At 54.6% G+C, this 138,289-nt stretch overlaps 11 protein-coding genes and 1 pseudogene across 14 annotated transcripts; 4 read left to right on the top strand and 8 right to left on the bottom strand.

Moving 5' to 3' along the window:
- Window positions 1–1,645: 1,645 nt before the first annotated feature.
- Window positions 1,646–15,712, bottom strand: ZDHHC1 (zDHHC palmitoyltransferase 1; the record flags this gene model as incomplete). Its single annotated transcript, XM_079541520.1, has 10 exons — window positions 1,646–2,160; window positions 2,784–2,892; window positions 3,578–3,671; window positions 4,933–5,021; window positions 8,545–8,657; window positions 11,415–11,573; window positions 11,879–12,003; window positions 12,751–12,852; window positions 13,463–13,638; window positions 15,500–15,712. The coding sequence occupies 10 exons, from the start codon at window positions 15,710–15,712 to the stop codon at window positions 1,646–1,648; spliced, it is 1,695 nt and encodes a 564-aa protein (XP_079397646.1).
- Window positions 15,713–18,546: 2,834 nt separating this feature from the next.
- Window positions 18,547–21,793, bottom strand: LOC306950859 (fibulin-7-like; the record flags this gene model as incomplete). The annotated part of the gene is made up of 8 exons (XM_079541245.1): window positions 18,547–18,907; window positions 20,036–20,174; window positions 20,252–20,389; window positions 20,461–20,583; window positions 20,740–20,865; window positions 21,017–21,187; window positions 21,277–21,433; window positions 21,728–21,793. The coding sequence occupies 8 exons, from the start codon at window positions 21,791–21,793 to the stop codon at window positions 18,547–18,549; spliced, it is 1,281 nt and encodes a 426-aa protein (XP_079397371.1).
- A 1,487-nt stretch (window positions 21,794–23,280) lies between these two features.
- On the top strand, window positions 23,281–28,543 carry LOC306950943 (C-type lectin domain family 18 member A-like; the record flags this gene model as incomplete). Its single annotated transcript, XM_079541337.1, has 12 exons — window positions 23,281–23,389; window positions 23,847–23,938; window positions 25,882–26,106; window positions 26,178–26,275; window positions 26,591–26,712; window positions 26,794–26,901; window positions 27,419–27,511; window positions 27,583–27,689; window positions 27,802–27,931; window positions 28,168–28,264; window positions 28,338–28,429; window positions 28,506–28,543. 12 exons carry the CDS (start codon window positions 23,281–23,283, stop codon window positions 28,541–28,543), a joined length of 1,311 nt encoding a protein of 436 aa, XP_079397463.1.
- A 593-nt stretch (window positions 28,544–29,136) lies between these two features.
- LOC306951127 (RNA-binding Raly-like protein) lies at window positions 29,137–32,156 on the top strand (the record flags this gene model as incomplete). Its single annotated transcript, XM_079541556.1, has 7 exons — window positions 29,137–29,170; window positions 30,252–30,330; window positions 31,281–31,331; window positions 31,438–31,586; window positions 31,670–31,783; window positions 31,896–32,041; window positions 32,118–32,156. 7 exons carry the CDS (start codon window positions 29,137–29,139, stop codon window positions 32,154–32,156), a joined length of 612 nt encoding a protein of 203 aa, XP_079397682.1.
- A 1,576-nt stretch (window positions 32,157–33,732) lies between these two features.
- On the bottom strand, window positions 33,733–34,575 carry EXOSC6 (exosome component 6; the record flags this gene model as incomplete). The annotated part of the gene is made up of 1 exon (XM_079541471.1): window positions 33,733–34,575. One exon carries the CDS (start codon window positions 34,573–34,575, stop codon window positions 33,733–33,735), a length of 843 nt encoding a protein of 280 aa, XP_079397597.1.
- A 282-nt stretch (window positions 34,576–34,857) lies between these two features.
- AARS1 (alanyl-tRNA synthetase 1) lies at window positions 34,858–47,219 on the bottom strand (the record flags this gene model as incomplete). Its single annotated transcript, XM_079541657.1, has 20 exons — window positions 34,858–35,043; window positions 35,273–35,386; window positions 36,177–36,263; window positions 36,672–36,791; window positions 37,140–37,253; window positions 37,481–37,589; window positions 37,927–38,111; window positions 38,890–39,096; window positions 39,757–39,870; window positions 40,315–40,493; window positions 40,835–40,979; window positions 41,200–41,324; window positions 41,961–42,111; window positions 42,199–42,307; window positions 42,921–43,066; window positions 43,752–43,896; window positions 44,110–44,301; window positions 45,089–45,234; window positions 45,911–46,099; window positions 47,076–47,219. The coding sequence occupies 20 exons, from the start codon at window positions 47,217–47,219 to the stop codon at window positions 34,858–34,860; spliced, it is 2,907 nt and encodes a 968-aa protein (XP_079397783.1).
- Window positions 47,220–49,226: 2,007 nt separating this feature from the next.
- LOC306951132 lies at window positions 49,227–53,155 on the top strand (annotated as a pseudogene). Its single transcript has 6 exons — window positions 49,227–49,663; window positions 50,003–50,054; window positions 51,992–52,179; window positions 52,298–52,456; window positions 52,587–52,697; window positions 53,042–53,155. The product of its transcript is annotated as an uncharacterized misc_RNA (transcript).
- Window positions 53,156–53,689: 534 nt separating this feature from the next.
- Window positions 53,690–55,638, bottom strand: LOC306951136 (C-signal-like; the record flags this gene model as incomplete). Its single annotated transcript, XM_079541566.1, has 6 exons — window positions 53,690–53,803; window positions 54,124–54,243; window positions 54,377–54,535; window positions 54,828–55,015; window positions 55,176–55,227; window positions 55,492–55,638. 6 exons carry the CDS (start codon window positions 55,636–55,638, stop codon window positions 53,690–53,692), a joined length of 780 nt encoding a protein of 259 aa, XP_079397692.1.
- A 1,195-nt stretch (window positions 55,639–56,833) lies between these two features.
- On the top strand, window positions 56,834–64,354 carry ACD (ACD shelterin complex subunit and telomerase recruitment factor; the record flags this gene model as incomplete). The annotated part of the gene is made up of 13 exons (XM_079541336.1): window positions 56,834–56,892; window positions 56,985–57,111; window positions 58,566–58,690; window positions 59,177–59,267; window positions 59,856–59,935; window positions 60,518–60,552; window positions 60,726–60,889; window positions 61,128–61,215; window positions 61,558–61,638; window positions 62,295–62,393; window positions 62,673–62,875; window positions 63,975–64,051; window positions 64,291–64,354. The coding sequence occupies 13 exons, from the start codon at window positions 56,834–56,836 to the stop codon at window positions 64,352–64,354; spliced, it is 1,293 nt and encodes a 430-aa protein (XP_079397462.1).
- Window positions 64,355–65,444: 1,090 nt separating this feature from the next.
- On the bottom strand, window positions 65,445–82,168 carry CARMIL2 (capping protein regulator and myosin 1 linker 2; the record flags this gene model as incomplete). The annotated part of the gene is made up of 40 exons (XM_079541558.1): window positions 65,445–65,620; window positions 65,699–65,791; window positions 65,871–65,972; window positions 66,049–66,294; window positions 66,413–66,481; window positions 66,597–66,633; window positions 66,859–66,978; window positions 67,231–67,627; window positions 68,014–68,117; window positions 69,402–69,607; window positions 70,396–70,462; window positions 71,426–71,545; window positions 71,905–71,992; window positions 72,201–72,376; window positions 72,543–72,656; window positions 73,165–73,293; window positions 73,410–73,505; window positions 73,574–73,667; window positions 73,928–73,996; window positions 74,451–74,623; window positions 75,135–75,192; window positions 75,454–75,550; window positions 75,753–75,834; window positions 75,963–76,032; window positions 76,199–76,303; window positions 76,379–76,455; window positions 76,595–76,672; window positions 76,788–76,897; window positions 77,008–77,094; window positions 77,415–77,509; window positions 77,799–77,887; window positions 77,956–78,031; window positions 78,428–78,501; window positions 78,954–79,024; window positions 79,259–79,356; window positions 79,624–79,745; window positions 80,708–80,767; window positions 80,903–80,953; window positions 81,081–81,172; window positions 82,129–82,168. The coding sequence occupies 40 exons, from the start codon at window positions 82,166–82,168 to the stop codon at window positions 65,445–65,447; spliced, it is 4,308 nt and encodes a 1,435-aa protein (XP_079397684.1).
- A 3,199-nt stretch (window positions 82,169–85,367) lies between these two features.
- On the bottom strand, window positions 85,368–97,630 carry CTCF (CCCTC-binding factor; the record flags this gene model as incomplete). Of its 3 annotated transcripts, none has more annotated exons than XM_079541562.1 (10): window positions 85,368–85,549; window positions 86,716–86,883; window positions 89,362–89,497; window positions 89,962–90,144; window positions 91,099–91,259; window positions 92,832–92,981; window positions 93,788–93,908; window positions 95,043–95,176; window positions 96,023–96,193; window positions 96,841–97,630. In XM_079541562.1, 10 exons carry the CDS (start codon window positions 97,619–97,621, stop codon window positions 85,368–85,370), a joined length of 2,187 nt encoding a protein of 728 aa, XP_079397688.1. The 3 variants fall into 3 exon arrangements, with proteins under 3 accessions (XP_079397688.1, XP_079397686.1, XP_079397687.1); XM_079541560.1 differs by having other exon boundaries at window positions 89,365–89,497; window positions 96,841–97,621; XM_079541561.1 differs by having other exon boundaries at window positions 85,368–85,543; window positions 89,365–89,497; window positions 96,841–97,621.
- Window positions 97,631–120,432: 22,802 nt separating this feature from the next.
- RIPOR1 (RHO family interacting cell polarization regulator 1) lies at window positions 120,433–131,816 on the bottom strand (the record flags this gene model as incomplete). The annotated part of the gene is given in 25 exon segments (XM_079541559.1): window positions 120,433–120,530; window positions 121,558–121,648; window positions 122,036–122,119; window positions 122,201–122,397; window positions 122,658–122,816; window positions 122,896–123,057; window positions 123,132–123,267; window positions 123,415–123,589; window positions 123,720–123,859; window positions 124,682–125,494; window positions 126,126–126,266; window positions 126,433–126,562; window positions 126,782–126,851; window positions 126,854–126,929; window positions 127,182–127,307; window positions 127,626–127,669; window positions 127,744–127,807; window positions 127,890–128,042; window positions 128,253–128,306; window positions 128,550–128,573; window positions 128,800–128,878; window positions 128,992–129,144; window positions 131,047–131,173; window positions 131,289–131,390; window positions 131,393–131,816. Coding segments are annotated over 25 exon segments (3,822 nt in total).
- Between the last annotated feature and the right edge of the window lie 6,473 nt (window positions 131,817–138,289).

The raw sequence follows: 138,289 nt of genomic DNA, 5'->3' as shown, positions 1-138,289 counted from the left end.
CCATCCAAGCACACAGGACATTTCCCAGGGGTCATTCTCCATCCCACGGAGATGTTTAGCAGCACAGCTCAGCTCTCTGTCCCTTTAGTACAATAAACTCCTGGTCAGAGAGCCCAGAGACAGCCCTGGAACAGGACGTGCTCTATAGAAAGCAGCTGGATGCTCAGACATCGCCTGCACTTTCCCTTCCTGGAGGGAACTGGGCCAGCTGCTGGCGCTCAGGGCACGCAGCCCTCCTCGTCATAGCCAGGCAGGGGCTGTTAGACATGGTGCAAGCAGCCAAGGTGGCAACCACAGCTCTGGGTGGTGGCCACAGAGGCCGTGCAGCTGTCAGGTGAGGAACGACGCCAGGCACACAGCGCTGCTGGCGAGGTGCAGCAGACTGCTCCGCTGCTATCCTGGGCTCTGAGGGAGCTGGCTGCTAGGCAGATCTGGCCTTCCTGGCAGCCCGGCCCCCAGTGCTCAGTCAGGAATGCAAAGCAAGGCATGCTGCCCACGGAGCAGCACAGGCTTTGCAGCCCACATCGCCCTCTGCTCTCACCACCACCACGGAGTGGCTCCAGGCACTGGATCCTGGTGTCAGGTGTGGGATTATTTGCAATACAGAACATCCACGCTTGGGCTGTGGGTTAATACTGACTTGGCAAGCCCAGGAAATGAAAAGCTTTTGGGACCTGCTGCATCCTCAGAAGTTTCTGATGAGAAAGCTGCACTGCGGGGCACTCCAGGCTGCTGGAAAGATACAGCTGAGCAGGTCAGACCACACTGCTTTAGAGTACATGCTGGTGAACTTGGCTTGAAGGTGCACAGAGGAAAGTGGTGCAGGGACAGAACAATCCTCAGGTCACTCCCTGACTACCAGCTGAGGCGCCCTGCCATGATCCAAAGCCTGGGTTGGGGAAGATGGAAAATTGAGTTTTTGGGGTATCGACAGAGAGTGGAGATGCAGCCTTGTTTTACCCTACAGCATTAAACTTACTGCAGTGTTGGTCTGCAGAGCGTCAGGAGCACACAGCCCTTTCCTATGGAGAATGCTCTACTTTAGTTCCCTCTGGCAACACGTCAAAGCGCCCACCTCACACAGCCCTGGGCACTTCTCTAGCTGCAAAACCTGTTCCCCTTGACAAGGAGAGTGGAACCAGGCTTGGGGCAGTCCTAGCTCCGAAGGCAGCAGCCATAATCATAGAATTGCTCAGGTTGGAAAGATCTTAAAAGATCATGGAGTCCAACCACAACCAAACTGCCCTAACGACCCTCTGCTAAACCACGTCCCTGAGCACCACATCCAAACAGTTTTTAAACACACCCAGGGATGGTGACTCAACCACCTCCCTGGGCAGCCCATCGCAGTGCTTAACAACCCTTTCTGTAAAGAAGTTTTTCCTGATATCCAATCTAAACTTACCCTTGTGCAACTTAAGGCCATTTTCCCTCACCCTGAGAGACGATGGCAATGCAGAATATGATGCAGCAGGGCTTTTGCTGCCTCTCAGCTAAGCGTGCTGGAAGTTGGACAGCATCACACCCAGGGACGCTGCTGTCACCAGAGAATGAATTGCTGGAGCAAAAACCTTTGAACAGTAGCACACAGATAGAAAAAGAACATCTTGCTTCACCCCCAAAGGCTGCGGCTTCGGAAGGACGGTCACTCGGGCACTGCGGTGTTTGTCCTTACGTCCTTCAGGCAGGGATCATGCCTGCCCCGATGCTGTTTGCTGGTGCATTTTCTGTGCTGTGGCTCAGATGTGCTCCCACCAGCTCGGGGCTGAGAGACACGAGGTTCTCCACTGCTCTTACTTACAAACACAGCAGGAGTCTTAGAAAAAAGTTCCAGATCTCGTTCCACGCCTCTGTCTCGCTGGCAGCTTTTCCTTTTCACCTTGTGCCCAGAATAAAGACTCTTCCCTTTGCAGTGTTTGGGATCAGGTGTGGACAGGGGGCAGCGCCGAGCGCTGCTTGAGCTGCTCTGACAAGGGCCGTGAAGGGCTGTGCTGCCCAGGTGAGTCTGAGCCACAGGGATCTCGTCCATGGACTCAGCAGACTCGGAGTGATAGTCAGCTGGGGGTGCTGCTGCCTGCACTGCAGCAGGCAGGGGGATGGTGGGCACCAGGAGGAGAGGGCTGGGGGAGGAGGGGGTGGCAGCAGCTGTGGCTGGAAGCTCTGCAGATGGAATGAAAGACACAAGGAAGGTCAAGGAGGGAAAGGTCCGACAGCCCTACAGATGTCAGCTCTGACACGGCCGATCCAGCAGCTGGGAACCACTCAGCACGGCCCCCTCAGTGCTGCTGACACAGCTGCTTAAGCAGCCTAGCACTGTTTATGAAGATGCACATTTCCCTCTTGCTCATCTGACCAATTTCTCCTTTAAAAACGAAAGCAGTCCATGGTACAGCTGCCACCACAGTTTTTTTTTGCTGTGCCTTCCTCCTCAGGAGAACAAAACTAAAATGAGCACTACTTCTGTTTAACTGTGCTGCTGCAGTAACACCTTGAGTACAATGACTGGGAGCTTCTCAGCTACCTCAGAACTAACAGTTCCAAGAAACAGCATGTTTAAAGCTGATACAGAGCAAGGAAAAGCTGGCATCACAACCCCATTAACTCTGCACAACACAGATGCTTCCAAATAAAGTTTATATCTGCTCTTCTCCAGGGAGTTTCCGTTCTTTGCTTTTTTTTTTTTCCTTGTCTCTACTTTCTAAAAGCAAGTTTGTATTAATTCCTTCACATTTCAGTGAACTGGAAGAGTTACAGAGCAAAGCAGCTGGGTGCTGCACACTCACCTGACAGGGGACCTGGAAAAGAAGCCCAAGTTCCAGCGTGTGGTTTAGATCTGCTCTCCATCACTGAGGAAGAAGTCCTTAATATCTTCTTCCTCCTTTTTTTCTGTCTCTGTGAAAGCAAGAAGGCAGAAAGTCACACAGCACGTGACATACCAAGAGAAAGATACCAAGATGGCCCTTGTCCAAGATACAAGTCTAGCAGAGAAGGATTTTTTTCTTATCATCTGGATGACAAAATTGATTAATGAGCTTAGAGGAAAAGAGAGCACCACTATCAACCACTGGAGGAAGTGGGGAGAGCATCTGGACGCAGGTAAATGAATTTTAGAAAGCAGAAAACATCCCTTTGGGCAGCTATTTCATGCACTAAAGCCTCACACCCACGCCTTATTCCCCTGGGCAAATGCTTTAACCTCCATATTTGAAGGCATAAGCTGTTGGATTTTGCTGTACAGAAGCACACACAGGTGTGTGCAGTCACTGAACAGCACTGGAACGGAGAGATATTGTGCAAGGCTCCACGTGTTACAGCTCAGCTGCAAGTCTGAGAAGCAAGAATGCATCTGCTCACGTGTGGGAGCTGAGGCAGGAGAGCACTGTGTGGGTGCAGCGACCACGGGGCACAGTCAGGCCTGCACACACACTGAGCCCTGCACACACACTGAGCCCTGCACACACACTGAGCCCTGCACACACACTGAGCCCTGCACAGCTTGCATCAGGGCAAGTTTGTCCTCATGCAGCCTGATGGATCACCATCAGAGAGCAGAGCACACGGAAGGACTCCTGCTTACCTGCACGGGGGCCGCAAAGTGAAGAGATGGGAGGTCAGGAGAGGAGCTGCATTCAGGATCAGCTTCGTTGGTGTGGACGTAGAGCTTTGAAAAGCTAAATACAGGCACATCAGATGCTTCCCTCAGACACTGCTCAACTGTGATGCCCACCTTTCTTGCACAGAGCCAGCTTCAATCAGGCTAAGGCAGCCCTTGCTTTGCACTGCACGCCCTGCACGACTGCAGGGTCGCTGCTCTTGCAGCTGTGCACAGAACACCAAGAGTTTTCTCTCCCTTCCCCAACAACATGAGTTAATAGGCAAGGCTTAATTAAGAGACAAGGATGCTGTTTTCCAGTGACTGCTCACCTCATGTCATAAACTGCACTGATTCATATTGTCATTCACACCTCCTGACAGCCTGAAATCTTACAATGATACTGAGCTCAATACAGGAACTGTGGGACAAAACCTGAAGTTTAAGCTGGCAACAGAAGAAATCCTTTTTTGTGATACAGTGGCTCTTAGCAGTGGATATTATCAGTGCTCTGCACCATCACCTGGCTTCCACACAGCCGAAACTCGATTTTGAGAGAAAAACCTTATGGCCTGAGAAGAGAGATTCAAATGTGGGGGCAGTAAATGGGCACAGACACAACCTGAAATGTTTTTTCAGCCTGATTCCTTTTAATTTACTTGAGAAAAAAAAACTCCAGGGAGTCTGGAAATGGGCCAAGGCTGGATTTTCTGACACAAAGCAGGCTAGGGCATAATGCTGAGCAGGTCACTCGACCAGCTGATAAACTGAGACATGGCAGCAAAAATGCACAGAGTCAGAGCACACTGCAGTGGAATCCCTTTCTACCTTGTACACCTCATCCTTCAGTTAGCCCTCTTGCTAAGAGCCTCAGCCTTGTTAAGGATGTGAGCACACACAAGGTACAGTGAGCTACTATGTACAATCACCTCTCAAAGCCCAACAGCAGAGCATTCAGTTTAATTCCAAGACAACTCAGATACTCACTCAGAATGAGTGAGAGCTCACTCCAGAGCTCTCTAAGCCTAAATCACAAAGTGAGCAGGCTTTCTCATTTCAGATGCTCACAAAGCAGACCACCTCCTTCAGTCACACTGTAGCAAGCTGAAGTGGAGCTCCCAGATCTATTTCAGGCAGCTTTAAAGTAATTTTATTGTAAAACTCTAGTTCCAGGAAAGTTATTGTCTCAGAGGAAGGGAGGTAAGTACTCCTGTATGTATCTGCCCTGCTGAAACTCAATGAATTCAGCATGTCTTGGTTGAAACACTGGTGCTCCTTCTGCTCTTTAGACTGTAGGGATGATTTCCCATTCAGCACACACACGTCTCTGGGAGACTCACCATTTTTCTGAATTGGCTGCTGAGAAGTCCTCTACCTGAACACCAGGGTTTGTATGGCCAGGGTTAGTAGTTGAAAGTAAATCTGCTTCCTGAAACGACCAGACAGAGAGAATTCACATTTTCAGAACAAGAAGGACACACAGGGGAGAAGGATTTTCACTACAGGGATGTTTTCTGCCTCCCATACGCCAAGCATTTTGTCATTGCAGCTCCCACAGCTGAAACTCAGCAAAGGATGTGGCACTGCTATTTTCAATTTGCACACTCTTATAAGCATAAAAGAAGGCTTGACAAAGAAGCCCCCTAAATTCAAGTATCCAAATTACAGAAAAGGGCTCCTGGTTCTCCCCCAAAAGCACTCAGTTGGGGTGGCTGGAAGACCAAATGATGGATCTGTGATGATGCTGCCTCATGTAAGGCAGTAAATACGAAAGCCAACTGTAAAGAGCTGCAGAAGACTCCTGTAGTCTTGAGTTATGGGCTCATAAAACAGCATGTGAAACCCCTCAATGCTACACGGAGAAAAGAAGAAATTACAAGATACAAAGGGAGTACAAAGCCTCTGACACACATTGCCAGTGCTGCCAGAGGGCACTGGGGACAACATCCCCAGCAACACAGCCAGCTCATCTTTGGTCACTCTTCTTCCTGTGCCAGCAGAGAGACTTCCCAAATTACTAGTTGCTCTCAAAAACCTTGGCATGGAGATCTGGAGTCTGTGTACTCATGTAATTGTAGATAAGAGAGCTGCCGAGCTGGAAAGAGTTCAGGCTTGTTGCATTTTGTAAAGTGCTCTTACTTTAATTGGTTTTGTAAATGTAGAAAGAAAATTGCAATTGTTTTATAGGTGCTGGCATCAAATGGAAGGAAATTGGTTCAGCAACCTTAAACGTTAGAATTTTGGAGCCTGAGAATTGTACTGCTGGGGGCCCACTAAGAAAAGCAGAGCTCATCCCAGTGCAGGATTAATGGTCTGCAGATATTTCACAACGAATTTGTAACTCAGATCATCAGTTGTCATTGCCTGAGCACCAGGTGTACATGAGTTGTTCCTCAGAGCTCCTTGGAGACCAAATTCCTAACGCTGACACACCAACCTCATGCACCTGAGTCACAAATGAAGGAGATCAGCCACAGCCTCGTGTCACTGTAAGCAGGGGGAGATGCAGGCATTCCTTGTACAGCGTGCTGAAATTGCTGCAGCAGGAGATATTCTTGTGAGACTGTGCACAGCAAGGGGAAATCATCAGGATTTGATATCCACAGCAAGCAAGCAGGACCGCAGGCTTGGTATTTCAAAGAAGGTTAACAAGATGCATCTTGAGGATACCACAAGCAATGCTTTCCCAGAATGCAAGAGAAGAGCCTTTTGAAAGTCCATTTTGTGCATTTTGGCCTTTTAAATTATGCATAACCAAAGCAGCTGCACAGAGAACACAACCCATCCGAGCTGACAAGCAGGAACAAATGGAAGAAGACTCGATGAGTAGAAAATGCAGCATTCTCTCTGCATGATGAAAGCACAGCACAGAGCCCCAGCATCCCTCAGCTCCCACACAGCTGGGCAGCTGCCAGCCTGATGGAGCTGCCCCTCCCCATCAGCTCACTCGGGTTCAGCTCTTAGCCCTGCTGCAAACAGACTGCTAGCCCCACTGAAACCCCAGCTCCCAAAGCTCACTGCCACCTCACGACCGCTGGCCATGCTCAGGTCTCCTGTAATCCTTCAGCCTGAACATAGCCAAAGGCTGAACCAGCACACAGGCTTAAAGGCTTCAGCAAAGTGGGAAATGCATCTCCTCTTACTCTCTGTAGTTAATGAACAGTTAAGACAAAGGTGGGAAGAACACAACTTCTATTTGATGCTTGCAAGATCTTGGATCAGTTACAAAGGGCCTCTGTGTTCAAGCTGAAGGCAGCAGTCAATGCAGCTTACACAAGGCGAGTCACTTGGTGTACTCCTACCCCGTGTATTTGTTTGTGTTTATCTCTGGTTGCTACGCGAGGAACAAGGAAAGTCTGGGGGTTAACAGTGCTCTCAACAATGTTACTGGGCATCTTCCAGTCCCCACTGCTCCCCAAGGTACTGACTGCAGCAGGGAAACAGAGCTCCTTTTCACCCTGCTGCTGCAAGCCTCAGATGAACCGTACTCACAGCTTCTGGACAAGCAGCCGTGCAGACAGGAGAACACAGCTGAACAGCCTCATCCCAAACGGAGGCACACACAGCTCACCTTTCTCAGGTGTATTTTCAGCAGAGATTAAAATCTGGTAACCAGGAAGTCGTTAGTGCTGTTGTTTCGTTATTGCTTTAATGGTCACGGTAGGCAAAGCTGCGTGAGACAAAGCGCCAAACATCCTCGCTGTTATGGAAACCTTCCTTCAAACTGAAAGTTCAGATTTCCCAGAGGGAACAAAATATGTATATGAGAAGCTGAGGTCTCCACATTGCACAGAAAGGGAATTAGCTCACTTTCCCTCTTCCTTTGATAGGGAAAAGCCATTAATGAGTGCAGAGAGACCCCAGGATCAATTCACAGAAGATGTGGACTAAGCTTGGAGTTAATTAGTTTCTTATGAAATATAAAACTGGTTACATAGAAGGCAACTCACTCAACTCATAAAGCTAGATAGAGTTACAAGGGTTTGCAGAATCCCAGAATAATTTAGACTAGGAGGAACTGGAAGTTTCTAGTCAGCTCCCCCATCCAAACCAATACAAATGTTCAGTCAAATTTTGAGCCCCCAGGGACAAAGCTGTCCTGCAGCAAAATAAATTACACCCAACCTTTCGGTGAGACTATCAGCCTTATGTATTGCACTGCACAGTGCAGCAGGACTGAGGAGTCCTTTGCAGCAATACAGATCAGCATGGTGGTAATCACAAGGACCTCAGCGCTGCGTAGACTCATCTCAAAGGAAAACAAAGCTTCAAAGGGTCGTTTCTGAACAGGATTGATGCTCTTTTCTTTTTCCAGATAGTCAGACTAGCCCATACGAGCTGCCTGACGATTAACTTCAGTTTCTCCTGCTTTGGAATCGGTCTCATTTTCAGTCCTGTCCTACAACACCATGCACACAGACCACCAAAATGCACACTGCCACCAAAACAGATGGTCCTGTCCTTTCCAGAGACGGGACCTTCCCACTCTTCAGTCATCCTCTTTCATGCTGACACAGGCAGTTATGTGACTGCTTGGTGAACCAGATGGGAGGGAGCTGGCCCAGCTAAACACTACCTCAACTATCTTTTTTCATAAAGTTTCTTCTTACCCAGATGAGTTCCCCCACCCTGTTCACTGCATGACTGTAACAAACAGCTGCGTTGGCAAAGGAGAACAGATAGCCCAGGGCCCAGAACAAATGGTGGAAGAAGAGAGTGGGTGGGATTGATTTGTTTGAAAGCAGTACTTGCTAATGCCTGAAGTGCTCATCAAGTTACAGACCGTAGGCTCTCTCACATCCTACTCACATCTCTGCTCCTCAGAGGTGCCTCCAAAGTCCTATCTGGAGCAGCTGCCTCTACAATTTGAAGCATACAAAACTGAAGCAAGCTCTACGCAGCCGACGAGTGAGGTTGTTTCATGGGAAATGGATTGCAAGTGCAGCAAGTACCTGAGTGGGCATCACCTGGGAGGGACAAGGATCCGGCTGCTTGTCTGCTTCTTTGGCCTCTTGCTGGGCACGCTGCTGCAGGATGTACTCGTATGTAGTCAGTTTGTTCCACACTGGGAGGAAAGAAAGAGAACAGCTGTCAGTGTGTGAAAGGCCACTTCTGACTGCACTGACAGCTCACAAACAGCCCTGAAAAACTCCTCGTTTCAATGGCAACTATAAACACGAGAAAACTGACACTCCAAGCCAAAAGCACCTTTGCACTGCTTGTCTTACTGTATCCTTTACTGTTGTCGTCACAGTGCTCAGTTAAATGTCTCACACACACGTGGTGCTGCCTTTTGTGTGGCAGAGATTCATTCATTTCAGAGCAAATCCACTATTCGTATGTGATACTTGAAAGATCTGCGTTGCGTGATGAGCAGTCCTACCAAACGTAGAAAAGAAAGCCAGCAGGTTGGTGCAGCCCAGAAGGAAGACTGAGATAATTAACGTCCAAAACAGCGAGCACGAGATGCCCATTCATCTTGTGCCAAACGGACTCAAAGTTTATATGTGCCTGAGTTTATGAGCTCTTAACGTCCTGCAGACACAAACATCTGCTTCCATGAATGAGCAAAAGCATCTGACATTTCTGAGCAGCTTGCTTTCCTCAAGAGACTCCAAACATTACAGGGATTCAAAACCAAGGCGTTTGTTCCCTCATGATGTCGTAGTATTTTTAGAACACAGAAGCCAGAAATGGATGCTGCAGCTTCTGGCTGCAGTCTGGAAGCATTATTCCTGTTTACAGTAGCATGTAGTTAAATCAGACGCTCACGATGTGGGACATCTAGACTAAAATCTCTGCTGTGCCTGAATTCATTTGTTCCACTAGTGCCTTATCCCTCAGAACCACACTCCAGACACACAGCTACACTGCAGAGAAGTGGGGGAGAGCAGAGGCAAGCAATGGCCTTAGGAAGAAAAAAGAATCCAAGATGCATTTGGCCAGGAAGTCAGACCATAAAAACAAATGCAAGCCTGCAGCCAAGTGATCGGAGAATGTATTTAATGAGGAATGTGCAGAGTGCTGGCAAATGCTAGAAGAATTGCATCTGTATGCATTATTTCAGAAACAGAACATGGGTACAAACCATTCTTGGGTTAGAATTCATTGGTTTCTGCATACTTAGCAGAGCAACTTCTGCAATATTGTTAAATGGCTATTTAGTCAAAAGCACTGCATTTGGCAGACAGCACTGCAGCACGTCATTAAAAAGAAAACTAAACACCTCTCTGCAAACTTCCCATGTGCCATGCTTCACCGAGTGCCTCTGCAACTGCATCTCAGTCAAGATGTAATTGTGATCACACGGATCAACTGCCTTGAGAACAACCTACTGTGACAGCAGCGAGTAATTAAAGCCAGGACAGTCATTCTGAAAAGATCACATTAAATTGGGTCACAAATAAAAGTTAATTTGCCTTCAAATTGGTCCTGAAGGAGGACAAATAATTCACATCTAGACAACAATAAAAAACATCAGAGCAGAACTGGGTTCTACACACAGAACTGGGTTTTGGTCACACAGAACATTTCTGCTTGATGAGAGGAAGAGCATCGTTATCCCAAGGAAGGAGCACCCTCTGGTGGAAGCTGTACGGGTAGACAAGGTAATGTGCTGCAAGGTCAGTGCTGCACAGAATAACGCTGTCTTTTTCAGCCAAAGGAAACGTTCCTGGAGTTGCCCCAGCACTGCAATGCTTTTCAGTCTTTAGTCTGTAGTGGTAGATCAACCTTGAAAATCTCCAGGCATCACCATTAACCAGATAAAAGTCAACTTGTAATTACAAGAAAGCAAAATCAAGGACTGTGACCCACCTGGAACTGCACTGGTTTGTGCTGACCTTGTTTGTGTTGGCTTCTGTCTCGCTGTTACAGACAGCCTAATAATCCACCTCTCTTCCAGCACATCCCTCCTTCCCTAGTTTTGACCCCACTGACTTCTGCAAGTGCAGGATCTTCTCTCATCATGACTTACAGAATGCAAACAGCACAGGCTCCACTCCAGACAACAACTGGAAAAAAAGCTATTTGATGACCATTTGCACTTCCAGACCAAAACTGTCCCTCCTGATACAGCACCAAGCAGGAGCCCTAATGAGGAGCCTTTCTGAAAGCTTCTCCCTCTGAGTCCCACAAGTCATTCTGTGTCAACACAGCACAACTTCCATAATGGGATCTGATCTGGGAGTTGGGCTTCTCACCAGAAAATGAGACCGGAGAAACAGGATCTCTTGTATCACAGAAGCACTGGCTCTAGAGAATGGCACTGCACATGCGAGTGCACCTTGCTCACATCGTGCTGTGTCTCAGCTGGTAAGCCCTGCAGCACCAAATGGCATTACACAGAACCAGCTGGGATGTTCTACCACCCTATAACCACAGAAAATGTGACCCAGATAAGCTTCTTATGGACTACATAAAATGATATGCATTTTTAGATATAGTCTCTCACTATTATATTAGCCAAGAACAGTTTAGTTATAATTCTTTTATTTCTTCCATTTAAGATGCCATCATGCTTTCTAAGATTCAGCTCTGAATGAAGGAAATTGTATTGATGGAATTTCTTACTAGACATTTCCAAGATAATGATTTAAAAATGCTTCTGAGGAATCTGACTCAGGCTGGAAAAGGCTTTTCACTGGCTCCAATCCACCTTTTGTAAAGACACAAAATGTATAAGGTTAAACCCCCTACTTTGTACCTCTTGAGTGATAATCTTGCAGGTTTGTAACATGGATGAACACACAAGGAATGCAGAACAAGCAGTAGCTGAAGAAAAACGAAATGGAGATGCGGATGAGAGGAACAGAATACTTACTAAGATAAATGTGAAAGGTCAAGAGGTGGCCTAGCAGGCTCACAGTCACCAGGCTCAAAAGAATGAAAGTCCCAGCTGAGAACAAAATGGCAGGTGCCCGAGTCTCAACAGGAACAGCAGGCAGAAACACATACCAAACATCCGTGTGGTTCTTCAGACCTGTAAAACAAAAGCAGCAGGAGGTCTGCAGGCTGTCCATGCAGTGTCTCTAACTCAGCTTTACAGCTGGAAACATTTGTAACTCAAAATGGGTTGCAGGCCCATTATGCATGTGAGGCTTAAGAAAATCTGTGCTGCAAGGCTTTTAGGAAGAGCAGTTTAATGGGTGCAAGAAAGAAACATTCCATCAGCTGAGCAGACACTTGTACAACTGAAGGAATAGGAGAAGAGTGTGGAAGAATCCAATCTCACACACTGGCCCCCCAGAGGGGACCATCATGATTCCCAGGATGCACTGCTCTTACCTTCATAGTGATGGTCAGAACGAAGCATCGTGGGGTTAAGGAAGAACTCAACAAAGATGTAGAAAGCAATGAGCAGCAGAAGCCCAAGGCCCAGGATGGCAGACACCACGCTGTTCAAAAAGAACCTGCCAAAGAAGTGGGAACTCTGAGTGGCTCCAGTAACATCACAGACACAATTCAAGAGATAGATATACACAGCCATCCCTTATTACTGTGGCACTTTCATAGATGCCTTGTTTCATGCCCTAACATAACTGAGAGCCTTGAAACAATTGTAGTTAGAAAGCAGTCAAGTATATGTGTGATAGAAAAAGAGCTCCCTGCACAAAATCTCAAGGCAGCACATCGTGGCACTGAGCAGTAACAACTCTTTGCTCCACATGTGGCTCTAGTGCAGCAGAGTGAGCAGAGAAGCAATAATCAGCGTGAGCCTCCTTATTGCTTACCTTAAACCTGGCACAGATTAGATTTGCATGTGTGCTGCTGCCAACTGGCAAATCTTGGAGGGAAAGCAGACAGTTTGGATTCAGAGATGGGAACAACAGCACAATCATGGACCTATTCCCACTCCAGTTATCACAAGCACTACGGACACCCACTTAACATCCCATCATGTTTTCCTAATACCATGTAAGACAACCAAGTTTTCTGTTTTCATCTGTAGACATTTGATTATTAAGCATTGGGATTTTATCCCTGGTTATGTGGATGTCACAGCAGTGCTTGCATTTTACACCTCGTTTTTTCATGACTGATTTTATTCAGCTGAGATCTAAAAGAAAAGTGGTTCTGTGTGGCTGAGAGCAGATCAGACTTCTCTGGGGATATTATTTAGGCAGCAATGTGTTCCTGCCACACTGCCAAGCCCTTACCAGTAATTCCTCTCTCCCACACAGTTGTTGAGCCATTTGCAGTGGTGATCAAAGCCACGCACACACTTGTTGCAAGATCCACAGTGCTTCGATTTGGCACTCCTGCCAAAGAAAAGGTGGTGTTAGAGAGGCATGCCTTTACCAGGGACACAAGTACAGGGGAGCAGAGCAAGCAGAGAGCTTGGGAACCAACCATATCTACAAGAAGAATAAGTAAATTCCCCAACATACTGGCTGTATTCACTACTGCTGGACCACGATCCCAAACACTGCAAAGTTTGCTTTTTTTAATGCACTGTGTGATTTCTAGTTCGGAGGTCACTGCTTTCTTGTTTTCAAACCTAAAGCAATTCTGCAGACCCTCACCTTACAACCTGCCCTCCAGGCATTTCTCCTACCACATTAGGACCTAGGCAAACACAAGCACACACGTCCAAGCTACACGCTGTTCTCAGATGCAACGCCAACATCCAGGTAACAAAGAGCAGCAGAGTCCTCTCCACACGACATGAGAGCAATAAAGTCACACACAGGACCACGCTCACATTTGACAGTGGACGCCTACCCAGGGAATGAGGATTCACTGGCACTGCAGAGCTAAGAGCTTCAGGAACTCGACTTCAATCTTACAGCCTAACAGTAAAAAGCGTCCAATGGCAAAGTGCAATGGTGAAGAAGAAAGATTAGTAGGAAGAGAAGAGAAGATACTTACACATTTACATCACAGACATGGCAATGATGGTTTTCAATGACATGTGCATGCTGATTACGATTGAAGGTGGCCAGAGGCCCTAGATAGTTTTTTTCTCGCACTTTTGCATCCGCAGGATCAATGGAGACTGCAGTAAGATGAACAACTAAATGGTAGATAAAACACACTCCTGGACACTGAAGCACACAGTTAAGGATTGTAGGAGTGATTTATATTTGGGTATAAGTATTATTCTTAATACACACAGCCCACGGAGACAAGGAATATACAGATTATAAATTACCATAAAACTGATTACATTAGTCTGAGCTTTATTAACAGAGAAGTTCACCTGTCTCACTGTAACTAACAACCTCTGCTCAATGATAGTTAAATCTACAGGAAAAACTCCTCACGAAGTACTGTTCTGCCTCACAGGGATGTCCTCCCTCGCACAGGAGTTTTTAAAGTTTACCTTTACTTACCAGAATCTGACCCTATGTGCAGCCTGACGGCGTAGGTTCACGCTTCTCAGTCCATACAGAATCTTTGGAAAGCAACAGGCAGTTAAGGCCGTGCACATGCCCCTTCAATAGACCAAACTTTCAAAAAAGAGAGAAAAAAAGTCACATCAAGGAACTGGCACTGAACACCTTGCTTTCTTCTTCCTTCAGAATCCCAAGGAAGAGGGTCACCCCTATCAACTACAGTTCTATAGGATTCACTGACAGGACGTGTCACTTATATCTCAAAACATCACCTGTTTGAATTCTTCTTTACAAAACCCCAGTCACGAGGCAGAGCAAATAAGCTTTAGAAGTACTTTTGATCAAACCTCAAGTGACTGCCAATATTTGCAAAGAAAGCAGCAATGTTATGGGGATGCCCCATCCGTGCAGGCAGTCAAGGCCAGGCTGGATGTGGCTCTGGGCAGCCTGGGCTGCTGGTTGGTGACCTGCACACAGCAGGGGGTTGGAACTGGATCAGCACTGTGCTCCTTTGCAGCCCAGGCCATTCTATGATTCTATTTCTGGTAAACCAATGCACACCAGAGCTTGCTTCTCCATACACTGAAATACATAGGCATGCATACAACAATTAATCTTCCTGCTTATTTGCTACGCAACCAGATATGCACATCATTGATCCTATTAAAGTCTATGGAAAACACAGTAGCGTGGTAAGGAAAAAAAAAAGAGGCATTAGTAGTAACAGTACTAGCAGTAAAGCTGTGAGTTATGTTGCTTTGATCAGTAAGAATGACTTCAGATTGAGTTATGATGATATGAGGCAGACAAATTTGCAAAGCTTGAGGCACGATGATACCAAGGATTTCAGGAAGACAGGTAGATGAAAAATAACTGCGAGCTGATAATGTTATTGATGACTGAATCATGCAGGTTTAATTAAAACTATTAGCAAAAGCATCAGAATCCCAATAATATCAAAGGCCCCATGGGCATACAAATTCCAGATGTACAAATGATAAGTGCATTCCTCAGGAAGATCTTTTCAGAACTCTGCCCAACATTCTGTCTATAACATTTCTTGATTACCTGGTTCTGCTAAGGAAGCTTTAAATATGAATGGTAAAGCAGGCTTCTGCTGAAGGATTTTCTTCTTTCCAGTTACAGAACAATGTTAAATTTTCTCCTTGGTTTGTACTACAGTAAGACTGACAGCAATCCTGGAGACACACAACCCCACACTCTGCAAACAGCAGTTCCCTAGTTTTCCTATGCCCTCTCTGAAAGCCTGCAGCACACTTGTAGAACAACATAAAGACACAGAAGCAGATGTAGATAGAAGAGCTTGGGGGGCAAAGCCTTAAAAGGGAGTAATGACAGAGACAGGTAGAATGTTAATGATCTTCCTTGGTGGAGGAACAGAGATGGTTCCAAAATAAGTGTTTCTTAGAGACAGGAGAAAATCAACATTATGGCTACAGCTCAGAAAAAGATTCTGGCTAAGCTGTTTTCTCCTATGCTCACCACTTGTTTTAAAATGTCCCACTGGTAATTCATTACAGCTCCTGTTCTGCTCTTGACCAAAGGATACGATATAGCCAGCGGGCAGCCAGTGGAGGGGCAGAAGAGGAACCAGAATTCCAAAGCCAACCAGTGCAAAGAAGAGGTACAGCAGCCAGGTAATGATCTGGAAAGGGTGCAGGGGCCAGCTCCAGCCATTTCTTCGAGCACGTTGGACCTTAGGACCAGCTTCACCCAAGTTCTCTGGAGCTGTCTTATTAGGAGGTTTGTCGCAGATGTTCATCTGTAGAAATAAAAAGAAAAAAGAAAATATTGATATAAAAGAATTCTGACTGAGTCCTGATCCTAGATCCAACAACTCCATCTCCAACAAAGTTGGAGACCAGGACAAGCATTTGAGGGAAGACTTCTCTCTGCAAAGAGGATCTATAGGAACAAAAGGGGAAAAATAATTACACATTCTAAAAGCAAGTGTTGATATCTGCATGAAACAACAACAAGCCAAACTTTCAGCTAAGGGAGACTTGGGAAGGTTTTGACAGTGTTTGAATGGATCTAGGCCAAAAGCAAGTAAAAAGAGCATAGGTGGGCAGCCCAGAGACAGAGCACGATATGCTCTTTTTTGGGAACATCTTCATTTCAGACAGCTGTTCCAGTCGATGGCAGAACAAATCATAGACTCACAGAATGGCCTGGGTTGCAAAGGAGCACAGTGCTGATCCAGTTCCAACCCCCTGCTGTGGTGCAGGTCACCAACCAGCAGCCCAGGCTGCCCAGAGCCACATCCAGCCTGGCCCTGAATACCTGCAGGGATGGGGCATCCACAGCCTCCTTGGGCAACCTGTGCCAGTGCCTCACCACCCTCTGGGGGAAAAACTTCCTCCTAATATCCAACCTAAACCTCCCCTGTCTCAGTTTAAAACCATTCCCCCTTGTCCTATCACTATCCACCCTCACAAACAGCCGTTCCCCCCCCCTTCCTAAATGCTGCCACCTGACTCAGATATGACATGCTTTCCTTCCAGCTGGTGAGGAGAATTGAAGTGAAAGCAGGTGGCCCTCCTGGAGCACATGAGATGGAATCACAGCTTCAGCACTACACAGAAACAGAGGCACCTTTGTCAGCAACAAAGTGGAAAGACTAGAAACTGAACAAAAAGTGAGCAAAAAGAGGAAAAAGGAATTGCACACACCACCACTGTAAGGCCAACTGTTGCTAGAAGAACAAAACAGTTACATATGCAGGGCACCCACACAGCAAGCTGCCAGATTACTGAGCTGTCCTACAACACCAGGGCTGCCAACATGAGAAAGCAAGATTTAATTGCAAAGACAAGTTATGAACCATAACCTGGGAAGTTCTTGATGTCTGAGTGTTTGCACAACAGCTATGACAAACAGATGCTATTTCAGTTTGCGTTGAACTGTTAGTTGCAGCTCTCTGCTTGCCACTGAGCCGGGCCGTGCTTTGAACAGAACCTGCCTTGCTAAAGAAATGCATCCATTATGCATTCCGTGGGACTGCAGGGCTGGGCTTCTCCGGGTCCCTGGGCACAGGAGCATGCTGAGAGGCAAGGAGCAGAGGTCTCTGGCTCGTTATTGTCTCATTTTGACGTTGTCGCGTGTCATTGCTGTCATTTTGATAACGGTTCCAGTACCAGAAAATCCCAAAAGGCACTGACCGCAACCATCAGAGCAAACAGGGTGGCTCAGATACAAGATCTGCTTGCATCAGTGCAAGCAAAGGGCTGGAAATTACTGCTACAGAACCAGAGAACATCCCGAATGGAAAGGACCCCGGTGGCCACGAAGCCCATCTCCTGCCCACACAGCAGCCAGGCGCTGCCCCACGGCCTCAGCTCTGCAGTGCACAGCCATTAACCCTTCGTTAACCTTCGGCACCGCTCCCGTTAAACCCTCTGATCTGCTCGCGTCTCTCCGCAGGGCCTCTCAGCGCTCTGCTCCCAGCTGAGTCCCGTCAGCAAACCCGGCACGTTTCTCGCTCACGAAAGCACGGCGCGCACCGCGCTGCCGAACGGCTCCGGGCTTACTCAGTCAGCGCTGCTCGGAGGCCGCAGGTCTCCCCGTGCAGTCCGCACGCAGCGAGGCCCGAGGCCGGGGCAGGCGGCGTGATGGAGCCGGGCGCCCCGCGTGCCCCGTGCGGCTGGGACGGGGACGGGCCCGGCCCCGCAGCTTCTCGCCTAGAGAAGCGAGAGCGGCGGGTCAGGCCGCTGGGCCCGTCGCCATGGCAACGGGCGGGCTACGGCGCGCCGCGAGGTCAAAAAGCGTCGGGCGCGTTTCGCCGCAGTGTTTCGTTTCCCGCCTTTCTCCACCGGTTCGCTTCCCGCCTTCGTCCGCCAGTTCGCTTCCCGCCTCAGCGCGGCTCGCCGCTCCCGTGCGCCATGGGAGGTTGCTGGGCGGCCATCCGTGTGAGGCGATTTCCTCCCACTGCTGGGCCCTCAGGTGCTGGCGAGCGGTGCCCGCGGCACAAGGAGGGCTTTATGGGCTGTGCACAGCGGCAGCTTTGTGCAGGGGTGGCCTCAGGAGCCTGTCCACAGCGGCTCTCCTCGCTCCTTGCCCTGTGTGGGGCTCAGGACCTTTCCCTTCCCCGTGGCCTGCCCTGTGTTGGTGGGTTGAGGAGACAGAAAGCCGCTGACACTGGCCCAGCTGTGAGCCCCTCTGCTCTCTCCATGCTTCTGGTGTTCCTGCAGCCTGCCCATGGGGCTGAGTGTTGGCCAGGCCCTGCAAAAGATGTTTGTCACAGAGCAAAGACACCCTCCTTACAGGCAGTTTTCTTTTATTGGATGAGTATGAGGCATGAGGAGGCACAGCAGGCTGGCACAGACAGGTCCCCTCCTGCTGTAACCCTCAGCACGGCTTCTTGATTCCTCCAGGCAGCATCAGCAATGAGCAGGGGTTCTTCTGCTATGCTCTAAAAGCCAAGAGCAAGCAGGAGGAATCCTAGGATATCATAGCACCTCCCGAGTTGGAAGGACCCACTGAGGCCAATTCCAAGAACGGGAGTCCTCTAATGGTATGAGGGCTGAGATCACCACGCTGATCCCACTCCACCGCTCCCCAGGACAGAGCCACATCTGCCTCCAGCAGAGCCGCATCTCAGAACTCATACTGGGACACAAAGGCCGTGACCTTGAAGATGTGCTTGCCCAGCAGCACCTTGCGGGAGAACTCACTCATCTCCAGCTCCACCTCCAGTGTGGCTGGCCCCACCACTGGGCTGCTGAGCACCAGCTCTCCTGTCTGCCTGTCGGAGCGCCGCACGGCAAAGACGCCCTGGCCCCGGCCACCTATGATGGTGAAGCGCAGGCTGTCACCCACAAAGCGGGTGGTGGACATCTTGAAGAGGACGCGGGGCACGGTGCGGTTGGCCTGGAGTGGCAGGTAGTGGAAGGAGATGGAGGTGGCGGCGAGGCGGCAGGCTCGGCTGTCTGTGGGGCAGGGGTTCCTCTCACACTGGCTGCCAGGAGACAAGGGAAACCAGCACTCATAGAATCATAGAATTGTTTGAGTTGGAAAGGACCTTAAAGGCCATCTGGTCCCACTCCTTGCAATGAGCAGGGACACCCACAGCTCCATCAGTGCTCAGAGCCCCATGCAGCCTAACCTTGGCAGTCTGCAGAGATGGGACACCACCGCCTCTCTGGGCAGCCTAGCACAGAGCAGAGGGGCAGATCCCCTCCCTGCCCTGCTGTCTGTGCTGCTTTGGATGCAGTTCAGGGCTGTAAGGGTTGTACATTGCTGCCTCATGTACAACTGCCACCCACCAGTACCCCTATGCTCTGTCCTCTTGACCTCTGGCTTGTACCGATAGCAAAGGTTGCCACAACCCAGGTACAAGACCTTGCACATAGCTTTGTTGAACCTCATGAGGTTCTCCTGGACCCACTGTGTTACTTGGCTCTTGGGGAACAGACTGCCTGCTTGCAAACAAGCTTATGGAGACCACCAACCACGCTCTGCATCTCCAGCCTCATGTTCTGTGATGGAGCAGCCCAAGAAGGCTACATCCAAGCATGCCCAGGCTTGGAGAGGTGTCCCTGGGCTGGGTGCGGGATCTGGATGCAGGTCTGCAGCTCAGAGCTGGGATGCTGCTCTGCTTGGGTTGCTGCAAGAGCTGTGCCAGGACAGGAGGAACGAGCCAGCGGTGCACAAAGCAGTTCAGTCTCACAAGCAGCACTGGGGAGGGGAGTTGCATGTTGAATTGTAGCCAAAGGCACCACATAAATGTACAGAGGAGGGGAAATGGCGTCGTTCCCCCCCAGGTCCTGGGCACCAGTACTGTTGACATTTGATTAAAGCTCTAGCAAAGCCGGCCTGGAGCATGGCTCCCGGATAGAGGTGCTTTGCTCTGGCTGCAGCCCTGAGCACTACGCAGCGCCTGCATAAAGCTCCCTTGTATTTGGGTGCTTCCGCCCGCTCCCGCAGCCACCAGCGTCCCAAACCCTTTGGCAAGGGGCATCCTGCAGCACGCCAAGCACGCTACGTGTGACAATTTGCTGCCAGCACTCTCCTTGCTGCCCTCGGATGCTGTGATATAGCACAGGTAGGGCCCGTCCCCTCCCTGAGATGATGGCACGATACTCACAAGCTGGAGGTCTTGACATAGCTGGTGTTGTGGCGTGGTGGGGGGCACTTGGGGCGCACGCAGCGGTGGCCCCCGAAGGTGTTGATGCAGAGCTCACTGTGGGTGCAGTTGTGCCGGCTGCCAGTGCACTCATCCACATCTGCCGTGGCAAAAAGGGGGTGAAAAGGGGGTGTCCATCCTCTCGGCCATGTAGGTGCTCGGCATCCCTCCTCTTACCCTCACAGGTGTTGCGGTCGGCATGGAGCACGTACCCCGGTGGGCAGAGGCAGCGGTAGGAGCCGGGGAGGTTGAGGCAGTCATGGAGGCAGATCCGGGTCTGGGGGTTAGGCTGGAAAAGCTGGCACTCGTCCACATCTGTTGGTGGGGATGGATGGAGGCTGAGGCGCCCCATCCTATCACGCCTCATCCCTCCTCACACTTTGTACCTTGGCAAACACCTCCTGCCCGCATCTGGAAGCCGGCATCACAGCTGCAGTGCCGCGAGCCCGGGCGGCCCTCAGCACAGCGGGGCTGACGGCTGAAGGACGAGTTGCTCAGCGTCACCCAGTCTGCAGGAAGGATGTGGTGTCACCAGTGGGGAAGGATGAGATGGTCGCAGCGTGGCCCTGCAAGCATTCCATCCTCCTCTGTTCCAGGGATGCATAAGGCACCCCAGCTCAAATCTGAGCCTCTGCTGAGCTGGGGATGGCTTTGAGGGCACCTACAGGCATAGACAGGGCTCTGGCAACCGGTTCCTGACCAGCCCCGTGGGCACAGGCACGTGTAGCTCTGGTTGCCATCCACGCAGATTCCACCGTTGGCACACGGGTTGCTGGAACACTCATCAATACCTGCGGAGAAAGAGCTCATAAATACCATGAGACCAGGGGCAGGGAAAGCCAATTCCTGCCTCTCCCAGCCCTGCTGGGATGCAGTCCTGCTGCAGGGGATGCAAGATCACTCCCTGTGCAATCCCACGACCCCAAGCCCACGGCACTTCACTTCTGCAGAAGGGCTGGGTGCCGCTCCAGGTGCGGTCCCTCCGGCAGGTGCGCGACTCTGAGCCCACCAGCTGAAATCCAGCATTGCAGATGAAGTGAACGTCGTGGCCCACCCGTGCGCTGCGGCCCAGCTTCCGCCCGTTCAAGGGCACCGCCAGCTGCGGACAGGTGTCTGCGGATGGACAGATGGACACGGCTGAGGACGGGAGCCCAGCCCTATCCCTGGGTCGGAGCTGGTGTGATGGGGATGCCGAGCGTTACCGTTACGTTTGCCAGCGAGCCTCTGGATGCGGCTGTGCAGCACTGAGAGCTGCTTCTTGAGGCTGTGCATGCCCTGGAGGTGGGCAGCCTCCTGTGCCGACAGCAGCTTCTGCATCTGCCGCAAGGTGCTGAGCACCTGCTGGTGGCTCAGGCACTCCTGGGGGAACACAGGGCCCTCCCCATCACCCGCTGGGCTGGGCTGTGTCCCCTTCCATGCCAACTGGGGACAGCTAGGCTGCTCTGGGCTCATCCTCTGTATCCCACTGCAGGGTCTGCCTTTGCTTCTGCATCTGTGCCAACTTCAGCCCCTCTGCCTGCTCCTATATCAGCACCTGTGGTGCCTGAAGCCCTCCAGGTGGCTCCAGCACCCTCCCTGATACGGAAAAGCCCCCAGACCACCTTTTGTCCATGGGTAGCCCTACCATGCCCACCTCGGGAGCAGGGTCCTTACCTGGGTTCTGCCAAGGGCTAGCTGCAGGATGCACAGGGCCACCCAGCCTGGCAGCGGGATGAGCATCGCGGCACGGCCGGCTGCAAGGACGAGACAGCAATATTCCATCCTGCCCCACACCACAGCCCCATCAGAGCAGAATCAAGGTGGTGCTCCCTTCCTCACCCCGAGCTCTTGCAGCCACATCACCCAGAGACCCCCACCATTGTCCCACAGCCCTCCATGCAGTGACATGGCACTGTGACCACCGTGTGGCATCACCCCACAGCCACCCTTACCCACAGACCTGCTGGATTTCGGGGGCTCCGGGATGTTCCCCAAACTCCCAGCCCTGCTCAACCTCCTTCAGTCACTCGCTCGCAGCCTGCTCCTCCGCTCACCGGATTTATTCTCTGTGTGTGCCTGCATGCCTGAGTGTTTGTTGTTTTTTCCCCTGCCCAAGCCATAGGAAAGTTTCCCCTTGGCACCAGCACCGGCCTCTCCCTTCCCTCTCCACAGATCAGAAGGTTTGGGGCCTTTTCTGTCACACGGGCAGCAGATGCTGGCTTTCCCTGCGGCTGCGGCGTGCCGCTGCTCACATGGGATGGCCGGGACCAGGCGGTGGCTGTCACCGTGCTCACAGCCTCACCGGTGCTCAGTGCACGTGGCACACTGGGTGTGTGTATGGGGCTGATCCAGAACATCTTCCAAGCATGGGGAGGGCTCCCGGGACCAGAGCTGGCTTTGGGGTCTGCACTGGATGGGGGGTAGCTGGGCTGCATTGCAGCCTGGGGTCAGGTTAGACTCAGGATCAGCATCAGTGTTAGGGTGAGGGATAACATTAGGGTCAGGGATAGTGTTAAGGTTAGGGTTAGGGTGAGGGAGGATCCCGGACTGCCTCGCATGGGAGGCTCCAGCGTTGCCCCTCATTGCAGGAAGGCATACAGAAGGGACGTGGGCTGGGCTGCAGGGGGGGGCTCAGATCCCTCCCCATCCCAAAGGGCACAGCTGGTGGGGATGCCGGAGGCTCTGCAGGAAACCTATGGGCTACACTAACCTTTAGTTTTGGGACTCACACATTGCCCTGTGCCAAGGGACCCCCGAGCTGGGACAGAGCACTCAAACAGGGGGTTCTGGGCCCCCTGCCCAACCCCGAGCATCCCTCCCACCGTCGCCCACCCCATATCCGCGTTGCCCAGCTCACTGGAGCGGGAATTTGGCCTTGTGCCCACAGCTCCCTCCCCAGCAGTGTGCATTACCTCCCCAGCATGTTTAATTCATGGAGCAGGAGGAAAACAGGCGGTGAGGCTGGGGGGCGATGCCCAGTGCCTGCGATCCTGACCCCATTGCGGTAGCGGGGCTGGGACCGAGGGGCCCCCCGAGCTGTCTCCAGCGCCTGGGACTGTTTTGACAGAGCTATTACTCACCCGTCAACCTTTTGTTCAAGCTGACCAGCAGCGCCTGTCTGAAGTCCTGAATAGGATCAAATCTTGGAAGCAGACACGCAGGCACGCAGGACTGGCTCGTCCCTCCCCAAATCCTCCCTTCCCTCTCCAGTCCTCCCGTTGGTGAGCATGGAGGACAGCAGGGGTCTGGCTGGCCTGCTGCTGGTGCTGCTGGCCTGCCTGGCCTGGAGGGTGGGTGAGTCGGAGAAGCTGTCCCCACTGGCTCCAGGACCCCGAGGTAATGGAAAGAGGGGGTGGGGGGGGCTTTCTGCTCACATCAGGGCAAAAAGCAGCTTGGGAGCCCTGAGCGTCATTCCCAAAGGAATGGGGTGGATGTTCCCCTGCCCCGTACCTAAACAGGCAAGGGGCTGGGGTGGTGATGAGGTTGTGGGGCTGGAGATAGGGATGTGGGGCTGGGGATGGGGATGTGGGGCTGGGGATGGGCTCTGGGCTGGTGACAAGTGCAGCACGATGAAGGCAGTGCTGTGCCGAACCCCCCCCCCCCCCACCCGAGGATCGGGTGCATTCCTGGCAGTCTCTGCTACCCCCCAGCCCCTGTCCCCTTTGTGCTCCTGTGCTTCCTTCACTCCCCTCTGGTCTCCATGGAGACCCGGGTGCCTTCCCATAACCCAGGCTGCCGCATGGGACCGGCAACCCGTCCGGCCCCATCCCCAGCTGCCCCTTGCCCTCTGCAGCTCTCAGCGAGAAGGAGACATTCCTGGTACTCTCTCTGCACAACAAGCTGAGGAGCAAAGTGCATCCGCCTGCGGCCAACATGCAGAAGTTGGTGAGTGCCCCAGCCCTGCCTCTGCCAGATCCAGCATGCACCAAGGACTGATTCTCTGAGGTCCCAATGCTTACCCTATATCTGTTGATGGTCACCAGTCATCTCCTGGTTGTCCTCAATCATCTTTCGGTTGCCCGACATTCCCTGGTGGTCCACAGTCATCTCCTGATGGTTACCCAGCATTCCCCAACCATCTCCTCGTGGTCCCCAACCATTTGCTGTTGGTCCCCAGGCACATCCCAGCTGTTTCCAGTCATCTCCTGATGGTTTCCCAACATCCTCCCTGGTGGTCCTCAGCCACCTCTTGGTGCTTCCCCTTAATTCTCTGGTGGCCAATCATAGAACCATAGAACCATAGAACCACAGAACCATAGAACCATAGCACCACAGAACCACAGAACCATAGAACCATAGAACCATAGAACCATAGCACCATAGCACCATAGCACCATAGAACCATAGCACCATAGAACCATAGCACCATAGAACCATAGCACCATAGAACCATAGCACCACAGAATCATAGAACCATAGCACCATAGCACCATAGAACCACAGAACCATAGAACCATAGCACCATAGAACCACAGAACCACAGAACCATAGAACCATAGAACCATAGAACCATAGAAACATAGAACCATAGAACCACAGAACCATAGCACCATAGAACCACAGAACCATAGAACCATAGCACCATAGAACCATAGAACCATAGAACCATAGCACCATAGAACCACAGAACCATAGAACCATAGCACCACAGAACCATAGAACCATAGAACCATAGAACCACAGAACCACAGAACCATAGAACCATAGCACCATAGCACCATAGAACCACAGAACCATAGAACCATAGCACCATAGAACCATAGAACCATAGAACCATAGCACCATAGAACCATAGAACCATAGAACCATAGCACCATAGCACCATAGAAACATAGAACCGTAGAACCATAGAACCATAGCACCATAGAACCACAGAACCATAGAACCACAGAACCATAGAACCATAGCACCATATACCATAGAACCATAGCACCACAGAACCATAGAAACATAGAACCATAGAACCACAGAACCATAGAACCACAGAACCATAGAACCACAGAACCATAGAACCATAGCACCATATACCATAGAACCATAGCACCATAGAACCACAGAACCATACACCATAGAACCATAGCACCATAGAACCATAGAACCATAGCACCATAGAACCATAGAACCATAGCACCATAGAACCATAGAATGGCCTGGGTTGAAAAGGACCTCAAAGATCACCTAGTTTCAACCCCCTTCCACGGGCAGGGTCACCAACCACTAGACCATGATGACCACTAGTCCTGTCCTTGTGGTCCCCAGTCAACTTTCAATTGTCCCCAGTCATCTTTTTGTGGTCCCCATTTGTCCCCCTGATGGTCAGACGTCCTAGTGGTCCACAGTTATCTCCTGATGATTGCCCAATGTCCTTCCTGGTGGTCCCCAATCATCTCCTTGTGGTCCCCAGTCATTCCCTGGTAGTCCCCACTCATCCTCTAGTGCTCAGTCATGTCCTAGCGGTCCTCAGTCAACTCTCAGTTGTCCCAAATCATCTTCTTGTGGTCTCCTGGTGGTCAACCGTGTCCTGACGGTCCCCAAACATCTCTTGATGGTTCTCAATCATCTCCTTGTGATCCCCAGTCATCCCCTGGTCTCCAGGTACATCCGAGTGGTTCCCAGTCATCTGCCAGTGACTCTGGTGGTCACCCAACATTCCCTGCTCATCTATTATAGTAGTCCCTGGTGGAGGGCTACAGATGTTCCCAAACATCTCCTGGTCACCCAACATCCCCTGGTGGCCCCCACTCAATTCCTGGAGTCCTCAGGCATCCCCTGGGTGCCTCCACGATCTGCCGTTGCCCACCAGTGCCCCCAGCCCGGTGTCCCAGCAGGAGTGGAGCGAGGAGCTGGCACAGCTGGCGGTAGCACGGGTGGCAGGCTGCCTGGAGAGCCCCGCTCCTCCTCCAGCCCCACAGCTTGGCTGGAGCGAGGCCTTGATGCCGGTGGGTGCCGGGGGCTTCGTCGAGCTGCTGGAGCGCTGGTTCGCCGAGGGCCGACGCTACGACCATGGAGCGGCACGCTGTGCTGGTAATGCCACCTGCCGCCATTACACCCAGGTGGGATGGGAACCGGGGGGGCGCAGGTGGGGGGCAGAGGTGGCGGAGGGTGATGGTGCGCTGTCCCGTAGCTGGTGTGGGCCACTGCACGGCGGCTGGGCTGCGGCAGGCAGCTGTGTGCCGGGAGCCGGGGCCACAACCAGGCCTTTGCCTGCGCCTACTCACCTGGGTAAGGGGGCGTGGCCGACTGGAGGGGGCGTGGCTTTGTGCTACGAGTGGGCGGGGGCTCAGCCGATGGACGTGGCTTTGTGCCGAGTGGGCGGGGGGTTGCGATGAGTGGGCGTGGCTTTGTGCTATGAGCGCGTGGGTTCGGCCAATGGGCGTGGGTTCGTGTCACGAGTGGGCGGGGCTCCACCGTGTGGGTGGAGCTCAGCAGAAAGGGCGGGGTCTATTCCCCAGAAGGGGCGGGGCTTATGCTGAGTAGGCGTGCCCACCCCACTGCGGCACTGAGCTGGGGGTGCCTCCCATCTCCCTCCCTGGGCAGGGGGAACTGGGAACTGGCCGGAGCCCCCATCGCCCCCTACCAGCATGGGCCCTGGTGCTCGCTGTGCACCGCCAGCCTCTCAGGCTGCTTCAAGTCCTGGGACCACGGCGGTGGACTCTGCGGTAAGTCCCTGCAACCCTCAACTCCTCGGCCCAGCCCTACAGCTCCCTGATGGCCGTGTGCCCCCCCATGTGTTTGCCCAGAGGTCCCCAGGAACCCGTGTCGCATGAGCTGCAGGAACGGTGCACGCCTCAACGTCAGCAGCTGCCAGTGTGCCTGTGCCCCCGGCTACACTGGGCGCTTCTGCCAAGGTGAGCGGTGCCCACGGTGCCCACGGAGGACAAAGAACAAGCTGGATGCAGGCAGCGCAGGGCCTGAGTGGCCATGCAAGCCAGATCACTGTGTGTGTGGGGTGAGTGCAGTGCATAGGAGTGAGTGATGCACGTCTGTGCATGATCAATGCTGTCCATCCATGCACGGTGTGGAGCATCCATGTGCAAGCTCAATGCAGTGCACGCATGCTTGGTGCAGCCCATGCATGTGCAAAGTCAGTGCAGTGCATGCCCACGAGTGGTTGCCGCTGTGCATGCACGAGCAGAGTTGGTGCTGCGTGAGATTGGTCACTGCAGTGCACGCATGTGCGTGGCTGGTGCTGTGCATTTGCGAGCAATATTGGTCAGTGTGTGCATGGTCAGTGCAGCGCGTGCATTTGCCTGCTTTGTGCATGGTGCATGTGCACGGCTGGGCTGCTCAGTGTGGTGCTGTGGAAAGGGGCACGGCTTCAGGGCTGGCTGCCCTGCACAGCCTAATTCCCTGCTTCTTTGGCAGTGCGGTGCAGCGTGCGGTGCATCCACGGGAAGTTCCGGCAGGAGGAATGCTCCTGCCTCTGTGATGCTGGCTATGGCGGTGCTGAGTGCGGCAGTGAGTGGGGGCTGTGCCCGCCGGGGGGTCCCTTTGCCCCAGCACCCACCTGTGCCCCCCTGTGCCCGCAGCCAGGGTCCCATTCCCTTTCCATGCCTGCGATGTGAGGATCGACGGTGACTGCTTCACCATTTCCCCCGAGGCTGACACGTACTATGGGGCCAAAGCCAAGTGTCAGGTGAACTGGGCCCTCCCAGAACACCTGAAACCCCATAGCTGAGTCCAGGGGTTTCAGCTGGAGAGCAGAGGACAGATTTGAGCTGCTTGCTGACTCCTTGGCTTCCCTCTAGGAGAAAGGGGCTATGCTGGCTCAGATCAGGAACCAGAAGGTGCAGGATATCCTGGCCTTCTACCTCAGCCGCCTGGAGAGCAGCAACAGGGTGATGGACAACGACTTTGATACCTGTAACTTCTGGATTGGTGAGTCCTGTGTGCTGCTGAGGGGTGGTGTGGTGTCAGGGTGCTGGTGGACATCCCACACCTTGAATGGAAATTGCACTGCCCTAGAGGACATCCCATCTCTCTAACGAACATCCCACTCTTCTCTTGGTCATCTCAACCTCCCGGTGGACATCCCACCCCCCATGATGAATATCCAACCCTTCTGATGCACATCCCACCCCACTAATGGACACCTCACCCCTCTGGCTCTCCAGGTCTCACCTACAAGACATCCAAGGCTTCGTTCCGCTGGGACACGGGAGATCCTTCTGCCTTCACCAGCTTTGCTTTTGGGCAGCCAGACAACCAGGGGTAGGTGCCCAGCTCCCACGGGAGACGTGATGACCTCTGTGGCACCACCCTGTCCCCCTCCTTTCCCGCACAGATTTGGGAACTGCGTGGAGATGCAGGCAGCAGCTGCTTTCAACTGGAACGACCAACGCTGCAAGACCCGAAACCGCTACATCTGCCAGTTCGGTGAGCGCGTGGCCACAGCCCTCGGGTCCCCCATGTGCACAGCATGCAGGAGTACCCTGACATGCTTCCCATGCAGCCCAGGAGCACATCTCCCGATGGCAGTGGGCCCCCTGAGCAGGTATCTCCAGGCTGTGGGACAGATGTGGCACTGGGACCGGCAGAGAAGGGCGTGCGCTGTGTGTCAGCATCCCAAAGCTGCTCCTTGCCTTCCTCTGTCACCACCTGTGACAGCTGTTGGGGCGGGGAGATGCCCAGCCTGCGGGCGTCCAGGTGAGCTGCCAAGGGGACTTCTGGGTGACACAGACCTCGGCACGGCTCGGGGTGAGGGCTGGGCACTGCAGCTTCCTCGTGGCCGGGATAATAAAGCCCTCTCTCCGTTTGGAAGAGCCACTCGTCCTCTTTTCTTTTCTCCCACCTGGGTCCTTCACCACCCGGATCTCGAGACCTCCAGCTCCAATAGATGAATTCAGGAGGAATTTTTCCTCCCCCAGATCCGGACACTCTGAGCTTTCCCTGCTTGGGAAACCGAGGCACGGGGCTGTCCCTGCGCATCCCGAACGCACGCATCGCTGGGGCCGCTCGCTCCCCCCGGCGGCGCGGTGGTTCGGGCCGTTCCCCCTGTCGGATCGGCGGCCGCGTGGTACGGCCCGGGGAGGTGCGCTCGGGTCGGGGCCGCTCGGGCCGGGACCGGGGCTGAGGACGGAGCCATGAGCGCTCTGAGCGGTCGGGACGGGTGGAGGTGTGAGTACGGGGATGGGAGCGCGGGCACCGGGATGGGGATGTGGGAAATGGGCATCCGCAGCTGGGCTGTCCTCCGGTACCGGGATGCTCCCGTGTTGTCCTCCGCAGGGCAGGGTACCGGGATGTCCCCACCAACCCCCAAACCACAGATGTCCTCCCCTACGAAGGTACTTCCCTGCTATCTGTTCCTCCCCAGCAGACAGATTTCCTCCAGGTTCGGGATGTCCATTCGTCCCAGCGCTCAGATGCTTTCTGTGTCCTGCTCCCCACCTCCCATCCCTCTGCTGGATGGGGATGCTCTCCAGCACTGGGATGTCCCCACACCATCAACCCCAGGACAGGGATGTCCTCCAGCTCTGGGATGCTCCCCTGTGCCCATTGCTCCCCAAAACAGGGATATCCTCTGCTACTGGGACATCACCGTTATCACCCGGTACAGGGACATCCTCCCAGTACCAGGATGCTCCCAGGACATGGATGTCCCCTCCAGTACTGAGATACCTGGTTCAGGGCAGGAGCCCCAGCACGGGGCTGGTGTCCTAGGGGTGGTGGAGCCCAGCTGACCCTGGTCTTCTGCCCCCGAGGATGGTCCCACTGCTGTGTCACATGAGAGCAAGTGTCTACAAGCTCCCTTTGCGATGCCCTCATGTGGCTCCATGACAGGCATTGAGCTGCTGGGGGATGCTGGGGACGTGGGGGCACACTTGAAAGCAAGCAGTGCAGCAAGCCCTATGGGAGCCATCTGCAAGCAGAAGGAATCATCTGTGGGACATCCAGGCATGGTGGTGATGGTTGGGACACCTGTGGAAAACTGGGCAGGGCGATGATAGAGTTGGGACACCCACGGGACAGGCAGGATGGTAAGGTTGGTTGGGACAAGCCACCATGGGCACGGTGATGATGATGGGAAGAGAACAGTGGGCAATTTGCAGAAAGACACCCATTTCTGGGAGCAGCGAAGCACATCTGGAGCACCTCTGGGCTGGAGCTCCTTCAGCAAGGACAGGAGCCGTCTGCTGGGGTTCCTGGTGGTGAGTTTGGGTTTTTCCATCACTCACGGCCCTGCTCTTTCTCCCTGCAGATCTGGACATGGCCAGGGAGGCAAAGCCGAGCCGGGTCAGGTTGGGCCAAAAGAGGCCATACAGCAGCAGCCTGTACCCGTGAGTGCCAGTGCATGGGCAACTTGTGCATCTGTGGGTCCCCGTGAGCAGCTCCTGGGGGGTCCCGTCTGAGCCCCAAACCCACCTCACTGAAGGGTTTGGAGGCTTCTTCTATGATTCCATGATTCTTCTACCCGTAAGAAGAGCTCCATGGTTTTTACAATGAGGTACCTTAGCTGACAGCCTGAGGGCACGGCACCCCTGCAGCACCGCATAGGGATGGAGCCACCAGCAGCAGCAGGACGGGTCCCCATCCCTGGAGCAGGTCCCACCCCTGGGGCAGCTCCCCATCCCTGGCTCTTGGGGGGTCCCCTGTTCGTGCTGGGTACTGCACGTATGGCACGTGGCCAAGAGGTGATGGCTCCAATTGTGCCGGGGGGGAGGTTCAGGTTGGGCATTGGGAACAATTCCTTCTTGGAATGAACGCTGGCAAAGCTGCCCAGGGAGGTGGGGGAGCCCCCGTCCCTGGGGGTGTCCCAGAGCTGAGGGGATGTGGCACTGAGGGACGTGGGCAGTGAGCACGGTGAGGGCGGGCTGGGGTCGACCCTGGGGATTTTAGTGATCTTCTCCAACCTTCACGATTGTGTGATTCTGTGACCCAGAGTCAGCGCCGGGCTCCGTCTCGTTAGAGAGCTTCTGGATGGAATTAATTGCTCTGCCCGTTGCTATGGCACTGGGGCCGTGCAGGGATGCGGTGCTGGCAGGGCAGGGACCGTGGCCCCAGTGGCCACCAGAATGCAGCAGCCATTGCCCATCCCATGGGATGCTCTGTGGAGCAGCTCTGGGTCGCGCTGCCAAGCAGCAGCAGCACATGGCGAGGCGGTGACTGTGCTCCAAACACAAACCCTCATCTCAGAGCCTTCTGCAGGGATGGGGATGTGTGGCAGGAAGGTGTCCCTGCCCCGCAGTGCTGCACGTGCTGACTTGTTGTCCTCCATCCCCTCCTGCAGCAGCACCTGCGACCTGGACTACAACCTCTACAGGGATGACTTCCCATACCGGTGAGTGCGGGGCGGTGACACGAGGGTCCTGGTATCCCTGTCCCCCACTTCCGCCCCTGAGAAGCCCCCTTAGAGCAAGTTGTTGTGCCGTTTTGTGCCCCTGCAGGGTGTATGAGTACCAGAAGATCCCACCCCTCATTAACCGCATCCCCGTCAAGGCCAGGAGAACGCACGCAAGAGCAGGAGGCACAAGCAGCCCCAGCCCCCAGCACGGGGCGCGGAGCAGCGCCAGCTCCACGGGGACACGGACGAAACGTGAGTGGGACGTGGTGGCCCCAGGTACCCTGCAGGGTGCTGGGTGCTGATCCCATGGGATGCTGAGGGCTCCGCTCCCACAGTGAGAGCCGAGGAGCTGCATTCCATCAAGGGGGAGCTGAGCCAGATCAAGGAGCGGGTGGACAGCCTGCTGGAGAGCCTGGAGCGCATGGACCAGCGCAGGGAGCGGCTCTCGGGTGAGGGATGCTGCCATGCACGGCACGTCCAGACCCCACGGAGACATTCCCCATTCCCTCATCCGCTCTGGGTGTTCCGCATGGGCACCCTGAGCCCCTACTGTCCCTGCAGGGTGCAAGGAGAGTGAGAAGAAGAAGGCAGAGGTGGGCTCGGCATCACCCCCGCTGGGTGCGAGCTCACGGGGCAAGGAGGGCAGCGGAGGGGATGGGCGCAACACGGACAGCACTGAGGAGAGCACAGACACGGAGGAGATGATGGTAAGGCGATGGCCGACTGCTGCCAGGGCTTTGCAGGGATCAGGCTCTGGATGCAGCCCAGGATTTCCCTTTGCAGATGAAGGCCCACACCTCGGACCACGAGGGGAGCCAGTAGTGGGGATGCCGGAGCCCCGCAGCTCCTGCCCCATCTCTGCATCCCTTTGGAGGCTCCCGGCAGGTGCCAGGCTGGTGCCCAGTTCTTCCTGCACTCATATTCCCACCACCAGTGCCAGCAGCCCCGTGCCCTGCGTTGGCCAGCCGTGGTGAGAGAAGTCTTTGTGTTTGAGTGCCCGTTGTTTTTTTTTTTATCCCTCTTGTTTTGCTATGTAAAGAGAGAGAGTGGAGAGTGGGAGGGCAGAAGCTCCACACCCTGAAGGATCGTTAGCCCGGAGCTGAGATCTGTGGTGTCCCCGATCCTCCCCAGTGCGTAAAGCATCCCACTGACCCAGGGTTCACACCCAAGCCCTCCATCCCCTGAGCACAACACAGGCCAGATGAGCTCCCCACGCACAACAGAGCCTCCTGGGCAGTGGTGAGGACACAGATGGCCACACTGATACCAGCAGCACAGGGCACCCGGTGGTGTGGCATGGAGCCCAGCCCACCCTCACCAGTGGGTTTCTCTTAACGGTGTCCCTAAGGACTCCCATTCTTTGCCACCATAGCGGGAATCCCCCCCGGCCACCTCTGCCTGGGGAATTTGTGCCTCCATCCCTCTCCCTACATGTCTGTGCCTCCCGTTTTGAGGTCGTCCTCCTCTTACTGGTAGGAAGTTGTTCTGTATTTCTCATTTGCTCCGGCGAAAGAGTGTATTGTGCTGGAAAGGAAAAAAAACAACCATTTGTATTTCTTTCCTCTGGTTATTCGGCTTCAGGTGTACCCCCAGTGCTGATGTTTGAATGGGGGCACAGCAGGGTCAGCCCCCAGCTCCACCCCGGAGCTTTGTGGGGATGTCAGCAGGCAGAACTCACCAGGAAAAAAACAAAACAGAACAATTTTATTGTACAAACCCAAAACAACACAACACAACCTGTCCTCCCGCCCTGGAGTGCCGTAGGCAGCAGTCAATGAGGCATGAGGTGCCGGGATGTGGTGGGGGGGGATGTCTTGGTGTCTCTGGCAGCACCAGGTTGGGTCTGGGGTCTCTGCTGGTACTGAGGGTGGTTTGAGGAGGCCCCAAGGGTCTCTGCTGGCAGCAGGGGCAGCTCTGAGGGTCTGTGGTGGCATTGAAAGCAGTCCAGGGGGTCTCTGTCGGTCTCAGGTAAGCCTCTCAGATGGCACCGGGGGCAGCTTGGTGGGTCTCGATGGCAGTCCTGGGGGGCTCCAATGGCGTGAGGGGTGGCTCAGGTAAGGCCTTGGGGGTCTCTGGCAACACCAAGAGCAGCTCCAGAGGTCACCGATGGCACCGAGGGTGGCTCCAGAGGGTCGGCGATGGCACCAGCAGCGGCTCTGGTTGCATCAGGGGTGGCTCGAGATCATCGACGACATCAAGAGCAGCTCCGGGGGTCCCTGCTGGCACTCCTGGGGCGTCTTTGGCAGCGCGAGGAGCGGCTCAGACAAACCCACCGGGCTCAGCGTCACCGTGCGCTGTTCATGGGGTCTCCGGTGGCACCAAGGGCGGCTCCCGGGGGACTCGGGCACCACCACGTCCGCCCCCGGCCGCGTTCCGGAGCTCCCCGAGGCCCCGCACCTCACGCCCCGTCCCGGCGCCGCGCGGCGCGCAGCAGGCAGTGCCGCAGCACGGGGTAAAGGCGCTGGCAGCCCTCCACGCCCAGCCGCAGCGCCGCCGCCCAGCCCTCGGGCTCCCCCCCGCGGCCGCCGCCCAGCACCGCCGACACCTGGTTGAGGGCGGGCAACAGCGCCACCGTCAGGCGGGCGGCGGAACCGCGCTCCTCGGCCTCCCCGGGCTGCAGCAGCCACGGCCCCGCCGCGGAGCCGTCGCGGTCGCCGGGCGGCGGGCGGCACAGCGCGCAGCCCACGGCCAAATCGTACATCTCCACCCCCGCGTCGGCCAACGCGAGGGACGCGGCGCTGACGGCGGCGGCCAGGGCCGAGCCGCCGTCCTGCAGCAGCAACGCGCTGACGACCAGCCTCGCCCGCGGGTACCGGGACAGCCGCACCGCCGGCTCCAACGCCTCCCGCAGCGCCGCCGCCGCTTCCCGCTCCGCCTCCCGCTCCGCCGCCCCCCCGGGTCTGGGCCGGGCCCCGCGGGCGCAGAAAGGAGCCCGCCGGAAATCGCACAGCAGCCGCCCCGCTCCCACCGCCCCCCCCGGCTCGGCCGCCTCCCGCGGTCCCCAGGCGGCGCACAGCACCTTCGTGCCGCCGCTCAGCTCCACGTACGCGGAGCCTTCCGCCTGGCTCAGCAGCCCCGCGCGGGCGAACAGCGGCCGAAGCGCGCAGGGATCCCGCGGCGCCGCTCCGCTCTCCTCGTCCTCCTCTCCTCCTCCTCCTCCTCCGTCGCGGGGCTGCGCCGCCCAAAGCTCCGGCGGCCGCGAGTCCTCCGGGCCGTGCAGGCGGCGGTGATCCAGCGGCATGGCGGGGGAAGCGGGCGCGGAGGGAGGAGGAGCCCCGGCCGCTCCGCTCCGCCCTCGGTCGGCCCCCCCCGGGCAGCTCCGCAGCGCCTGCGTTCGTTGAGCGGCCGAGGGGGGAAGGAAGAGCGGCCGGGGGTGGCACAGCCGCCCAGGGAGGGACAGCGCAGCGCCGATGGCCAGGCTGGATGAGCTTAGCGCCCCTTCGGCCCTGATTGATTCTATGATTTATTGGAGGCGGGGCTCATACAGCAAAGCAGGGGGAAGGAGAGGGGACGTGGGGTTCCGTCAGTTTTTCAGCTCCCCCAGGTGCAGCCTGGCAAAGTCCGTGGCCAGGCGGAGAGCCTCCTGCAGGCAGCCCACGTTTTTTCCTGTGGCTTGTGCTGAGATGTCCTTCCCTCCACCTTTGCCATCCATCAGAGCAGAGACCTCCTGCACCCACTGGTTGGCCTTCAGGCCCTTCTGCGCTGTCTCCTGGAGAGGAAAAGGGAAAAAAGGAGCTCGACCTCCTCGGTGGCAGCGAGGGATGCTCTTTCATACACATCTCCTGAGCCCCAGCTCTCCCCTCTCCCCTCCTGCTCCATCCCCCGGCGGCACCACGGTACCACAAAGCTGTGGCTCTCATCCACCACGGCGACGTGGTCGCATTGTATGAGACTCATCTTTCTGCCACTGAGAAAGGCACAGCAGCACCCACACTGACCTGGGGCACCTGGCACAGGCAGGTGATCCTGCCTGCTTCGTTATCCACAGCAAAGAGCATGGTGGCAGTCTGGGGGGAGTGAGTCTTGAAGAGCTTCAGCGATTCGTTCAGGGCCTGCAGGAGGAATGAGGCACAGTGGTTCACCTTCCACCACTCCAGCCCAGCTGAGAGCATCACAGAGATGGGGACAGCCATGGAGGAGTATGAAACAGCACCAGATCAAGCTCCCAAAGTGGAAGTTTAAATAGGGCATTACAGCGTGGCTGTTCCAACATTTAAGCCCTGCACTTTGTTGTCATGACTCCTTTGGGACGAGTCTCACCTGGAATCCAATGCCATTTCCACAGAGGAAATCCTCACCACACAGAATCACAGAATGGCCAGGGTTAGAAGGGACCTCAAGGATCACGAAGCTCCAACCCCCTGCCACACGCAGGGCCACCAACCTCCACATTTCACAGCAGCCCAGGCTGCCCAGGGCCCCATCCAACCTGGCCTTGAACACCTCCAGGGATGGACGGGGCATCACAGCCTCTCTGGGCAGCTGTTCCAGCCCCTCACCACTCTCATAGCACAGAACTTCCCCCTGACATCCAACCTCAATCTTCCCTCCCTCAACTTCAAACCATTTCCTCTTGTCCTGCTGTTTCTGCCCTTTCAAAGAGTTGACCAGGTTTGGAAGCTCAGGGAATGGTTCAGACCCACCCACCCATGCAAACCCATTTGTTAGTCCAGGAGCTGGGACACATGGCACACTACAGACGTTTTCTCTCTCTTCCTCATGTCCTCCTCAGAGCTGGCAGCTGGCCTAATGCCTCTGTAACACAGCACTGTCTCCAAGAGCAAATAGAGCCCCCCCAGTTGCTCTTCAGGCACAAAGAGGAGCAATCAGACCTTCCCATACCTTTGCTGAGGCCCCATTTTCCATTTCCATGATGACTAGTGGCTGGTTAGGGTGACTCTCAATGACTTGCTTTGTCTTTTCCAGTACCTGAGGACAAACAGTGCACATGGATACAAGAACCACCCAGACCAGAGTTCCCTGCAGGCAGAGGCCCCTCAAGTGTCCCAGCACACCCACAGCTCAGCCTCAGGCAGTCCCACACTGCAGTGCTAGGAAAAAAAAGCCAAACACACACTCAGAGGAGGGTATGCATTCTGCAAGGCAGCAACAGTGATGTGCGTGGTTCCTCTTCCAGAAAAATCCAATGGGATCCAAAGGAAGACCCAGGCACCAGCCTTACCCTGCACCCAGCTTCAGAAGCATCCCATCTTGCAAGGAACAAAGCATAGAAGGAGCCACAGCTCAGCTCCCTTCTGCAAGTGTGCAAAACTGGAGCTCCCAGGACGGCCCCCACCAGCCCTCCCATGCTGTCTTTTACCCCCAGCCAGAGCTCACTCGTTTCTGGATGTCAGCTTTGCTTGCACGGTCCAGGTCATCCATAACCTTCTTCAGTGCTTTAACAGCTTCTCTCAGCTCATCTTTCTGCCACTGTGGGATAACAGCAGTGGCCAGCATCTGCAAAACGGGACAAGGGAGGGTTAAAGGTGTGGGTGCCCATGGCAGAAGGCAGGGCATGGTGCACTGCATTCATGAACCTCAAAGTGATTGAGCTCCCCTGTCCCACTATCCAGCAAGCTCAGGTGTGAGCTGCAAACCCAAAGAACACAGGGCTGAGACCTCTGTTGAGCTTGTGTCCTACAATAGTGTTGGCACAAGACTTAAATTCACCAGCAATTAACCCCACGAGAGTAACCAAGACAAAGAGGACCCAGAGGAGGAGACAGAGAAGCAGGAAACAGCCTGGGCTTCATTAATAACTCCCAGTGCCAGCAAGTAAGGACCCAGCGCTGCTGCCACCCTCACCTCACTGAGGTCTGTGATCTCCTTCTGCACATCCTTGTTGGGAGCTGTCTGGACCTTCACCTTGGCATCCAGGGCTGACAGCAATTTCTTGAGGCTCTCTACCTTCCTGAGGGCCTGGCAGAACACAGTTTGAGTCACGTCACGTGGGGGGAGCTACCAGGCCACCCCCAAAAGAAGCGTCAGGAAGGCAGCAGCACCAGGCACAGAGCTCAGTAACCCCAGGAAAGCAGCAGAGCCAATGCAGGCAGTGCTTGCCCAGAGCCACGTTCTGGCTGCACCCTCCCTTGCCAGAAGGACTGCCAAGATCCTCCCAGAAGAGAACAACTCCTGCCTGCCCTTACCTTCCGAGCTTCAGCCCCAGTGACTGCCACTATCCTCCGGATGCCTTTAGCAATGGCTTCTTCTGAAACAATCACAAAGGGCCCAGCATGGCCAGAGTTCTGCAGGTGCCTTAAGAAAGAACCCAGAAAGAGACCCACAACAAGAGAGAGTTAGCAGACCAGTCCGCTTCTCATCTCAGCAGGATTCAGCATGGAAACCAGGAAACCACCCTGCCAGGGAGAAGTAGCAAGGGACAGACAGAAAACCCAACCTTGCCACTCAAAGCTTAAGAGTGAGGGAAGGGTGGCAAGCACCAGTGCTGTCAGACACTGCGTGGGGGCAGGGACAGCACGCAGGCAGTTCCCTTGCCCAGCACACAACCACATTACAGCCCTCAGAAGCTCAGGCTTCACAGGGACTGCTTCCCCCCCCCCTGCCACCTTCCCTGGTCCCTCCAGATACTCACGTCCCTCCGCAGAACTCGATGGAAGTGATGGAGCCTGCAGGGCCGGAGGGGTCGGCCAGCAGCTCCTCCACAGGGATGCCAATAGAGACCACACGGACAGGATCGGGGTAGGTCTCATCAAAAACTGCCCGCAGCCCTTGGATCGCTTTGGCTGCTGCGAGAGGGCAGTCCTTGGCATACACAGTCTGCAGAGCAAAGGAAAAGCATGCAGGTGAGAGCTGGTCCCGTTAGATGCGACCGAGGGCCTGTGCTTCCATCCTGACTTCCTCTGAAAGATCCTAAATGGGATCTAAAAGCTCCACCTGACCTGGGGTTGGTTGAGCTGCAGGGATCCCGGTGTAACTGACAGATCTTCTAAACTGCTCTGCTAAGCTTCTTGGCAGCTGCAGACAGTGTGACACTAGCACAGGCAAGGAACCATTCCAAGCTGGACAGGGCTTGGAAGGAAGGAACAGATGAACGTACATGGAATTTTCCCCACTCAAAACCCCCTGAAGCAATGCAAATCTGCACAGTGCAGCACCAGCAGCTCAGAAGCACCGAGCCACACTTCCAGCATCCCAGGCCATCCGAAAACTTCACTTACACTATCTTTTTCACAAGCATACATATACCAGCCAAACCCAAGGATTAAAGAGACAGGGAGACGGTCCCTCCACAAAAGGTTGGTGGGAAGAGGTGATGACCAAGGAATGAGTTTTCCTCTCTGTCCTCACACAATGGGGAAATGGCAACATAAGCAGCTCTTATCCACGTTACACCTCACACACAGCTCAGCTCCAAGGAGGGGTGTGCAGATTAAGAATGGGATTCAAGCCAGACTCCTACTGAAAGCTGGTGCCTCAGCTGTCCACCAAGCCCAGTTCAGACACTGCAGTGCACAGATCCACCAGGAAAAGGGCAGGATTCTTCCTGCAGGATGGGGCCAGCAAACTAGCTGACCCCTCCAGCTGACCAACCCACCTTTGCCTCCTCGATCATCTGGTTGGCGATGCCTTCAACTTTCTTGATCTCCTGTGTGGACAAGGCTCCCTTGGCTGTGAAGTCAAACCTCAGCCTGTCTGGTGCCACCAGTGACCCTCTCTGGTCTGCTTCTCCCAGCACTGAGCGCAGGGCGAAGTTGAGGATGTGGGTGGCTGTGTGGTTGCTCATGACCGGTCTCCGCCTGGTCTGATGGAGAAAGGCCTTGTTAGATGGGGTCCCACACTGCACAGCCAGGATCACCTCCAGCTGTGGAGGTACAGGCTGATGTGCTGCTTCACCAGAAACAACTTGCTGCCTTGGAGCCTCAGCTATAGGAGCAGGATATTCCCCTCTATGTTTATACACAGCTTTTCCCTGCCTGTTCCCCTGCCTGGGCTTTTCTGGAGAGAGGCCAGGGATAAAGCAGTATGCCTGTCCCTGCAACACGCCTTCTCTCTTGCTCCAGAGGTGCCTCTAAAGAGAAGGGAAACACATTTTGCAGACTGGGCTCCATTCATCAGGCTCAGCCTGCTGGAGCAATGCCTGGAGAAAGGCAGACAGCCCAGGCTCTCCACTGTCATCAGCAACACAGTGGTGCTGCACACGCATTCCATCCCCCTGCTCAGGGCCAAAGGTGTGGTCCTGCTCAGGTCAGCAAAGCCCGGAGCGTGGCTGAGCCAGCAGTGTTATCTGCCTCATGGAAGGGGAAGCCAGATCCCAGAAGGAGAGGCCCTGACTCAGCTTACCTGAACCATGCAGGGAGAGCAGGACCCGACCTCCAGGCCTCCAAAGCAGCAGCCACGCTGCTCCACAGGAAGGAGAAAAGGGCCAAGAGACAAAGCCACGTTACGCCATGCCTTAACTCACCTCATCGATTGACAGGTGGACCTGGTCTCCCACTTTCAAGCTTCCATACAGAGTCCCTATGTGAAGCACATAACCTCCTCGGACCTGCACATTCTTCACAGTGAATTCAGTTTTCTGTACAAAGAGGGAAACAAACCCAGTAAAGGGAGTGACAGGTTAAGGGAGATGCACTGCCCTGCCCAAAGCCCCGAGCTGCAGCTGGAAAGGTGTAAGTGAGAGCTGGAGTGGTGTGTGGCATATGGGAAAGCAAGATGCCCCATGCAGAGCTGAAAGAGGTCCCCACCTCAGCTTAAAAGCACAGCCACCCCAGCACCATCACCGCAGGCACCATGGCACAGCAACAGCCTGATGCTGCAGCAGAGTTCAGCGCAACCTCCCAAGCAAGGAGAACCAACTCCAGCACATCTGTGCCATCCTGCACCCCAAAAAGGAAACCTGTGCAGGTCCTGACCCAAGACAGGAGATCGCTGGAGCTTACTTGGCCCCTTCTCCTCTGCACCCAGCTGCCTAGGCTGCAGGTGAGGCTGAGACTAGTGAAAGGCTCTCAGGCAGACTCACATCCTCCCTGCTGTCGTCGTCCTTGACCATGTAGCCCTGGTCATAGATCTGCCCACCCTGCTCAGCATAGAAGCAGGTCCGGTCAAGCACTATCCCACATTCCTGGCCAGTGGACACCTCCTCCACAAACTTCTTCTCCCTGCGGATGGCTTTCACTGTGGCCACAAGGCTCCCAAAATCTGTCACCGAAGACAATAGGCAATGTCAATGAAACAAGACACTGTTTAGGAGCAGAACTTCATTCACAGCAACACCTCTCAGCCAATGCAGGAGCTACAGTTGCAAGGGGTATGGAGGAAGAACTACAGCAGTACTGGATAAGATGATTTTCTTCAGTGTTCTGTCCCTTCCTTGCACAACTATTCCCCAGCACACATTTCCAGTCCCACCCAGGAAAGATGAACCCAGAGGGGACCTCGTTAAGTCAGACGCCCCAGGAAGGCAAAGCAGCTCCTCCCAGGGAGATGTGGGAGGAAAGGATTGGGCAGCAGAGGGCGGTTCTGAGAGGGCTTTTTCATACCGTAGGTACCGCTGGGATCTGAGGTATAACCATATTTTGGCGAGTCATCTGTCACCTCCAGCCCTCGGGCCCTGAGCTCTTCGATGGCATAGATGTCCAGCATGAGGAGGTCCTCCCCTCCGGCACCCTTGCCCTGGGACTTGAGCTGCCAATGACAAGAACCAAAGCTTAAGAAAACCCAACCGTGGCACTGCTGGATGACAGCTCTGGTCTTGTGCCCTGATCTTTCCCAAAGCTCTTAGGAAAGCTTCCCAAAGTGCTCCAGGCCCCTGGAGAAAGGAGCATGAACTCACAGCTGCAGATTAAAACAAAGGGAGCCCTCCCTGCCCGCTCTCAGACCAGCCACCCCTGGTGCTGTTGTCTACCTGCGCGTTCTTCCGCTCCTCCTCAAAGCCCTCCATGTCCACAACAAGGCCTTTCTCCTCTGCTATCAGCCCAGTGAGATCCACAGGGAAACCGTAAGTGTCATACAGCAGCCAGGCAGTATCACCTGCATGGAAAAAGCAGACAGTTCAGCACTCCTGCTCCACAGACACCGCTCCTCAACGAGCTTTGCATTACAGCAGGACAATGAACAGGTCTGGCTGACACAAGCACAAAAGAGTCTCCTCACTAACAGTCTCCTGGGCACAGAGATCACACTGCCATGTCGTGTCTGTGCAGCTCAGAGACCTGAGCAAGGGAACGCAGGACAGAGAAGACAGCAGTGATCTGTTGACTCTTCTCTCGTGTCATCAGTGATAGGTGCAGAGGGAATGGTTTCAAGCTACGGCAGGGGAGATTCAGGCTGGACTTTAGGAAGTATTACTTTTCAGAAAGGGCGGTCAGGCACTGCAATGGATGCCCAGGGAGGTGGTGGAGTCACCGAGCCTGGGGGTGTTCAAGGAAAGGCTGGATGTTGTGTTGAGGGACATGGTTTAGTGGGAGCTATTGGGAATAGGCGAACGGTTGGACTGGATGAGCTTTGAGGTCGTTTCCAACCTTGGTGATTCTATGATTCTATGACTCCAGCTCTGCCCTCTACACTTTCCACCAACACCCAATTCCCAGCCCAGCTCGGCCCTCAGGCCCATTTATTCCACGATAAATGACTTTTGGTGCCTCCAATCTGAAGCCACGGCCTCACCAGGAATGGTTTTACTGTCGCCCATGCTCTGGATCTTCCTGTCCAGGATGCGACGTCCTCTGCTGAGCGTTTTCAGGAACTGATCCTCTTCTTCATTGATAATGTCCTTCACCATATCCGGGTCCTTTTTCAGCTCAGGAAAGGCATCTCCCTGCACACCCAAGAGGATTCAGCACGGAGATCTGCACACCTCAGCAGACGACGCCATCAGACGCAGCAGAGCAGGGCAAGAACTTACCAGGGACTGCACCACGACGTCCACCAGCGTGGCAAAGAAGCCCTTGGGGGCACTGAGCTTCTCGTGGGAGTAACGCACGGCTCGGCGCAGGATCCGCCTCAGCACATAGCTAGGAAATACCATCACAGAATGGTTTGGGTTGGAACGGACCTTAAAGATCATCTACTTTCAACCCCTCTGCCGTAAGCAGGGTTGCCAACCACTGTATCAGGCTGCCCCGGGGCCCCACATAACCTGGCCTTGATGTTAGGGATGGGGCATCCACACCGCCTGTGGGCAGCCAGCGTCAGGGTCTTGCTGCCCTCTCAGTGATAAAACAGCAGAGCCCCTCAATGCAAGTGTCACACCTCTGATTTGTTCTCAGAGGATGCACCAGGGATCCTGCCCAGTCCTCAGCCCCACGGCTCAGATTTGCTGTGTGCTCGAGTCAGTCCCGAGTCCAGCAGTACCCACAGCACATCCCCTCGGCCCAATTGCTTTTCTGACAGCAGTACTGCACTCAGCAAGCTTTCATGCCTACCAGTCCACAGCAGTCCTCTCTGTAGGAGTCATGAGAATGCTCAGACCTCTACGGCCTGGCTTTTCAGGTGGACCTTGCCCCAAGGACTCCAATACACTGAACTAATGCTTTGCTACCCACTGAATTCAGACCTCCCAGAGACACACCAGATCCTGCACTGAACAGAACGGACACAGCAGCCCTGCAGCAGCTCCCTCCTTACCCTCTGCCAGTGTTGTCAGGTCTGCCACCATCAGAGAGGGCCAGTGTGATGGTCCGTGCGTGGTCTGCCAGCACACGGTATGCCATGTCTATGCCATCAGCATCCTCAGCACCAACCTGCCCCATGTATGGCCTGGCACCCGTGCCCTGCGTGGGGAGCAGAACGCAGGGATCAGCAGCAGGGCAGAACAACAGGGAAGCACCTCAGAAAGCCAAACTCATCCCACAGGGATGGCACACTCCTCTGGGAAGGAGGGAGTGGGGGAAGACAGAGAGCTCTGCACAGTGCCTGCGTTCTCAGGGCTGAAGGACATCAAGGAGCAGAGGGAGGTAAAGGCAGCTTAATCCACCACTGAGACCAGGACAAAAGAGGGAGGGAGAGACACATCGTAATGGGAATCAAGAGGGAAAACATCTGTTTTGCACACCGGCTGATAGACTCTGGTCTGACATACATTGCCCAGCCAAGAAACCTTTCAAATTCTACCAGGAGGGAGACGGTCCCAGCTTCCCTGTTTCAGGGTGTTTCTAGCTGTACCCCAGAGAACACTGCTGTAACAAAGCAATGCCTGCATGCGGTTTGCTAGAAACACCTGGGAAAGCTGCACTACTCCTGCCCCTTGTTCTCCTTGGGAAATATCCCCCAAGGCAGTAACTACTGGGCCAGCCAGAGCTCCTACCCTCAGCAAAATACAAACCCACAGGGCTGGCAGTAACTGGGAAAACAGAGACCTGCAGATACAACCATTCCAACCTGACCTGCCCCACACATCTCCCCAGGGATCCAGGCAATGGATGCAGTGAGATCAGGCTCAGATTCCCCAGTTTGTACCTTCTGGATGGCTTCAAAGTAAGGAAGGAAAAGGTCGGTGTCATAGTTGGACATCTTGTTCTGCAGCACGGAAACCAGTCGTTCCAAACCCATCCCAGTGTCAATACTTTTCTTGGGAAGAGGTTTCAGGCTCCCATCGGCTTCCCTGCCCAGACACAGAAAGAAAGACAAGCTGTCATAGATGGAGGCAGTGGAGCAAGACCAGAATTCAGCTTGCTACAGCGTCCAAATTGCTGAAGATCTTTGCAGGTATAGGAAGAAGGCCCCAGCAAACAGCAAAGCAGTACAGAAACACCTGGGTTAGAGCACTGGGAACGCAGCCAAGCAGCTGCTGCATTGGGGAGCAGCTCTCACTCACCTGTTGAACTGTATGAACACCAAATTCCAGATCTCCAGGACGTTGGGGTCATCCTGGTTGACCAGGTGTGAAGCATCTCTGTCCCCAATCCGGTCATAGTGGATCTCGCTGCAAGGGCCACAGGGGCCTGTGTCACCCATCTCCCAGAAGTTATCCTTCATATTGCCAGGCAGAATCCTGCTCTCAGCCAGCCTGTAACAAGAGGCTCCTACTGAACAAGAGACTTACAGCAAGGCAGGAGGTCGCCCAACTGTGAGGGAGTCTCAACAGAGAGCTCTCAGCCCACTCCTTCTTTGGATCAGCCTGCCTCTGACAATTCAAGAATCTAACTTTTAAGGTTTAACCTCCCCTCTGAGGAGTACTGGCTGGAAGGCAGACATGGACACAACACCCCACCAAAGCTGCCACTGAGAACACGGGTGCATCTTTGACATCAACACAAGCAAGAGTAGGACTGGAGAGGACAAGACTGAGTGGGAAACCGAGGGTTAGAGAGGGCTCGAAACAGAACCAGACTGAGGCTGAAGCAGCACATCCCCAAGCAGAGACCAAGGGGAAGGGATGAATGACCTGCTAACATACTTGATCCACTGACTGCGAGTGCTGGGAGGAGAAGAAAAGTGAACAGATCACAACCAGGTTTGCCTGCTTTCCCTGAACAGCATCTTAACTGCTGTCACACAGACAGATCATCGATCTGACACAGCAGGGCACTTCTTATGTTCTTAAGCTTATAAAGGAGATTTTGCAAAGAAAACTCCAGGGCTTGACCTGAGTCTCAGCCTCTTCCATCTAATATCAGCCACTTCCTCGTGGCTTTGCAGCTCTACTACCTTGCAAACATTATTGGGGATGCTTCTGTTTTTCAAAACCTCCTTCTGTAATCGCTCTGCCTCAGCACACGGCGTCTTTCTCTGATGAAAGGCAGATGGCAGCTGTTCATCAAAACGCAAAGCTTTCTCAGTTAAAGGCCCCTCACCCCAAATCCAGCCAGATCTGCTTGCACTCCAGGTCTGGCTGCAGTCCTGCAGCCTCATTTCCACCAAAGTAAGTGACGTAGAGTCTCTCTGCAGGGATGCCAAACTCCTTGGTGAGGAGGTCCAGTGCCAGTTTACATGCAAGTTCCTGCAGAAGGAAAGAGGAGCTGAGTACGTGAGTGCAAACAGGCCTTCTCTTCAGCATGCAGTACCTGCTCAGCTGGAGTACTGGCTGACTAGGATCTACCCAGAGTATCATTCAAACATGCAGAAACCTTCCACACACAGTCTCTTCTGGGGTCCTCCTGTACTACCAGCCCTAACTGGACCAGGACAGCTATCTAAGAAACAATCCAGAGCTTTCAGACCTTTGGCATAAGAAATAAGAAAACCAGTACATGTAGCAAACAAGTCACACAACACACCTTACATAGCTTTGTAGGTGAAATCAAGTTAAAGCCTATAATCCTCAGCAAAAAACCATAAAAAAGCCTTTGAAATCTGCTGATAATGCTGCATTCTTCATAATCCCTTCATAATATGAATCTCACTCAAGCAAGAAGCTTTTGAATATTGCTATTTTATGACCACAGCTCCAGGACAGCCACTAAAACTTCTACCTGACGACTTCAAACTGCCATCATTAATACAATATAATCAGTTTTGTAAATCTTCAGTAATTTATCACAAAATGCTCTGCAGAGCTGGGGGAGCCAAGTGTACCTTAGGAGCCCCTCTGTGCCAGAACAGCCTCCTCCCCCTTGGCAAACACTCCGCTGAGCTCACAGAGATGTGACTTTGTGTTTCAGCTCAGCCTGTTTTACCTTGAAATAATCCCCAAAGGACCAGGAGCCCAACATCTCGAAGAAAGTGTGGTGGTAGACATCCTTCCCCACATCGTCCAGGTCGTTGTGCTTGCCCCCAGCTCGGATGCACTTCTGAGTGTTGGTGGCTCTGCTCAGCTTAGCGAGCGGGTGCGAGGGGTCGATGGTGTTGAGGAAGATGGGTTTGAACTGAGGGCAAAGAAAAAAGAGGAATTGAGGAAAGCACTCAGGGCCTGGTTTTAGATGTTAAAAACAACGGCAAAGGCGTTGAGTATCTTCTGCATCATGGCACTGCTGGCCTGGATGTCTCAGAGACAGCCTTCAGTCTGCTGCATGCGAGGAGGATGCAGCACCCAGCACACGTGGCTGGAGCACAGCAAGCCCCAGAACTTCCAAAGGGACTGAAAACAGCCAGATTCCCAGTTGCCAAAAAGACGAGGAAAACTCCAGAAAAACCACTCCAGCAGCCTAGCTCCAACTGCTCCCTAGAGATGCTGGTGGTCATTTGTGCCAGCATTCTCTCTGCAACTATTTGCAGTGCTAGCTGTGCTCCAAAGGGTCAAGGAGGGCAGACTGGCAGCGCTCCCATCTCTGCACTGTCAGCCCTGGAGGCACAGAAACCTCCCCTGCCAACTCTGCAATAGCACTCCTGCAGATGCAACAGTCACCTCTTTGTGACCAGAGATGGAGAACACAATGCTAATTTCCCACACAAGCAGCAGAAGGCTCTGCTAGTTACTTGGTGTTTGAGAACACTTCAGGCTGCAAGCAGCCAAATACAAACCTCATTTCAGTGAAACCAGAGCAATGGGAAACCAGCTCTGCTCGGGGAGCAGGCACTGATGGGTGAAGGGAGAACTGAACCTCCTGCAAGGTGAACTCAAGCACAGCTGGAAAGAAGTCAGCTAAGAAAAGATGGGTAAACGCACTGAGGTTTTAAACTCTGCTTCACAGCACCACAGTTTGAGTTGGAAGAGGCCATTAAAGGCCATCCAGTCCAACCCCACTGCAATGAATGGGGACACCTGCAGCTCACCACGTTGCTCATTTGTCGTTTTACAAACAATCGATGAGCTCTGTTGTTTATTAGGAAGGAACCGGCAACTCCAAAGGCTCTGCAAACAGCTCCCTGGTGCAGCTGCAAGGAGCAGAGCTGGGATCCTACCTGGTTCATGCCGGCATTAGCGAACAGCAGCGTGGGGTCATCCAGAGGGATGGTGGAAGAGGAGTGCACGTAGGTGTGCCGGTTCTCCTTGAAGAAGTCAATGAATCGCTGCCGGATCTGGCTCGCTGTCAGCGCGGACTCCATCCCGAGGCTGCGGGTCCGAAGCAGGCAGGACGGAACGGGGCAGGGCTGGTGCAGAGCGAGGGGACGAGCGCAGGCTCTCAGACGCCACCGCCTTCATCACCCCCCACGATACCGGCCCAACCCCAGCATCCTCGAACCGCCTTCAGGCAGCTTTTCCCCTGGCTCAGCCCCGGCAGGCCGCCAGAGCCAGGCTCCGGGCTCCGGTGTTACCCTCGACCCCCGCGGCGCTGCCCGGCCCCGTGCCCGCGTCCCCCGCCCGACCCCGGCCTACCTCGCCGGGCACCGCCGCCCCTCGCTCCGCACACCCGGCCCGGCCGCCGCAGCACCCGCAAAGCAGGGCGCCGGCCGCCGATTGGCTGCGTGAGCCGTCGCTCAGCGGAAGCCCCGCCCACCAGATGTCTCCCGGCCGAGGGGAAGGACGCGCGCTGGCTGATGCAATGGTGGGACGCGACGGTCACGTGACGCAGGCTGGGCGAAGCCGGGCTGGGAGCCGCCATTTTAAGGGTGCCGCGCTGGGCCGAATGGAGCGGTCGGGGTTTGGCAGCGCTTGGCCGCCCAGGTTCAGCCAGGCGGGGCGCTCAAACTGATGAGCTTTCATTAAGCAGCACAGCAGTGACCCGACCTGAAGCCACCTTGGCACCCAGTAACTCCACACCACACAGCGCGTTTCCCATCCTGAGTCATCGTCATAAAATGAACCCAAGTGACTGATCAGATGAACTCAGTGCGCGTGTCATGGACGTTCAGTGGATGTTTCACGTGGGTGGCCATAGTCTGCCAGTGAACCAGGATCTGGGAGGGAGCAGGCGACCCGAGCTGAGCAGAGGGCTGTTCTATACCGTATGGCATCACGGTCAGCAATAAAATACAGGGGAAAGAAGGGGCGATGCGGACAACATTCAGATTTTTTGGACTTATCCAGATTAGTTTCATCTCTTCCCCTCAGCGTCTCCTCTGGGCACATTAGAGATCCTCCGGCCCCAGGCTTTGTATTCCGAGCCATCAGCATGCCTGCACTGCCATCAGCCACTTCCAAAGCTCGCTCGCTGCTTGCCTTCCCCAGCTCTGCTGGCCTGCAGCCATTCCTGGTCCTTCAGCCTTTTGCTGGTGTCAGCTGTCCTCAAGGAACCTGGAAAGAAAAGAGGAAACTCCAGTCTTGTTGGTTCGTGACAGCTCTACTCCAGCTGCTGCTTTGCAGGACAGCAGCAGGAGCAGACAAGTCTGTGCAGTGCAATTGCTTGCATGGGTGATGACACCCTCCATAACGCCTTTTATGGCTGCTCTGAGTCTAATGCCAACCAAACCCACACCCAGAATGTTTATTCCTCTCTTAGTGGCCACAGACTTCCCACCAAAAGAAGGAGCCATCACTGCTTATCCCTCTCTGCGCTCTCTGTCACCTGAAAGCAAACCTTCCAAACTTACAGCGACTCCACCATCTCCCAGCTGCTGGCCCAAGTATTTCTTTAATAAGTGCCAGACTTACAGCTGTCCAGATATGGATAAAATAGCCAGTTCTGTCCCCTCTGGTTGAGCACCGTGTACAATTTGGCCACATCCAGATGCAACAGACTCACCCCAGAGTACATCCCTGTCCAAAATTTCCTCTCCCACTTCAATGCACTTTGTCCCTGTTCTTCAGCTCATCACTTTTTACATGGCAGTTCTTTGTTTTTTTTAGCACGTTACTCATTTCTGCCTCCTAAAAATCCGTGTCCCCAGGCTGACTTGGGCTGCAGGAGCTTTTGCTTTGTTGCACCTACTAAACATCCAGCACTGTCCTTCCCTGGATGATGGGTGGTAGAGTGAGGATGGGGAGAAGGGTGAGGGCTGTGGGCTGGGTGCCCAGTGGATGAGGCTGTGGGCAGCTGGGGGTCTTCTCTGCTGACTCCTGGGGGAAAGCAGGCATAAAGAATGAGCTTGCTGCAACCCCACTGCTACAAGGAGGACCTGCTTGTGTCCCTTCCATTTCTTGGTTGCATTTCCAAGCACGCTTCCAAGCTCTGAATGGATGCGATCCTTCTCCTGGGGTTGCATGGACTTGGGATCTGGGGCTCTGGAGAAGAAATCAAGTCTTGGAGAGCGGGCAATGCAAGGAGAACCATCACCCCACGACACGTGCCCACCCTGGTCCCAGGGCATCCAAGGCACCAGGGCTGCTGCTGGCACCATCTCTGTCCCCATGAGCACCCAAAGCCACTCCCTGGGCTGTGCCTTTTCTCCCGTTCACGCCAAGCAGGCTGCAGTTCCACTGGGAGCAGCCTGTTTGTCACCACTGTGACTGTCTCACCCCCTTGGAGATGGCCACGCTGGCTCGGAGCGTTCTGGTGACGGGGTCCAACCGGGGCATTGGGCTGGAGCTGGTGAGGCAGCTCGCCGCCAGCCCCCAACCCCCACAGCACATCTTTGCCACCTGCCGTGATGTCTCTGGTCCGAGAGGGAAGGTCAGTGCATGGGGATGTCTGCCAGCCAGGGCAGTGAGGGGCATCACGGCCCCTCCTGGGTGTCTGCTGGGAGCAAGCTTGGTTGGGTGCTGTGAGGGCGAGGGGAAGGTGGGCTGTGCCCATGTGGTGCCCATGACCTGGGTGCTCACACCGAGCCAATCATCCCCTTCTCCCTGCTGGGGACAGCACTGAGCCCAGCAGCCCCCCTTCACCTGACAGCTTCCCCAGCAAGAGCAAAGCCACCGCAGTCTGCTCCTCGGGGACGAGGATGGGATGGGTGGGAAGACCAGCAGTGCTGCTGGTGGCTTCTAACCCCCTGCTCCATGCCCTTGTCTCCAGGCCCTGCAAGAATTAGCGGCCCGGCACCCCAACATCAAGCTGATCCATCTAGGTATGGTGCAACCCCCCTCCTTCATAAGGCTCTGCTGCTCCTGGCCCTCCTCCCTCCTGTGCCCTCCACTCGTCTGGGGGCGCAACTATGGATGTCTTTGCTAGACCTTGGTGGTGGCAGCCATGTGGCTTCAGCCTGGTGAGCTGGGATGTCTGCCAGGTGGAGTGACAAGCAGGAGAGGAGAAGACAAGGGCATGGGATAAAAGGGAGAGCTGCAGAGAATGGCACTTTGCATTGGCAAAGTTGGGGTGTTCATCTATAGGGAGTTCTGCTCCAGGCTGCCTTCCTCCACGTAAGGGAATGGTTTACTTCAAACCAATGATAGGAACACGTGTTTCAGAAATGAAAGAAATTAACTCTGAAATGCCCACTGTATCCTTTCGTTCTGCATTTCTTTCTTTCCCTTTCTAACCCCGTTTTCTTCCATCTGAAAGCTGAGGATCTGGGCGTGCATTTTGCTTTGTAGGCACCATTTCAGCCATTGTGGAGAGGAGAGGAGAAGTTGCCTTCAGCTAATTAGGCTGGTGTAGCAATAGGGATGTGCTTGTCACGCATGCCTGGCCCCATTCTCCCTTGGAGCAATGACTCAGCCAGTCCAAACACAGATATTAATCATTCACCCAAGCCAGTGAATGACACCTGGAGTAATGGAGCTTGGAGCTCTGCTTGTACATCATCCAAAAAGAAGTCATCATAAAGCTTGTTGAGAAATATCCTTCATGAGACCAAAGAATCATGAAATCACTTGAGTTGGAAGAGACCCTAAAAGGTCATCTAGCCCAACTCCCCTGCAATGCAAGCAATGTGATGTCCCAAATGTCCTCTTGAATCCCACCGCTGCATCCCCATCAGCTCCCCAATGCAGTGGCGAAGGCTTTCAGTACCACCAGCAACAGCCTCAAGCTGAGCAGCATCTGAACAAGCTCAGGCTCTTGCTCCAAGGGGTCCACATGCCTCAGCACAGAGGTCAAAACCCCAAATCACAAATAACTCCAAATTCAAGCTGGGCGTCAGAAAAAAAAATGCTGCTTCCATAAGGTAACACTCATCTTCCAAAAATCTATGCTGCCCCATGGATACTTGACTCCCAGATCACTCAAATGCTTTATAAGATGACTTAAGGCTTGCTTGCCACCACCACAAACCTACCAGACTACTTCAAAATGCCCCAGAAAAGGGTCATTCTGGTGCTCAAGGGAAGAACAAGTCGTCTTTAGCTCTTCCCATCTTTGCTAATTCAGTCTTGTGCGAGCTTGAGAACACAAGTCAAGTGGGGGCAGAATGTTGCAAGTGGGGGCCTGGCTCCCAGATTCTCCCTGCAGCAGGCTCTGCAGAGCATGTGTGCACTGGGACTCATCCTCAGCAGCACCCACAAATGTGAATATTCATAGACCTTAAGGGCTTGTGTAGTTGTGACATAAAAATGTATTGCCAATGTGAACGGTTGGTCTAACCAGGCTCGTTTCAGATCTGCCAGGTGTTCAGATGTCTCCTCTTAAAGCAATGAGGGACATTTCAGTGGGGCAAGCATCCATCATGCGATACAGATCTTGACAAGCAAACCTTAAGAAAACACAGACTTAAAACATACCCCTCCTATGTAGTGTAGGGGAGCTGGAGCATCTGTAGGTAAGAGAAGGATGGGAATCGCAGTCTGCAAGGAAAAGTTTCATGTTGTATCCTGGAAAGATGAATTTTAGCATGTTGGAAAATGAAAAGGTCACTCTCAATGACCCATCAGACTGGGTATCAACCAGGAAAGATCAGAATGTAAGTCAATAAGATAATGAATATTTCCCCAATACACCAGCAAGCCCTATAGCTCTTGGAGGAAGTCTCCACGAATGTAGCTACAGCATTCCTCCAGGCAGCACTTACAAAATAACCCCTCAAATCCATAAAGTGAATGCAGTCACATTCTTCTTTTTGCCCTGCAGACACGGTGGACTTGCCCAGCATCCGTGGAGCCGTGCAGGCTGTGGAGACTCATCTGCAGGGCCAGGGCTTGAACCTGCTCATCAACAACGCTGGCGTCGGCTCGCAGGCCACGCTGCAGTCTGTGGATGCACAGGAGATGCTCGCCGCGTTTGCAGTCAACGTGGTGGGGCCCCTGCAGGTTGCCAAGGTGTGTGTGGGCTAGGGCTGCTCCTCTGTGGCCTGTAATCATGGTGTGAGGACTTCCAGGGCAAGGCTGAAAACCAGGGTCTGTATTAACAGAGCTCTAACGCGTATCTTCCTGCCAGGAATTCCTACCGCTCTTGGAGAAGGCGGCGAAGGATGCGGGGACGGAGGGGCTGAGCTGCAGCAGGGCTGCCATCATCAATGTGTCTTCCAAAGTGGGCTCCATCGGGCTGTGTCTTGGGGTGCTGGAGGCCCCCATGTACCCATACCGTGCCAGCAAGGTGAGGGGGCAGGGGGGGATTTGGGGATAGTCCTCCATGGACCTGCTCCAGGCATCCCTTGCCTGGTCCTACAAGCATGAGCACTCAGAGCACCAGCCTGAGCCGTGCCCATGCTATCTGACTCTTCCAGGCTGCCCAGAACATGGTGACCAGGTGCCTGGCTGCAGAGCTCAGGGACAAGGGGATCTTGTGTGCAGCGATCCATCCTGGCTGGGTGAAGACCGACATGGGGACGGAGCAGGTATGCTGCTGTGCAGGAAACACAAGGAACGGGTGCTGTGTCCCTGCTGCTTGGTGAAGCTGGAGCCAAGGGAATGCTCTGAGGTCTGCAGCTGTGTGTGTGGAGGTAGAGGCTCTGCAGCTGCTTGGGGCTGGCAGGGGACACTGGCTGCCAGCCCTGTCCCTTACACGGAGAGCAGAGGACTGGCAAGAAGGAAGAATATCTCTATGGGCAGCCAGCCCCATTCAAGTTGGGACAAAAGGGCGCAGCAGCTTCCATGCACCCTCTAGCCTGGTCAGACCCTGCAGCTCTTCCTGCCCATCACAGGCTGTGGCAGTGATCCTGTTCCTTGTCCTCTTCCACAGGCACCCATGACAGTGGAGCGCAGCATGCAGGGCATTCTGGAGGTGCTGAGCATCCTTTCACAGGAGACCTGTGGGGCCTTCCTTGACTGGGAAGGGAACCGCCTGCCCTGGTGATGCCAGCTCAGCACAACCATGTCACTCTTCCCCACTCACGGACATGGGCAGAAGCTTCTCCCCATTCCCCACCTCACGTGCAGCCACTCGGTGCCCTGCATCCCAACTTTGCATCACCCTATGCCCCCTCCTCCCCCCACCTCAGCCCTCATAAGGAACCCTTGCTGGACAGATCCTATACCCCCACCTTGCCTGTGCTGCTCCCATCCCCAGGCAGCTCATCTCCTCAAAGACAGGTATTGGCCTAATCCTGGCCTTTCTGGAGGGAATGTTTCCAGCAGTGACATCTGTCAATTGAGGGGACACCTGGCAGTGGCTGTGGTTGGGAACAGTGGGTTCTGATGCACACAGATGAGGGGTGGGACCCCCTGGGAAGGGGCCTTCCTCCATGGGGTTCCACAGAGCCTGTTGTGCTCACAGATAGAGCCAAGAGCATTGCTGTTGTCAGATATGGGTTTATTGAAGACTTAGCAGAGGTCGGGCAGCAGCAGAGGGGCCACTGCCAGGATCCAGGCACGAGGCCGGGCCAGCACCTCACCAGGCCACAACGTTCCCTTCCCAGTCCAGGAAGGACCCGCTGTCCTTCTCGGAGAGCTTGGAGAGCACCTTCAGCATCCCTCCTACGCTCGCGTCCACCGTCACGGGGGGCTGCAGGGCAGAGGGAGAAACGCAGGCGTGTGTGCCCGAGGGCTGCCCAGGCTGTGCCCTGGAGCCCGGCTGCGGGAAGGCAGCGGCCGGGCTGAGGGGGAAGCAGAGCCCTGGGAGGAGGGTGAGAGCTGGGAAGGCGGGCGGCGGGGCTGCCAGGAGCCGGGGCTGGCGCTGCGCAGGGGTCCCAGGGCAGGGAGAGCTGCCATGGCGCTGACGGAGCAGCCCCCTGAGGGGGTCTTGGTGCAGGGCTCCGGGAGACAGCAGCCTCCGTGGGAGACCAGCACAGGCTGTGGATGGACCCAACGTGGGGAAGCTCCTACCGTGTGTCCAGCTGAGCTCCCCATGTCTGTCTGCACCCAGCCAGGATGGAAAGCGACGCAGAGGATGCCATGTTCGCGGTATCCCATGGACTGGCACCTGGTGAGCATGTTGAGAGCAGCCTGTGGGAGACAGCACAGGGATCAGGTGGGGATGAGAAGGTGCAGCATGGGGACACTTGCAGATCCCATGGCTGGGCAGGGGAGAGGAAGGATATTTTCCCTCCACAGTGTGTGGATGTGGTATGTGCCATACCTTGCTGCAGCGGTATGAGGCAACTTCCATTATATCCCAACCACTGAAAGAAGAAATGGATCCCCCAGTGCTGGACATGTTGACAATGGCTGCCTTGCTACAGCTCATCCCCGAGCCTGTGCTGCCCTGGGCTGCCTTCTTCAGCAGGGGCAGGAACGCCTGTGGGGAGGAGAGATTCAGGGTTCCACACACAGGGGACAGGACCAACTCCTTCCACAGCAGCAGTGCTGGCACCAGCACCATTGGCAGCCATCTTCCTCTTTTCTCATCCCCCCCCCCCAGGTTCCAGCTCCTTAGCACCAACCCCTGTCCCACAGCTCCTCAGAGCAGCTCAGGAGCATCAGTAAAAGAGCAGAGCAGGGCTCTGTTCCACCAGCCCCTTCCTTCTGCCACAGAGGATCTCAGGGCCTCAGAACAGGGACGTTCCTGGCGCTGTGGGTGAGCACATTACCTGGCTGATCAGCAGAGGTGCAATGGTGTTAGTGGTGTACACCTCAGCCATGTCCTTCAGTGTTTCATTGTCAAGCTTGTTTGCCCTTACGATCCCAGCGTTGTTGATGAGGAGGTTCAGCCCCGAGCCCTTGAGGCGCTCCCCGACGCTGGCTGCGGCCGCCTTGATGCTGGCGGGATCGGTGACTTCTGCAGAGGCGAGGTGGGGAGGTGAGCGCCCGCTGCCCTCGGTGTCTGCCAGCAGGCACAGTGCTGGGACAGAGCCCTGCACCAGGGATGGGGGAGGACGCCGTGCTGGCAGAGCAGGGAGCCCAGGGAGGCAGCCTTGTGCTCCAGCTGTGTCACCTACCGAGCGGGACAGTGACCAGGTTGGGGTGCTTGGAGGCCAACTTCTGCAGCTCCTGTAGAAGACAGCTGATGTGAGCCTTGTGTCGCACTCTGAGCTGCTCAGCCAACGCAGCCCTTTGCCTCCAGCCCTGGGGCACACAGTGCCAGGCAGTGGCAGCAGCTCCCTTCTTGAGCTCTGGGCACGCTGTTGCTTGCATCCCACCCCAGTTCTCCTGTGCCTGAGGTCCAGGGCTGCAGCTCCCTGGTGGAGACCCTCCCACATCCGCCCTCCTGCAGCAGCCCTGCTGTCCCCCTCCTCAGCTCCAGCCCAGCCTCACCTGCGCTCGCTGTCCCTTGGGGTCGCGACAAGTTGCAAAGACCCACTCAGGTGGGTTTGGCAATGCCAGCAGGTGCCGGACAAGCCCGAGGCCGATTCCCCGGTTGGCCCCAGTCACCAGAGCGGAGTGGAAGCGAACTCCAGCCATACTGCTCCGTCTGCCTCTGTGCTGACACTGCAGTGCCTCCAGGTGCCTTTTACAACTCAGTTATCTCACATTTTCCCGTGAGGGCTTGCATCTGCTCTTTGCTCCACAAAACTCTCTGCAACATGCCAGCCTCTTGGCTTTACTCCACACCCTCGATCCAGCTTTCCTGGTGGCTGTGTGACAGAAGGGGATCCCAGCGTCCTGCCCGGGCAGGGAATGCCCTGGCTGGGAGGTCTGACAGCCGATGCTCACCTGGTGGTGATACACACTGTCCTGAGCCCCGTGAAAAGCCACCTCTGCTCCCAAAGCTGACGCAGTACAAGCAGCAGCTTGCCCGTGCAGGCCTTGGCTGCAGTTTGGTTGCCGCTCTTCATACCTCCCTCTTCTCTCATCTCATCTACCAAAACGTGAGCCTCGTGGTTTTGGCACCAGAACCACCTCTGTTCCTGCACGGAGGTGCCTCCTCCCACCTTCCCTCTTGTCCTTTGTCCCTCGGGGCTGGATCGGCAAAGCCAGACTGTGTGCAGCACCATTTTTGTGCGCAACAGTCAGGAGAGGAGAGGTCAGGAGAGCCCTTCTGCCACCGTAACAGGCTGGAAAACCTGGGGACCCTCCGGAACTTCTTGGAAACCCACCAGAGGGGCCGTCTTCCCAAAGCTCAGCCCTCATAGCAGCCGCAGCTGGAAGCGCAATGGAAGGCCAGCATTCCCACCCAACACACCGCAGCCGCCCCAGCTCAGGGTGATCCCAGCGATCCTCGCTTCGTTTCTGTGCTGGGGCGGCCACGAGCCCGACTGGGATGGACCCAAATCGCAGCCGTGCTCCAGAAAAAACAGCGTGACAGCATGGCGGCGGGCGCGATGCTCCTCCCGATGCTCCCCGTGTGAGCGCGTCCCCCAGCAGCCGGCAGGGAGCAACGTGAGTGAACGCAGCACGGAGCGACCCGAGCACGGGCACGAAGGAACGGTTCAGTTCAGCGGTGCGAGCCGTAGGAGCTCCGGGGATCTGCTTCGAACGGGGACTCGGAGAGCGCCGAGCGCGCTGCTCCCAATAAACTCGGCTGCGTTCCAACACCGCCGTCCTCTCCCCATCTCCAGCCCCGCAAACCACGAGGTAACTCCGGCCCCACGGAACGCCGCCCCGCCCCGGATGCTGCCGCCCGGCTGCGCTTCCCCTTCCCGGGCCGCGGGCGGCCATGGCTGCGGTGTGCAGTGCTGGAGGGGCGGGAGCGGCGGAGCGGGCGGCCGAGGGCGGGTGAGGCGGCGGCGGCGGCGGCGGCGGGGGGAGCCGGGCTGCCCTGCCGGGCTTCGGCTGTCAAAACGGGGCCCTTCCTCTCGCCCCGCCAGGTTGCTGTACGGCAATAGGAATCTCTCCGCTCCCGGTCTCTACGTCCTGCAGCCGTGGATCGTCGGCTTGCTGCTGAACCACGAGCAGCCCGACGGGAAGAAGTGGCTGACGGGGCAGGTGCTGCGGGTGGGTATCCGTGCGGGGGGGGCGGCCTGCCGCGAGGCACGGGGTTCTGGTGGCCGGCGGCGTGCCTTCACAGCGCCGGGAGCCTGCTGTGCCATGGGCTGCGTCCAGAAGCGGCCTTCGGTTCCCAAAGGGGCCGGAAGAAGGAAGGGGACAGGTTTTGTAGTAGGGGCTGCTGTGGTAGGACGAGGAGAAATGGGTTCGAGCTGAAGGAGGGGAGGTTTAGCGCGGGTGTAAGGAGGTGTGGGCTGCCCAGAGGGGTGGGGGATGCCCATTGCCTGCAGGCACCCAAAGTCAGGCTGCGTGGGGCACTGGGCTCGTGATCCAGTGTCTGTCTGTTCATAGAATCACAGAACGGCCCAGGTTGGAAGGGACCTCAAGGATCACGAAGCTCCAACCCCCTGCCACACGCAGGGCCACCAACCTCCACATTTCACAGCAGCCCAGGCTGCCCAGGGCCCCATCCAACCTGGCCTTGAACACCTCCAGGGATGGACGGGGCATCACAGCCTCTCTGGGCAGCTGTTCCAGCCCCTCACCACTCTCATAGTACACAACTTCCCCCTGACATCCAACCTCAATCTTCCCTCCCTCAACTTCAAACCATTTCCCCTTGTCCTGCTGTTATCTGCCCTTTCAAAGAGTTGTTCATTGCCGTGGAGCCAGAAGGGATCTTTAAATCATCCAGTCATCCAGCTCAAACGATTCTATGATGGGCAGCCTGAAGGGAGAAAGAGGAAATCAGCTGGGCCGAGTCCATACTCCTGGCTCCTTTCATGCTCTCTGCTAGCTCTGCAGCTACCCAGCAGCAGCTCGGTTTGGCTGGGGAGGAAGGGTGAGAGCTGGCTGTGAGTGCTGCTTATGGATGGTTGCTCCTCTCTGCTTCAGAGCCAGCATTGTGGAGAACTGTGGGCTAAACTGTCGTTAGCTGTGCACTGAGGGCTCAGATCATCACATAACTACGAGTTATACAAGTGAATAATTCAGTTATGTTAAAACATAGCTGGGTTTCTACGTGGAGCTCTCTCATGCATCACAGACCCTCATGTGGTGTGGCCAGTGTGATTTGGAGACAGAGGATGAAGAAGCTGTGAGATGCTCACTGAGTGTGAGATCTGCAGGCAGGGCACTGGGTTGTGATTGTCACAGAATGGCCTGGATTGAAAAAGGACCACAATGATCATTTCGTTTCGACCCCCTTGTTGTGCGCAGGGTCGCCGACCATCAGACCAGGCTGCCCAGAGCTGCATTGTGCACATTATGTTGGAGGGATGCCTCCTTACAGGAGCAGGCTGCCAAATGTTGGCTGCTGGGCCGCTTTGTGGCCCTACTCCCTGCTGGGAGATCCCTTCAGGCTGTGATGGTGACTGAGCTCCCCAGGTGCGCTCTGCTGCCTTTGATCACTGTCTGTTCTCTGGGTGATGTTCATTCTGCTTTTTTCATTCCCCGCTCTGTAGGTTTTGAGTGGCTCAAGTGCTCCTGGCCAAGGTGAAGTGCAGCAGGATGCTGTCTTGCAAGTCTCAGACGGCTCCCACTACATCCGAGTGGTCATTACAGCAGAAGCTCTGCAGGCAGAAGAAAAGTGGGTTCCATCGTGGCTCGGCTGTGGCTGGGACTGCAGCTCTGCAAAGCTGCTAGTGGGGCTCCCGCCTGGCCTTGTTTCAGGTTGTGTTAAGCTAAATCAATAACAGGGTGGGAAGTTGGTGTGAAGGAGGTGATGCTGCTAGGCTGGAACACGGGCATTGGTGCTGCAGATGTGGCTAGCTGGGATGTGCAGGGGTTGATGGAAACACCTTAACTGTGGTTCCTTGGGCTCTGTCAGTGCTAGCAGCCTGTCTTGGTTTCCCCATTTGGATGCGAGCCCTCTGTTTTCCAGCTGGAGCAATTGCTGGTATCAGAGGGAGGATATAAAGCAGCTCTCAGCAGCTCAGTCCCTGATGCTCATGCTGAGAAGTGTTCCGTTGTGCCCCTGTGTCGTGTAGCTGTAAGGGGAGCCCCATGGTTGGTGTGGGCGGTCTGACTTCATTCTTCGTCTCTCCCAGATGGTCCTGCTCTGTTCTTTTTCTAGTGCCCACATGCAGTTCATGCTTTCCAGCCTTATCTGTAGACTGATCACCTTGCAGAAGTACACATTGTGTTTTCGGGAGGAGGCCAAGCTGGTAAGTTACTTTGATGCATGGAAGTAATTTGTTCCCTAACCTTGCCTTGCTCCCTGCGTGCTTTGAGCTGCTCCCAGAGCTGCGTGATGGAGCTGGGGGTGGGTGGAGGCCGGCCTTTCTTCTCCATGGCCCTTCAGTGCTCAGGTCCTGGCAAGCTGTGTGGTGACAGTGAAGAAGACTTGATGGCCTGAGCCCTCCCTGGGGACGTGGTGCATCTCCCCTAGGGTCTGCAGCGGCCTCAGCCACCCGACTGCTTCCTCTTGCTGTTCTGGAGCTGCCAGCTCTGTGCCTGCAGGAGGCCTGCGTGGACCTCAGTCCGTGGCAGAGAGCTCCCTGCCCTCCCCTTGCTCAGATTCAGGCACTTCCCCATGGCCTCAGGCTGGCTCAGCCTTGCTTATAGCCCATGAAGAGGCTGCTGCAAAAGCTAACAGGTGATGCAGAAGGTGCAAAACCCGCTGCAGGGGAGTTCAGGCTGCTCCTTGTTGAGGTTGTTAGCTGGGCTGGGGAGGTGCTCACCAGTCCTTAAGTGGGAGGGAGCAGAGCTGTGACTGCTTGCCCATCCCACATGGACTCCGTTTGCCCCAACAGGAAGACTGCGAGTTTTATCTCACCGCCCAGCGCTTCGTTGTGCTGCCCATGGAGAGGCAGAGGATGGATTCATCAAATGTGTATGTGCCAGGCTGCAGGCTGGGGGTGCTGGTCTGTGGGGCTTGAGCATTGCCCTGGAGCTGAGAAGACAGTGTTTGCCACGTAGCACTGAAGCCAGGAGCCCTTGGCTCAGCAGCATGCACTGCCAGTAATGAGCTAAGAGACGTGCTGCTGTGACCTGGTTGTGTTAGAGATCATTGTACTCACTGCATGAGAGAGATTTGTGTCACAGACTCTGAAGGAATGTGTGCATGGGAGGGAACGCCCCATCAGTAACTGACTTCTCTGTTGTTCTAGGAACCAGGAGCCCTCTGTGCTACAGAAGATAAAGGAGCTCTGGATGTAAGTATGGGGCTGGTGATTGCCAGGGAATACGTGCAGACACCACGGTGCCAGAGTGCAGGCACTGAATGTTTTTCACGTGAGCTGGCAGGGGCTGGTACATGTTTGAAGGTAGATCCTTGTGAATCTGTGGGACTCTGTGCCCTGGGATGTGACAGAGCTGAGCAGAGAGTGCAAAGCAGGTCACTTCCATGGGTGTGATCCCGCTGACACAGGAGCCCACCCAGCTCTCACACTGGCTTTCTCCTTGATCGTTGCAGGAGGAATCTCTCTATGGGAACCACTCCTAGCTCAGGTAAGGGTCATGAAGACCTGTGTGGCTGGGGAAAGAAAGGAAAAAGAGTTTCTGGTTGCAGAGGAAATGCAGTTTTGCATCTTTCCACAAGTTTCTGTCACGCATCAAAAAGTAAAAGCATTTGCCTGAGCTGAGGCATCTTCTCCACTAACATAGATGTGTTCTTCCTCCAGAGCCGTCCCTCTCTCAGCTGTTAGAAGTGATAGCACAGGACCAGCTTGAGGTCTTGAAGGAAAACGCTGAGGAGTGCTTGGATTTGCAGGTGCCCAAAGAGACACCCTCAGCAGAGGCAGACAAGCTCCCTGTGACCCGATGGGAGGCAGAGCTCCAGAAGGAGGTCAGTCCAAGTGTTGAGCAGTGCCTGGTGCAGAGCCAGCCCTGTGTGACCATGTGGGGCAGGGCTGCGACAGCTCGTGGCGGGGGCCCTGCTTGAGGGCTTGGAGGAGGAAAGGGAAGAGCAGGGGGCAGAAGCAGAGGTTTGTTGGGAATTAAAGCTATGCTCACCTGTGAGCGAGCTCCTGCAGCTTGAGAGGGACCACCCAGCAAAAAAAAATAAGTAATGTTTCTCATTTCAGCCACATGAAGACGTCTTCATAGTCCCAGCCAACATCCTGGTGATCCCTGCTGAGGAAACAGTGGTTGACCGCGCTGCTTCCCAGGCAGGTCAGTGCTGTGGCATCGTTTGGTGGCTATGCAGGTCAGCAGTTCAGCGCCCAAGCATGTTGAAATGAGAGACTTTTTCCTGGTTATGGTCTGAGCACAACCCACAAACACCTAGAAAGTGGAATTTTGAAAGCTGTGGCCCCTAGACTACAGAGCACCCTAAGAGCTTTGTAGGTCACAGGCCTGGTTGGCACATTCCTTCTCTTGATGTCTCACTCCCCACACTGCTGAGATACCAGAAGTCCTGTCAGCTGCCTGGGATCTCTAGAAAGTGGAGAAGGCTTCCTTTGAAGGCTGAGCAGTGTGCTGGGGGTGTGACCAGCAGTGCCCCTTTTGTTTCAGCTACGTGTGGAGCATCTCCTGAGAAGAGTGGCTACGAAATGACAGTGCCAGGCGATCAGAGCATCATAGCCCAGGCCAGGTGTAAGTAGTGGGACATGCACATCCCATGCGACCTCTTAGTATTTTCATCTGACGTCTGCTCAACCTCTTTGCATTAAGAAGGACATAGCAGCACAGCCAGGTCTCTAGGAGTGAGTACTTCTGGCATTGAGTGAGCAGGGGGCAATTTCACACCTTCATCTTGTCCTGGGCAGTGCAGGCTGTGCTCCAGCCACCAGGAGACATCACACACCTGCGAGTCCCTCATTGGGACCACATTATCAGATCACAGTCTGTGAAGAGCTTCTGTGTGGTTTCTCACCTCTCAGCACGTAGGGTGCAGGAGGTGGCAGCTGCTGTTTACGTGCCCCAGTTGTCTGACTGTGTCTGCTTCAGCAGCAAGAGGCCAGGCCCTCTGCTAGCCCTGCACGAGAAAGGAAAAGGGTGCAGAGGAAGGCCTTCCTCCTGCCTGCTCTCTGGGTGCTCAGTATATCTCCACTGCCCGAATGAGGTCTTAGAAGGAATCTGGCTGAGCCATCACTCCAGATTTTTCTCCTAGAAGGGTTTCAGAGCTCCCCCCTGAGTGCTGCCTGTGCAGTTCACCACTCTTAGCTGTTGCAGGGCTGGGAATAGACAGCGGCGTTCTTGGTCCAGTTCAGCAGTTCAATCCAATCACATCCTGGTCGTGGTTGTTGCAGCTGCAGAGTCAACAGTACTGTCAGAGGACTCAGAGGCATCGCTGGACAACCCTTGGAACAGGCTGCCCCCTGTGTCCTTGACCCTGTCCTCTTCAGAAGGTGAGTCTCCATGCTGTGTGGAGCACACATGTTTTGCTCGGAGCAGACAGCCCCACTTCTCTCTGCGTGGACATGCAGCTCCTCCTTGATGCTGACTTTCTTGCCCTGGTCAAAAAGTAGTGCTGTGCTAATCTGATGTCCCCAGGGTGCCATTTTCCCGTGCCTGCTGTGATGCTCACCTGCCCTGTCTGACATACCAGCACAGCTCCTGCTCCCACGTGTTACCACTGCAGAGTCCCCTTGCTCAATGCGACTCTGCTTTTTTTCCTCTTTTACCAGAGAAGTCCCATCTGTGTAGCTCTCCACGTGCTCAAGAGGCCCAGCAGGAGGTGGCTGCCGACAGCAACACCCCTGACTTGTTGGAACCTTGTAGCCACGATTCTCCCCAGGCCTTGCTGCAGGATGACTCAGTGCAGACTTCATCTCCCTCGCTGCTCACCTCATATTGCAATATCAGCCCTGTGAAGGCTGACATGACCCGGGCAACGTCAACTGCAGAGGCAGCCTGCTCTGCCCCTTGTGCTGCTCGAGTCCCCCTGCGGCCAGAGGATTCTCAGGCCAACGTGTCATCAGTCTCTCCAGTTTTACCTGTCCTGCCCAGCAGTCACTTGGCATCCCGTGCTGAAAGGGCACCTCACCAGGAGCAGGCAGACTCCAGTGGCACGGCTTTCCCTCTGTATACGCAGAAGCATCACCTGGGTGATGCCAGAGCCAAGGGAGGAGAATCCCCAAGGAAGACCAGAAGGGCTGCGGGTGCCAAGAGGAAGCTGTTGGTGGGAGATGGTCAGGCTCTGCCTCACCCGTGTCGGTCCCTCGGTGGACTGCCACGCAGAAAGCCTCCCCAGCACCGCTCTAAGGGCACGGGGAGAGAAGTGGGCAGGAAGCTGGAGTTCACGAGCCCACAGAGAGCAAAGAAGAGCAGAAGGGAGATAGGGCCACAGTGTGAAGAAGAATCCCTTGAGGAAGAGCTGGACGAGGAGGAGGAATTGGAACTGGATGAAGAGGAGCTGGAGCTAGATGAGGAGGAGGAGCTGGATGAAGAAGAGGAGGACGAGGAGGAGCAGGCATCCTCAGTGAAAAGTCCCAACTACCACCTGGAGCAGCACAGAGATCTGCAGCCGGTAAGGATGAAGCAGCTGGTGGGATCCTGTGGGACTCATGTGGCACCCATTGAGGGTTTCTGTGTCCCCACACCCCTTTGTGTGCCTCCTGCAGGCCTTTCTGCATGTCTGTAAGGTTGTGCTGGGGATGGGCAATGGAAAGCAGGCGTGCTGAGCCAGGCCTTCCTGGCTGCTAGGAAGGCAGAACAGAGCTGCTGTATGCAGGGTACAGGGAGGACTTGTGACTTTGGGTGAAAGTGCAGCTGTGCTCAGCAGGGAGCTGTGTGGGAAGCAGCCCTTGCTGAAGGCTTTTCCAGGTCTCCAAGAGAAATGAAATGGGGAGGGCAGGAAATGAGGGGGGGAGGTAAGAGCTGCTGCAGATGTATCGAGGTCTCGGGATATGTCATGGGATTGTGGTCTTGTTTTGTGGCTGGCCAGCTATGCTCCAGCACCAGGCTCACTGTCTCCTTCATTTCCACAGTATGTGAATGAGAATCCACCCCGCTACAAATACGAGCCCCCCGGCCCAGAGCTCTGCAAGCAGATACAATCCATCAGGTCAGTGCAGCGATGGACTCGATGTGCCCTGCCTTCTCCCAGCCCTCGGTTCTCTGGGCACAGCCATCTGCTCTGGCACCCTTTGCAGCCCAGCTGCAGTGGGTCCCTCTGTCCCTGCCAGGTCCTGAGCTCTGCTTTGTCCCTCTTGGAGCAGCAGTCCCACCGTGGGCCTACCTGGGCACTTTTGTGTCCTCCCATTGGGTCCATGTCTCATTGCAGCTCGCATTTTGGTTTTGCAGGCTCTCCAAGGCGATGATGATGTGGGCGAGCTGGATTGTCACGGAAAGGGATGTGGACTTTTGAGATGAGACCATGCGGAGCTTGAGCGTGCTCATCTCCTTTCTTCAGCCTGTTCAGCAACCTTCCTTTAAAGCTGCATGTCCCTCAGGGGCCGCTGGGTGGTGGCTGGCCAGGCATCGGGGACCCTGGCAGCGACAGATCCTCAGTTTTGAGAGAGAGAACGCCGCCTGTTTGGGGGATGCTGCAGTGCGTGAGCCAGGCTCGTTCTCACCTCAGTGCTATGCTGCACCTGTGGTGTTTCCATTGCAGCCTAGAGCAAACAGCCTGCAAGGAGAGGGGACCTGTTCCCACTGTAGCATGGGCAGCAGCAATGGCAGATGCAGGCACCAGGCCCTGGAACCTGATCCCCTTCCTGAAGCCAGCGCAGCATTTGGACATTTATTGACTCGGTTTCGTTGAGTTCCACGCTCTTTCTTAACAAAATATCCAGCAAGGTTTGTGTTGTTAAAATTAAAAGTCATATATTTTTTAAATACACAGCTCTTGTATTAAAAAAAAAAAAAAAAAAAAAAGGCAGGGGGGGAAGGGGGAGGGGGAACAAACCAAAAAAAAAAAAACAAACCAACCAAGCATCTTGCTTCTGTGTCGTAAACATCGGTGCAGGGAATGCATTTGGTCCAGAGGTGGAGGGGAGATGATCTGCTCGCGGTTGCCACGGGAGAAAGCCAAAGTGGGGTTTGGGGTGATGCTGGTGGCGGCTGGGAGCGGCAGGGCAGTGGTTGGAAAGGTGATGGTTGGAGGTCATGCTGCGAGATCCGTGGGCTTCGGGGTGCTGGAGGGGCAGCTGTCCTAACCGTGCCACCACCTGCAGCACAGCGGCCTGTGCCCATGGGCCGGAGATGGGCATGGTGCTCTGTGCTCCTCCGCCCTTCGTGGGGGCTTTGGGGCTGCAGCTCTGTGCCCTGCCGGAGTCCAGCCCGACAGCCCCAGTCCTTCTGTGCCGATGCCCTTGGGCTGCTTCCTTCACGAGGAGACGGTGAGGCTGCCCGGACACAGGGCGCCGAGCGGCCCTACATCCCCATTGCTCATCACCCCATCACCGTGCGCTCGCTTGCAGGGTTTTATTGGGAACAGTGCGGCGGCATGCAGGGGCTCACTGTCCCAGGGCCGGCTCCGCGAGGCCCTGCACAGGGCTTCTTTGGTCTACGGCTGAGTCTTGTGCACACACAACAGTCTGTGCTGCGGCTGGCGGCCGCTCCCCGTGCGACGCGCTGCTTGCTGTCCGTGTCTCATCCGGCGCAGCCCACAGCCGCTCCTGCGCTGCGGTGCCTGCAAAACCACAAAGGCCGGGCTGAGCGCAGCCTTGGCTCAGCACAGGGAGCTCTGGCTGCCCGCCCCGTTCCTCACCTCCTGCCTCCGCCGCCGGCCTCCGCTCACCGCTCGCCTCCGGTCTCCGTTTCAGCACAGGCGACCGCCGCAGACGGAGGGGGATCGTGGCAGCTGGGGGGAACACAAGCGGGCGGTTAAAGCATGGGGACGACGGGAGGTGCGAGGCACGAAGGCCATGTTTCTCACTCACTTCCCAGCTCTGCCAGGCACTCTGGCTCCCTGAGCTGCTCCTCGTGGACCGAGACAGCCCGGCGGGCGCCCAGCACGGCCAGCCGCGGCGTCAGGCGGTTGTCTGCAATGAGAGACGGCGTCAGAGGGCAAAGCGGGGGCCGACGGTGGCCACCGAGGCTCGGTGGTGCTTTGGGTACCTTCAGCAGCGGAGCAGGGCGATGCGGGCGGCGCGGTGCCGGCGGTTGGCTCCCCAGCGGGGCTCCTGCCTGGCCGTGGCAGGCTGCTGCTCCAGGCCTCGCGGCACGCCGGCTGCCCGCTCTGCTCGGGGTTGGCTGAACAACGCCGGAGCTGCTCGCGGCCCAGACCTGTCAGCTCGGCGTTCAGCTGCCGCCCCAACGCCTTCCAGGCCGGGCTGGGCTCCGATGGACCCCGCAGGGATGCATCTGTGGGGCAGAGCGTGGGTGCGCAGCCCTGTGACCCCGATGGATGGATCCACGGCGGGGTGACGGCTCTTGGGTTGGGCATTCCCACCTTGCCCTTTCCCGCTGCTGCCCCACGTACCTGTGGACACGGAGTGCGTGCGAGCCTTCAGGGACGGTGGGGAGTCCGCAGAGCTGTCCACGATGTCCCCTGCAAATGCAGGCCAGTGGCTTCAGGGTGTGGAGCTCATCACCCCGTAGCCAACCCAGGGCACGCGTGTGAGGATTCTCAGGGTGGCCCCCAGGGATGGAAGAAGGCCCCTCACCGTCTGAACCGGCCTTCTTGATCTCGCTGTCTTTGCTCTGCAATGAAAAAGAGAAATGGTGACAGCTAGAGGGTATGGCAGGGATGCACAGACCGACACAGTGCGCAGGAGCCCAAGAGGTGGTCCCCGCTGTAGGGGTCAAGTGACGGGACAAGTGGCTGCGAGCAGTGACAGCACTGCTCTGTGTCATCTGCCCCATGGGACCACCACCTCCACCACCCATGTGGGTGCAGGCTCTGCCCACAAGAAGCTCCAGCCTCACCTGCTGCTTCTTGCTCTCGGTGACCAGGCCCTTGGTGACACCCATGCGGTGCAGCATGATGTGGACGCGCTGCTCGAAGGAGTTGGGCAGCTCTCCATCGCTCTTCTCCAGGTGTCTCTTCTGTAGGGCAGAAGGATGTTGGCAGGACAAGGGGTGCACAGGTCTATTGGGGGTGCCAGGGGCACCAGGTACTGCTCAAGGGTCCTCAAGCCCCCACCCTATCCCACCACCACCACTCTTGGTGGGAACAGCACCAAGAGCAATGAAAGGGTCATCCAATGTCCTTCCACCACCACTCATGATAGAAACAGCACCTGGCCCAGTGACAGTCATCCAAGAGGACATTTTGGGACCGGCTGGAGCGATGCTTACCTTGTCCTGCCTGACTCCCAGTGCCTCCTCATCCTCCCCAGGCAGTAGGATGAGGGACTGGGATTTGCCCTCCCTTGAGTACTTGGGCCTGATCCTGCGGGCAGCCTCAGGGGTCTGGCTGTGCTCAGGCTCGGTGCTGAGTGCCCCCTCCTCAGATTTGCTCAGAGCCTTGCCCGGCTCGCCCGCCTTGCTGGGAGCCCGTAAAATGTCACTGAGCATTGACCGCCTGCTCCTGGGGGCCGCCGCACCGCCCTCGGGCTCCTTCTCACACCGTGAGCTCCGGCTGGATTTGGGCTTCTTGAAAGCAAAAAAATTCCCAATTTTCTTCTTGAGGGTGCGAGAGCTGGAGGACGCCAGAGGGGCTGAGCCTGGGCCGCTCTCCAGCACTGTGGGGCTGCTGGAAGAAGCATAGGGAAGGTCAGCACAGGGCTGTGTTTTCCCTAATACCCCCCAAATCATGGATCCTTGCTCTGGCCATTCTCGCCAGGTGCCACCACCACCACCAGGAGCCACGGCTGCCAAGAGCCACCACCATCACCACCTCCAGATGCCACCACCGCAGCCTTTCCCAACCCCTGTGCCCATGCAAACACCCCCATGGGGACACCAGCTCTGCCCCACTGGGTGCCTGGAGCACGATGTGCCATTTCCCCAGCACCTCTTCAGCACTCAGCCAGCACAGCAGGTGAAGACAGCCCAGAGCATGGCCTGCAGGGGCACCATGCACAGGGATGGATGCGTGCTGGGACCCAGCTGAGGGCTGCAGCCACCCCCACGGCTTACGGCAGCTCCTCGGTGATGAGCCTCTTGGTGAAGAAGTCCTCCAGGCCCTCATCCACACGGGTGATGCTCCTGTCCTCACTGTTCTCATGGGCCACAGGCTGTACCTGCAGGCAGGCACTGCCTTCAGCCACAGGTGGGGTCTTTGAGCTCTGACATCAGCCAAAAAAACCCCAGTGCACCAAGATCATAGAATCATTAAGGCTAAGGCTATTAAGTCCAACCTCAACCCATCCCTCTACGTCCCTCAGTGCCACAGCTACCGCCTGAAGAGCCACCAGCTCCCAAGGAGATTCACTGGGTGCTGGTGCAGGATAGGTGCTGGAACCCACTATCAGAAAGCCCCGTCATGTTGAGACCAGGCTGCATGCCAGTTCCAAGCTCTCCCAAAGCCTTGCCAGGTCTATGACCCCAGACCCACAGAAAGGAAGCCTTTGGCAGGGGTGTATGCCCCAAGGAAGGGACATCCCTGTCCCCAGCAGGCAATGGAGCTGGTGCCAGGGGAGACCCTGGAGATGAGGTCACCATCTCCGTGCCAGGGCAAGGAATTTGTCCGTGGAGGAAGGTCTGCCCCCAGCATGTGGCACAGCATCGGTGGCATTTCTTGATCAGAAGAAGGCACTTCTCCATCAGTGGCCTCAATCCCCAACGCCTTCTCTTTGTGGCTAGATTTGTGCCTCCCCTTCCTCCTCTGACACCAGTGGCTCTGGCCAGGCTGTTTCTGGTGGGTGGCCAGATACTGCCGCATCTCAGTGCTGAGGGCACAAGCTGGTGCCATTGGGATCCAATCCTGCTTCCACCGACTGCCTCGTGGGCTTTGGGTGCCCCAAAAATCCCTTCCCTGTTCCTCTTGCGTGACGAAACACCCACCAGAGGGTGGCAGAGCTGCTGGGGCAGCACCCGGCTGGCTGACAGCCTCCCCCCCAGAGCACCCAAAAGTTGCATTTTGCTTCAAGCCCAGCTGGAGGAGAAGGGGACTGCTGCAGGCAGCATCTGCCCAGCACATCCCAGCCTTTTGGGGTTGGCAGAGCCGAGCCCCAGCCCCAGCCCGGCGTAGGGCTGCATTTTGCTGCTCATTCCCGAGACACAAGAGCACGTTCAGAGGAGAAGGATGGAGGGAGACGCAGCCCCTGGCTTTTTCCCTGCCTCTGCCCCACCTCCTGCAGTTCTGCATCGCTGATTCATAAACAAGGGGCGAGCACCCGAGCCCCCGACCTGTCCTCTGAGCTCTGGCACACAACGCACAGAATAATAAAGCAGATGCATCCCACCTCCCTCCATCAGCAAGCCGAGAGAAAATAATAATCACAATAAAACAACCCGGCACCCATCCACCTTCCCCCTCCCCCCCCCCCCAGCGCTCAGGAATAAGACCCGGCGGCGATGCTTACGGTGGGCTTGCTGGGCGGCTGCTTGTGCCGGCGGTTGGGCCTGGGCCTGGCTTTGGTGCAGTGCTCCAGCCTCTCCCCGGCGGTCGGCAGGTCCATGAGGGCTTGGGCGGGCGGCGTGCCGGGATGCGCACCGGCGGAGGGCTCGGCATCCTTTGTGGGAGCGGGACGAGCCTTCCCGGCTGCCGGCAGCTCCAGCTCCGAGAGACCTGGCGAAGGGCGAGAAGCCCACCGGTGGGGAGGGGGGAACGCGCGGCCGCGGCGCTGCTGACGGCGGGGAGAGATTGCGCGTCAGCTGTGCAGCGCAGCCGGGATGGATCCTGCTGCCACGCCGACGGCGCTGCGCGGTCCCCCAGGGATGCAGGGGGAGGGAGGGAGGGATGCTCGGGGACCCTTGCAGCGATGCCCACAGAGCAGGCGGCGGCGGCTGCCAGATCCTGATGTTTTCCTCTGATGCCTGGTTAGGGTTTGGGGGAGAGGGCTGGGTCGCGGCCAGTAGGCTTGCTTTGGGTCTGCCTCCCTTCCATGTGCTGTCCCAGCGCTCTCTGGTTACACTCAATATGGGTTATTCGGGATGTTGGGGGTCCATGTGCATGCAAGGCTTTAGGGAACTCCAGCAGGCACCACAGCACCCAATGTCACCCAAAGGCCGTGTGCCTTCTCCAGCACCCCCCATCCAAGGTCCTGCCATGCTCCAGCTGACCCCAGCCAGCCCACATGTGGCAGCCAGTTGTACCCCACAAAATATGCCAGCACAGCTCATCGCCCTGCAGCACCCACCCATTGGCGACCCCCCCTTCCATGCAAAGCCCCCTGGATGCAATCCCTGTGACCCAAATGGAGACACGGACGCCTCCCGAGACGTCCTCAAACCTCCCACCCTTGCCAGCATCCCTGGAAGGGAGCTCAGGGCATCCTCCCACACCGAGTCAGCCCGGCATTGCAGCACCGTGGCACCCCAAATTAATGGTGTGAGCCCCCTGCGCTGCGCCCTTACTTCTCACAGTCAGCGTGGGCCGAATGCTCCTGAAGTGTTTGTTTTTCCTCCGCATGGCCATCTTGTACTGCAAGGAGACAAGGGAGGAGGGAGCCTGTAGTGGTTTGCAGTCACCAGTGGTGTGGGGACAGCCAAGGAGGCCATGGGGGACGTGTGGTTTGGGGAGATGGCTGTGTTCCATCGCCATGATGTTCATCATAGAATCAGTCGTCAAACGTCTGAGGTTGGAAGGAACCTTTAAAGCCCATTATGCTCCAACTCCCTGCTGGGGAGGGCTGGCTGCCCCCTGCCCCCAGCTCAGGCTGCCCAGAGCCCATCCATGTCCTGGGGCACCTCCAGGCATGGGCACGCACAGCTCTGGGCAGCAGTGCCAGTGCCTCACTGCCCTCTGAATGAAGGATTTCCTCCTGACATCTAACCTGCTTCTCCCCTCTGTTAGTTTAAAGCCATCTTCTCTTGTTCTATCACTATCAGGCCCTGTAGAAGATTGGATCCCTTCCTGCTTGTAGGCTTCCCTCAAGTACAGGAAGGCTGCTGTGAGGTCTCCCCAGTGCCTTCTCTACTCCAAGCTAAACAGCCCAACCCCTCATCCTTTCTTCATAGGAGAGGTGCTCCAGCCCTCTGAGCATCACCACAGATCATCCATCGTTCATGGATCACCCGTCACCACCATGGGTCATCCATCATCACGGATCATCCAGCACCCTGCTGGGATGATGGGACTCGGCCACCTCTGCCCCATAATCACCCCTCCACCCCCAAGGCTGCACCCTTTGCACTGGCCCAGCTCATCCCTGGAACCCAAATAACCCACCCACATGGCCAAGGTGCCAGACCCCACGTCACCTACACGCTATGGGTGCCAGGAGGGATGGGAGCAGCACGGGACGTGGCAGGGATGTGCCCCAGGTGCCACAGGCTGCCTGAGCCTGCAGAGGCAGCGACTGTAAGCCTAGCATCATCCCCTAAGGCGGATGAAAGCCCGTGGGCACTGTCATGCAGCAGCGGGGTCACTGGGACGGAGCCCTACCTCCTCTGTTGTGAAGCCTCTCTCGGTGAGCTCCGAGGGGTTCCTGCCCCTTGCCGGCACAGCAGCATCGTCCTCAGCAGGCTCCAGGAGGTCCGGCCCATGCGTGGGGAGGCTCTCTGCCTAAAACCATTAGGAAGCGCTTAAATTATCCCTCTGGCTGCAGTGCTGCTCTGCTCCCTGCCCGCGGCTGGGATTTGCGGGGGATTTAGGGCTGATTAGCTGGCTGCAGAGCTCGGGTGCTCCTGGCCCAGGTGCCGGGTCCATCCTACACCCAGCACGCTTCTCCATGGGGTGTGGAGGAGCCATGAAACCTTAACTCTGCTGCAGCCACGCTGGGAGAAGATGACCCTGGAGGATCCACAGCCTGGTGGGGATCATTTCGCTTTGTGGATAGCAAATCAATGCTCATCGTGCTCGGGCAGTGCCTGCTCAGAGCTCCCCGTGTCACATCTTCCCCGTGGGGACACATGGACGCTCACCAGCTTGCACTGGGCAGCCATCAGATCTCCCAGGACAGCATCCACGATGCAGTCGGCCACGGCAGCGGTGACGGACAGCTTGATCTCACTGGGAGCAGGGAGAGATGTGTCAGGGATGCCATAGGACCCCATGCAGCAAGGTGAGATGGAGCCCACAGCCCTCCTGCCACGACGCTCCAGCAGGAACATCACCCCGTGGCCAAACCCCAAACCGGATCCAAGGATGGAGCATCACGTTGTTGGAGTTTCTCCAGTCCCCATCCCCAGTGTGCCAACCAAAGGCACAACACCCATACTTCAGCTTGCTGAAGACGTCGGTGACCATCTGCTCCAGGATGGCGCTGAGGTTGAGGTGCTCCTGGAGGTGGATGCGCTCCGACATGGCGTTGACCAGCTGGTCCCTCGCCCCGCTCTTCTGCACTATGGGGGGGCACAGGTTGTGCGCCGCATCCAGCACCGCCTGCATGATGGCCTGGGGAGGAAAGGGGCGTTTGGGGCAGCTCAACAGGAGCTGTGTTCTCCTGCTTATTCCAGGAGACGCCGTGGATGTGGTGGAGGTGGTAAAAAGGGACGTGTCCTTGGATCTTTGTACTGGGTGGATGAGCATCCCAGCCCAGCAGCTCCCCATGTGTTCCCACCTGGATTTCCCGGCCGCAGGTCTGCGATGCTTCCTCCACCAGGCACTCCAGCTTGTGCTGCAGCTTGCCGCTCTGGTGTGGGGCATTCCCTGCTTCGTACAACATGGGCAAGATCTGTGGTGAGGAGAGAGAACCCATGAGTCATCCATCCCATGGCACCCTGGCTCTGCTTGGCCTTGGGAAGCGTACACCCATGGAAAAGCGTTGGCAGGTGATCTGTTGGGGTTTCCATTGGTGCTGTCCTGCTTTATCTCCCTACAGCCCCAGAAGCAAGGACAGGAGATGCGTTGGATGGAACTCTTGGCAGCTCAATCTAGTGGCCGGCAACTCTGCCTAAGGCAGCAGGTTGGAACTGGATGATCTTCAAGGTCCCTTCCAGCCTAAACCATCTTACCATCCTATGCAGGTGAGGGTTTGAGGACTTGTTACAGAGGGAAGTTCCAAATTCTGTAGCTCTTCCGAACATTTTGCAAGTACTCGCTCTCACACAGCTGTCGTGCTGACGATAGCAATAGGCACTGGCTGCCAGTTAATTATGCCATCAATGAATCAATAAACCACTTTGATATGAACGTAAATCCCACAGGCCAAGCATTTTCTCGTTGTCCTCATGCAGACTCACACTGACGGCCAGGTTAGCATTCCTGATGGCTTCCTCAGCACGGAGGATGTCTGCCTCCATCTCCCTGCCTGGGCAGGAGCTCAGGATGTCGACGTGTTTCTGCACACTCGAGCAGATCTCATTCACCATCTGCAGTGCAGAGGAGCCGTATCACCAGCCAGTCCCCATTGCCTCCCAGAGGAGCGTGTGGTGGAGACGAGGGAACGTTGAGGGTGATGGAGGATGACGGATGGGGCAACGCTCACCTGTTCAGAGGAGGAGGTCAGGATGCCCTGCTGCAGCCGGAAGGTCTGCGTGGGCAGGGCGCGCCGTGTCTGGTTCCTCGCCAAGCAGGACTGGAGCTGGTGGTGCAGGTGGTCGTGAGCAGCCAAACCCAAGCCCCGGTCCCCACCCCAACCCTCTGTCCCACCTTGTGCACCGCCTCCTCTGTCCTCTCGGGGTTGCTCCGGTACGCCTGTGCCACGTCGCTCATTGGCAAGGGCATGGATTTGAGGGTGTAGTTCCTGCCAGACACAGGTGGGGTGAGCGGAGGGCGCTGCCCCAAGGGCACAGACCCCAGCAGGGCAGCCCGCTGGGACACAATCCCCTGCGGGTCCTAGGAAAGCTGCATCCCAACCAGCCCCAGAGCTCTGGATGCCACCATCACTGCACACAACCCGCTGGTACTTCGTGTGATGCTTTTGGAGACAAGAGCCCCTGGGGACAGTGACATCCTGGTGCATGGTGGCAGCTGGCTGGGAGAACCACGCTGCTCCATCCTTACCTCTCCAAAGCCTGAGCCACCTCCAGCAGTCCAAGGGCAGTGGTGTTGTTCCTGTCCCACACCACGGTCCTGAGAAGAGGACAGGAATGAGCCTGGCAAGCAGGACATCAGCCTTGCACGTGACCTCTCACTTGCAGCTGCTGTCTCTCTGCATGCAGGATTTAGTCCAAAAGTGACATTTTAGGAACTGAATGACAGAGCAGAGTGGGACAGTAACCGCATGAGTCTAGCTGTAGCCTGCTGGGCTGTGCAGAAGCAAAAAGCTGGCACAGGATGGTGCAGGGCCACTGTGTAGGGATGCTATTCAGCTGCTCTTCTGCCCTTTGTGTGTCACCATATTTGTCACCAGCACCACCAGCTGGCTGGTACAAAACAAAGATCTGGCCACAGCTCCTGCCCAGGAACTGTGCAGGGCCAGGTCTGTGGTCACAAGGAGCATCCTCTAGTGGCTTTGGCATCTCAACCACAGCCACCACCGTGTAAAGCAGACCAAAGGAGGAGGTATGCATAGCCCTGCTGCTACCTGAGCTTCGTATTGATCTGCAGAGCCTTGGCCAACATCTTGGCACCGGTGTCCCCCATGGCGTTGCCACTGATGTCCAGTGTGGTCAGGCTGGTGTTGCTGCCCAGGGCGCTCAGCAGGACGTTGGTGCCCAGCTTGAGGCGTGACTCGGCCACAGACAGGGACTGGAGGGGCTGAGTGGGGGAACAGGAAGGGAAACGTGGCTGTCACAGTCACAGCGCACCTGGGTGATCATCCCTGCCCCGTGCAGGCTGCTGGCTGCCATAGCAGCCCACGTTACGCCAGCATCCAAAAAGCACACGCCAACACCCAAGGGCAATGAGTGCTCAGGATGCGCTGAGGATTGAGCCCAAGTGTCTGGCAGGGAGGAGGAAAGAGGCGGTTGTGGGAAGCTGGATGACAGCCAGGTCACAACATGCGTTTCCTCTGCGCCTTCAGACAGGCACGGGCTCTCCTGCTTCCCTCTCCCACCTTCCAAACAGAAGCTTTCGCTTCTCCATCTGAGCATCTGCTTTGGATGGAGGAAGAGAAAAGCAAAGCTCAGACGGTGGTGGAGGAGAGGGATCAACGCTCCCACCCCATGCTCGATGGAGCCCGGCCGGCATGCTGGGTGCACCTGGGATGGATGTTGCTTGGAAACTGAGGACAGGAACACGGGGGGTGGTTGGGACACGCTGTACTCACACAGTCATCCTCCTGGGTCAGCTGGACGATGCGGTGCAGGACATCCAGCAGCCCATCCCTGTGGGGGAGGCAGGAGGTAATGCATGCACCCACGGGTGCTGGGTCAGTCAGCAGAGCCAGCCCTTCTCCTCCTGCCCACGCTGGGTGAAGATGTGGTCCTACAGGGATTGGGCTTCCCGTTGTGTTTCCAAGGGATGGGTAGGGGATGACTGACATTCCCCACCAACCCAGGGCCCGGATGGGGATGGAGACCTGAGATGGACGCATGGTGACAGAGGAGATCTCAGCCCGGGGACAAAGCACTGCAGGTGGCACTCACTTGGATTTGATGTTGAAGTTTTTTCCCAAAGAGACGTGCCGGATGGACTTGCTTCTGCCAATGGACAGCACCAGTGTCACCATATCAGAGTCAAAGCCTGTGGGCACAGACAGCCAGAGGGATACATGGCTTCACAGAGCCTGTAAATACATCTTGGCTGGAGAGTTTGTGAGGGCAGCAAGCCTTTGAAATAGGCGTGCAGCTCTGGGGGTGAGGTGCCTGCTGGGACCCTGCTCATCTTCTACAAGCTGAGGAGCAGCCCAAGGCAGGACAACTTGGGTGAGGAAAGGGCAACCCACCGTTGTCAGACAGATCCAGGTCGCTGATGGCAGTGGCATCGGGAATGAGGTCCTGGATGACCTGAGCTCCTGCCGACCTCAGCTTGGAACAAACAGCAAGACGTCAGTACAAGGGGAGCCCTGCGAATGAGAGGCTGCCGTCGGGACGGTCACTTGGCCCCACGGTGTGCAGGGCATGGATCTATGGCACCCATGGGTGCTTGCCCTCACCTCGCAGCTGCTAAGATCCAGGTGCAGGTCGCTGATGTGGCTGTTGTATGCCAGTCCTTGCAGCATAGCCCTGAAAAGTCACCAAAGCCACCCTCAATATGAGCAACACGGGCTCTGCCCCTCATGGCCCCACCCAGCATCCCTGAAAAATTCCAAGAGTGACCACCAGGACCAACGTCCACCCCAAATCCGTCCACCCCCCACCAGCAGATCCCAATTCCAATCCCACCCCATACCTGACAGCATCTGGAGGCAGCTTGGTCCCCGCCATGGAGATGTGCCTGAGTGCACAGGCCTGACTGAAGAACTGCTTGACACTGGGAGAGATGGTTTTCACCCTTCTGGAAAGGAAGGACACAGAATGGCATTATCTGCCATCACTGGCTCCCCACTCCACCTCATGGCCCAGGGCTCACCGGTGTGAGTACACGTTTTTGGAGAGATCCAGATGGACCAGGCTGGCACAGCATCCGTGGACCAGTGCCCCAAAGAGCTGCAGAATGGCATCAAGGAGAAGTCAGACAGAGTACAATCCCAAAATGGACCAGAAAGGGAAGAGTGGCGATGAACCCCCATGGAGAAAATCAGCTCCAAGCTTCTCCATGAGGCCACAGCACGGGATTTGGACTCACAGTGTCCAGAGAGCAGTCAGTGGCAGCCAGGCTGAGGTGTGTGAGCGAGCTGCACCGGCCCAGGAGGCTCTGCAAGCTCTGGAAGAGAGAGGGTCAGCATCACCCAGGACCACGCTTTCCACCCCAACAATCCCAGCACTGATGGTCCCAGGTGCTTCCTTGCTCCTGGTGGCATCTCCCACCCCGTGCTCACACTGGTGTCCTCCATGGCCAGGCTGCCAGGGTTCCCTGAGAGGTCCATGTGCCGGAGAGAGGAGCTGATGGCTTCGTTGGCTGCGAGTGCCTGGCACAGCGCGCTCATCCCTGCTTGGGTGGAGGGAGAGATGGGTTCGGGCAGTAGGACATGGCATCCCACATCATCACATCCTCACAAGGCTCCTCAGAGCCTCTCCAGGAGTTCTGCTTGGCTGTACCTTTAGCAGTAAGCATTGTCCTGGCCAAGTTGAGGCTCTGCAGGCCCCTGGGTCTCTCCTCAAAGAGCCGGCTGAAAGCAATTATCCCTGGGGAGAACAGAACAAGCCCTCAATGCCTGCCAGCACAAGCAAGCACCCACATCATGTGGAAGTTGGGCATTGTGGGTACCACCATGGGCAAAGGGTTGCCCAGAGAGCTGGGGCTTCCCCATCCCTGCAGACAGCCAAGGTCAGGCTGTACAGCTCTGAGCACTGATGGAGCTGTGGGTGACCCCCCTCAGTGCAGGGAGTGGGACCAGCTGGCCTTTAAGGTCCCTTCCAACTCAAACCACTCCATGACAGGTGAAGGGCTGGGATGTAGGATCAAACCACAGCTTGTGTGGGCTTGGATTCACCCCATGGAGTACCTCTGTCTTCCAGCTGGTTGCCAGCGAGGTTGATGGTGTGCAGGACAGACTCGGGATGTCTGCTGAGGGCCTGAGCCATCCTTTGAGCAAAGTCACTGTAGAGAAGAGGACACCCACCCCATAGAATTACCAATCAATAACGGAACCTTCTGAGGGCAGGGGATGGGGCATCCAATCCCTGTGCAGGGCTGTAGGTCACCAAGAGACCTCCCCTCATCTTCCTCTGCTCTAAGCCAAACAGACCCAGAGCCCTCAGCTCTCCTCACACACAGTGCCCTCAGACCCCTCCCCATCTCACAGCCCTCCTTTGGAGGCTCTCTAACAACTGTATGTCTTTGTATCGAGGTGCCCAGGCTGCACTGCGGAGGTGAGGACTCCCCTTACCCCCTCAGCCCACTGTTCTCCAGCACCAGCTCCTCCAGCATCACCGACTTGCTCAGCATGTAGAGCAGCTGCTCGGCGATCTCCTGGTTCTGCAAGGGCACAGAGCTGCTCAGTTCCCAGCCCTGAGGGCAGACCGGCTCCCCGTGCGGACACTCACCAGCCTGAAGTCCTTGCAGGAGAGCTTTGTGAACCACAGGTTGAAGGACAAGGCGGCCACGCTGAGTGCCACGTCCCTGTGGGGTGACAGAGTGCTGCAGCCCCCCACGTCCATCCCCAAGCACGTGGCTCCGACCCACGTGAGAGCAGAGACGGGGGCAGGTGGCAGGGCTCACGCAGAGCTTCACATCTGTGAGCAGAGCCGGCTGCTTTGCATAGGGAAACGCCTGAGTGGTGCGAGCCTTCAGCTCACACCTCAGCACAGGGCTGCCAGGCTCACGTAAGGGCTCAAAGCGAAGGCTGCCCGGCCTCCTGCCCCATGGGACGGGGCTGCCGGCTGCGTGGGCTCAGAGGAAGCAAGCAGAGGTTGCAGATGCGTTCTCCTTGAAGCACGAAGCTTTGAGGCGTGACACCAGCAAGCCCTGCCGTGGGTGCTGAGGATGGGGACGAGGCGGTGCTGCAGAGGGACTCACCTGCTCTCCAGGTGGCTGAAGTCCAGCAGGTTGAACTCCCGGCAGTCTTGGCCGTGGTAGATGTTGTCCACGTCCTGCTCAAGGGACAGACGTACAGAAGGGGCTCAGTGCCACTCCTGCACCTTCAGTGCCCCGCAGACACAGATGTCCCCTGAGACTCAAGGCACGTGTCCCAAATGGGTGGGAACCTTCACCACTGCTTGGTGGCTCCCTGGCCCTGGATATTGGCCAGAAGAAGCCAGAGGGAAATAAGAATCGCTGTGGTGGAAATGGGGACTCGGAGTGGTCACTGTGCGCCAGGACAAGGGGACAGCTTGACCTCAATGGTCCTCTCCAAGGATGGGGCATCCATCTTGTGGGCATCCTATTGACCTGCACTGGTCCCTGCACAGCTGTCCCATGGATTGCTCTCCATGGGGATGCTGGGATGTCCCCAGCCCTGCAAGGAACCCAGGGGGATCCCATCTCATCCCATTCCCCTGCCCTCCCAGCACGTTGGGATGCTCTGTGGTGGGGGGAGGCTCACCCACTGGATCTCCTCACGGAAGACAAAGCCATTGTAATCACATAATGCAGCGTACGTCTCCGAAAAGCCACCTGCAAAGAGAAGGCAGCATTGCCAGCAGTGCTTCCCAAGGAAACACGCAAAGGACCTCTGAGATGGGCAAAAAGCAAGAGAAGGAAGGCAGGGCTCTCCTGTCCCTCTTCAGCGGGATCAGAGCATCCTGCCTGGTCCATAGCTGTGTTGATGGGGAGGGTGGCACCCTGGCTCTCCATCCTTGCATGCCCTGTCCCTTTTTTGCTGCCCCATGGGACGGGTTGTGTGCTTACCACAGGGCCCCTGGTTGCTCTGCAGCATTTCCTCCAGTGAATCTGTGACCATCCGGATCCTCTCGTACAGGTTGGGGGGTGAGTTCTTGAGCAACGTCCTGGAGAAGGGCAGGAGAGCATGCTGGGGGGCTGGCAGGGCACCCCCACCAGCTATGAGCCCTGTGCCAAGCTCAGATGGTGACCAGAAACGTTCGTCCCAATGTGATTGAGTGATAGGATGGAACAGGGCACTCGTTTGACCTCCATCAGTGTGGCTTTCTCCTAGTGCAAGGACCCAGCCTATATTTTGGGTCTTTCTGAGCAAATAGGTGACACAACCCATCGGATGCCTACATGACAAACCCTGAGGAGCAGAGGAGCCTTACCCAGGGGATGAGTCTGGAAAGACCTTCTTAAGTGACATGGTGACATGGACAACGACTTGCTCCAAGTCATCGAAGGACATGAGCCGGAAGGCATACGAGGATGTGTCTGTTTCTATGGCAACCTGCAGAGTGTCCAAAGGATGGGAGATGCCTGGGAATGCTGGCAGTGTCCCTGAGCCCACAGGCACGGTAGTGACAGCAGCCAGGCACTCGCCTTTGCTCATCATCCCCTCTGCCTGCGCCGGCTGGGGCTGAGAGCACCGGGTGGACGGAATGAACTGTGTTAAAGATGATGTGATGTGCCAGAATAAGGCATCAGAACCCCAGGTTCAGTATAAAAGCAGCCCCAAACAGGGAGGGAAGAGTGCTTAACCTGCAGCAGCTGCGGGATGATGCTGGTTTAGTGCCCACGGTCCCGCAGCCATTCATCTGCAAGAAACCCCCCTGCCCCCTTGCTACACCGAGCAGCCCCCAATGAAGGTTTCCTCCCTGAATTTCTCTAATTGGGTTTCCAGGCCTTTTTTTAGCTTTCGGCTCCTCCCAGCTCCCATGGCAACGCTCTCTCTGATTTAATTACAGGCTGGCTGAGCCGCAGGAGGAAGACACGGCGATCTGCTGGGACCGCCTGCGGGCTGCTCGGTGCTCCCGAGCCAAGCACAGGTGCTGGGCTTTCTGCTCTCTCCCCGAGCTCAGATCTGCAGCCTGCTGCTAGGGCCCAGGCAGGAGCCCCATTTAGAGCTGGAAAAAAGCTTTAACGAGCAATGCTCCTTTCTGACAACGTTTTAAAGAGCAAAATGTAGAGTGGATGCCAACGGGGACCACAGCCCCGCGTTTGGCTGAGGCGTCCCACGGAGAGCGCCCCGCTCCTCTCCGCGCTCCGTCCCCGCTGCATTGCCGCCCGGCTCTAAGAGGATTAGCGGGGTTTAAAACACACTCTGGCTAAATTTGGCCTCGCCTGGGTTAAGCCAGCCACACTTTATCACCTTGTCCCCACCGAGCAGGAGCAGCCGTCACAGCCGGGGCTGCAGCCGTGCTTGTCCCCAGCCCTGTGTGCCCCATAGGGTCCCCCTGCGGTGCCACTCACCACGCTGGGCTCTCGCACGGTGATGTCCCTCACCTCCAGGAAGCTGAAGCTGCTGTGCACCTGCGGGACGGGAGCGCTGGAGCAGCACAGCGTGGATGGATGGGACCCATCCTCTGCCCCATGCCAGCCCTCCGTTTCCCCCATCCCACCCCGCACTGCAGCCCAGGGGCTCTCCTGACTGAGCTCAGAACTCACCCTGACCGGCAGCACGGCCAGCAGCACGTAGGCTCGCCAGGGTGTCAGCACCTAGATAGGGGGAAATCAGTGTGATGGATGCAAACGATGCAGACTGCAGTAGTCTCCCCCCCACGTGGGTTTTAGGCCCTGTTTCAGGCTAAATGCAAAGGGACACCGCACGGGACTCTGCACCTACCAAAATGAAGTCATCGTACTTGGATTTCACCTGCAGCTGCACGCTTTTGAGCAGGAGGATCTGCTTTGCCCCAAGGGAGGTGGCGATGCCCTCTGTAAGGATTGGTGTCAGAGTTACCCTCGTATGGCTGCCCTGCATGCCCATAGCAATCCTCTCCCCCCCATGCCAGTGGGCAGCACCAAAGACAACATACCATTGGCATCCAGCTCCCCTGACCCACAGCAGCACTCCTATTGCATCCTTCCAGATGGGCCATAACCCCCCCAAACCATCCCTGCTCACCAGTGGGATGCAGAACCACACTGTCCTACACTGATCCTGTCTAGCTGAGCCCTGCCCTCCCTGTGGGATGCCCAGAATTGAGTTCTGCCCATGCGTTCCTTTGGAAACCCCCTTGGCCACAATGTGCATCAGTCACTGCACACGCTGGCCCTGTTGTGTTTGCAATCTTTGCCTCCGTTGCTCAGAGGCGGACGGCAGCATCGCGAGCACAACCGCTCATCCCCATGCAAAGCAGCCAGAGCTGTGGTGGTGACGCTGAGCCCTGCTGCTGGCAGAGCTCCTGCACCCACAGCTCCTCTGTCAAAGCTCTCGCTTGGATTTCCGCGTCCCTGCGCTGCATGGTTTCACCCAGCCCCATCTCTGCACACCCATCCCGTCAGGGTGGGTTTCTATCTGTGTCCACGGGGACTCTGCTGTCTTGGTCAGCACCCAAGGAAGGCAAAAGCAGCACATACATGGGTGCCCCATTGCATCATCCCTTCTGCAGCCCTCCCTGCCCGCCCGGGAACCCCACCACCAGCAAACCCCGATGGGAGCTGCACAGAAGCCCATCCTTGAGATTGCAGCCTGGCTTTTCGGGGACACTTTTGGCCTCAGCAGCATCCTCAACAAGCAAGGCTTGGCAAGAACAAGCAAACCTGCTCAGAACTCCCTAAGATGTGGCCGCGGGCCACGAGGAGCTGAAAGCAGCTCTGCCACCCCCAGTGCAGCCGTGGGCTCAAGGAGGCCCTGCACCACCAGTGACCCACAGCACAGCATCGCTTACCTTGCAGCTCGGCAGGGATCCCCCCGGGGGACACGGCCATGGCGGGGCGAGCGGCGGGGTCAGGGCAGCATCCTCCAGCACAGCCCCCGCTCAGTGCCGGGAGGAAGCACTGAGGTTACCGACTGGCAGCACCTCCTCCCCCTCGCTGCACTCGGTGCCTCTTCCTGCCCCGTCAGGCAAGATTTACCCAGCCAGCAAGAGATGAGAGATGAGAGCGACGGAGCCTGCAGCCCACGCAGCACCCTGAGAGCGAGACCCTGAGAGCATCTCTGAGCTCACAAGGGGGCCGTGAGCAGCGCCTTGGAGCTCGGAGGCTCGCTGGTGTCCTCCTGCCCTACACAGAGACTGGTTTTGGGAACACGTTTCTGCTTCAGCGGATGGAGGTGAGTGGTGAGGGAGAGAAGAGCTGCTCCCAGCACGGGGAAGTCATCCTGCTCGTGTTGGGCACCTGGAGGGACTGCTGATGTAGACGGGTGTTGCTGTTGATCACACTACGGTGCCCCCCTGGCCAGCCATGGCTGGTGCCCCAAAAAGCAGGGTTTCCTGTTTGGAGCAATGCAAACTTTCCCAGGGAAGGCTCCAGACAGACTCCACCATAGAAGCACTCCTGGATGGAGCAGAGCTGCAGAACTTCAGGCCCAACGTTTGCCAGCATTGGCTCAGCAGCCACCAGCAGAGTGGTGCTGCGGACACCCGAGGTTGCAGCGTTTTTGAAACAAATCTTCAGCATAAAAGTGAAGGCAGGAAGCAGTGCCCACACAGGGATGGCTGTCTCCAGAGCCCATCCACAACACATGGCAGCTTTGTACCTTTGTGCCTTCCTGAGAGCCTCATCACCTCAGGAAAAGGAAGAGCAGCAGCCATGGCCAGCCCAGAGTGGTCCTGTCTGGATCTATGGCTTTTCCAGGACAACGGGACAGCAGGCTTACTGGCTCTCGGGAACAAAAGTGTGATCTGACTATAGTTCCCCAAATCTTCCTTCTTACCCTTCCTGAAGACAGGTAGGATCTTCTTCCAGGTATCACAGACCTCCTCAGGTCAACGAGGAGGTTTCAAAGCTGATGGGCCACGGCCTCACAGTGGTTTCCTCAGCACCCTCAGATGCATCCTTCAGGCCGCCATTAGGTTTGGGCTCCAGGCCACCAAGCAGCAAGATAAGAGCATCACTGAATACCCTGATCTCTCTTCCACATTCTCCATGTCCTGCTCTGTTGAACAGCAACCTGGCCTTCTCCTTAGCTGCAGCTCCTCCTGCTCCAGAAGCCTTGTGAGGACAAGAGTAGAAGAGGTCGTTAGTTTTTCTACCACAGAAGCCAAAGAGAAAGCCACGGCTGGTGCTTCTTACCCCTCACTGACACCTCGGCTGTAGCACGGCAGGAATCAGTCCCTCTGAGTGTGGAAGCTGCCAGCAGTTGGGATCAAACTGAACGTAAAGCAAGGCACGGTGAGTGAGCACACACAGAAACCAGGTCAGCAAGGCACGAGGTGACAGATTGGGTGACGGAGGATGCTCCCAGGTACTGCTCCCATCCACACCCTCAGCTGGGCTGCTGTGAGGTCGCCCCAGAGCCATCAGATCAGCGAGCAGCCAGGCCAGCTTTCAAGCCTCCTCTTGGCCGCCGTCTCTCCCGAGCTGTAAGGTACAACCTGCACAACCACCAGCTGACAGCACCGTGATTTCACCCCACCACCCTGCATTTGGGGGGAGGAACACCCACAACGAGAGCAGAACCAGCAGCACAGCGACGGCTGCCCCCTGCTCCCACTGTCCTGCAGCCTTGCAGGAGGGGCAGTGCAGCCCAAAGAAAGCAGCCAGCGAGCACACGCGTTAATCCATTATTATTTATTAGCTGTACAGCAGTATATTCTCCTTCCCAGCTTTCAAACCCCATTACATATTTTATAACAGTATTTTTTTTTTTCCGTGTTGGCTTCCTAAAATAATGAAAAATATCACACAGTACAGCTAAGTACAAAAATGCATCAACCTAGAGTCTGATAGCTAAACTGATAGCTCTCTTAAAAGCGATACATAGAAGAAAAATTTGTTTGAAATCAGCAAGACTGAGGCTCTATAAAAAGCTTACATATTTTAACATGTGACAGTTTCATATACAGGCATCATTTGTATTTCACATTATTCCTTTTGTCTTTATTAGAGATCCAAAATTGTGTAATTACTGACCTATTAAAATTGCCCGGCCCGGGTTTTTGAGGGCTGCAGTGACCCACTTCAAAATCACTTCTGTCTTAACAAAGGATTCATCAACACAAAATACAACTACAAGATAGAGCAAAGAAAACGTAGTCGTGAGGTTATAACTCAAAAAGAAGGTTCCTTACATGTTCCCAACGCTGGTTTTGTGTGCTTTAAGAGCAGCCTTCACCCGTGGGCTTCTGCTGTTCCACAAGCAATAGCGCTGGGGACACATCTCCTCTGTGGGATCAGTTATCAACAGCCTTTCCAACATTTACACTATTGATCCTCTCATCACTTAGTTCAAAAGGAATTAAAATACCAGGGGGTTTATTTCAACTGTATCTTTTTTTTTTGCATACCTCTTAATTAATTAATGGAAAAAGATTAAAATGTAAAAAAAAAAAAAAAAAAAAAAAGTTATTTACAAAGCTTGACCATTACAGAAATGCTTTGCAGAAAGCAAAGCATATTAAAGGACAGAAACCAGTTGGAGCATGCCAAAACTACCGTGTGCAGCCGACTTGGAGAACCAGAGCTAGTCAGTGGGGGGAAAGCAAAAAACATTTAAAAAGTCTAGAACCCTCCCAAGTCTGCATTTACAGTTAAAAACACTACTGAGAGAAGGAGGCTCAAGGACTCTGGGATCTGGAAGGGCAAAGTCCGGAGTGGTTTACCACACATTCTACTCAAGGCTTCCACTTCTGTATCATAAAACTCGTTGCACGTAAAGCTGGCCATCCGAGGAGCCTGTTTACAATGCAGCTGAGAACAAAACCAATCAAGCACCTCACGGGAAACCCTCATGGACTCCGAAGCATTTCCTAATGTTCCATGATCCTGTAATGCTAACATAAAACAGCAAGTTCTAGTTAAATCACATTCTAACATCATTTTGAAGTTTTATTTCCCAGTATGTTTGGTAAAATGGTCTAAAATGATGCATTTCCCAAAGCCAAGAAAAAAAGGTAAAAGGAAAAATAGATTTGAGCCGCTTAAACACAGCCCAGGCCAGTTCAGTATCCGGCGTGGTCCTCCTCCATCACCGGTCCATCATGCTGAGAATCATCTCAGGAGTGAGGTCTCCGTTTGGAGCTTCCACTACAGCAGGCTGAGCTTCCTCCTCTTCCTCTACTGTTTCTGCATCAGGTTCTTTCTTTACTTCAACTATGATGTTTTCGATTTCACCAGTGTTCTGGTCTTCAACCTGAATGATTGCTGCAGCTGGAGGAGCAGAAAACAAAGGGGGAGAGAGGAAAACAACAGCTTTATAGCCAGCTCCAGAGCTGTCCTCATCAGACCACCTCTCAGTACACGCTTAGGGCTTTCGTATGGAAAAAGAAGGTGAGACCCACTCTCCCACTTCAGGGGAGAGTGACTCAAGCCTCCTCACTCATCTACAAACCCATCCCACAGAGTCACAGAATGGCCAGGGTTGGAAGGGACCTCAGGGATCACGAAGCTCCAACCCCCTGCCACACGCAGGGCCACCAACCTCCACATTTCATAGCAGCCCAGGCTGCCCAGGGCTCCATCCAACCTGGCCTTGAACACCTCCAGGGATGGACGGGGCATCACAGCCTCTCTGGGCAGCTGTTCCAGCACCTCACCACTCTCATAGTAAAGAATTTCCTCACCCCTGCATGAAGATGTGCTAACACTACAAACATAGGCTGCAACTTTAAGACCACATTCAAACAATGCATCTTGCACAGCAGCCAACAACAGATGTGCATGGAGCAGATCAGAGCAGCCCCTCTTCACACACAATGAAAAGCAAAGCTTCCAACTGAGGGAAGTCCAGTCACACTTGTGACTGCGTCAGCATGAGAAGTCTCTGCAGGCTGCTATGCAGGAAGGCCACACTGTAGCACTGAGCAGACAGCCAGGCCCCCAGACAGCTCTCACCCTCTGCAGGAAAGGGGATTGGCCCCTTCTGCCTTGTTCCCAGTATTTTTAACTGAGGCTTTGCACTTATTGATTTCTCTTCTCTGGAGAGCTGAGGCTACATCTGCACGCTCAGAAATGCAACCCTGAAGCATGCTCGTTTGTGCTAAGAATGCCACAGTGATTGTACAAAGTCACGTGAGCAGTAACTGTGCAAGAACACAAAGAAACGTGCAGTTTGGACACCTGTGAGTTGGGATAATAATGAAGAAAAAAACATCCTCTTCTTTTTTGCATAGTCTGAAGCAACCCTGCTTCCTCCTGACCAGAAAGCACTCGCAATTCATTTCAAGCACACGGTGCAGCCTTTGCAAAGCAGACAAGTGCAATTTTTTCAAGTTTTGTTTTGTTTTAAATAAGCTCTCTTGAGAGGAGCAGCTCCCTTATAAGAATGCTCCAATCAAAGGACAAAAGCAGTCTGAGCAGCACAACAAGTGACTTACGCTGGGATTGTTTTGTTTGGGTGGCAGCTTTGCCTGGGGGCCTCCCTCTCCTCTTCTTACTGGGAGGTGGTGCAGGAGCCTCCGGCTCAACTTCTGGTTCAGCCTCAATTTCTACTGCTGTCTCCTCTTCGTCTTCGTTATCATCCAGATCTGGTTCAGCGTTTTCCTCTAAAAGAAGCATTGGATCGAATCAGACTTCAGTTCAATCAAGACTGAAATACCTGCTTACAGAGAAGAACCACCAAATCCTCATCGAGTCAGAACAAAATGCTAATTTTCCCTGCCAAGAAGGTGGTGGCGTGGATGTCAGTCTGTCACTTCACCTTAGAGGCAACAAATTGCCATTTAGGCAAGTGTTTTTTATTTCTATGTTAGGCTATGCAATAAAAGCTCCTCTGAAGGAGCTCAGAGAGCCAACGGCAGGATGGGGAGCCCGTGTAACAGGCTGCTGGGCAATTCCACGCTCATTAGGAACCATCAGATCCCAAAAGTGCCACCTGGATATGTTTTCCAACAGACTTCACCTGGCAGCAGGGACTGCAGCGTCTCTATGACACATCCCAGAACTCGAGAGTGATCCAAAAGCAAGTCCCAACCCTCAAGAAACAACAGTGCCATATCTATCTGTTGTTGCTGTTGTTGTTAAACGAGTGGGAAACCAGCACTGCAGCTCCCTAGAAGGAACTTACCTCCAAGAACTGAAAACCTTAAGTTGAATGTGACAGTTCCACCCAGGACTGGGGGTTTCTCAAACACCAGAGGTGAACACGGTTCTACAGATCACACACCGTGCTTTCCAAACAGCAACATACCAACCAGTGAACAAAAGGATCTTCCCCAGCACCTCTTTCCCAAGGCAAGCAAGCCCACTACAGTATATTTTAAAGCCACGCAGCTCCCATCCAGCTCTGCATTTTGCTGCACTCTGGAACCGATTCCAATCCAACAGCCGCACAGCAAGCTGTATCTTCTTGCAGCTTTTATACTGTGAACTGAGCTAATCACTCCAAAGCCTCCACCTCCAAGCACTCCCTAAAGCTACCACGGTTGGCACCATCAACGTGCTCAGGACGCCCTGCACGTGAGCAAGGTGACTCATCACAAGGGCCTGCTTTGTCACAGCTCTGCTCACCATTTTCTAGAAAACGTGGCACTTGTAGAAACTCCTGAAGCTGCAGATCAAGAGATAAGAAAGCCAAATGCGAAAGCTGAACGTAGTTAGAACTGCTTTCTTACTGCTACTCAGCTCCTGCTGGTGAATCGCTTCTCCATCAGATGACTCCTGAGGAAGTCAGCCCAAACTTGGCAGCTCATCTGAGGCTGAAGGAGCTGCGTCAGCAGGGAGTCTGAGCCACAAGCACTCCAGACCCATCGGCTCACCTAACAAGCATGACTTGTGACCAGCTTCCTCACAAACTGGTCTGAACCCCACACCCACCCTATCAACTAGAAGCCTACAAACCAAACACTACAAGCAGACACTCCAGAATCACTTGGCTTTAATTAGTTTCTACCCAGATGGTTATTTTACTTCGCCCCCTAAATCCTGCCATGCTTTACATGAACTATTAGTTACCCACACTTCATCCAGTGGACTACAACACACCGTTCCCAAATATCTGTACAAACATGACTTTAAGAAATGACTTCTTATTAGAGCTTTGCTGTCAGGGTTTGCACAACCACCAGTTTGACCACACTTGTCCAAGGTCCTGTAAAACCTGTCTGTCACTTCAGATTTTCAGATACATTCCCTACCTACATCCCCTCATTAACTACATAAGGGACTTCAGATGAAAGACTGCTTTGCAATACTACTTTAGGAGAATCATCTCTGATCTGGTCTGTCTTTACACCCCATCTGGATTTTCTTGCTGAAGATATGATGGTTTTTCTTCCAGCAGGAAGACAGGCTATGAGTTTTTCCTTCATCAAGATTACCTCAGTAAAGGCAAGCAGTCTATCTGCAGAAACAGTTTGCCTCCCTGTTCTGGAGAAGCTTGCAGACAGCAGTCACTCTATTTTGAACTGCACTTTATTCACCTTTTGGCACTTGACTTGGCAAGCCAGGTGCCTCACAGTGGCCACCTTCCCAACATCAGTGCAAAGACATGTCGGGTGGAAGACACCAACAGCCCCCTGAGCCCTCAGCAGGTCTTTCACAACAGCCCATGAATTTACCAGCACTCTCTCTATCATTCTCTTGGATGTCCCATCCTTTCCTAACAGCAGCAGCCAAGCCTTTCAACACTGGGCTGGCTGTTCAGACATGCCACGTGCTTTCCTGCAGCAGAGAAGCAGGAACGTGTGACATTTCACACAGAGAAACACACCACTTCTTTTGGGATGCTGAAAACACACACAATAGCAGGAAGAACAGGGACCATGCAGCCAAGGCAAGGAGCTACACAAGTGTTTTGGTTTCCCCCCCTGACTACTTAGCCTCTAGAAAAGGACAGGATGGCAGAAACTGTGCCATCCCCTACAGGCAGTCATCTCTGTATTTGATCATAGACTGTCTTTTCGTTTTGTTTTTTAAACTTACCAACCACAGACACCTTTCAGTTACCAGAACAAACCTACAAAACATGCAAACAAACAGCACCCCAGGTGTGCAGCTCTCAGCACGCACTGCTCTGCTCTTACCACTATCAGAGGAATCTTCTTTCTTAGAGCGCATCTTCCTCTTTCGGCCACGTTTGCCCTTCTTTGTCTCTCCTCCATTCTCTCCTTCCCCACCATCTAGGCCAGAACAGTTATCAGCATGTCTGGCCATTGTGTTCTACTCCATGGAAGAAAAAAAACAAAACAACACAACAAAAAAAACAAAGCATGCATTGAAATTGAGACCAAGCACTTCAAGCACTCTGGCCCTATATTTATAAACATATTTTCGATAACCTACTTGTTGTGGTTTTTGTTGTGTGTGTGTCTATGGGTCTTTTCTCAAAAAAGGAAGAATAATTAGTGAAAACGACTCATTTATTTCAATAACTTTTATGAATGAAGTTGAATTTTCGCACTGCTTTTGATCTCAATATATGACAATGTTAGTTCTGAATTATATCAGGTGTCCTCCCAGAAAGAAGCAAGTGCTCCATTTCAAATGTCAGTACAGCTCCTGTACCTCAACCACCCTTTCCTCTGGGGAAACATGTCATTCTTCCTCTGTTCCCCCCCTCCCCACCAGCCCTCGTTCCACTCCAAAACAAAACAATGTTAATTCATAACAGTGTATTCCCTTACCCTGCGAGTGAATGTTTTACCACACTTGGAACAGACAAAGGCAGCAGGGACAAAGTTGGGGTCGTGGTATCGTTTGAAGTGCATATCGAGGAGCTGTTTCTGACGGAAGGTTTTATCACAATGGCTACAGGCATAAGGCTTTTCTCCAGTATGGGTCCGTTTGTGCATGACCATGTGCCGCTCCTGAGGGACAAGCAGGACATGAAAAGTAACCTGAGAACTCAGACAGACACAGAAGAGCTGATTTGTGGTCAAGAGGAGCCCAAAACTTTGCGTTAAGAGCAAAAAAGGATGATTCTGCAGGAAGTGGTGTACATCTTGACTGACAGCACGTTCAATCCCAGCTATTCCCATTCCATAGACTCCTACCAACTCTTTATCAACAGACACATCAGCACTGTGCCTTACCCCCCTTAGAGGGGCTCCCTATAGGTGAGCACCGCACCAAGAGACAAGGCCTCTGAACCCTCCTTCACCCCACTCCCTTCAAAAAGGGAGAGCTGATTTCATCTCAGCACTAGTGAGGCTGCACCTCGAGTACTGTGTCCAGTTTTGGGGCCCTCACTGCAAGAAGGACATTGAAGCCCTGGAACGTGTTCAGAGGAGGGCAACAAAGCTGGTGAGGGGTCTGGAGCACAGGCCATATGAGGAGAGGCTGAAGGAGCTGGGAATGTTCAGCCTGGAGAAGAGGAGGCTCAGGGGAGACCTCATTGCTCTCTGTAACTTCCTGAAGGGAGGTTGTAGTGAGCTGGGGGTTGGCCTCTTCTCTCGTGTCATCAGTGATAGGAGCAGAGGGAATGGCTTCAAGCTACGGCAGGGGAGATTCAGGCTGGACATGAGGACGTATTACTGTTCAGAAAGGGTGGTCAGGCACTGCAATGGATGCCCAGGGAGGTGGTGGAGTCACCGAGCCTGGGGGTGTTCAAGGAAAGGCTGGATGTTGTTTTGAGGGACGTGGTTTAGTGGGAGCTATTGGTAATGGGTGAACGGTTGGACTGGATGAGCTTTGAGGTCTTTTCCAACCTTGGTGATTCTATGATTCTATGATCTTGACAGCCAGACCGACTTCACAGCAAAGGCTCCTCCCTCACGTTTTGCGAGTTGAAGCTCCTGAGGGGTGCCAGCAGCACAACTTACCTGCCTGCACGCATAATCACACTGGTCACACTTGAAGCGCTTCTCGTTCTTGTGAGACTTTTGATGCTGGATGAGGGCATAGCGCTCGTGGAACACAGCGTCGCAGTAGCGACACTTCTTGCCCTGTTCAATGTAGGAATGCTGCTTTCGCAAATGAACACCTAGGAGCAAAGAATCACAGGCTTTCATCACCGTGGCTTTCCATGACAAGTCCAGCCCGCCGTCCCTGAGCGCTACTCCCCTCCACGCGCTCTTGGGTTCAAGTCAGGAGAGCGAACCATTGATTCAGAATTCCACCAAAGAAGTAAGACTCACAAATAAAAAGCAACCAGAACGATTTAGAGGCAGAAATGTCTCTGCCAAGCTTTGCCACAAGATCCCACATTTAGCAGTTGGTAGCAATCTCTTGGCACAGTGCATTTCCTAGTGATAAAGGGTTCGATGTTACACTGCATAATTTAAGTCAACAAATTATATGCAAAAAAGCAGCACTTTAAATGAGTTTTTCAGACAGTGGACGTTAGCCTCAAAACAGAGCAGACAGCAGGGACAGCAGGTCTGCTCCTGTCAGCATACACCCACAAGGACTCTCTTGGAGGACAGCACAATGTGATTTTTTGCCAGCACTGCTTATGCAACACACAAAGATTACAGAAGTAAAACAGTTCACAAGCCACTTAAGACTACTCTACTGTGAATTGCCTGAATTCAGTCAGAAGCCAGGTAATAACATTCAGAAACAGGATTTTCTGCAGGATTAGAAGCCAGAGTGACAGGGCTAGAAGGCAATAGGGATACCAGCAGATAATCCCCAACAGAGGTTTTAGTCATTTCTTCAAAACACTCCAACTGAGAGCACACCACAGCTGCACAAAGCAGCCCCTTGTGGACTGAAACGCTCCTGGAAGAACAAATTCTTCATTGCTAACATCAGGTTTTATTTCTCTGGTGTAAATCAGTTCCGATTGCTCTGGTAGGCACCTGACATCAGCTGGCTGCCACCCCTCATTGTGGCACTCCTCATTCGTTTTAATTGGAAGGCAGCCTGCCTTTCCATTACGTGGTTGGTATTTTGCTTACAGACTGAAAGTTCTGCCAAATGGTGGCTTCTTCCTTCTCAGCTGCTCTGGGCTGACATTATTTTTCACCTTCTTGTACATCAGAGAGCTTGCCTGCTGGAATCACTGGGTACTGCTCACTAGATAACACTCTCTACTGCAAGGACTCAGGGCTTTTGTGGCAATTCTGTCTCTCCTATCCTGTCTGTAGCACACAGCTCCACTTCCTGGAAAATGAAAGTATTTGTTCACATTCAAGCCCATTAGCTGGGTGCAGACACACGTGGATAAACGTAACGGTCTCCAACATGCAGGAGGTCAAGTCAGTTGACCTTTGGTTTCTCAGACCTAATCCACATGCTGGACTGAATAAATGCCTCGTTTCTAAGAGGCACTTTCAGTCCACACCTATGGGCCTGAAAATCACTTGCCTTGTATGCTTGAAATGCATCCTACACTGGATGCATAGAAGAAACAGAAAAATCTCAGTCTGCAGCAATTATGGGAAGCTAAGCACGTGTTACAAGCCCCACTTCTAAGCCTGTGCTTCACTGGGTACAGTTACCAGAACTGTTAGGTTAAAAAGTAGACAGCATTTGGGTCAGATGAACTCTAATTCAGGGAAAAGGTTTCTGCAGCACTTCCAACAGACGAGCACATTTCTGAGGTACATACCCAAGTCACTCTTTCTCGCTATCACAGTATCACAGTGAGGACAGTGAAATTTGGCCACGTTCTCCGTGTGCTTCTGCAGAATGTGCATCTTCATGGTACCACTTTGAGTGAAGCGAGCATGGCAGATGTAACATTCATATGGCTTCTCTCCTACGGTAGCAGAAGGAAAAGAAATAGCACAAGTGCTTTTACTGAAATGAAATCCAACCAAGAAGCCCCAAGCTCTCAGAAACTTGCAATAGACAGAAGGCAGAAATAGTAACTCACTGTCTCTTTCTCTAGAACTTTTTGTTCTTGTACGCATCTTTCTACAAAGAAACTCAAGTCTACTCTTTAAGCACAGCAGTTAATTAATACCCTTAATTGCAGGAAGTGCAGAGAGGACCTACCTGCAGGCTGCCAGAAAACAGCAAGCAGAAGCAGATTTTCTGAGGGGTAGAGCTTCAAATTACTCAATAAACTCAAATTACAAGTGCAGTTCTCCCCCCCGCTTCAATTTTAGCCATATAATCAACCTGGCATTCCAGCCAACACTCTGTGCTAAACACAATTGCTATTTCCATCAAAGAAAAAATTGAGGATCTTTATGCCCTACACGTATGAGATGCTTTTGCAAACATGCTGAGCACGAAACTGAAAATGGCTCATCTTCAACTGGAGCACGAATAAGGGAAAAAATTTCTTCTCTGCTTTCTACAAGTGGCTGTATTTTATTACCTCACAATGAAATTGGAATCCTCCAAGCTCCCTTCTCAGGGCAGTAATTCCTGTTGGCTTATGTATTTACTGGTGCTTATAAATTACAGTGTATATTTTTCAGCTACAAACCGTGATAAAGATTTTACACGAAATAAACGTTTACTTCGCCAATTAAGAGCGCCAGTTTCATTCAGCACTCTGACACCAAAACACAGAAGCCACCAAAATTAAAAAAAAAGCAAATGTGTCAACAATACCAGAGTGGGTCCTCATGTGCCTCTTCAGTTTGTAGGTATCCCTGCTGGCATAGCTGCACAAGCTGCACTGGAACGGACGCTCTCCAGTGTGAGAACGAATGTGGCGTTTCAATTTGCTAACCTGAAAGAACAGAAGCAGATGAGCAGGTCTGATTTCTGAAAGCACAACGAGTCAGATGAGAATTTCAGGTGACTGATTTTTGTTTTATCTTGACAATAAGACAAACTCAAGCAAGCACGTTTCAATTCTATTCTCGTGCTGCACATAACCTCCCCCTCCCACTGTACTTCCCAACGATGCTCCTAGCCTTGCTTGATGCCTGTTCCCACATTCAATGCAGACTCTATACAGCCTCATTCTCACCTCACTGATTTGAGGAGAGGCTGAAATGTGAAGTTACCTCAGAGAGACACAAGAAAGTGTTCTGGGAGAGTCAGCACCCAAGGAACTTTGGAGGTGGGGACAATAGGTAGCGCAGTGTCCTGCACACCATTTATTTCTCCCCAGAAGGTGCTTTCTGCTAAGTTACTTCAAGTGAGATGATCAACTTGGTACAAACAATTCTAGATCTACAATCAACAAGGTGAAAATTTCTTTCTCTCCTGCTTTTATCTAGAAGGCATGAACCAAGTCATTTTCTACTCAAGTATGAGCATGCTGCATAAATGGAGAACTGCTGTCTGCACAAGGGAGCACAAGCTCACATTAAAACAAATCTGGTCTTAATTCGTACCATGAATATCACTGCAAGTTTGACATTCAAACCACAGCACTGAAGTCACAGCACAGAGATAAAGACTGACCTCCCTACTCAACATTACCCATTGACCTGCCATTGCACACATTGCATTTTTAAAATCACATCTCTCATCTAGCTCAGATTTCTTTTCCCTACCATGCTCTGTAATTTCTGTCACAATATTAAGGCTGTCCTGAAGCACAGGTAACAGTCCTGCACAGGATAGAGCATACAAGCAAAACTGCATGCTCCGAAGTAAATGAGACAATCATTTGATATAAGCAAAGCTGCTTTTTGCTTCAGGACTGAAGCAAAGGGTCATTAATTTTGGCTGCAGACACCCCAACGTGTCAAATGCACAGCCCTAGAACTGCAGGGCACCTGAGGTCTAAATGCACGGCCCACATAGGAGAGGGCTGCCTCCTTCAACACGGAGCACGCTACAATTCCTTCCATCTTCTGAAAGACCCATTCATTTAGCCCAACACCACCTCAGCACCAGCCAGCTGACGTACCTCCACACTGGCATAGTCACACATGGAGCATTTGAAGGGCTTCTCGTGGGTGTGTTTGTAACGGCGGTGCCGCACCAACTCCCCGCTGGTCACAAAGGCCATGTCACAGTCTGGGCACTTGTGAGGGCGAGTACCTGAGGGTGGGCAGCAGAAAGGGAAGGAGGCATTCAGGTGGAGTAACAGAAGAAAGTACGGCACCATCTTTTGCGTGGTATCAAAGATTAGAGAGCTGAATGGAACATAAATATGACCTTTGTATAAACACTGAACTGAAGGCCTTCTTAGGGACTGAACATCCCTTCTACAAGGAAGCAAACTCCCTTATTCTCTCACATCACTCAGTAACTCACAGACCTCACACTGCTCAGCTAGGCACGATGTGGGCACAGGCAGGCAGAGCAACGAGGGATACGAACTATTGCTTTTTCGAGTCTCCTGCAGAAGTCACAAGAGGATTATTTAAGTTTCATCACTGTTTAATTACCTTTGTACACCAGAATTTAAGTAAGAGCAATAGAAGGATTCTACAGATCATACCAGAAAGTTATACTGATGTAGCTTATAACCCTTTCTTTTTCCCTCTCTCTCACTCCCTTCTGCTTTCGATTCTCTCATTCTTAGCTCCAGCTTCTTTCTTCATCTTACTTTTCTGCAAGAAGCAATGGCCACACAATGCTTAGGATACAACCACAAACGTCCAACACAACTGGATTTCATTATTATTATTATTTTTTTTTTTTTCTAAGTTTAAGCTAATTGCAGGGCCCAGGGCTGGCTTTTTTAAATCTGTGTATAGAATGGATGAGGTCTGCACCTGACCTGGCCAGGCAGAGAACACCTGCATTCATGAGAAAGGGACAGCAGCACTGCACAGATTCTTCCTTAGCTTGTTTTGTAACTGGAATCAGAAAGATCACCTTGCTTTTGTCCTAAAGGTGGAGCAAATCCCACACAAACAAAGCAGGCAAAAGCAGGAGTACCTGTGTGAGTGTTGAGGTGGTTCCTCAGTAACGTGACTGTCCGAAATGCCCTGCCACAGAGGTGGCACTTGTGTGGTCTTTCATCAGTGTGGCTTTTCATGTGGCGGTCCAAGTTGGAACGGCGTGGACAAGTGTAACTGCACAGTTCACACTGGAATGTCTTCTTTACACCTAGCCATGAAGGAAATCAGCTTTACTCAAGGGTACCGTGGGCTACTGCATAACACAATAATAGGTCAGCAGGGAAAAGGAAACACCGTGGAGGTTTAGCTAATGTGAGAAGCAATCTTGTACCATTACATCCAATTGTACATCCTTAGGAACACAGGCAGTGACTAGTTTGGCTTGAATTTTCCATTCCTATGCCAGCACTCAGTGTTCCTGCTCCACACTGAAAAGGGTTCCTTAATTTACAGGTTTAAATTTCCCAAAAGGAAAGTACATACTGCTGTATTTTATATCATTTACCCTATCCAGCACTTTGTTTAAAAAAGAAAATAAATCACAAAGCTAGCTGCACTGTTGGTTCCTAATGTAAAACACGGACGCAAAGTCTTTAATATGTATTAGAGCAGAAAACAGAATCTTTTCAACTGTAGTGATATGGGCATACTAATATCACAGCATCACACTGAAGCAAATGAACTCCTTTACAGCCTACGTGCCCGAGAAACAGCAGAACTGAGTGCTATTAAATGAGGCAGCAAGGGACACTGGCATGCCTGCTTTATTCCTGCTTGCATCCACTGAGTCACCGCAACCATACTGCAAGGCTCCCCCCCCAGCAGATGCATTTTCAGAACGCACTCACAGCTTACCTTTCTTTTTAATTTTTGTTGGTTTAGGTGGCTTCATGTTGCCCACCACCTTCTCTGCATTGACCTCAGACAATAAACCCTCCTGCTGCTCCTCCTCGAAGTCATACACAGAGACATCCACATCCTTGCCCTCCTCGGTGTAGCGAAGCTTACTCTTTTTGTTTTTCTTTGTTTTTTTGGCTGGTGGCTGATAGTCTGGATCTTTTTGCCAATTGGGATCTTCTTGTGGCTGAAGTTCCCCTTGTTCCAGTGTCTCCACCTCTCCATTAGCACCCACCTTCACGACCTGGAAGCCTTCCGGTAAAGGCAGGGTGTGACAGATCATGGGCTCTCCCTCCTGCAGGCCTCCTTTGGAAACCTCGTTTTCATAAGCTCCCTGAAGTTCTTCCACAGATGTGGTGGCAACGGGTACAGTCACTGGAACGGGTACTTGGACCAGCTGAAGCTCACCAAGGTTTATAGGCTGCTCTTCCATATTAACAACCTGAAGCGTTATGATCTGCGTGTCATCCACCGTAGCCTCCGTTTCCTGAGGCACGGCACCTTCCATTACTTCAGTCTTCATCTGAAGAAGAGTTGGATCCAGCTGCTCCATCATCACCATCTGCACGCCGCTGTTGACATCCTGCACCACCTCCCCTCCGTCTGCCTGGTTGGGAGCTATGTGACAAGCCTCGTCCTCCTGCCCTCCCTCGCGGCGTCTCTGATAGGTTTTCCGCTCTTTCCCCTTAATAAAAGTTTCCGATTCCTCCACAATGGCTTCGACTGCTTCACCTTCCATTTCACCTCCCTGTTGGAAAAAACAAAAGAATGAGCGTCGGGAATCAGCCGGTGCCTTTCAACAGCTGCACCAACCCTCCTGAAAGGCAAACGGCCTAAGCGAGGCGCTGCAATGCTCTTATGTCCAGCAGACCGACTGAGAGCTGAAAGGATTTCTCCTTACCTGCCTCCTGCCACCATAAACCAAGGCAACCGAGGATGCTGCCCGCAGCGAGACACCCCCACCAGTTATTTGGAAAGCAAGGAGAAGTATTACGTGAGATGCACAGTCTCGATTCTTAAGAACTGCAAATCCCACAGGCAAGATCTACTGCAATTTCACTCTCTACTGAGCCTCTTTAGGATTTCACTTCATTTAGATTAGTAATACCAGAGTCTGTCTTTGGCTATACGTGTTAAAGACACAAAAGTAACATACTGTCACAGGCAAAGAGCTGACATGAAGCATTAAGCTTGAGAACTGCAAAGCTTTTTCAGGAGGAAAAAGGACTAAGAATGAAGACTTCAGTTCTTACAGTTAGAAATTCCTCCAGTTATATTCTTACTTGTTTTCTATATGCTTAAGTTTCTCCTACCGTGCCTGCTAAGGAAGTAAAAAGGCTCCAGGCAGCGAGGCCTGTTTCCTGTGAGCAATGCAGGGCTCCCATCTTGAATGAGAGCACAGTGCCCTCCTCGGGCAGGATGAGCACAGCATGCCCAGCTCTAGCTTCATTTCAGTGTGAGGGATGGTGGCTCGGAGCAGAGGTGCCAGAACAATGCTGCTCCCACTGGGGACACCCACATCCTCGTGGTCTCACTATTTATATTGCTTCCCAGGAGCAGCAGTGGTCTCCAGGGGGGATCAGCCACCCAGAGATGCTGCCATATGGCCCCAAAGTGCCTCCCTGTAGGGATGCTGCCCTCTTCCTTCACCACCCATCAGCATCCAGCCCATTCAGACGCAAGGCTGAAGCACACAAGATGATGTGAGAGCTGAATGCCAGGCAGCAGCCACAGGAACAGTGCTTTGCTCCCTGCCCTCTGGTAAGGGTGAAATCATCAGAGCAAATGGCCTTTCAATGATCTCAAGTGTGAGGAGAAACCTCTTTAGGTTTCACCTTTTCCATCCTCCCAAAGGAAGGGAGGACAGAGCTAAAGAAAAGAACGTGATAAATTGGGTGGGAGGTAACAAGACTGCAGATGAGGAAAAAATGGCACAAGCCCATCTGCAGAACTAGCAGTTCCACTTGATGGAACAAAGCAGAGGTCAGCAGCTCTGACACTAGCACAGCCAGTTCCCAGCAGTCCAGGTGGGGCTCTCCTAAGGCTCTCTTTAATAACTGCATCATTCAGGTTGGCAATAAACCTGTAAATGCACCTAGGAGTGAGCTCCCAGACGCTGCACAGCAGGAGCTCCATGGGTGGGAGGGAGCAGCACCCCTTGGTCACACACCAGGTTGCCCCTGTGTCCCCAGTCAGCATCCAAAGACTCCAGCATGCTGCTTATGGTGTCAGGAAGGTTTACCAGCTTAGGAAGGCAGGCTGCTGCTTTGGTGAGCGAGACTTCAGCCAAAGGACACACACAAGTGCAGAAGTGTGCTGCCATTCACCTGAGCCATCCCTGCTCTGTCTCCCACCCTACAGATGGGCACTGCTCAGCATCTCTCACTGCAGAGCTCTTGACACACATGCCCTCAATAGACTCTAAATGAGACACAGCACCACACACCAGTGAGCTGTGCTGCCATAGCCCAACTCGCTGGGTGAGAAACGGGGATGCCTACAGAACAGACCCTGTTTTAGTAATTAAGCGAGTTGCTTACCTAAAAAATTGAAACAAGCAGAAATAAATTAGGGTATGCATCTGGTAAAAGTTGGCAGCTTATTTCAAAGAAAGAAATCAAAAGGTTGCTTGAGATAAATGTAATCCCAGCCAGCCCAAGTGCATTAAGCACAGGCTATCCTAGCTCTGCTTCTATTAAGATGCTATAGCTGGCCAACATTTACTGCTTCCTCACTACTGCCCATCTTTAGTTTGCACAACAGTGCCATAATCACCAAGATTCCTAGGTTTATCAACAGAAAGACACAGGCAGCAAATCCAGAATACGAACTGGGTGCAGGAGCTACCTCCTCCCACAGCCTCACGCTCTCCATTTCTGTGTATGCCAATTCCTGCTCTCCACAGTGTGGCACTCAAACCCAAGAAATCCTCACACAGCAAGGGAAGCGGTACAAAGAGCAGAGAGTTCAACCAGAGCTCAGATTAGATACACAAGGACTGAAATTTCATAGGAAACTCTCATTCATTTGTTGCTAATTGCTCAGAGAAACATAAAAGATGAATAGGGGCAGATATCCCTAAGCATTCGATCATAAATGAAACACATGCAAAGGCTTAAAGCTGTGCTGAATTAAGAACAGGGTGGAAGAGAGAACCAACTTTTTCTTCTACTGAAGGTAAGCCTATCAAACGTCATGCTACTTGATACAGCTTGAGACAGGCTGCTTTCACAGTGCTATCACAGCTGCTGATGGTAGGAAAGCTGGCATGCCTGAGAAACTGGGAATTTTGGTTTAATCAAGGAATTCTCTCATGCTGGAAACAGAGCTTTGGTTTGCCTGCTGCATTAAATCCCATATCCACTGGTTATGAGTGCTACAACCATTTCCAGCTGCTCTCATTTCCTTCTTGCCATCCAGAACACTGGCACTGAAAGCATTAAAAGAAAATAAAATCAAACCTGCTACTTGATAAACATCTATTACAGCTTTAATTATCTTTTTCAAAGGCACTCCCATTGATTCACTATTAAGCAACTACTCTCAGAAATATGTTTACCATTTCATACAGAATAAGCAAAAAGAAAAACACCAACTTCATAGAATCACAGAATGGCTTGGGTTGGAAAGGACCTCAAGGAGCACGAAGCTCCAGCCCCCCTGCCCCAGGCAGGGCCACCAACCTCCATATTTAATACCAGAGCAGGCTGCCCAGGGCCCCATCCAACCTGGCCAACCTATGCTTATGTCTTTCCTGTGTATAAAAAGCAGCCTTTCAACGTGAGAAAGCTATGAAATGCATAAAGAGCCACAGCTGAAGTAAAGGGCTACCAGTGTAAAGCCATGGAAGGATGGTTTCCCTAAGTACTGACCCACAAAGGGACTGGGTGTGGGCAGACAGCTCTGATGGTGCCTGCAGTCCTATGGCTGCTACCCAGCCAAGCTGTCTGTGCTGAAGGCTGGCCTCCCTAACAGGGCAGGGAGAAAAGCACATTCTTCCAGGGAACGACTCAAAGCATATAAGTGGATGCCTATGCCAAATTACCATCCAGAGGAAACCACCCTTACTGCCATTAACCAGACAGGAGACAAGATTCTGAACTTGCACAATGTTGCACAATCACTTCAAGAAGGAAAACACCATACTGCTGCTGAATGAGCTGCTCTCACCTCCGCTTTGCCATTCCCTTCTTTGCATTGACAGAATAATACACCCACCTGCATAACGAACACCATCAATAACTCACTCCAGCTGAAAACTAACAGAGGAAGAAACGGTTAATTACGATAGAACACACAATTCCTGATGTGATTCCTCCCCCACGAACGCTTGGGCAGGCACAGAGGTAGGGTAACAGTGCCAGCACTTCAAGCAGCAGGAGCTTTGTGTCCCTGAAGCCAGGTGGCTGCACTGAGCTGTGGCCCTGCACTCTGTGCCATTCTGCCATCCACTGAGCGAGCCTAAGAGTGAAACTGCTTCCTCTCAATCATCACGCAATCCCACAGGTCGCAGCCAGTTTGTGGGCACCTTCCTCTCTGCGACCAACAGCATTCAGCTGTGATCAAAACCACACACTATTTCACACAGCTAGTTGCAGACTGTGAACCAAAGTTACCTGTCACTCCTGCTTATGTGAAGGCAGCATGTTTTCATCCAGATGTTATCCAGATTTTTACCTTTTTGCCCTATTAAATCCTCCAGAGCAAAGTCAGCCCATCTCCCTTGGATGCAGGTCGTTCAGCAGCACTGTGGGCAATGAATTAGGCTTACAGTGCATTCCAAGCACTACAGCTAACTCAAGGCCTCTACAGACAACATCTCCAAACGTCCTGAACACATGAAAGCATTCAGGGATTTCACCAGAGCTCTTCTGAACACTCACTGTGCCTCAGGAGATGATGATGCAAAGCGAGGAGAACTTCTGGCCACCACCACCACTTGGTGAGTAGCACACACCACTGATTCACAGACCTTCCAGAACCCACACTGATGACTATGCCTTAATAAGACATGGCCTACCAGAGAGAGGAAAATGTAAGAGAGCACAGTGAATTGTTGAAATCATGGAAACTGCTGAAGTTATGGCAATAACTCCCACGTGTATTCAAGTCTCTCGGGCTGCAGCTAACTTCCTTCAGCTTCATGTGGTGAGCCTTCATGAGGAAAGTAGGCTGCATCAAAAGAAGGCAGTTAGGACAACTTCATTACATTTTCTTGTTCTTAATCAAGCCTTGTTCCACTCTTCCTTAATTTCTCCTTCCATTGTTAGCTAACAATGGTTTTATTTTTTCTTATTTCTTCCAATAACTGCTCCTACAGCCTCGCTAGTTGACATCAGTTCTTCGGTCCTACAGACAACTCCAGTGGGAGAAGGAAAACAGGATTTTTTTTTTCTTTTTTGAGATGTTTCCCTTTTTGATACATTAAGAAAGGTACTCTGTTCTACTAATCTGACAGTTCAGGTCATAAAGACAAACATGCAACTTTATCCAATGTGAAATATGGAAAGATTTACAATTTAAAAGTAACAGCCACAGAAGAACTCATTGCTTGGCTCATTTATAGCTCTTCATAACGTAAAAGCAACGAAGGGGCTCACAAAAAGATCACTGGGACAACTACAATACTCTGCCATTGCTCTCAATGTATTTTTACCTTCAAATCCAAACAGCCCGTGGAGTCCAGTGCCACAAAAGGGAAAGCCTAATTCTGCAGGCAGATTTTGAAAGAGGTTAATGGTTTTAATTAACAAGCACTTGTGGTCATTTTGCCCTTCACACAATGACTGAGGCTTTCATTCAGGATACTAAAACTGCAAAAAGCAAATAAAGGTGTTTCTTTAAAAACCAATGGCTACCTGATGCTGTGTTGCATGACATCAGAACAGCAACTCCAGGTACTGCTACACCAGGAAGAGAGCAGTGCAGCAAGTCTCACGGCAGTCTGGAGCCTTCACAACCAGGTACAAGTGTTTGGAATTTGTTTTCCTCCAGGGCTTTATCTAGATGAAGTACCACCCATGAAGAAGCTTTTGGGCACCAGCTCTTGCTTGCTTTCATCTCTGCACAAACACTACGTAGTGATGCCCTGCCCAATTTGGGTTTCAAATCACAGCAGGCAGTGAGTGCTCATCCCTGGGACGGTACCGTGCTTCCTGCCCCATGAACAGCTCTGATGCTGTAACTGTTAATCACCTCACAAATTACACCCTGATGCATTAAGGAAAACCAAAGTCGGTGCCAGCTGGTTTAATGTCAGGCTGTCAGCTGGAAAGGTGTAGTTTGCCATCCTTCCAGCAGAGACAGGAAATTCCAGGAGTTCTGGGAACACGGATGGCACGAGGGCGGTGGACAAGACAAATGCCTGTAGCCCAAATTAAGTCACCCTTACTCTTGAATCACAGATCTCAGGAAAGTTACTCTGCATTAGTAAGTGCTGGAACAGACACAAACAGAACCGAGCCCACATTAACCCTAGGCAGTGGCCCTCACGATGGAGTTTTGAGCTGTTTAATCCACCTTCAATTCTGACAGACCAAGCCCTAGGAATGTCATTTCAATCGGATTTCAAAGCAGATGAAAATTCTGTAAAGGCACTCAGCTTTGGAGGGGAAAATAAAAACCAAACAGCAACAAACTTTTCCACCAGGACTAAAGCCTCATTTTCCAAGCACTTGGGCTCATGCTGCCAACGCCATCCCTGCCTTTAACTGCCCGCTCATTCCCACCCACATCACCTCAACTACTTGTGCCAGCACAAGGATTTCCAAGACTACAGCTTGGTCAGGAAATGAGGCCAGAGCTCATGTAGCCAAACAAACAACTTATTTCCATGCAGACCAGGTCTCTGGTGTGACCAAACACCAGCAAAGCAAAAGAGAAGCACAGCTAGTGGGATTCTTCCTAACAGTGCTACCTTGGAGTGCTCAGGAAGCCAGTGCCTCAGCATGGAATGCAGAGCACACGCTGAAACCCCTAATTCACACTTATGTTCTTGATGCTTCTGCCCTTCTGCCTGGACTGATCTGTCCTCCTCATACTGGCTATTCTTCATGCAGCTTGATGTCAGAATGCTCTCTGGAACAGAATAAAAGAGTAGGAACAGTACAACTACACAGAAGACAAAGGAAGGAGAGGGAGGGGGAAAAAAAAAAAACACTGTTTGGATGTTTAATGCTTTTTAAATGTGAAACATGTAGTTCCCTACCACTAAAAACAGCACTGTGACTGCTTGAGGACTCCTTCACTTTTTTAGCAAGCCTTAAACAAAACCCACAGAGTACTTCCATCAGCTTTCGTGTTCTTACCAGGAAGAATGACCTTCTTTTACACACTCCTCTCTCTACCTCTTCTCAAACCCTTCAGCATTTTAAGTCCTTACAACCAAGAACTGTGTAGACCTAGCATCAAGCTGAGATGACATTTTGGAGCTGGTCACGTCTACCTCAGGTGTCCATGTCATCCTGCACTGTGCAATACCAAATCACACCACAAACATAATTGTTATTGGCACTGGGGTGTAAATCACACCACGTATAACCCGTTACACAGTCAATGTAGTCAACACTATTAATAAAGCAACAGAGCTAGCTTTAACACACTTCTAACCTCATCATTCTGCAGAAGAACAGCCTCAGCTAGTTGGAAAGTTGTGAGGCTCCAGCACCCTCATCAATTAAGAGCTTAAAATACTCACTTTTACACAACTGAAGCATCTAGAGGCCAGCACATCACTCCTTACCACTAATCCTGTTCAGTCCTTAGTGTGCATACATGCTAACATCCCTGGAAACAGTAAGCAACCCCCAGAAAGCCTTCTACAACCAGGCATGCGCTATTAGCCCGTGCCAAGCAGTGTTAAGCTCCATAGTAGTTCTGTGCCCTTCCAATTTCAGTATTTTTTCTTCCCCTGGCTCTCCTGTTTATTACTTAGTACAAAGCTCTGGCTTCTGGCTGCAGTTTTTCCTTGACAAGTCTATTTTTAATTATCAGCTTCAAAGACCACTGCTGATAAAGCTTGGGAGAGCTGTGAATGTTTGGTGACAGCAAGCTTCCAAAGTATTCAGAATTGATCTCCTTTTAGTCAACACTCAATAAAAATCTCCTAAGCTGGAGACATTGACAAGAAAAAGGGATGCTCAGAGGGGCCACGGGGAAAGATGGGTATCTCCTGAAGCTTAACAACGTGTAAGTTAGTACAAAATAAACTGAAGAGTGAAGCACTGGAAGACAGGTGGTGCACAGCAACCATCTCCTGCATGGAACTGCATCACCTTACCCATCCTGGGACTGGGCACAACACAGTGGGCAGCAGAGCCCACCGAACCGAACCGAAGCATCTCTTTTATTTACCTCTTTTATTTCAGCTTTGCTTTCTGTGAGATTTGAATTGAGAAATAAGAATGGTTGGTAAATGAAAGGATGGGATGATCACCGCCCTTCTCCTTCCAAAAGGCACAGACAGGAAAGAGGTTACAGGAGTTTTCAAAGGGGTTTTATGACAGGCAGCTCAGACACCACTCAAGAAACACCATCTTACTAACACACAGCCCAAGGAGCAAGGTGTTCCAGCAACACAAGTGCACAGGCTATGAAAAGGAAGGCATCCTTGTTCAGATCCCCTCCATGCTGATGTCAGAGGGCAGAAAAGCCACTCCTGCACTTGTTTACTGGAAAAGGAGCCAGCATGTTTTCTGGCCTTGCATGCATTTACCTTCCAATCAGATTTCTGGCACATAGGTAAGGCACGATAAGCTTGAAGGAAAACAGGACAAGCTGGAAACGTTGCTGCTCCACAGGCCCATTTTTGAGCTCCCTAAGCCCTGCACAGGAGCACTGGGACAGTCTGGGGGCAGGACGCTGTGTGCAAGCCAATGCAGCTGTGGGAAGGCAAAGGAGAGGTTGTACTGCTGCCTTAACAGAGGGCAGGGAGACAAAACCACAGGCTTGGAGGCCAAACGCTGGAACAGGCTGCTCAGAGATACAGGAGACTTATCTTCTGGATACTGAAAATATTTGTTAGATACAACCTTAAACATCCTCATTTAATTTGATAGTCGCCCTGTCTGAGCCAGGGCTTATACCTCCAGAGATCCCTTCCAACATAAACTGTTTTGTCATTTTCCAGCAGGAGAATATGTAAGATTAAGGATGAACAAACTTCAAATCTAATGAGCTCCTTTTCATGCATGCAGTTACAGCTGGACTGCTCTGAAGATGGATTTGTTGGTCTCAGCACGGCTGTCCATGCACCTTCTAGGGGACCAGGAATACATGTGCAAGATGTCAAACATCAACCAGTTCTCAGTGTACTTTTAATGTGGAGAAGCACTGCCACTCTGAGCGACCTGCACTTTCTGAGGGAAGAATATTTGAAACCTCTCCGTTTTAATTTAAGAAAACAGCACTGCCAGAGCACAGATTCACTGTATCAACATTTAGGAGATAAAAAGAATCATGTGTGAGTGATACCAAGTCAAAGAAGGGCTGCACAAACACCAACATCAGAGAAAAGCTGAGATAGAAAAGGCGGAAATTGCCAATTTGCCAGAGAAAACCCAAGGCTGAGATGAGTAAATCCAAACTGAGAAAGAAAAAAGAAGAAACTTGGAAGAAACGAGGGCTACCACATGCACTCCTCTGCAGAACCATAACGAGTTTGTGTCTCCAGTGGTGGGAGAGGCTGTGAGAGCCCATCTGAAGAGGCAGCTCTGGGACACGAAGCTTTAATGGGCGCCACCACACCATGCTGACCAGCTGGGACAGAGGAACCAGTGGGAGCTGGTCTGTGAACGGGGCAGGACAAACACCCAGCGCCACCTCCTTGCTTACAGCTGCTTCAGGAGGACAAAACTACTTCCATGCACACAACAGGAGCCAAGCATCAACTCCTGTGGGCTCACATAGCACTCCCGCAGCCACAAGGGCCAGCAGAGCAGGTAGGAATCAACAACAGCCACCGCTGAGCAGGAAGGAGTACATTAACAAGGAAGCCAGGCAAGGGTCAAGTAACCAGTGTGCACCTTCTGTGCATTCAACACAAGCACAAGAATCAATAAATCTCCCCTTAAAGATGAGAAATTGCACATACTGAGTTACATACTCAGCAGGCATCCCCATGCAAACAGCCTAGCACATAAAAGAAAGCCACCATTTTAAACTACTAAGACAAGTAGGTACAACCCAATTTAGGGGCAATTTTAATTCAGTACCATTTCCTTTTTTCTTTTCCATTTTAAAATCCCTGTTTGGAATTGGTTAGAAGGTGACAGCTTTAGAAACCAAACACTACTAGATGGAGAAGCTATACGAGAAGATGAAGAAACCTGCCAAAAGTTACTGTTGGTTCCATGGCAGTGGAAAGCTCCCCTAGGATCCAGTCCAGAGCAGTGATGTTTATTTCTTTATAAACAACAGGAGAATTTGATTCCTTTCACAGTGATATTAAACATACAGTAACATTTACTGGTCTGCTTCAGCAGAGTAAAAAATGCTTACCAATATCCAAATGCTCTGATCAGTACCTGTCATCTAAATGACCTTTTCAGAAAGCCTCTGTTTTTTTCCCCTCAAGATTTATTGAGGCACTTACTGAGTTCCACAAAAGCTGTTCCACTTCCACCTAGCTGCTCCCCACCTGCTGGTGGGATGTGTGTACGTAGCTGCGTGCAAACCAACTGATTGCCTGGCAATGCAGAAGGTCCTGGTGGAAAAGAATTTGCCAGGAAAACCAGTGTGCCTACTTCCCCAAATTCTTTGGTGTTATTCCCAATACAGCAAGAGCTGTAAGCTCACTGGCAGGGAATTTTTCAACCTGCTGATGACAGCTTTCTCCAACAGGAGCAATGCTCTACAGAGTAGGATCAATGCCCATCTAATCCACTAGTCTGTTCTCCCAAAGCTCAAGCAGGAAACAGCACACAGGGAGAGCACCAGAGCTGCCTGCAGCTGCACCCTCGGCCCTGTCTGGATCAGGGATCTCAGTCTCTGGACCTGCAGATGCCTTTCAGACCCACTTTCTCCATAGCACCCTGCAAAATCTCCATCAGCTGGGGTGTATTTTCTCTGTTTCTTTCTCTTACCAACTGCAGGCTCACCACAGGACTCCCTGTGTCCACCTAAAAAGCTGGCCAGGAGCTAGAAGCCACGCTGCAGAACAGCTATCACTGCACACACACTGGATCCTGAAAACAAAACAAAACAAACCCACACCAACAAACCACAAAACTGAAAACCATTTGTTTTCTTGAATTACCCTACTTGGCCTCCTACAAACAGCCAGGAAACTCGGACTGCCAAATTCAAGCTTCAGAAGCACTGAAACTACCAGCCAGAAGACCACATGGGTTATTTTCAAGTTTGCTCTGCAGCTGATTCAAGCTAACTTTTGCCCATTCCCATCTTCTTAATGTAAGATAGGGAAAGCACTTTGAGATGACAGCCATCTCCATGTGGAGATGCTCAGCCTGCTGTCATGTGCTAACCATAACACAGGAGAGCTCAGAAAGTCAAACACTCAAGCCTCTAGACACGACCCATCGTCATAACACGAAATTATTGCCTGTTGTTTACTCTTCCTTTCTGTACTGAAATAATTTCCAGTATTTTTTTTTCCACGATCCCAATGCAAAGACATTTAGAAACGGAGGAATCACCACTGTTCTCCCTGTCACGTGACCCAAAGGTTCATCACCTCCTCTGTGAAAGCAACTTACATCTCGTGCACTGAATTTATCTGCCTACAAGCTCTTGTTTGTGCGTGTCAGCAAGACTAAAGCAGCTCGCTGCTCTCCCTGGCAAGACACAGCAAGGATATCAGAGGACCAACCAAGCCACCTCTGGGTTTTGCTCAGAAGCAGCACGCTGAAGCACCGTGTCACTGCACAGCACTATTTCCTAGCTCCCTGGGAGTTTATTTCCCTTTGCAGTTCAGTACCTTTTTCCTTAGCTTTGCTTTAAGTGCTGACAGCAGAGCTATACTCTGTGTCTTGGTAATGACTTCACCTCACAGGTAAGAACGCTAGCTCTGCTCCCTCCATTAAGGCATCTGACAACTCCATTAGCTTCTCTGCCACAGCATCACCTTGGGAATGCACATTTAAGCTGTTTATCCACTGAACTCCCAAAACACAGCTCTGCCGCTGCGCTCCAGGATGCCATTTGTCTCCATTCACACTCACGGCGTTGCCGTGTGCTTTTACACACCGCAGCCTTGGCACCCACTTGGAACGGTTCTGCTCTGCCTCACAGCCACGCCGCCGCCTTATCGCCCTCTGCCACGCCATCAATCACCATCTGATCACATGTAAGTTTCAATCTGGACATTCTGTACTAACAAGAAGCAGTAATGGAAAACTGTGACAAGGATCAGCTTTTGCTGAACCTCCCCGGAAACTCTTCCGTCCCACCCAGCCCTGGACTATTCCTCAACTATCCCAAATTGGACAGCTGATTTTTTTCCCCACTGATTCTGTGTACCAGTTTGTAAGGTTCTCAAGAAATGTTTACTAAAGTCAAATTGTAAACTTACCAAGCTTTGGTTTCCTCACAGCCTTATTTACAGGGATTGGATTGCATGTTTCTCTCATTAACAAAAGGGAGAGTTGGCATTCATCTGAACTATTATATGCACGTAATCACCAAGCAAAGCTGGTCAGAAAGGAAGGTGGCTCCTGTGCCTCCACTCTGCACTCCACCACTGGGCACCACACTCACCCACTCCACCTCCTTTCATGCCAACACATCAGCATTTCTCCAAAGTCCTGCAATTTCTCTGCTATCTGAAGTGCTTCACCTATCCACTGCTCCTTCCATTGCTACAGCCAGGGATGCTCCAGTGATTCAAGTAGGAAGAAATCTGCTGGCCAAGACAAGCACCTCTCTCCCATCCCAACATACTTCTAAAATCCCTCTGCTTTTTAAAATAGAAGCTTTCAGAACAGCAACCTATTTCTAAATACCTCTGGAGGGAATAAGCATAGCTGTGACTTCCCAATTAAGGTAAAGTAACTTGGTCCAATTACATAACAGATGTTATTTCTCCTCTGGCTCACAGAGAGCTGCTTTACCTGCTGATGTTTCAGAGACACACAAGCTTCTAATCTTCATGCATATTAATACAGACAAAGGTAAATTTCATGCTGTGCTTTGGCTTCCATTTTGTTAGAATTTGACGCATTCAACGAAGTCAACATAAATTTTTAGATTCTGGGAAGAAAAGAAGAGAGGTAAAATGAGACTTTAAGTATTAACTGAATTCGGTTCACAGCCTCTTTATGCAGCCTTTACACTTGAGTGGCTTTAGAAACTTCAGGGGTTTGTTTATGCGGCAGGGAACGAAGGGATGAGGACAGCTCAGGCCTCATAAAAACAGCACCCATGTGGGCAGGCTGGCAGGGTGCAAGGACAGCACCCAGCAGCACAGCAGTCCCTGCCTGCACTCCCGAGGCAGCAGATACACCCTAAAGCAGCAAATCCTGGGAGGGGCCATAAAACCAGACCCGTATGTAAAGAGTGCAGCTAAACAGAGCCAAGATGCAGCATTATCTGCACACTCATCTGTAGGGACAGCTGAATAACAGATCTTCAAGCTCCTATTCTATCACCCGTCTCCTGAGCGATGCATGTTAACGGCACGTTTCTTGAGCACAGCCTCTGTGCTATTTCTGTATTTTCACCCGTTAACAACCATATTGCAAAGACAAAGATTTGATCTCTCCCAAGTTCTTATAGTAGAGTAAGACTCCTGTTTGTATCAGACATCAAGACTGGACTGTTGAGTGCATCTGAACATTAACACCAGCTGAAAAATACAACTCCCCACCCACCTCGTGTGTACTCTACTCTCCTTTTCAAGGTTACTTTGTTAACCAAAAAAATACTGAGATCATTGAGCCCAGCAGCTATTTGGTTTACTTACTAAGCATGCAGAGAATGAGCACACGCCATACAATTGCTAAAGAGTGACAGATTATTGGAGTGGGAGGAGCAGCAGAGCAGTGCTTTACCTGAAACGAAAGCATCCTTCAGTACAAAATGAAAGCAACATCTTGAGTCACAGTCCACACAGGAAGGGTTCTAAGTTTCAGCAAATAAAAAACAATCCCAACAAGAACAGTGTTCTGAACATTTATACGGGCAGTAAATATAATTTTGAGCAATAAACAAAGGGAAATTCACAAATCTGTGCTCAGAAGTCATGTAGCACTGCAGAGCGATGGAGGTGCAAGCTGTACTGAAGTGCCAAGGGTTGGTCCAACAGGCTGTGCAAGGCATCCAAACCTGCCAAAGCAACCAACAGGGCTTGCAGCTGAGCACAGCTCAGTACATTAACACAACTGCAACAGGCTCCAAGCCCAAGCTCTGCTTTCTTCCAGCTCCACAGCAGAAGCAGAAGCTCAGCGGCTGAGACACCATGTGCACAAGTAGCAGTCGTGGCTGCTCCTCATGGGTAAGGGTTTATGGAGCACACAGCGATCCCAACGCTCTGCTGCTCTCTCAAGCATTCAGTCTCCGCTGAAGACTAGGTAAGAGAAACAAAGTAGCCAGAAGGTAGAATCAGTTACTGTGCAAAGCTTTTAGGAATATAATCAAAGGGCAGGAGAAAGCAGCCCTGAACCTCACTGCACGGCTTGCTGGTGGGCTCTTGGCTACAGGAAACAGCTCCCCTTGCAGTCACAGACAGGAGAAAATGGCAGCATGGAAGGAATTTGCTATTTGCTTCTCCTTCCTCCGTACAGTGGGACAGGGCTGACATCTCCAGTATTTGTGATGCCCCACGTTCATTTGCACAGTAACAGTAACTTTGGCCTTGTTCTCTCCCTGCCGAAATTACAGGGTATGGCTTTGAGTGCATTTGGCTTTTTCCTCAGAAATAACCAACACGCCAAAAAGTGGCAGGATGGAGCAGGAAGAGCTGACCACAGCTCGCTGCCATGGGCAGGGATGAATCTGCCCAGGTACAGAGCACAAGGCCAAGGAACACGCTGGCTCTTCTCAGAGAGCAATCAGCCCAGCAATGCTCCACATCCCCCTGCCAAAAACATTAGCAGAAAAGCAGGATATTAAGCACTACGGGCAAGAGAAGGAATCCTTAAGTGACTAATTGTATACAAATTAATTAGATAAATATTAAATAAGCCCCAAAACAACACAGGTCAGCATCTGGCCCTCTTCATACAGAAGTATCAGGCAGCTACTGACCTGCAGCCACAAAGCCTGGTAGCAACACACACAGCAGTTCACAGCCAAGACACAGCCTGCCAGCACCAGGAGCAGTGCCTGGATTAGCTCTTTCCCTTGCTGACGGCGTGGGCAGGAGCTGCAGCAGGCTCAGCACTCTAGTGACAGCTCAGCGAACTCCCTGAGCCGTGTTAGTTCAGCTGCAGGGCCACTGGGGAGTACAGCAATCCTGCACCTTTTAACTCTGACGTCGTGCCTCAAAAATATCCTGCAAGGAGTTTCATGAGCGTTAAGGAAATCATTCTGGGCATCTTCCTTATAAATACAGAAGATATTAATACTGAATGAGAATCATAGAATCATTAAGGTTGGAAAAAATCTCCAAGATCATCACGTCCAACCTCAATCTACCCACACTGATCACGTCACATCCCTTAATGCCATATTCCCATGGCTCTGGAATACCTTCAGGGTCGGGGACTCTCCCAGGGGAAATGGTTTTAAGTTCAGGGAGGTAAGATTGAGGTTGGATATCAGGAGGAAGTTGTGTACTATGAGAGTGGTGAGGTGCTGGAACAGCTGCCCAGAGAGGCTGTGGATGCCCCGTCCATCCCTGGAGGTCTTCAAGGCCAGGTTGGATGGGGCCCTGGGCAGCCTGGTGAAGCATTAAGCGTGGAGGTTGGTGGCTCTGCATGCGGTAGGAGACGTAGAGATTCATGATCTTTGAGGTCCCTTCCAACCTGGGCCATTCTGTGATTCTATGTGATTCTGTGGACAGCTGTGCCACTGCCTCACTGCTCTGAGAATAATTTTACCCAAATATCCAACCTGTGCTGATGCCACTGCACCTGCCTAGGACAGCGAGGGCACGTAGAGACTGTGTCCTCATTACAGTTTGGAGTTTGATAGTTTGGAGGTGTTACCATACTTGCCACTGGGGTGACAGCCCCTGTCCAAAGCCACTTTTGGATGCAAAAGGAGCTCCCCAAAACACGACTGCAGCCCTCAAAGGACTTGCAAAATGCAGTCCAAACAGAAAAGCAAAATGGAAGGAAGAAAATTACTCATCCTATGGAAAAAAAGAAAGCACTGCTTGGTTCATATGCTCAAGACCTTCTTCGGTCTTTGACTTCTGCACTAACACAGAAGGTGAGATGGGGCTGAAGTAGGAACTGGAGCTCAGAGCCACTCCTTATGCCCAAAAGACAGCCACCAGTTCAACAGGCTCAGCATGAGCAAACTGTGGGACCTGAGAAAACACTTACACACTTCCTGCAGTGAAACAAATCTCAAAGCCGCACACACAGAGCAGCTCAACGACTCCTCTGGGGTTTGTTACCAACTGGAGGCATGGCTGAGTGTTGGGTGGGGGAGCAAGAGACGGGGTAAAAAAATAGGAAGTCAGCAACAGGAAAACGGGTGTGCTCTCAGCAGCAGCGCTGAGTGCTGGGGACGGGTACAAGGAACAAAACGCTGCGTCGAAGCCACCCGATAAAGGCAGAGCAGCGTGACTGACAGAACCTACAGCTCTGAGCATCTCAGTTGAGATCAAGTTGATGCAGGGCACAGAACCGTGTGCGATCGCCCCTTCCGCATGATTAAAAGCAGCAATACCCACGGGAGGAGGGGGGGATGGGAGGAGGGGAGCAGCGCGTTTTCTAGCTCGGAGCTGAGCCCAGGATGGAGGCCTGAGATCGAGGGGAAAGGGGGGGGGGGGGGGGGGGGGGTGCGGGAGGGCAGCGCGGCGAGAGCGGGCGCCCCCCAGCCGTGCCAGGGCCGGCGCTGCATGGCGCTGCTCAGCCTGCCTTGCAGAGGGAGCTCGAGTCCCGCTCTGCGCCTCGCAGCGCCTCTCCCTCCGCAGCGCACACGGCGGCAGCGCAGCGAGGCGGCGGCGAGGCAGGGCTGCGGGACGGAGCGGGCCGAGAAAAAAAAAAACGCCCGAACCGCTTCCGCCGAATTCCGAAACCACCCCGAGGAGGTGGAGGAGGGAGAACGGAGAGAGCCGAAAGGAGGTGGGAGATGATAAATAGGGGGGGGGGGGGGGGGGAAACGGATAACGGCCGAACAGGGGGGAACGGGCCGGGCGCGGAGCGGCGGGGCGGGGAGGGAGGGGAGGAGGAAGGGAAAGGGAAGGAGAAAGGAGGGGGCGGGGGGGGGGGGGGAGGGCGGCGGTTCGCGTGGCGGGGAGGGGGCGGCAGCCGGGCCCCGGCGGGGCGGCGGGGAGACAAAGGGAGGAAAATGGAGGCGGCCGCGAGGGCCGGGCGGGCCGCGGCCCAGCGCCGCGCTGTGGGGAACGGCGGCGGTGGCAGCGGGCAGGCGCGGGCCGCGCTGGGGACGATAGAGGGAGACAAAGCCCCCTGCTTCCCCGGCGGCGGCCGCTGCGGGGCCCCAGCCGGCGCGGAGCCCCATCGTGACACCTAGAGGCCGGAGAAAGCGACTGCAAACCCCCCGCTCACCGCTTACCTGCGCCCGCGCCCCGCCGGGCTCGCTCCCGGCGCCGAGGCCCCGCCGCACGCCGCCCCGCAGCCGCCCCCGGCCCCGCGGAGCCGCCGCTCCCCTCGCGCCCCGCCGCGGCCGCCGCTAGCGCCCGGCACCAGCTCGCGGTTTAATCGCTCCACAGTCGCTTCGGACACAAAATGGCGGCGGGCGGGGCGGAGTGCGCCTGCGCGAGCGCGGCTGCCGCGGACCGCCGGCCGGAGCGGGGAGGGGAGGGGGAGGGGGGGGAGGGGACGGCGCGCGCGGGGAAGCGGCCGCGCGCGGGGTGTGCTGGGAGGGCGGGGCGGGGCGGGGGAAAGGGGGGGGGGGGGGGTGCGCGGGGCGCGCGCCAACTTCAAACGCCGGGCTGGGGCGGCGGCGTCACTTCGTGTGCGTGCGTGCGTCACGTGGTAGGGAGGGCGGGGCGGCGGCGCGCTGAGGGGAGGCTGTGCCCCGCCCCGGCCCGCCCGGCCCTGAGGGGAGCGGGGCGCTGTTAAGCGGCGCCCCGAGTTTTGTGTCCCTTCCGCATCCGCCCTGGGGCGGGAAGCCGCCTCAGCTGTAGGAAGGGGGAAGGCGTGGCACGAGTCCAGGGTGCAGATAGTACCGGGGAGGCTTGAGGGATCGATGGGTGTTGTGAGTTGGGCGAGGAGCTGACAGGGCTGCCTTGAATTCGAGGGAAACCTCCGGGTGATTTTGTAAATACCGACGAGTTGGCGCTTGAGTGGAACGTGCTGAGATTTACCTCAGCGCCCAGATTTACCTCAGCGCTGGCAGAGGCGAGCTGAGGGCGCTTCCTCTGAGCTCACGCTGTGCCCCGTTTTTATTTTCCTACCATTAAAGCATGCAAAGTGAAGCTGGGTTAAAATTTGAATGGTTTAAGGTGCGTCGGAAAGAAGTTATTTCTTCCTACTTTGACACGGCCTACAGACAGGGAGCTCAGAGAAAAGGCAGAGACCCAAACAGCAACAGGCTGGGCAGTTCTGGGGTTGCTGCAGTTGAGGCTGATAATAAATTCCTGCTCAGATTTTTCCCTTGTGAGGTGTCATAGAGGAGCAAAAGCTGTTTGGCAGCCCAGCCAAACACCCCAACCTGCTTGGCAAGTGACAAAACTATCAGACAGACGCAGCATACATTAACGTGTGTAAATGGTGCCCTTAAATCCCAGTCTGAACATCAGTCATGCTGTGGAGCTGTCGTAGGGATGGGAAGAACTTGCCAGGATGCTGTGGAGGAGGTGAGCTCTGTGCCTCTGCTTTCAGGGCTTATTTCACCTTCTGCCCTCCCAACCTTTATGTTGGTGGGAGGGCTGTAGCACCAGTGGTCCTTAAAGGGCTGTTGGTTCATTTTGGAGGGTGATGGCACCAGCCCGAGTCCATTACTTCATTCCAGCAGGGGAAACAGCATGGCAGGCAGCTGCAGAGGGTGTGCTGTGGCTGGGATGTGGCTCTGATTCTTTAACCTCATCCGTAGGAGGAAAAAACTAGTGACAGATGTCACAGATTGACAGTTACGGGAGGTGAGAGGGTGCAGCCCCCTGCTGTAACATCTGGAAATCTTAATTACTTCTGTGGCGTGAATTCGATTACAGTTTTTTTATTATAAGCCATCAAACCATCGCTTCTTACTTTGAGGAGAGTAACATATGTTTCATGTGTGGCCACAAATCCTGCTTTAAGCTCAAAAGCTTAGGTCAGCATTGCTTAACGTGAAGTGGAGCACTGTCTGTATGTAAGATGACGTTTTACTTTCCTTTAAATACTCACACCAGGCCAGGAGTAACTGGCTTCTAATGTTCCATCTGCCTTTTCTTGGTAGCTGTCCAGTGGCAAATGTTGCACGTCCTTTTGTGTGAGGAAGCAGAAAGTATTCTCAGGCACTTTCTCGTGGCCTTTTCTTGGCAGAGATGCGTGAAACCATCTACCAGTGCGTGCTGGGGGTACAGCTGACCTCTTGGCCTCGGATCCCTCCATCAGAGGTGCTTCTGAGCTGATCTGCAGAGGATTCAAGCCTTTGCAATAACATCCCACTGCCCTACTTTCAGCCTCCCGAAAATCACCCTCCTAGCATCTCCAGATTAGACACCCAGAGGCAGATGTTGCTTGGAAGTTATCGGAGGCGTCTGAAGTTATTTGTCCTGGAGCTGCTTGCCCATGAGCAGAAATCGTGGGAGCTAGAGCCAGGGAGCCCCTGGCTGCCTTGATGAGCTCCCAGCTCAGCTTTGAGCCCTCATTTCCTGCTGTTTCTAACTGTGTTCTCTGATCACCTTCAGACTGTATGAGGTGGGAATCACCCTCTTCTTTAAGAAGGAGAGCAAACATTAATGTTAGTTTAAATTTAGTTTTGGACACCGCCTGGAGCACGCTTTGATCTCTGTATGAAGTGAAGCCCTAGCTGTCACCTCAGAGGTGGTCCCTGAAGAACAAGCCCGTGGTGTGTATACCAACAGTCCTGCACTGAACAGTCAGTGACCCTGAGGATGCTGTTGTTTTGCTACAGCCAAATGCAGAGCACTTGGCCTTCTGAATCTTTTATGAGTGTCCTAAAATGCGTGCGTAGTGAATGCTTTGGAAGCACAGTTTCATACAAGCCTTGGCTAAGGTGAGAGGTCCAAATCTGAGCCTGCTCAAGCAAGAGAATCTCCAACTCCTGTGATCTCCTAAATGTGGCCGGACATCAAAATTTCAGTCATTTCTTAGTCAGGAGGGATGATCAGAGCTCGTGATGCCCCAAAGAGGCAGTGTCTGCTTGGGGTTGTTCTGTTTGGTGCTCTTGGGGTCACCGAATCTGACTGTGCCGAGCAGCTGCACCTGCCCTGATGCTCTCCAAGGGGAGGACGCGTTGGCTGGTTGTTTTTTTGCTGGTACAAAAAGGCTGCGTGCTCCTTTATTTACAAGGAAAACAGCAGTAAGTGGGGTGAAGGAAAATCTTCCCAGAGCACGTGGGTAATGTAACCATGACACAGACACCTTCCCACGGACTGCAGCTCCTACAAAAAAGCAAGTGGCTGCAACAGTCATTGGTGCTGCTGAGCACACACGCACATCCGTGAGAGGGAGAGATGTTTGGAGTGCTGACACAGATTGGGCTGACAAACGTGGTGCTGGAGCACTGTCTCCTTTGAAACAGCAAACATGCTGCTGCACAGTGCACTCTGTGGTGCAGCATCCATCCGTGTGTGCAAAGAGTGGCATCCAGCAAGCTGATCCATGGAGCTGCACAATTCCTGCATAAGGGCTGGAGCACACGTGAAGTCCTGGAGGGAAAAGTTCAGTCCTCCCTTCCCCATCACCAATGGATCCTTGGTGATGCTGTTGCAAACTCATTCAGAACAAGGGGCTAGGCAATACATTCCTAAATTGACTCTCATATATATATATATTTCTAGATGATGTTAAAGCCACACAAATGAGATTATTCCTAGGACTTCCAGGATCAGAGTCATTTTGTACTGACGTGCAGCACCCTGCCTGCCCTGACAGAAGGCTGTTTTCCTGCTCCAATCTCTGCAGCCAAGGTACAGCTTATCCTGGAAGATGGTATTCTGCTGCAGGGATGGGGCCAGGCTTTGGCAGAGCAAGGAGAACACACACATAGGCTGCTGGAGCGCTGAACCGTTGGTATTTCCAGGGTTTAGCTGGGGGAAAAAGAAACGACACCGAACACGGTCTGGGCTACTTAATACCTTCAGGGTGTTTCTGTCCACAGCTATTACCTGACTGCAGCATGTGCCAGCCAAGACCCCTGTTCTCACTCCTGCTGCCTGCAGCTGAGAGCATGATTCAGAGCTTTGGGAGAAACACTGTGCTTTTGGCCTGAGGCTTGTCCAGCCCCCAAGTAGGTGGAATAATGCTAAGCTAGCACTGATGGAGCAAAGCATCTCCTGCTCGTACCTTTCCTGCAATCCTGTCTGCAGATAAAGCCACATCCAAAAGCGGTTGCTCTGAAAGCAGCACCCTGACAGATGTCAAGTTTGTTGAGGTGGTGCTGTGTCTGCTTGATGCTACCGTGTCGCAGATACCCAGCACACACCTGGGTGGCAGAGAACTGACCAAGCTGCCCTGAGCCTCCTCCTGGCCTTGCAGGCTTATGGTACTAAAGCACACCCCAGTATGAGAGATGCCTAGGTGCCCTTGCTGCTGACGTGGTGCTTGCCAACCACTTGCAGTAAGTACATTTCCCAAGTGGGACACCCTGTGCACCGTGGTGTGATGCTGCTGGAGCTGACCCCAGGGGTCTTTGCCACTGCTGGCGCCTTTTGCTGCTTTAACCTGCTCCCCCCTCAGAACTGTGATGGCTGCTAAGATGATTAAGAGATTGGAGCATCTGCCATATAAAAAAGAGCCTGGAAGAATGAAGGCTTGGAGCGGTTCTTATCCATGTCTCTCAACACTTGTGGTGGGTAAAGAAGACAGGCAGATTCTCCTCAGTGTTGCCCAGTGACAGAATGAGAGCCATACTGATAGCAGAATACAGGAATTCCATTGAAACTAAAGAAATGCTTTTTGTGCAGGGGTGGCTGAACACTGGAACACGTAGCACAGAAGTGTCCTGCCATCTCCATCCTCAGAAACAGTCAAAACCTGACACGACGTGGTCCTGAGCAGCCTGCTCGAGCATGTTGAGTGGGGAGGAATGGAAGGCCGTGTGAAGGCCATGTTCAGAGGTCCTTTCCCAACTCTATTCCATAATTCCTTGATCTGTTGTGGCTTGTTATCATTGTAATGAGACATACATGGTCCTACCATTCTCACTTGCAGCCCTTGCCTTCCTTCTCTGGGGCAGGTCAGGGCTTCCCTGTTCTGAGCACAGCTCAGCTGTGACCCTGCTCTGCCCACCGTGGCGTGGCATCTTGGTGAGGCTTCCCATGCTCTGCAGCATCTTGCTAACTCACATAGCTCAGAGAAAGTGAAAACTCCTTGCTTTGCTGAAAGAGACGCCTGCTATACTGCTGGTAAAACCAGAAGGTTGATCCTCACCTGAGAAACACCCAGCTTTGTCCAGAGTGCCACACACAGGCCATAGCTCCCTGCCCCTCAACAAACACCCACACAGCGACACCACTGCTCAGTAAAGGTTTGCTTTTATTTCTGGTTTAAAATCAAAATTAGTCATTCTCTGTAATTACATTATATATAGATTTATAGAGACATTATAGAAAAGAATTTGTTGCTTTTTTTTTCTGAAAAAAAAAAAAAATCGTAAATAAAAAATAAAATAAAACAAACAGGAACGAAAGGAAAAGGTGGCAGCGTCCGTCTGTCCGTCCCTCTGTCGCTCCTCCTGCCCTGCCCTCCCCAGCAGAGGGGAAGGGCGCTGGGCTGGGTTCCACCGCTGGGGAGGGACAGGAGCATGCAGAGCTGGAAAGAAGAAACGCCAGCAGAATATATTAATATATCTCATATCTCATTTTATTTAAGTCCTGTGGACTTCCAGGCGGCAAAAAGGGCAGCGGTTCCCTCCCAGCCCAGGCGACTTCTGGAAAGAAACAGCATCGCTTCCAAAGTGTGAGTCCTTCCAGGAAAGGGCACGCGGCCCCGAGCGACGGGAAGGCAAGAGGCAGAGAGGAATCCGGTGCGTCTCCCTGCCGCTCCGATCAGCAGCTGTAGCACGAAGGGTGGGTTCCCTGTGTGTTTTCAATAGCAGTCGAAGGGTGGGGTGTGCAGCGAGCCCCTCCTCGCCCAGGGGTGCGTGCGCGGCCCCCCGCACGGCTGGTGTTCGGGGCAGGGGAAGCGGTGCTCCGTAAGGCAGTGTGCGGCCGCGGCGAGCTGCCGGCGGGGGTGGTGCCCAAGTGCTGCTGTGGGCAGGGCCGTCGGCTGGGCCCAGCCTTTGCGAGCCCAAGCGCAGCCCAGCAGTGCCCTTGTCCTCGAGGGATGGCGGGTGGCTCTGCGTGGCATCTCAGAAAGCCGTGCTGGCCATGCTGGCTGGGGCGAAGATCCGTGGGAGGCTGTCCAGGGTCTCCTCCAGTCGCCGGTGTGCTGACTTGCCATCTTCCCCTGCAAGCACGGGCCACGGTCAGTGAAGCAAAAGGCAGAAGTTCTGTTGCATCCCATCCCTAGCCAGCTTCTCATTTTTGTCTTGTGACAAAAGTGATGCTGATGCCTGACAGAGCTGAACCAGCGTGGTACAGCCACAGAGCTCCTGGTAACGTGTTGGCACAGCTACCTGGGGAGGTGTGGGAGTGCCCAGAGGAGTTCAAGAACCATGGAGATGTGGTGCTGGGAGGTACGGTCAGTGGACAGGGTGGGACTTGGGGATCTGAGAGTTTTTTCCTAACCTTAATGGTTCCATGATTCTTACATTCTCCTTAGCACACCCTTGTACAAATCCCATCTCTAGAAGCCCACGGAGTTCCCAGGCCAGGAACTAGGGCAAGGGGGCCAGGCTCGGGGCTGTGCCAGGTGCAGCATCCCAACCTGCTGTGCACTTCTGCATGCGCCCACACAGGGACCCCGAGAGCTTCCCAACACCCCCGCATACACACAGGGATGCACGCTCCATGCTGAGAGATCTCTGCCCAGCAGCCCTGCACACAGATCTGCACACAGCAGCTGTCCCCAGCAGGGCTGGTGACGTGGGACACAGGACACATGGCACCTATGTGCGCAGGCATTGCTGTGGGGCTACGAACAACCAAGACACACAGACTCCAAGAAGTGACATGGCTGACAGGCTCTAAGACAGAGACATTCGTGAGCAAAGCAGCAGGAGTGGGGGCTGAGGGACAAGGACAGCTCACATGTCCCAACCTGTGCAGCAGCTGCCACGATCTGGAGGCCTAGAAACCCACTCAGATGGTTCTCTCAGTGCCATCTAGCAAATAATAAATAACACCCACGCTTAGGGCTGTGCCCGCAGGAATCCTTGCTGCCCACCACCGCTCTCACCCCACAGAGTTTGGGCACCATGAGCCAGAGCACAGGGCAGGCAGGGATCAGCCCAGGTCCTTTTCTCCCTTGGGTGGTGTGACATGGGGTGATGCCCCTCTGGCAGCTGTGAGCAGGGGTGATGCAGGACACTCACCACACAGCATCAGGCTCTGCTTGGCTGCCTCCCGCACAGGCTCCTTGTCTGTTTGGCACAGGTAGACCAGCTGCTCAATGCTCTCCTTGGCCTGTAGGAGAGGGGAGAGGGCTGAACGTGGTTGGCGTCAGCCACATGGATGTGACCCACACGGGAAAGCAGCAAGGTTCCTGCAATGGTAGGTAGCAGGCAGGGCAGACCCCTATTAGAGCTCAACCTCCAGACCAGCCCCGGGCAGAAAAAGTCACAGAATCATAGAATGGCTTGGGTTGGAAGGGACCTTCAAGATCATCCAGTTAGAACCCTTGGCTGTGCCCCCTTTCCCTTTCTACTGTACCCCAGCACATTTGGGGCACCCCTAGGAGCTGGAGGCCGCGCAGAAACAGTAGCAGGCAGCATCAGTTCTTCTCCATCCACCCCACAGCCAGCTCAGCCTGGAAGCAAATTCCGCATGGGCTTCTTTGTGCGCCCATCTCACCTTGAGGCAGCCCAGCGCCACGCAGCCAGCCACACGTGTCTGCACCTCCTCATCCTCCAGCTGTCCCAGGAAGCACACGAGGGCCTGGGGCAGAGCGAGGGCTCAGTGCCACCGCTCCAAGCAGCAGCCCAGAGCCCACGTGCTCCCCTCCTGCCCATGCCATACCCGCTGGCGGAAGCGGGGGTTTTCCGCCAGGCTGCGGAGCTGCGCCGACACGGCGCTCACCACCTTGCTGTTTCCTTCCACGAGCAGCAAGCTGAGCGCCTTCAGCCCTTCCTTCTTCAGGCGGCCCTCAGGCACACGCTTCAGTGCCCGCAGCACCACGTCCTGGTCGTCTGAGTTGAGGTTCTGTGCCAGCAGCACTGTGGGGACAGCCCGGTGAGCCGAGCATCCGTGGGGAGCTCGGCCTCCACCCACAGCAGGCGGAGGGACCCCACATAGGATGCTGGGGGCACCCGAGTTGGGGACCTGCAGAAAGTGAGGTCCAAAGGGTGCCCAGGATGGGAGCGTAGGAGGGGGCTGAGCACCAGCAATGGTCAGGGTGAGTGAGCCTTTGGGTGATACCCCATAGTGCTGTACACCCTACTGCCTCCGGCTCAGAGCCTGGCAGAGGGGCACCCACCTTCCTCTGCCAGCTCCATCACGTAGGTGTCGAGCACCAGGGCTCCGAGGGACTCAAAGTGGCTCCAATACTGGAAGATGGTGACCTGCTCACCCTGGGTGCCACCGGGTCGTCGTGGCAGCCGCCGGTTCAGCACATCTTCCACCAGCTTCACACATACTGCGGGAAAATAACGAGGTCAGGGTGTGCAGTACCTCGTAGGGTTGGAGATTCTCTTCCTGCACACCCACAGGCTCACCCGCATCAGCCAGTCCTGGGTGCCGCTCGCTGATGGGTGCTGCGTACTGCGCACTGAGCACCTGCAGGAACCGCTCCACGGGGCAGGTGTAGATGTTGGGCAGCTCCACGCAGTGGTCCCAAAGGGGCAGCACCCCTTCTTTCCGCGTTGAGAACTGCACCACTGCAGGGACAGGCGGTGTCAAGCCACACATCCAGCTGGCAGATCCCTCCTGTGCAGCCCCTTGCTGCCCTTACCTCCGGCAGCAGAGCCCGCTGCTTCCAACCGCTCCTCCATCAGTTGGCACACGATCTCCAGCACCTGTGCCTCCCGCAGCAGCCTGTCCAGGGCAAACATCTCCCGGCACCTCAGAGGCCCAAAGGTGCCCAGGTTCTGTAAGGCACAGGTATGCCAGTGACCTTAAGGACAGCGTGGCGCCCAGACCCCAGCACAGCAAGGCGTCTCAGAGGGGCTTACTGTGAGGAGCCATGGCCAACCCCACCATGTGTCCCACCATCACGTCCCAGTCCCCAGTCTCACCAGCAGCAGGCGGTTGCAGTTGTGGAGGTGGAGCACCAGGGCCTTATCCAGGAACTCATTGCTGGTGCTCATGGGGTCTGCGCTGCCCTCAGAGCCACTGCACGTTCCAGTATCATCTGCTCCCACCTCACCAGCACTGGGAGCCCTGCTTCCACGCCGCGCTCTGCTGGCCCTCCTGCAAACCAGCGAGAGACTGAGCCGGATCAGCACAGGGCACCTGAATCCAGCCCTTCCTTCCCCACTAGAGCTCAGCTCCCCAACCCCTGCTGCTCTGTGTCTCTTCCATGAGACACTGCTCCGCACACCTCTCATCCTGCAGAGCCTCTTCCTCCGAGCCCTCTGAGTCCTCCATGTCAGAGGTGTTGAGGAAGCTGAAGCTCTCCAGAGCGTGCTCCACTGTGAGGCTGATGCTGGAGGCACGGCTGAGAAACACACCCTGCTTGTGCTGCAAAGGAAAGAATGGTCAGATCTTAGCAAGCCACTCTAAGGGGCCTCACTACCCTCATCCCTGAGTCAAGGTCAAGGATGGCCCCACCACTACAGTCATTGCCATGAGGGATGTCCCCAGCACTGTCGTAACAATTGGACAGATCAATATGATTGAAAAAGGTGCTTCACCAGAGGTGTAGTAACAAAGGATCAGCACGACAGAAAGATGCTATAAAGGAAGGGAAGAAGATTGCTTACCCATACCAGAAGATCCCAGGTTCACAAGGGAAAGCTTCACCAAGGAGAGATCTCCAACCAGAGATCCTTCCCAAGAGGCAGCCAGCCCTTAAATGAGGTCTAAGAGAGGTGCAGCCAAACTCCACCTCTTCCTATCACACAGCTGAACTGCCTTCACCTGTGCTCCCAGGACTGACCGGGTCCCTTCCTCAGGTGCTCCATCAGTGGTTCAGGAACTCAACAGTTCCCATACAACTGCTGTCACTGAATGGTGCCAACGTGGATGGGCCCACCACCCTTGTACTCTGGGCAGTACCATCCAGATGACCCCACCACCCTCATCCCTGGTCACTGCCACCCGGCATGGTCCCACCAACCTTGTCCCTTCAGCAGTGCCATCAGGGATGGCCCCAGCACCCCCATCACTGCCATAGGGGATGATCCCACCACTGTTGTCACTGGTCACTGCCATCAGGGACGCCCCAACCACCCTCACAGCTGAGCTGAGCCATCAGGGATGGCTCCACCACCCTCGTGCCCTGGGCAGTGCCACGGCTCTTGTCACTGTTCCCTGCTGCTGACTCCCTCTGGGCCTCCTCACCAGCAGGATCTCCTCCAGATGTTTGAGCTCCCGTTCCAGGGGCTGCAGCTCTGGAAACTGTCCCCGATAGTCATCCAGGGCCGAGGCCAGGAGGCTGATGGCCTCTTCCAGCCCTGAGTCCACAGCCTTCACCCGTGGGACCGCTGGGGGGCTGGTGGCCAGGTGTGGGGCTGGGACGGGCCCCTCCTCTGTGGGGGCCTGTGCCAACACCACGGGTGGCGTGGGGGCTTCACTTCCACAAACGTCCTGTGCTGGTGCTGGGCTTGCTACTGGCTCAGCCTCCACTTCATGGGTTTCAGCCCATGCCACCATGGCACGTGGCTTGGCCTCAGGGCCACTGTCCTTCCCTGCCCAGGTCTCTGGCACAGAATTCGAGGCACCAGGGAGGGAGTCATCGTCCACCTTGCCCGCATCGTGTTCCTCCAGGCTGGGAGAGGGCTCCCATGGGCCCTCCATAGCCTTGGCCTCCATGCTCGCATCCACGCTGGCTTCACTGATGTGGCTGAGAGTCCGGGTGTAGGGCACATGCCCGTTGGCCACAGCGTCCTTCTTGCAGCCATCCTGCTCCTCTGGGGGCTCAGGCAGGTCTGTCCCAATGGGGACGCCACCGCCAGCCCCAGTCTCCTCCTGCTGCTGTGAGAAGGAGATCTCGATGGCAGGGGCCGAGGCCTGCACCTCGGGCTGCACGATGGGCTTGTGGGCGGCGTGGCGAGTGCTGCTGGACAACTGGGGGCTGGAGGAGTCATCTGACGACTCAGAGGAGATGGACCAAGCTGTGCCGTTCTCCAGCTCCTCCTGACGCCGCAGCATGTTCTAGGGAAGGGACAGCGACATGTCAGGAGGCACTGAGGCTGCTGTGATCTTTGGGGCAGGAATGGGCTCTGCTTGGTGCGCTGCTGCCCTTTCCAGCTGGAGGGACCCTGCCATGGTGCTAATGGGTCTACCAGCATGGGGAGATGGGGTCCTCAGCGGCAAGAGAGCAACAGCCCCACCACCAGCCTGCAGAGGGCAGCACCAGTGTCACATCAATGTCACACTGATGTCACACAAACACCACACCAACACCGCGTCGACATTGCACCCCTCTCACCAACGCTGGGCACCACACCACCGCACCGACGTCGTGCCAGTGCCGCACTGGTGTGACGTCAGTGTCACCCCAGCCCCACACCGTTGTCATCCCGATGTCACATCAGTGCCACCCCATCATGCTACCAATGCCACACCAGCACCACGCCGATTTCAAGCTAGAGTCACGCCAGCACCCCGCCACGTTAGCACCATGTTGGCCGTCACACCAATGCCACAGCGTGGCACGGCCACCAGTGCAAGGATAAGGCCAGCTCTTCTACTCGCTGGTGAGCAGGGGTCGAGCAGCTACACTACAGCAGGATGGCCACGCTGCTGGGCTACGCTACGGGCCGGCTCCAGCCATCGCACTTACGCGGCCTGGCTGCGGCCATCTCCCAAGCTCGACCGAGGAGACGTCGCCGCAAGAGCAGCTCCGAGACAGCTTCTCGAAGAGTGTCTCCCGAAAGATGTCCAACAAGGACCAGCCGTGCTTGTCGGCTGCCCGCAATGGGCTCTTGGGCAGAGAGAAGAGGAGCTGTGAGGGCAGGGGGGCCGGCGGCGCGAGCCGTGGCCGGATGGATGGCCACCCACTGGGACTTCCCCTGGCACACTCAACTCAATAAAGCAAACCCCACCGTGGGCGCTTCCACCCAACCGTGGTTGCCCAGCTCCATGCTTACATAGAAAGCCTGCTCCCGCAGGGACGGCGTATCAGGTGGGCTCTGGTTATAGGTGGAGAAGCGCTTGTTCACCGTGGAGGCCTTGTTGACGGTGCTGGCTGCCGAGGGCTGGTCATCCTTGTCGAAGGGGCTGCAGGGGAGAGAGGGGAGGTGAGGGAAGCATCCTAAGACAGAAGGTCCCAACATTGCAGCGAGCAGGGGGGGGGCGGACAGCACTTCAAGGTGCTCTTCAGCCTCTGGCTTTCCAGAACAGAAGGCCGATTTTGGGATGGGTGAAAGCTCAGGAGAGGCCGGTTGTTGGTTCCCATTCCTGCTACGCTCAACTGGCAAATCCTGCTGAGATACTCACTTCCAGGTCACCTCCAGGCTGAGTTTGAGGGTACCCAAGTCGTTGATATCCACCGCCACTACCTGGGGAGAGCTGCAAAGAGGTCCTTGGTCTCACAGGACACGTTGCCCACCACCACGTGGTTGGCCAGGCTCTTTAACTCCGTCACCTGGGGAAGGAGGAGGAGAGGATGAGACAAGGCCATCATCAGTCAGGCTGCTGCCAGGATGCCATCCCTGTGGAATAGTATCCTCTTGTCCCAGCAAAGGGTGGGTTTGAATGAGGTCCAGTTCCCTCACTGTCTCGTGTGTGCCCAGCACAGCCACTGCAGGTGTTGCCCTAACGCAGCTCCTGCCAGGAAAGAGCCCACTGGCCCACAGCATCTCTGTCCCACTTGTGCTCTGACTGCAGGGCTCCTCACCTTGATGGAGAGGAACTCGGTGATGAGAGGCAAGAAAACCATCTCCTCGCTGTCCCACACCTGCTTGCTGTTCACCTCGATGCGTCCCCGCAGCTTCCACCGCTGCCGGCCGTACTTCATGAAGATCTGGAGAAGAGCAGAGGCATGGAATCAGGCTGCACAGGGCTCTGAGCACCGATGGAGCTGTGGGTGTTCCTGTTTATCGCAGGGAGTGGGACCAGATGGCCTTTAAGTGTCCCTTCCAACTCCAACATTCTATGATTCTATCATTCACAGGGCTGGGAGTTTTCTCTGCAACCCTGTGCCACCCACCACAGGTCCCCAACATACATTCCTGTTTGACACCAGCACCCAAGGACAAGGCCCACCCGTGTCCCTCATGCTCAGCATGGACCACAGAAGGGAGGAGGACAGATCCCCTTCCATACCCAAGGCTCCACCAACCTCATACTGATCACCAGCGCAGAGCCGGGCGAAACCTGCCAGCCCTGCAAGAGAAGGCAGAGGGATGATAGGACACAGCAGGCTAGTGCTGCTCCAGGGCTGGGATGGGACGCGGTACCTTTCATCCGAACATGGAACTCTCCCAGCTGGCTCTCCAGCTCACTCTCCAGCAGGCACATGTTCTGGGGGCAAGGGACAGAGCACCCATCACTCACCATCCATAGGGTCAACACCTCTCAGCCCCCCTAGCGCCGGCTGCCTCACCTCCGTGTATTCCTTGTAGCCCTTGCTGGCCTCAGCCAGGCTCTCACGTGCCTCTCGGCTGCCCGGTGAGCCCGTGCTGTAGGCTTTGACCATGTTGTGGGCCCCGTCGCGGAGCCGCCGCTGGATGCAGTAGGCTTCATACAGCTCGTCGATCTGCAAGGACAGGCCAGGGGTGCAGTGAGGGGCAGGGGGACAAGTGGCAACAGGGATAGTGGCTTCTTGAGGCGGTCTCCCAGTGCTCAGGGCACTGCGGGTTTGGCTTGGCATCACCGGAGCCTGGGAGCCAGGTGGGGAAGAGCACCGTGGCCCCAGTGCTGAATAGAGGCCAGAAACCCACAGAAGTACCCGATCCCCAGCTCCTACCTTGCTAGCATGAAACTCCAGGCGACGCAGGAAGCGCTCGATTGACTTCACTTGCTGGAAAAGCAGAGATGGTGTGAGAGGCTCCCTGAGAGGGGCTGCGGGCCAGGATATGGCCCTGCCTCACACTCCTGCTGTGCGATAGGACGTGTCCCAGGAAGCAGGCTACAAGCCACCACCAGTATCTGCTTTGTCCTCTGCTACCCTGAGTGCAGAGTCCCAGCCCTGGCTGCACAGGGGAAGGTGGGTGTGGAGGGGACGTGGGGAGGCAAGGGGATGGGGCACACTGCTCCTGCTTACCTTATCCAGATCGTAGAGAAAGCCCTGGAGGAGAGAGGAGAGGGATAAGATGCAGCACAAAGCCAGCTCTGCTCACCCAGGGAGCACCCACCACCCATAGCATGGCAGGAGGACAGGACCCCATGCAGCCCTACACCGTGGACTGTCCCCCGATGTCTCCGTAGGACCGTGAGCTGCCCCAACCATGACCAGCACCCCGAGCATCTGCACAAAGCACCTCTCCCTACAGACTCTTCCCAGCACCACTCACCAGGCGCGAATTCCTCTTGGACTCACGGATCTGGGTGCTGAGCTTCTCCAGTTCCAACTGGTGGACCTCCAGGTAGGCCCTGCGGACAGCAGCACCGCAGGCTCAGACGGGGACCTCAGCCCACACCACCCAGCCCCACGGACACCTTTGGGGGCACCCCGATCCCAACCTCCTAGCAGCCCCAGCACTTACGTCAGACCTTTCTTGAGCGCTTCGTACACCTCATCTAGGCGATTGGGCTGAGGCACCTTGGGTGGTGGGGATTTGTGGGACATTGAGAACATCCTACTGACCCTGGAGCCAGTCTTGCGGGAGACGGTGGGTGTGAAGGGTGAGAGGTTCCTGCTGAGAGAAGCCAGTGAAGCCGACACGGCCATGGTGAGCCCACGGCACTGGGGTCCTCCTGGGTGCCCATCTCACAACAAGGAGCTCCAGAAAGGAGGCCAAGTCCCAAGAGCTCCGTCCCGACCTGCCTGCCTCTCCCACAGCTCCCCAGCACCCAGTCAAACCGGCCAGCAGGGCCGGGCGGGATGAGGCCACGTGCGATTGCAGGGCTGGGAAATGCTGCCTGCCCCACGTGCCTGTGTCTCTGGGTGCATGTAGCTGCCCCAAAGTGGACATGGAAGAAAGGCTGTCCAGAGGAGTTGTGAGTGTGCTGTCCCTGGAGATGCCCATGGCTATGGATGGGGCACCCATCCCACAGCAAGGGGTTGGAACTGAATGGGCTTTGAGGTCCCCTCCAACCTCAGGCATTCTATGATTTATGATTCTATGACAAGGCAAACCCACTAAGCTCACGATGGAAAAGAGCAGGGAATCAATCCCATCTCAGAGGACCCCAGATGCTGGCTGTGGGCATGCCTCCATGGGATCCTCAGCTCCTTTTAGGAGGAGCAAAGGCAAACGTGCACCTGCCAGAGCCAAGCTGCTCTCCTAGAGTGACCATCTCCAGCCCCAAACATTCTCTAGAGAGTAACCACGCTCTGCTCCACCCTCAGTGCTTTGGGTGGCCATCGTGCATCCTTGAGAGACCTCTCAGGTGTCAGCACAGGAGCAACATGGGGACATGTGCCTGTCACCCCCCCCCCCATCAGCACAGCTGAGCACAGAGCACAGATATCACAGAGATACCTCCATGACCCAGAAGCACCATGCATCCTAACACTCCCCCTCCCGCCTTGTGCAATGTGAGCACAGCCTGGCCCCACCAGCAATGCCCCAGGCAGAACAGCCCTTCCCTTCTGCCCTCTAACGTAGCCACGTCACTGGTGCTGGCCTGGACCTCCCATTCTACGTGACTCCTCGGAGAGCAGCCAGAAGACTTCCCTGAAGCATCAGTACAGGAAAGTGAATATCTTGGCCTCAACCCAAGCCAACATGATGGGCGAGTGCTTGTTTTGCACATCCATCCCTTCCCCCTCCTCATCTGCCAAGGCTCTGGGCATCACAAGGAAGAGCCGAGTGTGGCTGGGGAGCTGCTCCCAGGCATGGGGAAGCTCCATGTGGGCATGTGCCAGTGCCAGGGGGCCGCCTGCCTGGAGGTGCTGCTGGAGCACGGCTCGCTCGTGCCACCACTTCCCAACGACTCCTTGCTAGGACTGGGAGGTAAGGAGAACCAAAAAGGGCTCCAAAGCATTAAAATGGCACAGTCCAAACCTACAGCACGTCTGCGTCTCAAGAACCACCCAAGGAGTTGGGAAGGGAGCAGAGGAAGGCGCAGGGTGGTTCTCCTTGATGTAAGTTTGGCACAGAAGAAGGGAGGATGTGATGGGTGCCACCAAGTCGCCAGCAGCGGAGAGGATGAGCAAGGACCGGCTGCTTGCTGATCCTCACAGCAGAGCAGCAGAGCTCACGGGCAGCCAAAAAAACCTTCCAGCACCAGGTTTAGGACGGCCAGAGGAAGCCCTGACTCACACCAGCACGGAGGGAGAAACTTGCAGCCATGGGACGTTGAGGAGCTGACACACAAAGCTTCTTCAAGACCACATTTGTTCCTCTACCACAGTCATTAAATGTGCTGGGGTGGTCACAGGGCAGCCCTGAGGAACTTCCTAAGGACCACCCTGCTGTGCCTGCCCTGGGACAGGGACAACCGAGCGCTGGGGTGACACAGGATGGGCTCAGCAGCCCCAGTGCCACATCTCTGGGTACCACCAATGTTCCCGTGGAGAGAAGGGACAGCACCTTGGGTAACAGCACTGTGCCCAGCCCCCAGCGTGCCGCACAGCACCAGCCCCCATCTCCTACCTGAAGGGCCGCTCTGCTGTCGAGTTCACCCCGGCGAACGACTGGCTCCTATTGATCTTGGCGACGAGGACTCGGCGCTGCGGCCGCGCAGACAGCGACATCGTTGAGTGTGACCTGGAGGGCCTCCCTAAGGGGACACAAGACAGCGGGGTCACCGCCAGCAAGGCATGGGGCAGCCACTGAGCAGCCCCCGGGTACATCACCACATGGCCCATGGGAAGAGGCTGAAGCCCCATGCCCACCGCGGTTCCTCCAGGACGTGGCCATGGCAAAGCCCCCGGAGCCCTGCTTGTCACCAAACGTGTCCTGCAGTCCCCCTGCCACCCTCAGCAAGCACAGGAATGTGTGGGGCAGGACCCTGCTGCCCAGCCCTGTGAGCAGGACGGAAACCTGCCGACAACAAAGCACTTTGGAAAGTCCCCGGCCTTTGCCAGGAGCTCTGTTGTCAGGAAGGGAAAGGCAGAGCTATTCCTGGTCCTCCGAGAAGTCCCCGTGGCCACTGCAGGAGCCCTGAAAATGCTGCCTGTCCTCATGGCAACGGCACCCACATGTCCCGTGCAAGGCAGAACCAATCCCTGAGTGCCAAAGCCCTGACCCAGCTGCCAGCTGGAGAGCATCGTCTCCTCTCCAGCCACCGCTGGATGCAGAAGCAGAGGGTCTGTGGCTCCTCCTGGTGTAACCCCACTGGGGTGCCCAGGGTGTGACAGAGCTCTGAGCCCATCCCAACCGTCCCCACGCAGCACGCACCTGCCCAGCCAACACAAAGCCATGCCCCAGCCTCCTCGGCACCGTGCTATGCTCCGTGTCCTCAGCGCCCAGGGACACCGCACCAAGGCCACCAGGAGCCACCAGCTGCCACTGCTGATTGCTCTGTGCAAATGGGGCCAGGGTGCAGCAGGTCCCACACTCTGTGCTCGGTCCGAGCCGAGCAGCTCTGTGGGTCTCGGTGTCGCCTTGGTCCCTTCAGTCACCAGGACAACGCTGCCCCAATTAAGCTCATTAGGAGGAGCTGTAATCCCTGCAGGGCCTGGGCAGATTACCCTCTTCAGGGCGGTTTAATCTGCTCCCCACTGAGCGAGCAGGGCCTGCGGCACAGGTGGGCTGTTCTATGGAGAAAGCACCCAGCAGCCCCACAGCAGTGCTAGGCACACGTGGAGCCCATCCTTTCCATTCCCAAGGGCATGGCGGGTATTCCAGGAGGGGCCTTCAGCAGGTGAAAGATGCTGAGGTTGTCACCAGGGAGCAGTGGCAGGATGGAGTGATGCTCAGTGTATCCCCAAACCCCTCAGGGTGTCCCTCACACTGGGACATGCATCTGACCTCGAGCATCAGCACCACAAGGAGCACTGCCAGCGGTGATGACATGGCATGGCCAGCTCCGTACCCTCACGCTCCATCCTGGGGACTGTGGCTTCCTCCCAACCCAAAGCACCGTGACACTGCAGTTATCAGCTCCAGCCTCGTGTTGCCATGTCCCCAGCCCCAGGGCCAGGAGCTCACTGAGGAGGGGAGTGCCCCATGAACCCCATCCTGCTCACGGTTTGCAGGACTGCTTGAGATGCTCGAGCCTGGCACACGTGGGCACTGAGTGGCAGCAGGGTCTGCTCCTGGCACGCTCTGCTGGCGGAAGAGAAACCCCAGCATGGTGCATTCCTGACATTACCGAGATAAGGAGTACCTGGTACGCCACAGCACCGAGCCTGGGGCACGTTTGGAAGGGATAGTGGCCACAGCTCCTCACCCGTGGGGTTCTGGAGCCCCTCGCCATGGGGCAGCCAGCACTGGGTGGGTCACCCACATGTCTGTGTCCCTGCCACCCGCCGAGCCCACGGCACATCCCTCCTGCTTCCTGTGGGTGGCAGTCCCACAGGTCCCCACGCAGCCTCGTGTCCCTGCCCAAAGGTCCAGTCCCACAGCCCCACAGAGCCACAGCCCCTGCCCCTAATTAGAGTGCTAACGAAGCCGCCTTCTGACAAAGCCATGCGCCTCACCGCCCTGGGATTGTAGAGCACCCGCAGCTCTCCCAGTCCTACAGCCTGTCCATCTGTCCGTCCATCCCCATCGCTCCGTCCAGCTGCTGCAGGCAGTGCAGTGGGGACGCCACGGCCCTCCCCTGGGCTCTCAGACCCGGCTGCTGCTCGTCTCCCCGTGCCTGGTGCTCCGCAGATGATTCCAATCCCAGGAATGCTGCTAGCAGCTTCCTTCGGCGCATGGAGGGGGCAGTCCGACCGGCTGGGTTGGTCCCGGCTGGTTTCTGTTCCTGACACTCAGACAGCAGCCTCAGGTCGCTCTTTCGGGTTTATCAACACAGCGGGAGGCTGAGACGCCCCAAGAACCCAAACCCAAACCGGCTCCTTGTGAGCCCTTAGCCCAGCTGCTGCATCCAAATGCATCGCACCCAACGTCAACCAAGCAACGCCCTCTAGGTATCCCCTGGCACAAAGGGGTGCACCCAGCTCCCCCCAGCACACGAGGCACAGCTGGGAGAACTCGCCCTTGTGAGGAGGGGAAACCATGAGGGAGAACCTTTGGAGCCTGCAAACGCAGGCGCTTGGCACCATTCCCTCCACCCGAGCCGCTGCGTCCTTGTTTGCACAGCTGCGTCCCCGCTGCACGCCCCGGCCCCCCGCCAGCCCCTTTCCGGCCCAGGACAGCGCTTGGCCGTGTTCAATCCTCCTTCCTGCCCCGGTTCAGAGATGGGGGCATCCGGGGATCAATGGAGGGCCTGGGAGCCGCCTCTCCCCTGACCTCCTCCGCTTTACGGCCCCTTCCCCACCACCCCCCACCCACCGTGCGCAGGGGATTGGGGTTCAGAGTGACATGAGTCGGGAACTGTGAAATTGGCAGCTCTCTAGCTGGGGAGAAGCCAAAGCCATTCGTGCTTGGGGTCATGGAGCTGTCGACCCCACGCTGAGTGCTGGGACCCCACGCTGGGCGATGGCACCCGTGGGGCCTGTGCCCGCACTCTTGGCTATGGAACCGGCTCCTTGCACCAAAGTGGGAGGGCGGCAGGAAAAGGAAGGAGCTGCTAATGGGAAGAATTGGAGGAAGTGCTTATTTACCCCTCGGAGCGTCCCCGAGGAAGGGCAGGGCTGGGCTGGACACACAGGGGGACAACGGGGACGGAGCGCCTCGCAGCACGTCCTGGGGCACCCGGTGGATCCCGGAGGGGGAGATGCCAGCCCCGAGGTGGCACCCAGGGAGGAGGCTGCCTTAAAGGGTGGCTCGAGCACGACCTGTTTTCTAGGGCATCTCCTGGGATGTGGCCGTGGAGGTGCCGCACCCAGCGGGATGGGTCCCCTGGAGGAGGACAGGGCCCCAGAGTGGGGGCACCCACTGGGATCCCCGTCCATTTGCATGAGTCCTCTCTGTATCCCCATGTAGGGATGTGGCACCCTCTTCCCCAACGCCTCTGGGTCCTGGTGGGGGTGGCAGAACCACACGAAGGTCCCAAATGCCATCTTCTCCCCCAGGATGCTCGTTCTCTGGCAGCTCAGCCCCTGACCCTGCAGACAGGAAGAGCCCCAGGATTCCCCTGTTCTGTGCAGGGTGGGCAGCTGGCCAACACTAGACCCCCAAATACCCAGTACAACCCCACACCTCTGCCACAGTGCCACAGTAACAGCCAGACCCCCTCCCCAGTGCCCCTGGCTCACCTCCCCTAGGGCAAGGAGGGTGAAACCCCTCACCCCACAGACCCCCCAAAGGATCAACCACCGTGCCCCGCAATCCTCAGGGCTCCCTTATCCCCCACCTCACCACCCGGGGTTCCCCAGATTAAGAACACTTGCCAAGCAGTGAGGGGCACACGTGCCTCCGGCATCGCATCGCCGAGCTCACCAAGGGAATTCTGCTACGGGGAACAGAGCACCCCACAACCCAAGCCCCAAACCACGTCCCCCTCGCCCTGCTCTGGCCACGTTTTGGTGTCGGGGAGCCTTCCTACAGTGACTATATGGCTCTGGGATCCCTGCCGGGCTCAGTACCTCTCTGCTTGTCGTTCATGGCAGGGTGCAGCGGGGAGCGGAGGGGCCCAGCAGGCTCTCATGCTGCAGGACTGCCGGGACTGAGGGCTTGGTGCTGGCTGTCCCCTCCCACGCTTCCCCTGCCCATGGGCTGACGGCACTGCCCCACTGCGTGCCTCAAGGGCCGGGGAAGGGAGGACGTCCGTCTGTCCGTCCATCTCTCCGTCCCCTGTGCAGGGAAGGGGCCCCTTTGATAAGCATGGCACAACCGACCCAGAGCTCACGTCGCTGCTGCTCTCTTCTGGGCGGCTTTATTTTAATTTAGCTTAGTTTTGAACCCCACTGGCAGAGGATTTGCTAGCCCTGAGTTTCCTAGCCTGTGCTGTGAGGAAGCCGCCTTCAGCTGCGGCTCTGTGTGGGGCGCTGGAAGGCTGTTGGGTGCCATTCCCACGTGGGAACCCAAGGGCACAGCGGTGGCACCTGGAACAGCACCGTGTTCCTCATGCCCCATAGGAATTCGGCATTAAAACCAGCGGGGCGTGAGGGTAGCCCACGTGTTTCCACATCCTGAGGGGCTGGAAGAGGTACAAGGACAGGGAAAAGCCCTTTGCAGAGCAATAAGGGCAGCGTGAACCCATGTCCCAGTCCCTTCAGAGCCATGGGACCCCGTGGCCCATCTGGAGCACAGATGTGAACTTCGGGTCCTGCCCTTTGTCTGACCATAGCCACGGCTCCCAAGGAGGAGGCTGGAGCAGCACAGCCCCATCCCAGCTGGGAAGGGCTGCCGTCAGTGCCGCAGGAAGAGACGCCTCCCTCCCGGCTCCCTTCCTGTTTGCTGCTGCTTTTAGAGGGAGGTCAGGCAAGGTTCAGGAAGAAAAGCATCAGGGCAGAGCCTTGGAGGGGTGTTACAACCCCAAGATGTCACTGGCGCACCCTGCCACCCCGCTGTGCCGCAAGGAGGCGGCACTGGGCAGCATTCCCCCATCACCAACCTGGGGACAACATCCTGCTGCTCACTGCACCACGGCGGCGGCAGGGAGCTGGCAGCAGGAGTGCCGTGTCACCCCCCCCACCCCGGTGACACCAGCAGGGAGCAGAGCCAGCTGCCCAGCACGGTGACATCGCCCTTCTCCTTCATCCCAATGCAACTGCTGAGCTCCCAGTGCTGGCACTGCGATGCTGACATCCCGCTGGCTGCCGCCCCAAGCTGGTGCCCGGCACACGCCCAGGCAGCGCGCCTGCAGCCGTGGCCCATGCCAGCTCATTTGTCCTCATTAAAGCTTAACGAGGGCTGCCTGGTGGTGGGCAGCGAGGGCACTGCGCAATGGGAGGCCGCCAAAAGGCTGTGAGGGATGCGGGTACGGCATCCCATCCAGGTGATGTCCCACCTGTGTGGTGTCCCCCATCCCATCTGTGTGATGTCCCATCATCTGCTTCTCTGCTGGGTCTGAGCCTTCCGCAGCCCAAGCAGGGCATCCCAGTGGGGACGGACTGACAGAAGCTGGAGGCAGGACAAACGTCCTGGAGATGCCATGCCCCAGAGGCACTGAGCAGTGTCCCTGCGCTGCCGTCCCCAGCACCGCTATGATGTGCCATAGCGGCCACCTCCGAGGCCACCATCTCCACGTCCCCTCCAGTGACAGCGGCACCAGTGACACAAAGGTGAGCTATTGCAGGCCCTCCTCCCCACGCAGCCCCACGCAAGGGGCTGGGGCAGGAGCCCAGGGCACCCAAATAAGCGTGCAGAGGGAGGGAGGTGACAGTGCGGGGTGACAAAGTCGTCTCCGTTGGGTTGGGCTGAAGCCCTCTCGTCACTTCCTTGCGCCATCCCCACGCAGGGCAGAAATAGCACAGATATAAGCAGCGGCCCTATAAATAGCCCTAAGCGCAGGGCCTGGGGCCGGGCGGTGGGAGCGGCCCTACAGCCCCGCAAAGCAGAGGCCCCACAGCCCCACAGCGGTGACGCAGCCCCAAACACCGGCCCCAAACCCAAAGCTGGGGGGTCACAGCCTCCGTCCTACTTGAGGGTCTCTGGGGGGCTCCCAGCCCCCTGCGGACACCCCAAAAGGAGCCCAGAGCCACACGTCACCCCTTGGCCCCACCATCCCCAGCTCCCGGCCCCACGGGGGGACGCAGCAGAGCCATGCTCCGGTCACCAGGGCCAGGATAAGGGGTGAAGCTGCCCGCTCCTCTCGGAGGTGCCATAAATGGATGCAGATCAGGGCCGGGGCGCAGCAAAGCCCCACGGCGCAGCGGGGAAGGGGTTAACGGCCCTCCGCTTCCCAAAGGATTTCTTGGCAGGGCCGACAGATAGGAGGATGGGGCCGGCAACAAAGCCAGATCTGTCTCATTAATTCCTCCGAGCATTCCTCCCTCCGCAGCGAGGAGGAGGAGGAGGAGGAAGAGGCGGCAGCCCCCAGACATGGCCGTCACCCCCCGTCCCCACGGGGGCAGGACGGGATCTCAGCCCCTGCGCCTCAGCTCCGTTGTCACCGGGGTCACCGCTTCCCCGAGGTGGCAGCGGGGTCCCCCAGCCGCCCTCGCTCCACTCTCCCGTCCGGATGAAGAGACCCGACGTCGCCCCCAACCGCACCCCAAAAGGTGACCCCAGCAGAGCCCCCCGCCGCGGTGACAGCGCCCGAGGACGGCGGCACTCACATGTCCCAGGAGAAGCGTGCGATGGGAGCGGGCCTGGCTGGGCGCATCGCCTTTGTTCCTCTCCCATGGACGGGGAGCAGGCAGGGACGGCTCAGAGGCGCTTGGCAGCGCCCACCCCGGCCACTCTCCATGGAAACGCGAGAGCCATGTGATTTCGGCAGGAAACCACGGCAAGGCCGGCGCCAATGGCGGATCCGGCGAGCACCTCCCCTCCGGCCCTCCCTCGGGAGCCGCCGCCGCCACCGCCATCACCGCCGCCGCCACCGATGGGCACCGCCGTCGCCACCGCTATCGCCTCTGCCGGCCCCAGGGGGAGGGCGAGCGTCCCCGAGGGCCCCCAGCGGGCTGTCCCCGGCAGGACGAAGCGTTGGACGGGGCCCCCGCCATGGCCAGGTCACCACCCGGCCCCGACCCGGTGCTGGGCGAGAGGGGAGGCGAAGGGACCTGGCTGAGGTTGGTCGGTGGTGGAGACCCAAAGAGACCCCAGCAGCCAGCACTGTGGCCGTCGCAGTGGGTGACACCCCGTGCCCTCTATGCTGTCCCCTGTGTGGAGCTCTGAGGGAGGAGATTGCCCGTGCCCGATGCCAGGAACAGCAAGTGGGAGACCCTGACCCCAACCA

The sequence above is a fragment of the Tetrao urogallus genome (genome assembly GCF_951394365.1).
Source record: "Tetrao urogallus genome assembly, chromosome: 12".
In the NCBI taxonomy this organism is placed as follows: Eukaryota; Metazoa; Chordata; class Aves; order Galliformes; family Phasianidae; genus Tetrao; species Tetrao urogallus.
The sequence above is the reverse complement of the archived record's forward strand: the minus strand, read 5'-3'. Positions and strand labels throughout refer to the sequence as shown.